Genomic DNA, 137,410 nt, shown 5'->3' with positions numbered 1-137,410 from the left:
CATCCAGTCACCTAATTTATTGTCTTCCCTTCCGTCTATTTGACATGGAAGCTGTTTTTCATACTGTCTGGTCTTTGTGTGAAGGGCCTCACTGTCGGTGTGATTTCAAAGCAGTGGGCAGATGCTGGGACTGCCATATTCACAATCTTTAAGGCAAAATTCAGATGCAAGAGAGTCACATGATGTTAGTGTCCCAACACTATTTTCAAAATATAAGTAACAAACCTTTTAAAGACTCAGTGTTCTATCCACTGGACCCTGACTCTGTGTTCTATCCACTCATTTGTTTATTGTTTCCAAGGAATTTGTAAGAGCAACAGTTGCCACTTCAACTGTCTATATATATATGTAATTCAATGCTGGTGTGAGGTGAGGCTGCGATTTCATAAATCATCTTAACTCACCAACTTAACTATCTATGAAAATATCAGTAAAATTTTTAGCTTTCACTATGTACTTAAAATAGACAAATGTTCTTTGGTTACATGTGACTTTATGATATGTCAGTTTTGATTTAATTTTTTTTCTTTCATTTCTGCATTTAGTTAGACATGCCAAGTTTAAATGTATTGCTGTGCTTGTCCATTATAATGCAGTAATTCATATCCATTGTAATACTTAGCTATTTTCATTATTTTATACTGTATGAGCACCTCAGTGAGCTCATTTGCATGTGTTCTATAGTTGCTGCATACCTGTTCAGTCATACACGTTATTTTAGACATGCTGTGTTTTGCTGGGCCCGGGGGGGGTCAAAAGGGATGAATACACAGTTTGTGTGTAGATGAGGCAGAGATGGGGGGGCAGGTGATTGTTGTCTGTGATTGGCTGAGCTTTGGAGGACGGGCAAGTCTCCAACACACTGTCATCCTAGCTTGCGTGTGTTAGGGTCGGTGCCCGCCCATCCCTGTCCTGTGTGTTTGCCCCCATTTGGCCAGCAGGCATCGCTGCCCATCCTGTTCCTTCTGTCTTGTAGCCCTAGTCCCTAATGTGTTTCCCTGTGCCCTGGGCTATCATGTAGCTTGATGGGTTAAGTGAGCGGCTTGGAAACTAACATCCCTCCATTTGTGGGTTCAAGGCTGGTCTTTTAACCTTTAACCTTTTGCTTATTTTTTGGTTTTATGTTTATCCTTAGCTTTTGGCTTTTCCTTGAATCTGTTATGGTTTCTGTCCCTGTTTTGGTTTACTCTGCTTATACCTTGTTTTATTTTGCGCTGCTTGTACTTATGTTCCTAGTTTTTTCCTAGTATTAGGCTCTGTGTTTAGTAAAGTTTCCATAGTTAACTGTAATGTATTCCCCCTGTTTCTTGCTGATTGGTTAATTGAGTTATGGTTTTCACCTGAGCGAAGCCCCAGCCTTAGCAGAATAGTATGCTTCTGAGTGATGTATTTAAGTGCCCGCTTTTGTTCTGTTCCTTGTTGGTTCATTGTGGCCTTTTACCTGTGTGACTGTTTACCTGTGTAGCATTGTTGTCGTCTTCGTCATCGTCGTTGTTGTTGTTGTGTTTTTGATTGTTTTCCCCTGTATAGTTTATTCCGCTTTGCTTCCTGCCTTTATTCCTGTTTTCTCAGTTTTGTTTTGACCGCTCGCCGCCCCTCGTTTTGTTTCCCCCTTTCTGTTTGTTTCTGTTAAATAAACCACTTTTCGTGGAGCCGCTTTGTGACCCATCCTTCCTTCCCTATGCCCCACTGTGATTCTAACTGGGGGTATCTGCTTAGAACCTTCCAATCATTCTCCTGTGAAGCACAACCTCCGGTCTCTGTGAATCCTGACCAAGAGCTATCATGACTTACCTTTATCTGTGACGTCTTCAGAACCTGCTGTCTAGACCCCTTATCTTCACAAATGGGCCAAGCTGTTGCTTCCACAATGATCCCACCCATTGCTGCCAGTTATTAAATATCACTGCTACTTTTTTCAGTCATAATTTAAATTCTTTTAATTCGCTCATTCTACTCACTATTATTTATTTTTATATTATTTACGGCATAACTCAGGGCAGCGTGTGGCTCAGGTGTTTTGGCCTCTGTGTCTGCGATCAGAAGGTTGCTAGTTCAGCCCCAGTCTTAGCAGAATAGTCACATGTCCCCGGACCCTTGAGCAATGGCCTTAACCCCCAGCTCCCTAGGCAACACAAGGTGGCTGCCCCCTCAGTGTGACCCCCAAACTTAGTCACGCCTGTATGGAGTGCAATTAATCCCCACAGGGATTAATAAAGTATCACTGTTCTATTATTAATTTCACGTATATATATTCAGACCCACTGCGCTTTTTGATAATTATCTCATGATGCAGTGAAGCAGGTGGCAGTGCTTCACCTACGTGTAACGGGCGTGTAACCCGGGCCGCCTTCCCAGGTAGCGGGCGGTGACTCCATGTTGAGGCTTGCGTGTGTCTGACATGGGAGCCGCGAGGAGTGAGGCGGGAACGTTTTATTGCTGCAATTGTTTATTATCTTACGGATAATTAGCAGATCCTGCTCGTAACGCTACACTCAGCGCACCCGTGTGGGGTGGGGGGGTGCATCCTCATTCACCTTGTGTGAGTCTGGCATGGAGGTCAGTAATGAGTGAGCCAACAGCTGCAAATAAACCCCAGACCCAAACTGACCAGGAGCAGGAGGTGGGGGAGGGTCACCACAAAAGCAGGGCAGCAGCGTGACGCATGCAATCTAATCTCCATGGAAACAGCTGCCACATGCACAGAGCCCCCTCACCCCAACCTATCCCTCACCCTCTCTCTTTTCTTGTCTTTCTACTTAAACTAACAGTCCATGCTGGTCTCCCTCTCTTTTTTTCACTATGTCCCTTCTTCTCCTCCCCCCTCTCCTCCTTCTCCTCCCCCTCTGCCCTCCTCTCCCTGTCTGCAGGCCAGTGACATCACAAACAGCCGGTATAAAATCCTCCAGTAGGATCAGAGGATCATTGTGCTGCCTGCTCGCGCTCTCAGCCTCACTCTTACTCTCCCTTCTCTCTTTCTCTCTCTCTCACTCTCTCTCATTCCACTGCTCTCCCTCTGCGCCCTGCAGGCATCATGGAGGCTTTCGTCGGCACATGGAACCTGAAGGAGAGCAAGAATTTTGACGACTATATGAAGGCACTGGGTGAGTGTCCCGCACTGCGGGAGTGATGAGTGGAGACGGAGGCTGGCGCTGAGTGAATGGGATGCGTCACATGGAGGATGAGGGCCGTAGTGCGTGTGCACGTGCGTGTCTGTGCTCAAGAGCGAATATGGGCTCCTGCATGCACCTGCACCAAGGCCTGAGAAAAAGATAAACTGTTTCATGTGGCCATGTGTATAAAGGGAGTTGGCTGCGCGTGCATGTGCGTGCGCGTGAATTCGCTTTGCACACGTGTATGTCTGCGTGAGAAACGATGTGGAACTAAGCAGTCGGGTGGGTTTTGGTGGGGGGGGGGGGTCGACTCCGCAGCCGGAGGGGAGGGCCGGGCAGGGATCGGGGGGGTGTCTGCTGGGGTGTGGAGGGAGGCAGGTGGGCCCCACAGTTGTATGGGCTGGGGCATCCCAGAAGCAGATGTCCCTCCGTCTACCCCTCCCTGCATTAGCATGAGAGGCGAGTCCCCTGGTGCAGTGGAGGGCGATTCCCACCAGCAGATATCCTCAGTCAGGGCTGATGAGCAAAGCCGCATGGAAGGGCTGCTTTCTGTTGCGTGGTGAATGCGAGCGCAATCATGGTGGGCCCTACAGGTAAATCCGCCCTTTTCCCATATCGGCCACTCTGCTGGGAACAGCGCTGTTGATTTAAGCCTTTTTGTAATGACAAAGAGACTAAGAGATTACGGCGGTCCCTGGAGGCGCTGCGGCGCGGCCGCGACTCGCCTCCCGCAGTCTCACACGCCCTGCGCTCCCCGCCCACGCACACACAAACGCCGCCATCCCGCTGACGAGCCGCCCGGCCCCAGCCTTGGGCCCTCAGTGAATATCTTCGGCGATAAGAGGAACTTCCCGCGGCAGAGCTAATAGAAATGCCGTTATTTTATCATGACGTTCCCTTCAGCTTCGCAGTTTCACTTATGTGTGGAGGTCTGGAAGCATGAGGCAGTGGAATGTGAGTGTGTATTAGAGGGGTGTGTCTATTAACATCCTAGTGTCCTCTTTGACCTCTGCAGGCCCCTCCCACCAGCCCTCGACTCCACCCCTCTCTGGTGTGACTCTCTGGGATACTCCCCATCCCCCCGCCCTTCCCCTGCTGTTCTGATACCCAGAGTAGCTGACACACCCCATTCTGGGCCACAATGACCCATGCATGCGCTGCAATACAATGGCTGACACAGCGCAAGCGGCTGGTTGAAGGCCGCCATAGCATCCGTGCCAGCAGCCACACGCTGACGCCGTGACCACAGCCGCTGACGGGTCATGCTGTGCTCTACCTTGTTTACCAAACGATAATAAATCGATGGCAGAATGCAGGCCCGCTCACCTGCTGCCGCACCTGGGCCTGGCAGTCGACTCGCTGGTGGGTCACGTGACCTTGCCTCAGCCAGGGGGCATGAGAATGTGTCCACTAGTCGGGCGGTGAAGAGAACTGGAGGCGCATGGCAAAGAAAGAGGACGTAATAAGAAGCAGGGAAGTACAATTCACTGTAAAGCTGCTCCAGGAAGGGAAAGGGTGGGGCGAATGAGGGGGGGCAGTTATAATGAATGGACCTTTATTTAGCATTAATACAAATACGGTAAAAGATACATTATGATTACTTGACTGCTAGTAGGTCAACCTAGTAATTGCTTAGCTCTCGGAATGGTCTGGGTTTAGGTGTTACTACAATGTTGGCCTTTTCATAGGAAGTGTCACTGGCGACCCCTGCAGGTGAGGGACAAAGTCTCAGTTTACTACCTGCGCAAACCAGCGGGCTAATGCTAATGCTAATGCTCTGTGACAGGTGTGGGCTTCGCCACGCGGCAGGTGGGCAGCATGACCAAACCCACCACCATCATTTCCATGGACGGCGACACCGTCACCCTGAGGACCCAGAGCACCTTCAAGAACACCGAGATCAGCTTCAAACTGGGCGAGGAGTTTGATGAGACCACCGCAGATGACAGGAAAGTGAAGGTGCCTCACTGCCGCCATGCACGGATCCAGCGGCCTATGGGGTCGCAACACACAAACATGTGCTTCCACACACAGTGAAGGTTCGGTCGCTCCCATAATCACAGTACCTATGATGACAGTAACTTAGACAGGCACACGTGCACATTGAAAGTGCTGATATGCAATACCCAGGATTCTCTATTAATGCATAAACCCACATTAACTCTCTATACCTACACACTGATTTCCCTGTAGATCAGGCATATACCTACACAGTGACTTCCCTGTAGATCAGGCATATACCTACACACTGACTTTCCTGTAGATCAGGCATATACCTACACACTGACTTTCCTGTAGATCAGGCATATACCTACACACTGACTTTCCTGTAGATCAGGCATATACCTAAACACTGACTTCCCTGTAGATCAGGCGTATACCTACACAGTGACTTTCCTGTAGATCAGGTTTATGTCTGAACTCTTCCTCCATGTGTCCCCCAGTCTGTGGTGACGCTGGATGGAGATAAGATGGTGCACATTCAGAAGTGGGATGGGAAGGAGACGACCCTGGTGAGGGAGGTCAGCGATAACAGCCTGACTCTGGTCAGTACCCGTCTGTGTGTGTGTGTGTGTGTGGGAGGGGGGCTATGTGCTCTTTGCTTGTCAGCTGACCATCCGCTGTGCTCCGCAGACGCTGACGCTGGGTGACGTGGTGTCCACTCGCTCGTACGTAAAGGGCGAATAGAGGACCGACTTCCTGTCTCTACCCCCACTCGCCCCTGCTCCCAGCCCTTCACTGCAGGATCCAGCGTGGTGCTATGCTATGGGTATCCTATTCCCTCCCCCCCCCCCCCCATCTTTGTACTGCCTCCTCTGTCTTAGACAATAAAAAAATCCAAGTTTTGTTTTTTCACTGGGCTGCACAATCCATGTCGTCATTTTCAACTCAAGGGAAAGCAAACAAAAAAACATGTCCTAAACCCTCCTGTGCTGGATGTGAGCGTAGAGCAGCATCTGTGTGTGACCCACGCTGTCACACAAACACGCCAGGTCTATTTCAGCCCAGGAATGTGCCACAGGTCATCAGTGTCAGGGAGTGTGATGTAATTTCAAGCAAACAGGGACAGAAATAAACACATTAGGAGGATGGAAAGCAGGACAATACTGCAGCGTATCTGACCTCTCAGGCAGCAGGACAGCTGCAGGACAGCAGGGGGCATAGTGGGCGAGGAGCTCAAATTTTGAGCAAAATCACTTGGGTTCAAGTTTCAGCAGAAACCATGCCTGTATCTCATAAGCAAATATTTGTCAGACACTGCCTAGATGCGCATTTTTTTTTTTAATTACTCCCAAATACACTGCTAAAAGTGTCTGCTAAGCAAGTAAATATTACAAGACAGTGTAACTTGAGCTAAGCACCTGTGTTTGTGGTGTAATCAGAGCACTGGTGCATCATGTCCTGCGGTATCCACTGAACCCGGTGGGTGTGTGTCAGTGTGTGTGTGTCATTGGGCCAGGTCTGCCGACAGCTGTAATGTGAGCATGTTCCAGAGTCATGTGACGGGGAAAAAGTGGGTGAAAGGCTTGGTGGGTGGGGCTTGTGTTGGTCTGGTGACACGCTTCCTGTCACCCACTGCCCTGGAGAACAGCAGGTATGAAAGAATCAACTCATCTCTTTGTCAGATGGCGTTTTATTTACACAACACAGAATTCTCCTGCTCTGTGTTAAGTGAGAAGAAAACAGCGATTTAAACACATTAAAAATACAAAAATAAAAAGAGAATACAGTGATATGCAGCTCAGGAAAAGGACCCAGAGGTCCGGTTACACTGGAGTGGTTCTGCTGGTCCAGAGCCGTCTGAGAACATGGGGGCCACTGCACTCCCCCGGGCTGCCGCAGGCCGTCTGCTTCGCCAGGGACGCCTTTCTCACTCCTGCTTGCTGTGAGATCTGTGTTTTCCTTTCTTGTGCTTCTTTTTCTTCTTCTTCTTCTTTTTCTCCTTCTTGTCCTTCTTTCTGCCCTCTCCGCTGCCTGTCTCGCTGGCGGAGCGCCCCCGCTTGGCCGGCCTGCGGCAGTCCTCGCTGTCGCTGGAGTCCGTGGAGGTCTCTCTCTTCTCCTTCCTCTTCTTCACCTTCTTCTCCTGGTGTGAGGGAAAGGAGCATCCATGTGAGAATCAGGGTCACATGTGGTAAACAGATCAGGCCAGAGATTTACAGGCAAGACAGAATAGCATATGGCACGAGTCTCAGATCTACAGACAGCCATTCTGCTCTCTGGTCAAGGGAGGAATGCTTTAAATATTTATGCTTTTAAAACATCGCCATCCATCCTCAGAGCGAGAAAAGCATTACTACTTCTGCTAACCCCAGCTGAGGCTGCTCCGGCCCGCCGTTTCAGGCCATTGCATCAGACCTGTACTAAAAGCAGTCAGTTGTCAAGATCACCTTGTGACTGTTTCTGCAACGGCTCAGCGGCTGCCACCACCGCAGGCGGCCGCATTCCCCACAAACGGCCACAAAGGCAAATCATCACACAAGGAACCCAGAAATTCCTGCTGCATTTTTAAAGATTCTTCCAAAAATACACATAGAGCAACATAAAAAAAAACAAGTCTGAAATCTCCATCCTTCCTTGCAAAGTCTGCCTGTCTGCTTTAGTCACAGCTTGTTTCACTTCCCTTGGAGAGACTGAATCCATTTCTAGATGCCTGTCCTGCGCGAGAAGCCTGAAGTGCTTATTCCTGCAGCCGATTATTCACTGTGACTCTCAGGACCTGAACTTTACTAAGATCCTCTGTAACATCAGGGTTAATGCAAAGAGTCAGCAGAGTGACCACGACTGTTAACCTGCCGTCTATTTTTATAAAGCTGTTGACTGAATCATGAAAAAGGCTTTTTAACATACAGTACTGACTTGGGCATAGAAAATGTTTAATAAATGCTATTCATCTTCACAGTAAGTGCATATTACTCAGAAAAAAAAACAATTTACCACAAAAAAGAACAGTACCAAAATAAAAAAGTAACAAGTTTGTTTCTCCAAAAACAGATGTATCTTGATAACACTCCAGATGCCAAACCTCTCCTCTGGGGCACTCCTGCCATTCCATGTATTCGTTAAATTTCACCAGCAGGTCTGTTAACTAACTTAAATAATTAAATACCTTGATGAGATATTGATTAGCCAAGCATGGTACTCTAGAGGTTGAATCAACAAATACATTGGTATATTAAACGGATTCTGCAAATCCTGTGGTCACTTCCGGGGAGATTTTGAAACTGCTAAGCTAACAGACTTCGACTGGCATAAAATCAGTTTTACACCAACATAAAGACAATTTACATATAATTTTCTCTGGCAGGTAAGAGTTCTGCACAGAATTGTACATTAACAATGAATTCTACGATTGTACTGAAGAATAAAACCAATGGCTTGACTTAATTGGATATTTTTAAGCAAATGGTGATATTCATAACATTTCGCCATAGACAGTAAGTCTTGCAGCAATTTGAAGGAAGAGCCGGTAACTTATTAGATAACCTACTGCAATAGTAAAACATAACTAGTTAGTAGACTGACTCAAGAAAAACTAATATTTGTGTAGAGAGTTTCTCCCCTAAAAGACTGAGAATGCCATTTGTTTGCAAACACAGTCACATTGAATTGTCCTATAAAATAACTGGATGTAAATGCCATGGTCTTGTCTCATTTCAGCTTAATGTTCCATCAGTCAAGCATCCCGACAGGCATGTATTCCTAGGAAACCCAGGTCCCTGCCCCTTCTCAGGCAGGCCAGACCACGATTGGATGTATTAGATGTCAGTCAGGTACCTTTTTACTCTGGGGGTGTGTCTGGGCAGACTGACTGGGCTCCTCCTCTTCCTCAGGCACCAGGCTATACTGCAGGCCAGGCTTGGAGTAGCAGTCCTTAGTAAAGTGTCCTGGAAAGCTGGCAGGCATTACTCACTGCACAAGCAGATGTCTCCTTAGTCCCATTCAACCACACACATGCTTGTCTGCCAATCACAGCCTTAGGCTCGCTCTCGTACACACATAGGCTATTCTCCCTGACTTACCCTTACAACCACACTTCTTGCATGTGGTGTTGAGGACAGCCTCCAGCGTTATCCTCTGACTGGAGTGGTCTCTGAACTGCCGTCGTTTTCTCTCATCCTGCCTGTGTAAGAGACGCTGCGATGTTTTCCGGCAAACTTATCTTAACCCAACCACCACCCCCCACTCCATCCACAAACACATCAGAAGACATTAAGAATCACATACTCTAACACCACATTGTTGGGGTCCAGGTCCTTTCCAGTGCCTTGATTTACAACTTTCATGGAAAATGAAAGTTTCACTTTTCCCTCCTGTATCTGAAACACACGATGTAACCTTATCTATAGCAGTACTTTGCATTTGTATATGGATTACACTTAATGGACCAATAATTTGGATGAATTTATTTCACAGATTTATTGACTAAACATTGAGTACTTTTGAGTAAACTTATTATATATTCTAACTTAATGTTTTGCAATTAAAATGGTTTAGATGTATAAAAATGCTGCATAATTAAAGAAATAAAACAAAGAGTCACCTCACGCCCAATGACCTTCACCCAGACTCTCTCTCCTACATCCAAAATCTCGGAGGGGTTCTCCACACGGGAGGACGACATTTCACTCTTATGGACCAGCCCTGACACAGGAGTGAGCATTACAGCATGACATCACAAAGAGGAGAGTCTACTCTTCATTTCAGGCAGTCTCTTACAGCTGGATTATTAATTCTTTTTGTCCCAATGGACCATATTTCAAAAGAAATTCTAACTGAACGCCTGGGTCTCATTGGTGAGCAGCCCTTACTGGTCGTAATGGGCAAAAGTGCCAAATGTTACCTTGTTTTCTGCAGCCGGGAATTTTCACAAAAGCTCCATAGGCTGTGACAGATGCCACCTGAACGAAAAACGTTCCAAGGTAAACATCGGGATGTTTATTTCATTTATAATTTTCACGCAACAAATGCTTCTTACCCATGGGACTATGCAAAGACGAATGGGTAAATAAGCCTGTAGCTGAAATCCTGAGTCAATAAACTGAACCATATTAAAACTTTAAATCAAGACAGATAATATTCCTTTAAATAAAAATGTAAATAAAACATTTCAAATGATGTATATCAAAACATAATTAGATTTAATTATCATTCGTTCACCCTGACTTCTCTTCTTTGGCATTACAGTTTGGGTTACGTATTAGAAAGTCCTGTTCTACAGTACTGCACGTAAGACTGAACTCCCGTACCTCTCCGCGCAGTATGGTGTGCAGTTCAGGCAGCTCGTCGAGGTCCACCCGTTCTCTGCCGCGAAACCCATCCATCGATCTGCAGAGTTGAATAATATTATATGGTCATCTTTGCACATTTGTCCAATGCACATTATTCGAGAACGACTGGGGATCGTTTAACAACATAAGGAATAAAGCAGCCACTAAACGGTAACTACCTTTTAAGTGATTAAGGCTTGCGGCTTGAGTTACTAGTTCAGATACGGATAGGTGATGTCACTTCACTGGCGTTCAATACACTGCCTGACGATTGACTATATTATTAACTTTGCATTCGCAAACTCACTATCTAGCTACCTAGCCAGCAATGGAAAATCTATGACTAGCAAAACAGTCAGCAATGTCGTATGCATGCTGCCTTGGTGCTATATATTTGTTTCGTGAAAAACTAACCCACTCGTGAACCTGTACTATTTCAAAGAACAGAAATCTTCAGTCAAACTCCATCCACCGCAATCTTTAGACGCTCCTTGACTTGATTATGTACTTCCGGGGCAAATACGTTCACGACGCCCTGCACCAGCCAATGAAATTTGACTTCGGAGGAGTGCACCAATCATATTTGATCTTATTACGTGCGAATTGGGATGCCGGAAACTGATGTTCCCATTTGCTCGTGCAGTTTAAACCAGTGGAGAGTACATCACGTTTCATTTAGTTTCATCTAAAGGGACCGCAAAAATCAGCGTAATTAATAGACATAGAGGTTAGGTTTTCGAGAATTATGATTGAGCCGAAAAAGAGGGGTGCGGCGGAGATGGCTGTGGTACCTGCGGGCATCAAAAAACCAAGGACGGAACTTGTGGCGGCGGCGCAGTCGCAGCAGCTAGCGACGATGGTAGGAATTGGTAGCGCCTTTCACATTGTCGCGGGGGTATTTGTTAAGTTTAAAAGCTTAACTTGCCTCTCCTTTTGAACTAGTTAAATTTGTGGAAAGTGTTTTGCAGTCATGCGCTTCAAAAAATAGAAGGCGCTAAGATGTGTAATCACTTCACGTCACACTAAATAAAGTTTGCGGCAGAATGCTTAGGCGAACCAAAACAATGAATGAATCAACGATTGATTTAAATGATTTCGTTTTTAACATTCAGTGAAAAGTATAATTATTAACGACTCAACAATGGAATTTTGTTATGTGTGGTGAGAAAAATAAGTCTTTAAACATTAATAAATGAGTATTTTTTATTTCAAAGCCTAATCTAACCTGTCAAATTTGGGTATTAGTCATAATTGACAGATTCAAAGTGATTATAATAGATTGACAACGTAGTTAAGTGCCAGGTTAAGTTGCTGGAAATATATGGGTGAATATTTGGCAAAATGTAGTTGTTACAATATTTTATAATCATAGTCTAGCTATTATGTGTCATAGATTACAGAAACTGGATTTATTGAAGTTTTAAAAATAAATGTTTAGATTTAGATTGTCCAGTTGTTGAAATTATCAAAAATGTGTGTGTTTTGATTTTTTTCCCCTCCTCCTTCTGTCTGTGTTTTGGTAAGTGAACTTACCCTAACCCATCAGTACATTGAGTGTTTTGCACTGGTTATGAAGAAAATGATGGTAATGCACTTAACACACTAGCTAGACTCAAGTAGGACAGAAAATGTTAATTTTTGCTGCACTGTGTAAATATGTCACCCGTATGAGTCTCGTCCTTCTGTTATCCTTCTTGTGGCTATTTTAAACCTTGACCTAAATGCAGGTCAGTTCCAGTCAAGCTTCTCGCCCATTCTCTCTCCCACTCTCCTTCCCTCCTTGTTCTGCGTGAGTCTGTCACATATGTCATCCTCTCATTGTAGTGTCGGCTGCTGACACTCTCCCTCCTCCCCCAGGGTCCCCCTCGGAGCTCCAGTCTCCAGGCTCCCATCATGCTCTTGTCAGGCCATGAAGGAGAAGTGTACTGCTGCAAGTTCCACCCCAACGGATCAGCGCTGGCGTCCGCTGGTTATGACAGACTCATCTGTGAGTCGCCTTGTCTTAATGCCTCTGGATCCGATATTTACATGTAATCACAGTATCAGAGCTGAGGCATCAGTGCAGTAGGTCTCCCTTGAATTTAAACAAAAATTCATTGTGTGATACAGACAGAAGGCTTGATAATTTTTCTGTAAATATTGACTGTTCACATTGATGAATGTAAGTATATGGGCTCTTTACAGCTGCAGATATGTGGCTGCTTGCATGGCTGTAGTGTCACAGCTGCTGTGATGACTAGGTCTTGGTTGGCTGCCGGCTGCTTTAATGGTTCTCGTTGATGTCTTTGTCCTCAGTGTTGTGGAGCGTCTATGGTGACTGTGACAACTACGCCACCCTGAAGGGCCACAGCGGGGCCGTCATGGAGCTTCACTATAACACAGACGGCAGGTATGCTATGGCTGGTGGGTGGGGTTAAAGGTCATTAATGTTCATAAGCAAAGACGGGGGCATGACTGTGACCCATTTAGGGCTCCAGTCTACTGCCCCCTTCAGGCTAAAACTTAGAAATATGTGCTAGATGACAGAGTTCAGAGCACAGACATTAATCCTTGTCTTAGTTTTTAGTCTCCCAGTTTGGTGCCTGTGTCCTTCATACTCCCCATCCATTCATAATTAGTAACATTTTAAAGATTCTCAGATATGTCCTTCCCCTTGGCTATCTCATTAAAATAGTTCTTGCTCCTGATTGGAAGCTGTGTGAGTGCTTACTTGCACAGCTGACCTCAGCTTGACAGGGTACTTTGATCCGTCTGGATTTCTGATTGGATGTCTTCTGATTGGATGTCTTCTGATTGGATGTCTTCTGATTGGATGTCTTCTGATTGGATGTCTTCTGATTGGATGTCTTCTGATTGGATGTCTTCTGCAGCCTGCTCTTCTCTGCCTCCACTGATAAGACAGTGGGGGTGTGGGACAGTGAGACGGGAGAGCGAATCAAGCGCCTGAAGGGTCATACTTCCTTTGTGAACTCGTGCTATCCTGCCCGCCGTGGCCCACAGGTGGTCTGCACAGGTAGTGACGATGGGACTGTGAAGGTGAGGTCAGCGCTGGGTTTGGGGGGCTGGGAATAAAAACATTACCCCACTGCTTTTCATTTTACATGACCTGCTTTCTGATTTGAAATATGAGATCTTAGCAGAAGATTGCTGACTAGTCAACTGCTTGGAAGAAAAAATTTAAAATCTGACACATGCATTAAAAAAAACATGCATGACGATTCGAGTCAGTGATTACAGCAGTATATTTTTTTAATGACTCACAGCAGTTCTTGCGAAATGTCAAAATAATTTCACTTGTCACTTCTCTGTTTTACAGTGATAGGCTATGTAATTGTATCCATTTAATATTCAGCTAAATATTCAAGAAACTACATCTCACACTTTGCAGCACTCTTTGATTAGCTGACTGTAAGAGGGCTCTTAGGATATATAGGGCCCTGTTCTGGGCGGCAGAGTGATCGCTGTGCTGTGTGTGTTCAGCTGTGGGACATCAGGAAGAAGGCGTCTGTCCACACTTTCCAAAACACCTATCAGGTGCTGGCCGTCACCTTCAATGACACCAGCGATCAGATCATCTCCGGCGGCATCGATAATGACATTAAGGTAGGCGGCCGTTGCCTGTTCCTGTGAAAGCCGAGAACGGCTTGGCAGCCGTTTTGAATCTTGCTTGAATCTGCGTTCATCAGGTGTGGGACCTGCGACAGAATAAGCTGATCTACACCATGCAAGGACACGGAGACTCGCTGACGGGCCTGAGCCTCAGCTCCGAGGGCTCCTACCTTCTCTCCAACTCCATGGACAACACAGGTGAGCTTCCCGCTCGCAGCTCAGCCGTGCGGCTTCTCCAAACAGACCGCTGCCTTCTCCAGCGGTGACGGCCCCACCCATTCGTGTCACCCCCTTGCAGTGCGAGTCTGGGACGTTCGCCCCTTCGCCCCCAAAGAGAGATGCGTGAAGATCTTCCAGGGAAACGTCCACAATTTTGAAAAGGTACCCTGTCCTGAGAACAGGCTGAGTGAGCACAGGTCATGGAGCAGATCGCTCGCATAGCGGGACCAACACAGCCAAGCCTGCTTGTTCAGCCACAGACTGTCTATCCACAAACACCTTCATATGAAGTGTGGCATGCTGGGCATTTCCATGATTTAAAAATGAGCAGAAGCCATTTACTGCCAATCCAATGCACAAGTTAGTCCTGCCCCAGATGTTGGTTTGTGAAAACCTCTGCTTGTGAGGTCCGCGTAAACCATATAATCGTGGCCTGTTTCCCTGACAGAACCTTCTGAGGTGCTCCTGGTCAGCGGACGGAAGCAAGATAGCATCAGGCTCTGCTGACAGGTGAGGGAGGCAGCTGCGATGCATGGCACCCCCGTCAGGACATGACCCCCCCCGGCGCGATGCAGAGCAAGTGCTCCTGCTTCACCAGCGTGGCTCTGACAGTGGGGGGGGGGTTGTCGTTTCAGGTTTGTGTACGTGTGGGATACCACCTCCAGGAGGATCCTGTACAAGCTGCCTGGTCATGCTGGCTCTGTCAATGAGGTCGCCTTCCACCCCACGGAACCCATCGGTGAGACCCGTCATTTTTAGTGACGCACGTTAAATGGCTGCATGAGTTCATACATGCAGCAGCAGCGCGTGGCTGCACACTGTGGGCTGCTGATTAGCTCCTCTGAGGATCTGCTGTCACATGGTCACTGTCTCCAGCCGTTCAAATGCCCATGCAGGTGATTCTTAGCAGCATGCAGCCTAACGCTAACCACCTCCCATCTCGCTCCCCCTGCAGTGCTCTCCGGGTCAAGTGACAAGCGGCTCTACATGGGGGAGATCCAGTAGGGCCTCTTGTGGGGCCACGGTCTCGCTACACACTGCTGAGCCCCCCTCCGCCCCCGGATCGTCTCCATGGCCACTTGGGGTCACATAGAAGAAACTGATGAGGTGTTCAGGAGTTCAGCGCTGCCATTCTGGACGTCCTGCTGGACTTGGACACATACACACACACACATACACACACACAGGTTAATTAGCATTTTACTGATCTGGTCACACCTCAGTGACATTGGCAGTAGTTTGAGTGTGGCCGGAAGCCTTGAGACCAGAAGCCAAGGTGCTCCTGTACATTTCGGGATCTTTTTTATATTTACTGAATGCTGTTAAGTTTGATGTACTTTGTAGATTTCCACGGAGCTGCTGGTTTTTAATTGCTCCAAATAAATCCACTGGATTCAGTGTGTCTATCTATGCGTGTCCTATTTCCCTGCTGTAATAATCACCATTCTGTGCCGCTTCTCCGCGTGTAGCCATTATGAAAATGAACAGGCTATTCCTTTCCTTGGTCGTCAATAAAATGAACTCTTAGAGAACCGCGGCAGTTCTGTCCGGGGTTTTTAATTACAATAACAAAGAATAATCTTTATTTTAAGTGGCTCCTACGCCTGTGAGATGGCGTGCCTGCAGCAGCCATTTAACCCCGCGCTGATGCTTCCATCGCTGCCTCGTGAAGCCGCCGTGTCGCACCGCCGATCTCCGAGCCCCATCCTTGGCGGTGGCCAGCCTCGCTCAGCTCCCTTTGTGTCTCCGAGTGCAGCGCCTCTCGCCCCGCCGCTAGAAGCCCGCACAGGCTGCAGAATTCATTATATCACAAATGAGGGCTTCACCCCCCCCCGATTCCTTCCTGCGCCCCCTCTTTCCCCCCCTCCCGCTGTACTGGCGCTGAGCTTCACAAAGCCCCTGAAACAGCGTGGGCTTGCCGTACATTTCTGTTAAATAAATAGCCATCGCCTTCGCCCTGTTTACATAGATGATCCTCCTTCCTACGCGCCTCGCTTCGGAACCGGGAATCGCCGCGAACCGTGAGTTACAATGGATCGCTTTGTGTCAATTGTTCCAAGCTCGCATCTTGCATCTATCGGGTTAATTTTTTTCCTCTCTCGCTGCGAAGCCCTACCCCTTTTACTCGGTGTGATATAATGTCATATGATGCTCATATCTTTCTCCTTTCTTTACCTAAACATTTCCCCACTTGTGGTTTGCTTTCTGGTCCCTTTCTGTGCGCCGTGTGACCGAAGGTGTGGCATCGCAAGGAGTTCGAGTCACTGCCGGCGACCCGTCGCTGGCAGAACCGGGGACGCCGACGTTGGAGCGGGAGCACATCCACCGCAACACTTAAATCGGTTCTGCCAGTACACGCTCGGAAACCGGCATGACGGTGCAATGACTAAACAGCTCAGGCGAAAAATTCATGGTGGTATAATCAGTGTCGGCTTGTACTGAGTCGCAGAGGGTGTAATGAGGGGGGCAGCAGCGGGCACGGCGGAGTGCTGATCGGCGGCGGGCTCAGCCGAAGCGGACCAGTGATCATCGCTGTCCACTCTCCTCCACGGGACCTGACAGCAAGATTTCATTTCATCCCGTAGCTTCCACGGCCATAAGCCGTGTCTTGGCCGAGGAAAAATGGGGAAGTGTACCGGGAGGTGCACGCTGGTGGTCATCTGTTCTTTCCAACTGGTAAGTGTGTTGCAGGTTTTTTTTGCCTGGCTTCTTTAGGCTGCTTAACGTGTCCATTAACTCTACATTAGGACGAATCCATTTATGAACGGGGTGTGTAATTCCATATTTGTGGCTGTAAATGTTTGTGAAAGCAGGGAGGCGTCTCCTTTAATTGCCATATAAGTGCTTTTAATACGAGCATTTGACGGGCCAAAAAGTGTTTTAACTGATTGTTTTTTTTATCACATTGTGGACTTGTTTGGAAAACCAGAAAACACCAATTAATGTTATTGATCAACAGCACGCGGGACCCTATTGGTGCTTATTTTCATGTTTAAATGTATTTTCAAACGTATTATAATCGTAGTGTTTATGCTCATTAATTGCATTGATTTTCAGCTCTAATGCTCTGCTTCTTTCAGTCCTGTATACGTCGCTGCTTTGTCACGCTGGCCTGAAAGTGTTACTCCTCTCGGCCCCCAAAGTTGCCCGGTTGCGCCCCGCCGTTGGCGGGGATTGCAGGCCACGCTGCACACTCGCTCGCGACATCTGCTTCCCTCTTCCTCGCAGCCCCCTGCCCTCCCCTGCTCACGCCATGTGTTCGCTGGCTTGCAGTCTGGCCCGGCTGCCCAGAGGCATCCACACAGGCGCTCCACAGCCATGATCCGTCTTTGTCCGATCATCTGCTCATATGTGTAACATATTGGTGGAAACACATGGCTTCGTGTCTATGGCGGAGATGAGAGTTCCTGGCCCCAGGCAAACTTTGGCAGATTTTGTTGCTGCCTCTTCGGTCTGATGTATCTTACATCTCAGGGTGAATTCCGCTGTCTGTAGTGACTATACGATATGGTGGCTGACAGTATGTGTATAATACAGTGTAAGCGCGTGCAGGACAGGCGTGCGTATGCATGTGACTGTACTACAACAGATGAATATTGTCTGTAGATGTTGTGCGTTTTTTAATTATGTGTGTGTACAATATCATTAGTGTCTGAGCATATGTTGTTTCCAAGAATTAATGAGTTTGTAGGTGTGTGTGTGTGGGTGTGAAATTAGTAATAATTGGCGGTAGGTATTGGTGTGTGTGTGTGTGTGTGTAATCTGAGAGGTGAGTGGAGCGTAAAGGTGCCTGTGTGTAACTTGGGCAGCGAGTGACTGAGATGCTGAGTGCGTCTGACAGCGTGTGCTCTGTATTCTGAGGGCTGACTGACAGGATGTTTATGCAACATTAGTGTTGTATTTGGTGACTGTGTGTGTGTGCGTGTGTGTGAGCAGAGGGTGTACGCACCGGCCCAGGGCGCCCCCCTCTCCCTACCATCACGGCTTGGGGCTGGGGCTCCAGGCAGTTTCCATGGAAACAACTGCAGCAGACTGCTGTGGGAATGCTGGAGTATGTGTGTCTGTGATAACTGTGTTTGTGTGTCTGTGTAGTCCTGTGTGTGTGTGGGTTGGGGGGGGGGGGCACGGGAGCATGCCTGCAGGGAAAAATGCCTGGTGCTCCTGATGGAAGAAAGTGGGTGTGTGTGCGTGCAATGATGGCGGGATGGGGAACCTAATAAGAGAACAGGCCACACTCTCTGCTCCTGCTTTATTCTCAGCACCTTTCCCCAGCTTTACCCCTCATTCCTCTTCCCCCCGGCGTTACCCATCGCTCTTCTTCCTCTTTTCCTCAGCGTTACCCATCACTCCTCTTCCTCTTCCCCCCAGTGTTACCAATTGCTCCTCTTCCTCTTTTCTAGTTCAGTTCACTGGCCACTAGGCAGACAGCTATGGTTTTTGCATACTGATGACATGGTGACTATTTCACCTTTTTCCTAGGCTTCCATTTACACATTCGATGGCTTAGTGGGTTGCACTGTGGTGGGAGACCTACAGGGTTATGGGTTTGATTCTTAGCGCAAACCGTCTCTGGGTGGAATTTGGAGCTTTTTGTGGGTTTCTTTCAATATTTCCAACAACATAAGCATATATTCCATGGTGTGAAGGTCCACAGTGATGGTACAGGATGTTCAGAATGTCCTCTGACTTGGTCTCTAGACCCACTGCAACTTTGCATTGAATTATGGAAAATTGGTGGATGTATTGGAATTTGCAGTGTCGGTTTTTTGAACCATAAGAATTTGTTTTCCATTTGTGGATTTGGCTGTTTTTCCTGTACTTGTTTACTTCTATCCTGGTAGCAGTTTCTGCTGAAAATCTGTGGTTTTTGCTCAGTTGTGTAGTCATGCCTTCTGGCTCGGTTATGTGAATTGTGGGGGGGGGGGGCTGTCTCATGTGTGCCACAGGTCGCTGCTTTGGAGAGGCAGGTGTTTGACTTTTTGGGGTACCAGTGGGCACCCATCCTGGCCAATTTCCTGCACATCATGGCTGTCATCTTGGGCATCTTTGGCACCGTGCAGTTTCGCTCTCGCTACCTCATTCTGGTGCGTATTCTTGGTATATATGTCCTTTCTGTCCTTGGTAACCCCGCAACCAACATTTGGTGAATTCCCAATGTGAAAGATGGAGGAGTGTGTGTGTGTGTGTGTGTGTGTGTGTGTGTGTGTGTGTATGAGGTAGATCGATATGGGTTTTCCAGTGACAAAGGCCGATTTAAAATAAATAAATAAATAAATAAAAATTGTTGGGGGGAGATGTTGGCTGATATCAGGCCGTTTAAAAAATTTTTAAGTAGAAAAATAACAAATGAGTAATACAACTGCTTAACTTCAAATGAAATATATTTTTAACATTAATAACATACAAACCATTAATAACATAATAAACACAAACACTGCAGCTGTAACATTAATTACACTTTAACGAAGGGCATGAAGCATTTTAAAAGTAATAGGGAAAAAAAAACGATGGTTTTGCCTTTGTGATATTCATCAAGTGAAACTGAAATATGCGGCACGAATTTAGAACTCCTACCTCTGGCAGTCACGCAGGTTCACTGCTGTAGCTGCTGATTAACCACGCTACAACACTGACGCAGTGAGTGCTCTGCGTGGCTGCGCGTCAGTCACGCAGCCGCACGCAGCCGCGCGGCCATGTGCAGCCATCACCGTTTCAGCCGTGTAGTCTGATTAATCGCTTGCTGCCGATGTTTTTTTTTTCTGCCCGATTGATCGTTCGACCTCTAATATATAATGACTGGGGAAAAGAGAGAATTATGTATATAATATGTAAAGAGTTGGCGTGACATGGTGTTTCTTTGTGTGCGTATCCCACAGTATGCAGTGTGGCTGGTCCTCTGGGTCGGCTGGAACTCTTTCATCATTTGCTTCTACCTGGAGGTAGGACACTTGTCCCAGGTGAGTTTTTCACCTTGCTTTTTAACTTCAAAACAGTCTTAAAGCGATGCTTGCCTGTGCCATGACAACACTGTGCCACTGTAGCACAGACAGGGTCTGGCCAGTTTTAATCCTGTAATGTGATAACATTGACACTGTAATATATCCACCTCTTTGGTCTGTGCTGCTGTGATATTACCCATTTGTGGCCTCCCAAATGTTCTGTCCAGGACAGGGACTTCCTCATGACATTTAACACATCCCTGCACCGGTCCTGGTGGATGGAAAATGGGCCAGGCTGCTTGGTCACCCTGGTGCCCAACTCTCCCCTAGCCCCAGATGACCACCATGTCATCACCGTCTCCGGCTGCCTGCTAGACTACCAGTACATCGAGGTGGTCAGCTCCGCCCTGCAGGTCTTCTTGGCAGTGAGTAGAACCAGCCTAGTGAAGCTCCTCCCCCTAAGTCACGTGAGAAGGTTGTGATGCCGTTTTCTCGTTTTCCCGTAGCTCTTCGGATTTGTCTATGCCTGTTACGTCAGCAAGGTGTTCCTGGAAGATGAGGACAGCTGTGAGTGCTTCTTTCTGAGGGGAAAAGGGGGTGATGTCATTTGGAATTGAGTGATGGGACCTGGTTGCTGATGATGATGTCATACTGCAGTTTGCCGGCAGTTTTCGGTCATCCTTGGTGACATTCCTCTTTCCTTCCTGCTGCAGTTGACTTCATTGGCGGTTTTGACTCGTATGGCTACCAGCCACCACAGAAGGCGTCGCATCTCCAACTGCAGCCCCTGTACACGTCAGTACCCCCCCACGTCTCCGTTTACCAGCGTCCCAAACGGTTCTCTGTAGCAGTATTGTATAAGGAAAACAGAATCCCTGCAAGTCAGTACAAGCTAATCGAAGCTAATCAAAACGTTAGCTTCGATAACCACTAATCAGCTGAAACTCCAAAGTTTAATTCAATAACACTAATATGAAAAACCACTAAGAAATTTAGCAGAAGCTAACTCTAACTGCTAACCCTAATTCTTATTATATGAATGGGTGTGGCTTTTGGCTCTGAAACCCTTAAAAACATACCTAGAGAGCTAAAATTTTAACCCATTCAACACTGAAGTCCCATCTATCGTACTAGAGTGATTACTGGGGGTATTTAGGACTTACCCAGTTGGGTATTGTAGGACTCTGCAGAATCTCTGAAATAAATCTGCATTGAAGATTTCTTTCTAGGATATTCCGTTTGCAGGATATAAGCGTTTTTGTCAGAGAAGCCCTATTTCGCAACTGGCCCGTGCTGACATTTTGCCCTCAGTGAAGCCGTTTGAGGATTACAAACATGGCGGTGTTTAACCGGAACTAGGGTGGAGGGTCTCAGCTATTTTTTGGTCTATAGCTCTGTCAGAAATCTGACAAGTTATCCAGCTAAGCAAGAAATCCAGCTTCCTGATACAGGCCCCTGTTCTCTGCTTAATTCAGGGTACCCCAGTTTAAATGGACTTTATCTTTGTTCATTTACGTTTAGCCCAGATCTCCTTAAAGCTGACAAGTCATCGACCCAATCACTTCTTGTGTTTACATGTAGTCGGCCAACAGCATGCCAGACAGACTGTTGCAGACATGCTCACAACAGACAGGAACAAATATGTATGATTTTAGGGTTTACAAATGCTTTTGACCATTAAATTTTATTCACTTAACCTGCCAAAATGTTAGCGGCTTTTCAGTTAGCAGAACTAAATTTAGCGGGAGCTAGTTGGTCCGCTAATGGTCTCCAATGTTAGCGGGAACACTGATCCGCTAACAAAAACGTTAGCTTCGCTAATTAGCAATTAGTGCATTAGTGGAACCCTGCCCACCACTGAGTCAGTATTACTATAATTAAAATCTGGAGGAGCCATACAGATGAAGCAGTAAACAAGCTCCTGGTTCCTGTGGTCCTTCAACGTCCCACGGGACCTTCTAACTGTGTAAATCGGCCGAAATCAAACCAGGCCAGGCTCCAGGATGTGGCCTAAAAGTCATGGCGTGATGAATTGCCTGATAAAGGCCAAACACCTCTTCTTATTTTAGATGTGGTTAGTTCAAGACAGGTCAGAAGAAGTCAGCGTGGACCATCTTCCGAATACTTCATTGCAAAAAGCGACACTTCCTCACCTGACATGCTTCAGTCACGCCAGTGTCATGCAGCCTTGTGCTACTTCTTTCTGCCCTTTAATACTTTCCTCAGATTTGCTAGCTGTTGGAGAGCAACGCTAATGAGGGACACAGCAGTCTTATAGATCAGGAAGTGCCAGGGGGGGTCATCGGGGGCGGGGGGGGGGGGGGGGGCGAGCTCCCTCTCCACCTCCACTCTAATCGCTTTACTGCTATATTTGGATATAGTAACTAACATCACTTTGTAGTTTAATTTGAAATAGTGCTAATTAAAATGTTAATTAAAATATTATCAAAAGCCTGCATCACCTGATTCAGTATTGTGTATCCCTGATATAGAACTTTGTTTTAAATTGCTTTTCTTTCTGCTGAATGTGCTTATAAAATATGTTTAAAGGTGTCAGTTTGGTGAGAAATGTCATGTTCAAGCTCCTTATCTAAAGACAGATTCTCTATCTCTCCGCTCCCCCCCCCCCCCTTCCCAGCGCAGGGTAGGCGAGGTCAGCAGCCCAAAGGGAGGAAAGAGGAGGATCACTGATGATCAAGAGGCTTCTGTCTGAGGCGGAGCACAGCATGGTCTTCGGAAAGTTGTCTTTTGTAGAGATGTCTTCATTTCTGTATAGCCTCTGATTCAAACTGCGGGGTGCGGAGAAAAAAAAAAACTGTCTCAAAGAGCCCCCTGCTGGCAGGTGCGACTAACTGCAGTATTGACTTACTGACTGGACAGTGCATATGGCCGGTGACCAAACCAAGAACCAAAATGGGCCCAGTCACCCTTCTTTAACTGTGAAGATGTGTGCACTTTTGGTATTTTTTCCTCACTTTGTGGTCGAGGTTGAGTGTGGGGCCGAGGGGCAGTTGGCAGGGGCGTGGTGCACCGTGGGCCGGGCTTGCCGTAGCGTAGCCCCTCCCCCTCTGAAAGTGCAGCAGCTTTCCTGTCCCCTGTGCGGTTTTAAAAAAATCTGAAATGTGGGGATGGAGTTTGAAATGATTCGGTTCGTTCCACACTAAGGATCGGGAACCTCACTGCATAGATTTGCCCCTAATTGTCCCGTGAGCATATCCAGTGGCATCCAGAAGATGCTGACTGTGATGGTTACAGTGGCTGAACAGGAGAGCTCAGTCTGACCACCTCAGACGCAACTGTGTGGCCTGCAAATATCAGCGATGGCCAGAGGGGGGGGCCGAGAAGCTGGCTGAGAGGCGTCCCCAGTGCCTCCCCGCCAGTCCAAGGGCCCTGCCTCTATTCCAGATGGCGGCGGTTGCCCTGCGTGGGCCACCCACCCGCGCCAGGATGGTCCTGCGGAGTGTCTGTGCAGGTGGGCCTGTGACATGGTGGGCAACTGGCCATTACCCCACCAATCAGGCGCTGACATTCAACTTGCACCCATCATCCCGCCTGCACATGCTCAGTGACCTCTCCGTCCACTTTATATAAACTAGATTGGTGAATAGTGTTTCTAAGGAAAATTATGTAGGTTTTGTGTGCATGTAAATATTAACCTGCCCTATTTGCCCCACCCCCACTAATCTCCAAAAATGTCTTGCCCCCTTTCTGTTGTCAGAATGCCTCTTGGCCTCATTCCACACCTCTCTCTCTCTTCCCAGCAGCTCCCTTTCTCACTATATTTCCATCTGTCCTGTTAACACAGAATTCCTTCACTTTGTGGCTCTGATATTTTCTCACTTTTCCCCCTCCCAGAGGCTGGCGGGGAGGTGCACTGGGGGCCTCTGTCACACGCAGACTCCCTTCTGTCTCTCACATTAACCTGCAGTGCATCTCCCTCGTTCATGTGTCACAGCTGCTGGTTTGTGTGTGCGAGTGTGTGTGAGTGTGTGTGTGCATACTCATTTTTAACAAGGTGTCAAAGGACACAACCCTTATATACTACTTATGGCGGGGGTGGGGGGGTTCGGTTTTTGGGAAATAAACAGATTTGTTTTTAGATGCCGTCTGCTTGTGTCATCGTGTGGTGGTTCATTGTTGTCCATTTGCACAGTTGTTCTCCTGGGCTCCTTGTTTAACTTTTAAGTGACACTGATTCCTGATTGTGACCTTAAACATTTTGTGACACAACAGGCAATGCTCTCTGTATATACTTTTGCACACACACGCACATACATAAGGAATGAAAATCAGCGTCGCCAAGCAGGTGTCCCAGGATGTAATGTTCAGTAGGACCCTCCTGACGACCCCGAGACCTCAATGACTAAAGAGCGGCTTTTGCATCTCCCATTCGAGCCACTGCTACAATCTGTCAGTGCACCTTCCAAACGCTTCTAGGGCACTTGGAGAAGGATGTAGATATAAATGAAAAGGAGGTCTCACAGAACCTAACTAGGATTTCGGGGTTAAAACTAAAATGAGGAAAGCTACAGGGACAAATTAATTTCTGAAATTGTTTTGCTACCAGACTAAACTTAACTGCAGTGGCTTGTTTGTGAAACAGTGATATAACAAAATAGAATTCTGCTCCATTCCGTAGCAAAAATAGCTCGACACAAATCGCTAGCATCAAACCACGAGTATAAATGATTTTATGGTGAGGGGGATTAGCGAATAACGACACATACCACTACATTAATATTTGCTTCTCCTGACATGCATGTTGAGTGAACTTGTAAAACTACTTAGCCTTCATGCTTGCTGTCTCTTCAACAATGAATCCAAGCATAATTTGCCTGACCAGACCAATCAGCGTTATGGAGTATTACAACAATACGAATCAGCGTAAGCTACGATGAACTATGGCAAAAAAGTGTGTTGCATGGCAAAACACGGAACAGCAACGAAGTGGCCTTACATGTACCTTCGGTAAGGTAAAAGCTTTGAATGAGCGCTCGGCGCGTACAACAAAGGGCTGGCGCGACACTCCCCTCTTGGCGCAGTGAGGCGCACATTCGGCCCTGCCTTCCCATCATGCAGCGCGCCCGCCTGCCCCCACCGAGTCGCCATGTTGTCGGAGTGAAAGCTAGGGAGTCGGAGAGTTCTGGGGCTGAAATCCGTTACCATCCACCCACTCCGCCTGTAAGTAAACGGGTCGACTGGAGCCGGGCGTCCGCTAAAAACCTCATTTCGTAAAACGCCGCGTGCATTTGATAGATTCTCCGGGTTTACGGGCATTTTTAAGATCATTTCCAACCTGTGTTGCTCCCCCCCCCGATTTCTCCCGTCTCTTCCTTCTCTTGTATCTGTCTTCCTGTCCTGAATGCTTGGGCCTCTATTGTTGTCGTTACCTACATGCAGACCGGTAGGACCCCCAGAGCCAGGGAACAGGTTGAGTTTGCACAGATATTCGTAATGTCTTTTTCCGAAACGCGGTGTCTCGCGACGGTAGTGTTGTGTGCACCGGTTTGATCTGTTCCTCTTTGGCTGAGCGAAGGCCATGTATTGTCGCCGGAGACGGGCATTTTGCCTGTGTTTGCTGCTGTTAGCCAGCAGCAGCAGCCCTAGTCGGCATATCTCTGGATCTCGCAGCTGAGCTCGCCCTCCGATCGGAGCGGCTTGGCCGCCTCTTGCCGCCGTCGTCTCCATTTGCCGATGTTTTGTTCATGTTGACAAGCAACTTCGGTTTGTTTACTAACGTTACCGATTCGGTGGGAGCGTCAGATGCACCGGGGCGGCGTGCAGCCCTTCGCCGCGAGGTGTTAATTAGTATTTTGATAATGATTAACCTCGTGCTGGCTAGTAATTCACGTTTCCGGGACGGTGCCTGTGCCGATCAGCATGGAAGTGGCGGACGAGTGACTGTCGAGTTCCGGGTGTTTCTGGGTTATGTGCAAATGGAATAACAAAGAGCAGGCTTTTGCGCGCCATACTTTCTCTTTATATATATTTATATCGGGATAGTTGTTGGTGCAGGGGGGGTTCTCGATAATGTCGATGACCGAGTTGTCAGTAGGGACCGACATGTTCCCTGTTTCTGAAATGTATATCTATTTAAGGTAACAATGTGATTCACTTTCTGTAGGATAATGGGTCCCCAGTCGAGGTAAACCTGTATGCATGAATGTCCAGTAGCCTGGAGATTTTATATAATGTACCTTTTTTCGAAAGGTGACTTCCTGCACTATTGTAATTGTGCTGCACACAGAGAATGGTTCACAATAACATTTTCCAAACTAGCTTCCTGTATATTCAAGCTCCGGTCTCTAGGTGGCACCTCAGTAGGTCTTCGATCTTGCTGTGCTTGGCTCCTCACTAGATTGCACTCCTAGGTATTCCCCAAACCCAGCTGCCAGCCTCCGCTGTGCCAGCCTCCCCAGCCCAAAGTGTCCTCCCCCTAACCTGCAGATTGCCACCAATGATGTGGATCCACCTAACGCTGCGAATTAAACAAGTTCAAAGGCATTCGTCCTGTGTGACTATGACCAGGGGCTGTGGGTGGGACTGATGGAACAATTTGAAACTGAATCTTCACAAGCAGGAAAAGGGGAAACTCCAGCATTGCTGTGCAGTGTGGAAAAAAGGAATGAAAAAGTTATTTAAAAAAAAAAATGAATATCGCATTAAAATTATGACTGCCTGACTGATCTTTGTTATTCTTATAGAGTGATTTTAATGCATTATTTTTTAATCTGCAGTTGTGCAGAGGATGGAGTGTCTGTATATATCACTGGCTGTTTCCACATTTTCCCAGTTTTGATACACTAGCTTATTACAGACCTCACTTGGGAGAAATTATTCAGTGAACTATACCAGGTAGCAATCTTTCACATAGCATTGAGCCACAGTGCGCAGTCCCTGTGGCCTGAGGGGGCGCGAGTAAAAATGATGTTCGTTTGTTCAAGGCCTCGACACAGTGACCCCCACGGTCACAGTAAATTTAGTTTCAGACACTACTGTTTAAAAAGAGCTTACTTAAGTAATAAGTTCATCCAGAGTTTGACATCAGGCATCCTTGATGTTGAACATCGAGTCGGTGTCCAGAGTGAAAAGCAGAGGCATTTTTTCTGCATCCTTAATATAGTATGAGAATGTAAGTGTCCTCTGGAACTGGGTCAAAACCCCTTTTTGCTTTTTTTTTTATTTTTTTTTTTTATAAATGTCTTTTGATAGAACAGAGGTTTGTGTCAGGCTGTAAATTGCTGCCATCTGGATGAAACATTTCTCTGAATTGCTTTTGGCTCTTGCATTTGTCAGTGCCATCAGGCCCAGTTCTGAAGAGTGACGTGCGTGAATGTCACGTTTCACATGAACCTCGTACCGAATATGCCGTTATATTTCAGAAGAAAACAGAACGTGCCACATGATACCCATTCCTCAGTCTGAGAGATTCGGTCGTCCTGCTGTGAGAGTGTCTGTGTGGTCCTCGCTGTCCTGGTCGGACTATATATATATAATATATACACACACACACACACACACACACACACACACACACACATACACATACACGCTCGGCTTGCTACGAAGCTGTTCCCCTACCTGTCACTGCAGTATCTCTCACCAAACTTGCCAGGTCACTTCCATTCGCACTTTTCTTTTTCTCCCAAACAGATTCCTAAAACTTGCTGTCTTGTTAATTACTATTTTCCCCCCTATCTCTGTTGGCACATTGAAATTTGTGAAACTTATGTTATGACCCAGAACTTCCCGGACAATGAGGAAGAGGGAAACGAAACAGGCAGGCTGAATAAATGCTGATTAAATAAAGATCTTGTGCAGAACGTGAGCGTGATGACACGACTAGTAAGGGTCAGAATTTTAAAGCGATACTTAGTTTGGCGCGTGGTCGGAAGGGTGTGGGTCGCTGCGTTCAGCTGCTGGTCTGTGTGGCCGTCGCCAGCTCGCTCTGGGATTTCTGCGTGTCTGCTGCCCAGTTGAATCCTGGCCTGTGATCCTTTATTTTCTTTCCCGCTTTGACAGTTATGTAATTTTCAAGAAAAGAAAGGGGATTATAGGAACAAACTTTAAGTGTGCATGTAATATCTTTTGCTCTGTTTTGCAAACAGTTTACCAAAGTCCGCTCTGTTTCTCAGGAATTCTTAATCCAGTATATAGTAGCTTTTAGCCCAAATGAACCGCAGTCACAGTAATTTGTTTGAGGGGCACGGATTGACCCAGAAGGATTTGTAGTATTATTTTTTTTTATTGACATCAGTGCAGAAGGTGTTGCTAGAAACAGATGTGTTTCACACGCCTGTGTTTTATCATTGTTCAGGCTGTTTGATCTGCAGCCTGTTTGTTCAGCTCTATAGAAATTCATTGAGGGCTCTCATCTGCAAGGCACATTAATTCCTGTATCTGTAACGTCCCCCGTCCCCCCCCCCCATTCAGGAGGGTAATAGTGAAGCACTTGGATTTGTGCTGTAGGTATGTATTGAAAGCCACTCGCAGAGCCAGTCAGTGACAGGCATCGAATGTTCCTCGGGGGCGCTCCATGTCACCGGCAGTTGACGTTCTCCTGAAAGCTTGCTGTGACTTCCTCTTTGTGGCAACAAAGTGTCACTCTCACATGTATATTAATTTAGATGGTATGTTCCGTTTAGATTTGGAATACTTGGTATATTCCGTTTGCCCCATTCTGTCTTTTCGTGTTTGTTTCTGGATGAAGTTGTTGCTTTTTCCGGCAGATACTCAGCTTCACTTTATTCCCTTATCTCCCTGCTCTGTCCCGTGACGCCCTGCTATTTGACTGCTTTTCTGTGATGTTATTCAGGCGCTTTAACAGCATTTGTAGGTGATGATGACTTTCGGGTCTGCCGGCACTTTGGTGTCCGCGGGCGAGCCGCCATTCTGTATGCTGTTTGACGCTGGCAACCCCTGCGCTCGCCTTCACCTGGCAAACTGCCTCATCTCGCCTGTTGGCTTTGCTCCTCTGCTGTAAATTTCAAGACATGAGTTACAGATTGAAGCCGGCAGTGTTTTTTTTACGAAGTTAAGGCCTGCAGAGCCATTGGATCTCCGCTGTCCCGGCTTTAGAAGGTCTGCACTCCTCGATCGCTTGCTCAGACTTGTGCCGTATGGGTGACGTGTGTTTGTCTGGTCCGCACTAACCAGTCCCTAGAGGGCGCCCTTGAGCTTTGGGATATAAATTAATTGAAACACTCTTATTATTTGGTGGGAAATTATTCTTTGTCAGATAATACTGCAAGCCACGCTAGGCCTGTTTCGACTTGGTGCGGTGGTGGCCTGAGTCTGAGTGGCTGTGATGCAGGTGGGTCAGGCTTTGCACGGAAGCTGGCTCAGACGCAGCTTTCGCTGAGAGATCAAGGCCGTGCGCCTGGCACAGTCTCCCCCTGAGCACAGGCACACCGGCGCCCTTTCTAGGCCCTTCTGCCATCGCTTGCATGTTTTGGCTCTCGGTGCCTCGCGCATCCTGTGCTTTTCAATAGCAAACGGCAGTTTGCAGAGAGCAGTAAATGGTGTCTATCAGCATCCACTGGCCGGTGGCTAATTTACCTGGGTGTTGCCGGTGTTTATGATCTTTGTGTGCTGTTTTATCCTTTTGTGTTGTGCCCTCTCTTCAGTGTTCACGGTCGCTGGTGAAACTGCAAAATCGCTGCCATGCTTCCTGAAGGGGGCTGTCCGTGGCAAAGTTTTCAGTTATGGTGGGGCAACAAACATTCCTGCCCTTAAACTGAAGCTGGGGGTGCACAGACACTGCCCTACTGTCACAGGGACGGTCTTTAAAGAGTCGATAAACAATGACCCTAAGTTAAGCCAAAGAATCCATTAAGCATTATGTTTCTGCCTTATGTTGGCCTTCCCAGCAACGACCAGCTTAATAGGGAATCTGGATGTATTACACATACTGGAGTTCAAACTGGTAATAGCTTCATGTCCCGCAGTAATTATCAGTACACTCGGGGTAGTGTTTTAAAATGCTGATATGCAGCCCAGTTAAATGTTAGTAGACAAAACTGTTGCTTTATAGTATGAGTTTTGGAACTGAGTGGATGGTAGTTTAAAGATTTGGATCATAAACCTCTGTTATTCTGTTGGGACAGCAGGAGTTCAGACTACAAAAGAATGACCAGGGAACGGATATGAAGGGACCGTCTTACACTGCAGATAGTCTGTGCTTTTTTTTTAAATGATGCAATGATCCAAGTGTGGACAACTCGCTGCCCATCTGCTTACCGGTAACTAATCAAACAATTGTAAATGGGACCAGTGTTGCCTGCTGTTTGAGACATTTCCCAGTTACAGCCTGCTAACTTGATTGCTGACAGAACTTAGAGCAGCTGAAATGCTTGATCACATTTCACTGAGGTGGAAAATGTGCGACGTCTGTGCGAGTGCGCCGTGAAACTGCAAGGCGGGTAGTGTATTCGGTGCTGATTGTGAGCCGTTGTGTCGCCGTCATGCAGTTGTTGTCCTGGGCTCTGACCCGTCTCCCGTCCTGCTGTCAGGCAGCGGTGACTGATGTGTGTCCTGCGGCGATGTCGCCTCTCGCGTTGACATGCTGCGGTTTGTTGGGAAAGCTGATAATTGCTCCTCTGGCTGTCAGAAGAGGCGTCATTCGGTCAGTGAGGCGTCCTGGGCCTTTGCTGCCTGACGGGGAGCCAATCATTTAGTGTCATTAAAGGCAGCTAAAATAAATGTAAAGGGTAACCCTTGTGCAAATATTAGTTGATATTAATTGTAATTTTATTTTTAAGATACAAAAACAATACCCCATCATGTATTCATTTTGCTAGTCGGTTGTTTAATGTAGCCTGAAATTTTCTCCTTTGTACTTGGAATGAAGAGTGACAATAAAACAAAACCCTTTGTAATTAATGTGATTTTAGGGAATTTATTGTTTTTAACCACATTTGATGTGTATTAAAGGTGAGTTTTAGAGATGCACTGATTGCAATTTTCTTGGCCATCCAGATTTCCAATTTTTTTGCAAGTGTGACTGTTTTTTGCCGATTCTGATTTTTTCTTCTGTAATTGACAGCATGTACAAACAGATCAGCTTTTCTTCAATGCAAAATTATTTTCAAGATTAAAGAAATTTGTTAAAATTTACAGTGTCCCCCAGACTGCACTAAGTTACAGGATCTTCTCTCAAGTCTCATAATAAAGTGCCCTGTGACTGGAAAGAGGTACAAATAACATTTAACTGAAAATGAGCTGCTGTACATCCAGCTTTATCTGACATGTTTGACGTTACCAAACAAGAGCAGCTGCAACAGATTAAAATAACAAAACAAATGTCAGTTACTTGCATCATTTCACAGTATGTTTAAATTCACCAGAGACCTTTTGTCTTACTCGACTCCCAGCACATAGGTTATTTGGAGGTTTGTAACCTTTTTTTTTTATTATTATTCCTTTTCAACATTACCTATTATATGTTTAATAATCAGTTTAAAGTTCACCTCTGAAGTTTCACCATGTTTTCACAGTGGTTCCCTCACGGTTTACTTTGGCTTTACATGTATTACAAATGACAGTCTTTGTGTCGCCTTCCCTCGCAGTGACGAGCTTCCTCACTAACGACGTGTTAGCGTGTGGCTGTAAACGTGCTCGCGGCCGTGAGGCAGCTTGTTGCAGGCGCGAAACGGCCTGGTCTGGTATCAGAAATACATGAGATTGAACGGCCGGTCTCCAGTCTGGCCTGCGCACGCTGAAAATCGTCCAATTCCAGTCCCTGGCCGGCCGGTCGATCTGTGCATCTCCAAGTGAGTTTTTACCTTTTTGGTTTGGCAGTAACAAACAGATCATTTTAATGACACCAAATGAGGACACTAGAATGAAAAGCCCATTCGGAATTGTGGCCAGATATTATTATTATGTTGCTATTATTATTATTATTATTATTATTATTATTATTATTAATAATAACAACAATAATAATAATATATCTTCTCACTCACCAGGTCCGTTAATGAGATTTATCAGGAAATATTGTATCCATTAAAATCAATAGTGAGTAAGTGCTCTTGTGGACTGGGAAAAAAAAAAAAGCTTTACTAACAATGCGTCTGTTGATCTTTCCTCCAGTGAATGTTCTAGAACAGCCTTGCTTGGAGGCACGGCCGTGCGGTGCCTCCTATTCACACGTGCTGAGGAGCACAGGGTCCCCGAGGAATTGCATTCGCTGACGGTCCGGCACTTTGGTCACGGTTAAGATTCCGCACCCTAGGACGCGTGACGTCCGTTTGCTCCTGAAGCGTGTGCAGTTTGCCGCATGGGGCATCCACTTTTTCTTGTGTTAGGTTCGCCCTCCCAACGTTCCACTTCATCTTGAAATCTGTGTGCTTGGAGTGCAGCTCCTCTCTCTGACTTTCTCATTGTCCTTTACTGTCATGGTGGTATTTAGCAGCCGCCGTCTCTGATATTGCAGCTTTTTGGTATAAAAGCTGACGTCAGTGCCTCAAAATACCCGTGTGCCTCCGCGCCGCAGTCAGACTCGTATCTGTGTGATGAATAGCCCTGTGTTAATGGAACCCCCCCCGCTGCCGCCCCCCCCCCCCACCCCCAAAGGCACACCTGTGTCTTAGGTGTGTTTTTGCAGCAGAACTTCACGTAAGCTTCAATGAATGTTTGCACCTGTAAAAATGTTCAAACACACATCATGGAGTTTTACACACACACACACACGCACACACACATATACATATATAAAAAAAGTGCAATCCAGAGACGTTCCCTCGAGGGTGTGTGAGTGATGTGGGTATGAGCAGAATGTCACTTCTGTTATGTATAATTCCGCTCCTGCCGATGATCCATCCATTTCTGTTCTTGCATCTTCACATATGTTCCTCCCTGGTGCTCTGACTTTTTGATGCACGGATACCTTGAAGTGCTGTCACGGCAAAATGGGAATTTGGTGAGAAATGGAATGGTAGATAAGAGAGGACAAACTGCATGTGGGAAGCATTTTTAATTCAAAACTGAAAATCGCCAAAAAAAAAAAAAAACAGAATTGTGGAAAAGTCTAAAGAGGAGCCGTGCCGGAAATCCAACCTCAATCAAAAACAGATCAGGTCCTGGCTTCCCGAAACCTTCATAACGCTGCGTCATTCATAAGTTCTACCTTAAGTTGTCTCTTAACGCCCCAATGTGTTTCCCGAAACGTTCTTAGTTAAGTGTGAGATATTCGTCTTTAAGGTTGGTCTGAGCCTCTCTTAGCTATCTCTTATCATGGACATGCAGACATATTGGTGCACGCTGGTGGGCTTTCCTGACAGGTCCCAGTTACCCGTCTCGGGTGCCTTCGGGCTTTTTGGTGACATATTAAGAGATGAATTTAATTTATTTTCAATTGTGTTGCTCCCTTTGAGTGTGAATTGTAATATAAGCAGGACAATTTGGATTGAATACACAGCATACGACGCGAGAAATTGCACTGTGCAAATCACTGGATGATGACACCAGGTTGGGTGATGTTCCTGACACCAGGTTGGGTGATGTTCCTGACACCAGGTTGGGTGATGTTCCTGACACCAGGTCGGGTGATGTTCCTGACACCAGGTCGGGTGATGTTCCTGACACCAGGTCGGGTGATGTTCCTGACACCAGGTTGGGTGATGTTCCTGACAGCAGGGTGACATGAGGAGAGGTTCCTGCTCAGGTTTGCTCCCCTGCTTGGACTGGCTCGGCAGAGCAGTCTGCAGTATTTCTCGGATTTTGTGGAGACCAGAAGCCTGATAAGTTAAAGGTCATTTTGTTTTCATTGGAAATCCAATTTCCTGTCTTCTAAGTGTTGTGGATATTGGCAAAGTACAGAGTCGGATCCAGGGAACAGCACCGACGTAGCGCTTCGTGATTTACAAGGAGTGCAGTCTGTTTGGGACCAGCAGGGGATCCTCGGTGTGTTGATGTGTTCCTCCCATGTCCCCGTGTCCCGCAGGTGCTGGTGGAATGAGCGTAGCGTGCGTGTTGAAGAGAAAAGCAGTACTCTGGCAGGACTCCTTCAGCCCCCACCTCAGACAGCCCCCCCTTGAGACCGCATCTCCCAGCATGCCTGTGGTGCTCACAACTGGACCAGGAACCCCTGCAGCGGGCCAGCCCCCTCAGGCTCCACCCCCTAGCCAAGCCCTCCCCCCTGGCCAGGCCACTCCTGGGGGGCGTTCCCAGGATGATGCCATGGTTGATTACTTCTTCCAGCGGCAGCATGGAGAGCAGCCGGTCGTGGGCTACAATAACGGCAAGCATCGCTGGCCCACCGGAGACAGTATCCACGGTGACACCCAGGTAAGGCACGGTGTCTGCGTGCCCGTCGATCCCGGGTGCTTGCTTGCCTCCCCCCCCCCGCCTGGCCACCAGAGTGACAGGCATCCGTTTGCTCGGTCCCCAGGTGCGATCTATGGATGAGCTGAACCACGACTTTCAGGCCCTGGCACTGGAAGGTCGGGCCATGGGAGAGGTGAGTTCCCTGGGCTGGGAGATGTGTGGGTGTGCTGCTGCGGGTCGGGCCCTGGGGGAGGAGTGGGGATGAGCCGTGAGCCTAACTTCTGCTGTTGCTCCTCTGTGTAGCAGTTCCTGCCAGGAAAGAAGTTCTGGCCAGAGGACCCAAGTAAGGACGGACCAAAGGGGATTTTCCTTGACCAGTGGCGAGACAGCGCCTGGGGAACCTCTGGTAAGGGCTGCCCCCCCCACCTCCGCCCAGTGTCATGCGGGTGCCCTGCTCGCTCTAATTCCCCCCCCCCCCCCCCCACTTGCCTACCCCCCTCAGACCACTCGGTATCGCAGCCCATCATGGTGCAGCGGAGGCCTGGCCAGAGTTTCCACGGCGGTGGCGGTGAGGTGGGCTCCGTGCTGTCGCCGCGCTCCGAGAGCGGGGGCCTCGGCGTCAGCATGGTAGAATACGTGCTCAGTTCCTCCCCCGCGGACAAGATGGAGCCCTGCTTGAGCAAGAGAGCCTTTGTGAGTCTGTCTGTTCGTCCCTCGGGGCGCCTCTCGCTTTCGCGGGGTGCGGGTGCGCGTGTGCATGTGCGCCGAGTCACAGCTCCCTCCCTCCCCGCAGGGACCCCGTGACCCTGAGGTGGATGATGGTGACAAGCGCGAGAAGAAGAGCAAGGCGGCCTTCGACCCGGACAAGCTGAAGGAGCTGAAGGAGGTGGAGGGAGACGGACTGGAGAGCGCCGGCAGCCTGCCCATGCAGAATGGCATCGACGTCGACGTCAAGGAGCCTTTCAGGTGCCCCGCGAAGCCGCCGCCTCATACTCCCGCTGCTCCGCGACCCTCAGAATGGGGACGGGGGTAATTCCTCGCTTATCCTCTCCTTTCCCCTCCAGCCGCACCCCGGGGAACTGCCCCCCTCCAGGAGCAGAGGTGGACCTGCTGGGTGCAGGCCAAGGCCCCGTGGAGGGTCTCTCCCAGCTGGCAGGCAGCAATGGGCCCAAGCCCGTGGAGGACTTCACCGGTGTGGAGTCTCAGGGGGTCCCCATGGACCCCATGGAGTCCGTGGGCATGGAGCCACTGCAGTTTGAGTACCCTAGTAGTCAGATGCCCATCGACTCCTCCGGCGCCGCCGTGGGCCTGTTTGAGTACAATTCCCAACAGCAGGTAGGTTGACTTAGACTGTACTACAACTCCCAGCACCACCTGTGGCTGCAGCTCTAACCCTGAGAGAGGTATCTATCAGATTAAGCCAGGAAAAGCCTGGCTTTGTGCTTCCAGGTCGTCTTTGCGACGTCTATGTATTTATTTATTTTAAATTGTTCGGTCTTTACGATACGGTGTTCACATTTATTCCACGGATCATTTCAAACTTCCAGTTTAGCACGAAGCTGCTATCCTCTCGTTGGAAGTGTAACGTCATGATTTAAGCTTGCGTTTCGTAGTCTCTGTTGAGAGTTAAAGCTAAAATGAAGCCCCCCCCCCCCCGGCCTGCCTGCCCACCTCAGCTGTTCCAGAGACCAAACGCGCTGGCCGTGCAGCAGCAGCAGTATGCCCTGGCCGCCGCCCAGCAGCCTCACATCGGTACGTGTACCCCCGCCCCATGTGTGCCCCCCTGTCTCAGAGACCTGTGACCCCAAAACCCTCCACCCTCCCCAGGTCTTGCGCCAGCTGCCTTCGTGCCGAATCCTTACATCATCAGTGCTGCCCCGCCTGGCACTGACCCCTACACCGCCGGCCTGGCGGCAGCTGCCACCCTGGGTAAGTATGGAGGCGAGTCTGCCTGTCTCTCTCTGTGCCTGTCTCTCTCTGTGCCTGTCTCTCTCTGTGCCTGTCTCTCTCTGTGCCTGTCTCTCTCTGTGCCTGTCTCTCTCTGTGCCTGCCTCTCTCTGTGCCTGCCTCTCTCTGTGCCTGCCTCTCTCTGTGCCTGCCTCTCTCTGTGCCTGTCTCTCTCTGTGCCTGTCTCTCTCTGTGCCTGTCTCTCTCTGTGCCTGCCTGTCTCTCTCTCTCTGTGCCTGCCTGTCTCCCTTTTTCCACCTGTATCTCTGTATCCATCTGTGTCACCCTGTCTTTGTCTCTCTGTCTCCCGTTGTCTGTGTCGCTTTCGGTCTGTCTGTCTGTCTATCTGCCTGCAGCACTGTCTTCCTCCGACACAGAGCCATGTGTCAGTCTGACGGTGGTGTTGGGGTGATGCTGCTGGAGCGAGTGGGTTTGCTGGAGCTGTGCTGTTCTGTGCAGTGCAGTGCACGCTGGTGACGCGCCTGTGTCCGCTCCCTCCCCAGGTCCAGCCGTGATGCCCCACCAGTACTACGGCGTGACTCCTTGGGGCGTTTACCCCGCCAACCTCTTCCAGCAGCAGGCGGCGGCAGCGGCTGCGGCCTCCAGCTCGGCCAATCAGCAGGCAGCCAGCCAGTCCCAGCAGAACCAGCAGCAGGTGCGGCCCCTTCCGGGCCCAGTCTCGTGGTGCGTCGCCGCTGGTTGTGGGTTCCTGGTGTGACTTGGGTCCCGTGTCCCCTACCAGGTGATGCGTGCAGGGGGGAACCAGCGCCCCCTCACCCCCAACCAGAGCCAGCAGGGCCAGCAGACGGACCAGCTTGTCGCCGCTGCTGCCGTGAACTCCGCCCTGGCCTTCGGACAGGGCCTGGCTGCAGGTGTGCCTGGTGGGTGACCTTTGACCTTGCCTATTCTAGCCTCTGTATGCATTATTGGGTGTTTTTCTGCAATGTTGTGAGATGCCATCTGTCTCCTAGGTTACCCAGTCCTGGCCCCTGCTGCCTACTATGACCAAACTGGTGCACTGGTGGTAAGCACTGGGACCCGGAGCGGCCCAGTTCGCCTCATGGCTCCTGCCTCCGTCATCATCAGCCCCACGGCCGCCCAAGCAGGTACCTCCCCCCACTGGCCTGCTCAACTTCTGTTCACGATGGCACCCTGCCATCCCCCCCCCCCCCCCCCCCCCCCCCCACTGCGTCCCGCCCAGCATGGGGCTCTGAGTGCGGGGTGGAATGCCTGCTGTCAGGAAGTCCCATCCATTACGTTACTGGGTCATGGGTGGGGAGGTGGGGCTGTTCTCTCAGTACCTGTAATGACACCAGTGCCTCCCCAGCCCCCAGTGTAGCAGTAGCTTTGCCCCCCCGCCCCCGGCAGCCCATAATTATTTGTTATTCTGCTGTGATGATCTTAATACTCTGTGATTAATCTCACCCCCCCCTTCTCCAAGTGGCGGCAGCAGCAGCCTCTGCCAACGGTGCCAGCGGGGGCCTCCCTGGTGCAGCCGGGGGCCCCTTCCGGGCCCTGAGCTCCCAGCAGGCAGCGGCCCAGCAGCCTGGCAGTGCCCTTCCCTCCAGCTCGTTCTACGGCTCCGGCTCCCTGAACTCGGGCTCCCAGGGCAGCTCGCTCTTCTCCCAGGGCTCCGCAGGCCCCCCTGGGGGCACCTCGCTGGGCTTCGGCACCAACGGCGGCCCTGGGGGCCCCGGTGCTGGCGGCGGGGGGTCCTCCTCGCTGGGCGCCACGCTCGGTGCCACGCTGGGCGGATTCGGCACTGCAGGTGCGTTCCCCACCCCCCCGCAGGCGGCCGGCCAGCGCAGAGGTAGACCACCGCGTCCTGCCCGGCATGGGGCTCCGTATGCGTGTGTGTTTGGGGTCTCTTGCATGTTTTGTGTGAAGTCGCATGGGCATGGAGGCAGTTTTGGGGTCTGGAGCATGTGTTGTCATGGAGATATGGTGACTAGGGATAAAGTGACACTTGGGTGTTCATGTAACGCTGCAGTCCTTCAGTGTGCCTTCTCGCTCTCTGCTGCCCCCCAGTGGCCAGTTCCAGCGCAGGCGGTGGCTCACGGCGTGACTCGCTGACCAGCAGCACGGACCTGTACAAGCGCCCCCCCAGCAGCCTGGCCCCCATCGGCCATGGCTTCTATAACGGCCTGGGCTTCTCCTCCTCGCCCGGACCCGTGGGCATGCCTCTGCCCAACCAGGGCCCCGCCCACTCACTGACACCTCCCCCTTCGCTGTCCACCCATGGCTCCTCCTCCAGCCTCAACCTCGGTGAGTCGCCCGGTGACTAAGTTCACCGATACGTCAGATGGTAGCCTGACTTCCTCCAATATCCGTCCCTTGTGTGTTTCCGGGTATTTCCCCACCTCATGCTTGGCCCCTCCCCCTGCCAGGAGGCCTGACCAATGGCAGCGGGCGGTACATCTCGGCGGCGCCGGGGGCGGAGGCCAAGTACCGGAACACCAGCAGCGGTTCCAGCCTCTTCAGCCCCAGCAGCCAGCTCTTCCCGTCGTCACGGCTACGCTACGGCATGTCCGACGTGATGCCGTCCGGCCGCAGCCGGCTGCTGGAGGACTTCCGCAACAACCGCTACCCCAACCTGCAGCTGCGGGAGATCGCCGGCCACATCATGGAGTTCTCCCAGGACCAGCACGGCTCCAGGTGCCCCTATAAGACCACTTGGGGGCACTTTCCTCGCACACGTGTGTGTATCCACACACTCACTCAAGCTCCATCTCCCCAGGTTCATCCAGCTGAAGCTGGAGCGCGCCACGCCGGCGGAGAGGCAGCTGGTCTTCAGCGAGATCCTGCAAGCCGCTTACCAGCTCATGGTCGACGTCTTCGGCAACTACGTCATCCAGAAGTTCTTTGAGGTCCGTCCCAAACAGAACGTGTTGCACTTCGGTGCTTCTTAGCGTCGCAAAACTGATGTGTGTGTGTGTGTGTGTGTGTGTGTGTGTGTGTGTGTGTGTGGAGGGGGAGGTGGGGATGTGACCCCCTGTCTGACGCGCTGTGTCTGCGGCCGGCAGTTTGGCAGCCTGGACCAGAAGCTGGCGCTGGCCGAGCGCATCCGAGGCCACGTTCTGTCGCTCGCGCTGCAGATGTATGGCTGCCGGGTCATCCAGAAGGCGCTGGAGTTCATCCCGTCTGAGCAGCAGGTCATCGTAAGTGTGCAGCCCGCCTGCAGGGGGCAGCAGGGCCGTCCCACGGTGCGGGGGATCTCCAAGGAGTGTGGCAGGGAGTGACACCTGGGGCGGGGTATGCATATTCGCAGAGTGAGATGGTGCGCGAGCTGGACGGACATGTGCTGAAGTGCGTCAAGGACCAGAATGGGAACCATGTTGTGCAGAAGTGCATCGAATGCGTGCAGCCGCATGCCTTGCAGTTCATCATTGACGCCTTCAAGGGCCAGGTGAGCAGGCTTTTGCAACGGTGCAGGTCTGCAGTAGATGTGTGCAGATCTGGGGACACTGCCTGACGCGGGACTCTGCCCCCCTTCCCCCCCCAGGTGTTTGCCCTCTCCACCCACCCATACGGCTGCCGGGTGATTCAGCGCATCTTGGAGCACTGTCTTCCCGAGCAGACGCTGTCCATCTTGGAGGAGCTGCATGCGCACACAGAGCAGCTGGTGCAGGTAAAGCCACCGGCAGTTTTACCGGCCTGCTCCAGTACCTCCTCATGCATGTACCAGTTTCATTCTTCCTCCCTGGCACCCCCGCAGGACCAGTACGGCAACTACGTCATCCAGCACGTGCTGGAACATGGACGCACCGAGGACAAGAGCAAGATCGTGGCCGAGATCCGTGGCAACGTGCTGGCACTCAGTCAGCACAAGTTTGCCAGGTATGACCGCCAGGGGGGGGGCAAATGGGGACCCTGGCAAATTCAGGAGACCTTGCCCTTTTTAGGGGCCCCAAATTGTACCGATGTGGGCCACGCTATACCTGCTAAAATGTCTCCTTTTGCCCAGCCTATTGCATTTTGTCAGGAGGCCCAGATTTTCTACTTACACTCTTGATGACCTAATGACATCACATTGCTGCTAGGGTGGGGGCGGGTCCTCGTGTGTTTAGAGAAATGTGCAGATGAGACGGGTGATATGGGTTAATTAGTCTGGAAGTTTTCGTCTGAGCTTGACTGTGTCCTCCGCCTCCTCCCAGTAATGTGGTGGAGAAGTGTGTGACCCACGCTTCGCGGACGGAGCGCGCCCTGCTGGTGGACGAGGTGTGCAGCGTGAGCGATGGCCCCCACAGTGCCTTATACACCATGATGAAGGACCAGTACGCCAACTACGTGGTGCAGAAGATGATCGACGTGGCCGAGCCCACACAGCGCAAGATCGTCATGCACAAGGTAGCCTTTTGTGTGCATGCGTTTGTTCGTTCTTGCGTTCGTTCGGTTTGTTTGTTTGTTTGTTTGTAACGATGCCGCCTGCTCTCCTGTGTGCAGATCCGGCCCCACATCGGCACTTTGAGGAAGTACACCTATGGCAAGCACATCCTGGCCAAGCTGGAGAAGTACTACATGAAGAACGGAGTGGACCTGGGCTCCATCTGCGGCCCCCCCAACGGCATCATGTAATGCCCCCAGTCTTTACTGGGGCCGCCTGCTGGTCACCTCTTCCTGTCCGCTTAGGCGGCTTCCTGTCAGCTCGCTCCTTTTACGAAACGCCTCGTAACTCTAGTCGATCATCTGTACTGCTTTTTTTAATAAAAAAAATGTGTGATGTTCATCTTCTGGGTGTATAGAATAGATGTACATAGATATAAGGCCTAACGGCGGCATGCTCAGTTTCCTTGGTGTTGCGTTTCCGCGCTTAGGGGGTAACTTCTTGGATTTTTGGACATCTTGATTTTTTTTTCCTTTTTTTTTTTTCTACTGCCGTGACACAAGAATATTTTAAGTTTAAAAAGACCTAATTTTCATCTGAATTATCGTCCATAATCACGAGAACAGCTAAAATGCTAAGCTTTTGGCCCTCTTTTCCTTTTTTGGTAACATAAAGCAGACATTTTTGATTATTTAGCATGGGAGAACTTTCTGGTCTTGCTTATATAATTATATAGTGTATACTTGGTGTAGACTTTTGCATATATATAAATATATATATAAAACTTTGTAGTTTTCTGGTTTTTGATGTTCAATCTGTATCTATAATGTATCCTAGTAGTGAACACATATACTTCTGATTGTATAATTGTACATTTGTAAACCACCTGTAATGTAAATGTGGAAAATTGGAATTGCTTACACAACCCTTTTCGTATGAAGAAAAAGACAAAAAAAAAAATAGAAACCTCTGCATTTCAGTGTATATTCACCCTTTTTTTGGTTGTGGCATAGTTGTTGTATATTGTAAATTGTAATATCAAGTTTTGTTTTGAAAAACCCTTTCTATACAGCGTTATCACTTGTACAAAGAACAGAAATGCTCCATGGTTTTAACGTGTCACTACTTTATTTTGAACTAAATGCCCACAATTTACCCACGTTAGAAGAACGTTAAGTAGTGACCATTTTCTTTCTTTTTTTTTAAGATTTTTAAAGTGATGGTTTTTCCATTTCTTGGGGTTTAAAGAGGTTGTGTGATGCAGACAAGATAGCTTTGGTTCCACTGTAACCCACCTTAGGGGCTCAACCCATGTTTTGTACAAAGACCAGTATCTGCATTCTCGTGTCTCCTGTAAGTGATTGTAACATACTGTCTTTTTCCCCTTGATGAAATACAGACTATGCGGTGTACATTTCCGAAAGCCTTGTGTATATTTCCAATGAACTTTTTGCCAGCACACTTGTAACCATATGTGTATAGTAAACAAAATCCTGTGTTTGCTTATTTGCCTGGGCAACTATTTTTTGTAACTCTTGTTGTAGATTGTCTCTAAACGATGTGTGATCTTTATTTTGAAAGAAACAATCTCTTAAAATTTGATATTTGTCTGTGTGCTTGAGTGCTTGTGAGGCTTTCGGCCAATTTGTGTGTTCAGTGTTGCTGACGTTAGGAAATAGATTGTAGTTTAGCTGCATATTTGTAAACATTTGACTGATCCATCCAAATTCTGATGCTTTTGATCTGCGGTGTAGCTCCGCTGGCTTAATGGGGTTTGCATTCTCTCTGTAAACTTGCACTGAGATTCTGACTTGTGCCGCAGTTCAGCTGCTGTCTGTCCATCTCGCCCATCACTATCTTTTTTTTTTCGCGATGTTTATTGCAGTATTAGTGTGTTTTGGTCCATACGTCTTGCAGACTTGGGAATGCAGTGGAAAAAGCAAAAAGGCAAACAAATTTTCAGTTTGTTCCAAACTTAACCATAAGGGGCGTGCCTTTGGTAGAAACAGCAGGACGCTTAATAACTAGGCTAAACTGTACCTTTAACCTCCATTTTAATCACATCCTCATTGATCTCTTCTGGTAATCTGGAAGACACGCAATGTGTTATTGACTAATGGAAAACTTAAAAACTCGTTAGAACAGAGGGGCAGCTTTCGGTAGTGGGAGATGTTCTAGATAGAGGAAATCAAAATGCAGCAAATGGTATGGTGCTTTGTGCCCGGGTGCGAACTCTGAAGGTTAGGGTTTAAATCCCACAATAAAAGGCTGAGGTGTTTTGCATCCTTCCTGCCAATAAGGGCGGCCGTGTGGGACAACTGTTATATTGCCAGTCACAGATATTCTGGGCATAAACAACAGTTGTATAGTTACTGATAACTTTATTCCAAGGTCCCTGTTTTGGAAAGAGTGGATTGACTGATTTCTAAGCTGTGCATGTGGAGTGTATAAGAACACTTGAACAGTGATTGAAACATTGAAGCAGTGCTTTACAGTCTCTATTCCAAGAATTCCCTCTCTTTAGCTTTGGTCAGCAATGCACCTTTGACTCTCTGATAAGTAGGTGGGTGCTTGTACTCTGTGATTAATTAGTTTAGCTTTTGGTCTAAATTTTAAAAACATGTCACAAACCTGTACAATATATTACAGTGGAATCCTACCTGTCGTCATGGAAACGAGTTCTAAGCACGCTGCCTGTCACTGCCTACTTGAGTATTTATGAAAGTAACAGCAGCAGTTATTGCTTGATTGCTTTGCTGATGTAACTGCTACTCGGGACCCTAAGTACTTTTAGTACTCATAAATACTGATATACATATTTGATTCTGACATAAATTTGGTCCTGCTTCCATTTATATGTGAGCAATGGGTCTTGAACTTAACCAGTGAACTGCGTGTGACCAGGGGTGTAGCTAGAAATACTGCCAAATCTTACACATAATTTTATGCACGCCCCCCCTTGGGACAATGTTGTGTATGTGCTCTGCACATTATGATAAAGAAGCCATTAGAGCCATTCAATTAGTATAGGCGAAGGACAGTGAAGTGAGCCCAGATTAATGATTCATCCAACACGTCTTGGTTCAAAGCTGCTTTTATTAATTGTAATTAATTTGATGTCTCTGGCCGCACATGGAGGCATTTGTTTTAGTTTTAGTTTCCAGCTGGAACCGGCCGAATGGGAATGACACAGATATCACAGGCACAGCTGTAAAAGGAATGTTGTATTAATTAAAATAAATACTTCTTCAACATACTCGATATCTTACGATGTCTGCAGGGGGCACCTTGTATCGATTGGTGTCTGTCTGGACGTTATTTGTAGTTCAAAAGCAGGTGTTACATTGATTTAATTATCGAAATGCGCTTCGGCACTCCGTTTACTGAATAGCAGCAAGTGTAAACATATTGTGACCGCAGTCTTAAAATCTGCAGCAGTTTAATTCACTGGCTACAAATTAGAGGTACCCGCCCCCCGCGCTTCAGCCAGTATACTCCATGAAGGTAGGATTCCTATCCGCCCGCATTCCCTGACCTTTACAGAGAAGCAGCATTCGGCTACTCGCCCCGCTTCTCTTTGCGCTGCGGCTCAGACTGTAGTATTCAGTCCTTGAGGCGCCGCTCGTAAAACCACCGACCGCGATGACTGAATAGCGGCCGAATTGGCGCCGATCTTTGCCGATGTCCTTCGAACGTCGTCGGAACAAACTGCGTGACTCACTCCCCCACTTCACATATGTGCGGTTATTATAAACGCCGCTTTGTGCGTCATGACACCACTGGCTCATGTGTTACGCACGTTCAATAGGGACATATCATGGTAGAATAATTTGCATATATTTGCTTATCTTAATTTAATTGATTTAAAAAATAAATATTTTTTTTCCTGGGCATAAAATATATTGTATAAAATAAGTTAACTACCCTATGCCCACAAATAGGCTGCTATGGTGAAAAAAACAGACTGTTGTCTCTCAATTGCCCAAAATATGTGTGTGTGTGTGTGTGTGTGTGTGTGTGTGTGTGTGTGTGTGTGTGTGTGTGTGTGTGTGTGTGTGTGTGTGTGTGTGTGCGTGTGTGTGTGTATACCCTTGCCTTTTCCCTGTACTGACATTGGCCTCAGCCCTGTACAAGATAAGAGTTTATGGAAGATAAATGGAGAGTAATCTAAGAATAATTTGCAGGATTTGTGTAATTTATATTTATCGAAAAGACTAATGATGATAATCATTCAAATGACATTTTTCGTAAGGTTACAATGGGGATTCACAGCATATTACTTATTGATAATCTCGCTGTTTTCTATCGCTATCATTTCCAAAAGGCACGAAAGTACACTTATATTTATAAAAGCCAATAAAATATGTTTTAGGTCTTGCATGTAATATGTTGCGAGCTAAATTAGTACCTGCGAACACGAGGTGTTCGTGGAAAATGTTAATTACGTTAACAGCTTTTATGGGAAAGACTGGTGGATCCCGTGCTTCTAAATTTAAATTGTGTAATGTTGTATACGGATGGCGATAATAGGAGCGTTGCTGTGTTTGCGCCGGGCCTCGAACCCCAAGGGCAAGCGACGGAGACGGTGTAGTCGGGTGAGGTCTGCAAAGGAGAGCGATCCCAAAAAAGTACCAATTTGTACCTTTGAGGGTACAATTACTTATTCCCGGGGCTGTACCCTCAAGGGTCTGCCAATTGTACACTACCTGCAGGTAAAAATACATTCTAAGGTATAGAAATGGACCAGCAGGATGCTGAATTGGCCCACGAACCCCAAATGGTACCAATTTGTACCATTTGGGGTGCCTTAATGTTGTTTGTAACTTGGGGGACAAAACTGTACCCAGGCTGTACCCTGTTTTCTGACCGTGTATTCACAAAAAGCCAGCCCAACCACAGTTAAGCTTGCAGTCTATGGCCAGTCATTCATGTGACTGAACATCCTAATGAACCTATGTGGTGTAAGAAACTGGCCTTAAAATATATGGATGGAAAACATCGATGCAAATAGCAGGCTTCTGTAGCTTATCAAGGAGAGCATTACCTGGGTTCAAATCCCAAGGAGACATATGCAGAATTGTAACCCTTCCCTCTACTGTAAACGTCAGATAAATGACTGGAACTTGACACTAATTCAGCAATCATCTAAATCAAGATGCACAGGAGGAAACTGGATGGCGAAGAGATGTTAAAATGGCCCAAACGTAGCATGGATGATTCACAACACAGGCCTACATATGGTCAAGAGCAATACTGATCAGAAGAGAATCAATTAAGAGCTGTAGATTTAAATTCTTGGAAGGGAACTACAGTTGTACATTTGTGTGAGGAGCTAAACCCATATTTATGTGGGACTTAATCATTATTTCTGGAAAAACAGTTAGTTGAAATATCCCATCAGGCAGTAAATGACACAACGGCCCTGGCTATGGACCTGCTATTAAAATATGTTCCCAATTTAAGTTCTAGGAGGAACCAGACCCGTTTGACGTATCTGTCAAGTAGATACTTAAATCACATTAAATGCAATACATTGGTGTATAAAGGCATTCAACCACAGACAATAAGTGCCATTATAGGTGATTGCTTTGTGCTTCCCTGGCCATTCACACCATTAAGAGGTAAAAAAAAACAAGTAGTGCATGGTAATGAAGTTTTCTTTTTTTATTATTTAAAGAGGTATACTTAAATTTAAAGCATGACACTTTAAAAATTAAGCTGGACAAATGTATTCATTAAGGGGATAACGTGTGTCTCAGTGGGCTAAGCCTGTGTGCTTGTAATCACCAAGTCGCCGGTTCAAACCCAGCCTCAGTACGTCTGCGGGTCCTTCACCCTGGGCGCTGCCATGGGTGGCTGCCCCTCGCGGACATCCGGCTTACAAAGAACAAGTTGAGGGAGGCGTAAATAAAACAATCAAGTGATGATTATTATTATTAAAATAAGATAATATTCTTGATGTGGGCCTACTGCATACGTATAGATGATGAGTTGTTTGGAACTTGCGTACAATTTAACAAAGCAGGTCTTTAAATAATGACCTATATTATTAATTTGATATGATTCAGATCCTGTCAAGCCCATGGGCCATCGGTATCTAGCGGGGGTGATTTTCTTGGACAGCGCTTTTCCGCTTCCGGCCATGAGGCGATGGGCGTCTGGCAACATCAAAGTCAGCAGAAGCTGCTGTTTGACGACCTCAATAATATCTTCCCTAGCAATTCCTCAAAATATCCGTACGATCGGTCTGACATATTTTAGCGTCGTCTAATGAAACACCCCACGGACTTGCGTTTCCCTCGCTCATCCTCCACCGAGCACGGAAGGTGGGGACTGACCAGCGCCTGGATGCGAGTCTGAGCTGCAGGGGGCATCCTCGTCCGCCAGCGGAAACACTCCGGCTCATCGTCTATCCCCAGCCGTACTATTGAGCCGCTTGAGGCATTTCCTGCACAAGGCTTGTAGTCGCGTTTAGGCGGATAGAGAGGAGGAGGAGGAGGAGGAGGAGGAGGAGGAGGGGGTGATCGCGGAGAGGGAGGAAGGGGTGAGCAGAAAGGGAGGGCGCGAGAGAGAGTGAGCTGAAAGGAGGGAGCGGATGAGGTGTAGGGTCTCCCAAGCCCGTAGTAAATCTATCTAGTTCAGAACACACAGAGAAGTCCGAAGAAAATAATACGAGCAAGAAGAGGACGCGGATTCCTTTATTCAGCTGCTTTTCGGAGTACAGAGGCCAAGGCGAGGCAGCTGTAGAGGGATTAAAATCCGAGATCGCTTATCAAAACGGATGCATGTTACAGCGAAACGCTCGGACTGAAGTTGGAGATTGAATAAGAGGAGGGGAAAGCGCGTTACATCGCACGGGAGCGCGGATCGAGGCGAAGGCGCAACCCCCGCACTGCTGCTCGAGCTCGGAGCACCATGAAGCTGCCCTGCTGGATGGCGCTGGCGTCGCTCCTCCTGGCGCTGGGAGACCTCGCGTTGGTAAGCGGGAGCCGCTCCGCCGCTTATTGTGTCCTGTTGTCGCTGTCTGGATAAAGGCGACGCGGCGGAGAGATCTGTACGATCGCGGATTTTAAGGGATGAATATGACACGGTGCAGCCTGGCCGGTGTGTGTGCGTTAGGGACACCGATCGTGAGGAGGTTACAGGAGCTGCCGCTGGGGGGGTCGGCTAGTACTGAACCGACCCATATTTCATTGCTTGCCTAACTCTTCCAAGAAGGCTCCCCCCCCCTAACATCTTCGGCGATTATATTTTACCCTAAAAGCACCGATTTGCATCGTCGTATTTTTTTATCGCTCACTCCACGTTCTCTGTCTATTGGCATGGTTCCGGCCTCAGCTTTATTCACCTCGGGCTGCGGTCGGGTAGCACACGAGTTACCCCCCATCTTTCTGCATCAGCCTGTACGCTCCGCTAACCACACTGCCCTCTTTTCATATACGGTAAAAATAAAACACACAGGATCTTTGTCGGGGTCTGGGCTCCGCTGTAAATTGCCAGTATTTGTCGCCGCTTTGGGAAACCCGCAGAGGGGAGTCGAAATGTTGTGATAATGCTTGTAAGAAACGCAATTAGCGCGTCGACTCCAATTAAGGCCTAATTACAAGGCTTTGTGCGCTTCCGGGGGTCAGGGTTTCCCTCTTGCTGTTCAGGCTTTAATTGAAGCCCCGGCCCATCCATCATTATTTGATTATTGTTGTATGGGCGCACATGCACGTTTGTCAGCTGCGAGGCGGCCGTGCGTCTCTCCGATCCCCCCCCCAAAGCCTCGGCCGGGGTCAGGGCCGGAGCCAAGGTGTCACTTTGCTGTGTGTCGCTATGTTTCTGGGGGTTGGGAGACGGCTGGCGAGCCGAGAAGGTGGGAAGGGAGGGACGGTGGGAGAGAGGGGGAAGGGGAGGGTGGGTGCGGGGAGGGAGAAAGAGGTGATGTCATTGCAAATCGCAGCAGGTAAAACTGTGTAGAAACGAGCTTCCCTACAACCTGAGCGATCAAGTGAATAAGGGGGGAGTGATCGAAACGTTTAGGTAAAAAAAATGGCAGATACGAGACAGACATTTCATAGCCGTCCTCTGACAGGGTGGTACGGTATCCAACCTGATTATGTTCATGACTGCTTGCTTTACGGCATAAAATATATTAATGTGTTTTTCTTGCCTTATATTGTATTGGGGGGTATGTATTTGTGACCGGCTCGCTGGGATGGCTGTCACGTTACGGCAGCCTCCCGTCAGTAACTATCGCGGGCAGACCGGTGACGTGCACGGCCGCCTGCGTCTCTGTGCTGACTGTGCTTTACCTGTGCGCCCTTTGCATGCTGCTCCGTGATTTTTGTCATTCAACTTAATGTCGGTAGCTGTTTAATGCTGGTTTGCAAGACGTGCACATTTTCCTGGATGTTTGTGTATATATAAAGTATGGTTGAATTATTTTTGGAAACGTTACACACACACACACACACACACACACACACATACACAGTGGTCCATATGTAATGACCTCAATATAAATCCTTCTAAAGGAAGCCAGACGGGGGAGCAGGTTGCTTGCTCCTCCTCCCTGTTCCCATTGCAGTTCCAGTTTCCACTGTTTGAAGTTCTAGCTAATCCAGTAGCAGGACCACAGTTTCCAGTTCAGCTCTTTGTTGTCACTGGTTCCCAGTCTAGCTGCTGTCTTCTCTCATTTGGATATGCGCATACCAGCACGCTCTGGGGTGTGAGGCGGTCGTCGATCGATGGGGCTGAGGTGGAGCGCATCGCTCTGTCCTCCGGGGGCAGCGTCACGTTGGGGGCGATGGCTCTCAGCCGGGGCTCAGCGGTGTAGTCTCACTTGAGGAATGAAGCACAAGGCTGCATCTTCAGCCATTTTCCATCAAGGTGGGGTTTCTGGTGGGAACACCTCCCCCCCCCCCCCCCCCCCCCAGCTTTTTCCTTACTGCTGCGGTTGCGTGTGTGGTTGCGTGTGTGGTTGCGTCTGTGGGCAGGCCCCTCCCAGCCTGTCCTCCTAATGCCTCTGGGGGGCAGTGAGGGATGTTTCAGCCACACCACACTGTACTGGGGGTGGGGTGGTGTGGGGTGGGGGGGCAACTTCCTGGAGAGATGAAAAGAACATTTTCACAAGTGGGAGAGACACAGACACTGTGTATGTAAGAAGCAGGGAGCGTGAAGCCGGCAGGGCGTGCGTGCGTGTGTGTGCGTGGGCGTGCGAGAGCCTGTGTGCATATAAATATATGTGCAGGAGGCTCAGTGCCGACATCACGCTAGAGTGTGCGACCACCATTGGCAGGAACTTACCATGAATCACTGTTTTGTGCTGTGAATCTGGGCATGAAGGGTGCTATAGAGGGAGAATGAGAAGGGGGGGGGGGGAAGGGGGGAGAGTGAGGAATGTGTGGTGCGGAGACGTGTGAAGCGATGTCCCTCGCTGTCTCGGAAAGCACCTCCATGTGCTGGCGCTGCCGTCAGCACCGGCGTGTTCCACGCTCACGCCCGTAACGCTCACGCCCGTAACGCTCACGCCCGTAACGCTCACGCCCGTAACGCTCACGAGTGCACACCTTGTGGCCACCCCAGTGTCCACCCCCAGGAGCCACTGGGGAAGTGCGGGCATTAACCGGGCGGAGATGGGGTTCGCGATCATTGCTCGGGGGAGGGGGGGATGGTGTGGGGGACAGTGCAGTGGCCAGGTGTGTGGAAGCACATCAGCCGGACCTGTGCTGCCAGGTGCTTGACTTGCTTTTCCATTTTTGGGGAAACGTAGAGGGGTGATTTGTCAGGTGACCGCGAACTGTCGACGTAGATGACATTTGCCGGGGTTTGGGGGCGGCGGAGTAGCAGAGAGAGAAGAGTGCAGGAGCCGAGAGGGATAAAAGTGACAGGGCCACCCGAGCGGAGTCCCAGGAGACGGCCCCGCTACCTGCTCCGCGCGGCTGTCGCCATGGAAACCTGCAGGGGCTGCTGCTATGACAGTCTCTATCAGGTTTCCTCCCCCTGCTCTGTACTGCTGTCACCACAGCAGTGGAAACTGGTTAATTAAGATGCTGCTGGGGGGGGGGGGGCTGCCCCTCAGGATTTGGATGTGTACTCAGGTACCTGTTAGTGGGCTGGGCGATGACCTGGGAGCCAGGGGGGTCGGGGGAGAGAGAGAGGGAGACTGGGTGAGTGAGAGAGAGAGGGAGAGTGAGCTCCTCTTGCCTTTGCGGCCTTATCACGATACTCCTCCTTGCATGCCGACCCCTGGGAAGCCTGACCCCACAGAGTGCCGGGCGTGATGCGTTAATGCACCTTGCCGGCTTCCTCCACACATCGATCTGCCTGCCCGCCGAGGCGCCAGGCTGCCGCAGAGGAGCAGCAGCCCTGGGTAACAGCTCGACTGGAAGAAAGCTCTCCGGTCATGACCTGCCTTGGGTTTCCACTGGTGCTCAAATAATGTTTCCACCATCCGCCTGAGTGTGTGTGCTGAGCAGGAGCAGGTCAGTTGGTTGGAAGGGGGGGGGGCGAGAGGGGGAATGAGGGAGACCTCTTTTCCACCGGCACGGAGCCGGTGCCGGTGCTGGGCTGGTTCTCGCTTGGTGCCTTTTGAGAAACTGCTTGCATTTCCACCAGTTTTTCAAAAGAGAACGGAATGGAAAAGTTACACAGGCGGAAGCGAGAGTAAAGTGAAGCTTCTTGGGGGAACAGATTTTCTGGGAGGGTGGCTGGGGGGGTCGGTCCTCGCGGGCCCTGGGCTCTGCTGCCCCTCCTCTCGCCTCCCTTCTTTGCAGTTTGATTTATCTGCCATTGGCCATTTTCCCTGGCTTTGCAGCTCGGAGGCCAGTCGAGAGACAGCTGTGTGACCTGTGCCGGGCCGCCTATCCGCCGGGCCGCTGGGCTCTGATTACAGTGGCGGTTGTTGTTATGCTGGCACTGCCTGCCACATGTATAGTCATGCGCAGTAATATGCATTCAGGCCCTGCGGCTGCCTGCAGGGCGGCACCTCCTGTAACCTTAAAAAACCGGCCGAGTGGCCATCCTCAGATGGCAGAATATTGTCACCTTGGCCTTTAGGGGGTGGTGTGGAGGAGTTCCTTGTTGGGGTCTAAGCACACGTTGGGCAGTTACTCTTTGGTCCACAGTGGAGGCTGGCTCCGGCTTCGCAGGTGGGTATGCAGGCTGCCTGTCTGTGTAAGGCGGGGCAGAGCCGGTGCAGGACTTGGGGGAGCTGCATCTCTGGGGGGGGGGGGGCGGGTGGCGTTCCAGCGTGGCACACCGTCAGCGGGATGTCAAGGCTAAATCCAGGCGCTTAATTAGAGGGCAGCTATGGGTGGGGCATCAAAACCAGTGTAGCTTTTGGCATCCTCTGCTGGGGCTGCTGTGTGAGGACTGTGCCAGGGCCCAACTTCAGCACGTGCACGTATCTGTGTGTCTGTGTGTCTGTGTGTCTTTGCCTGTCAGTCGCTCTCTGTCTGTCTCCGTGTCTCTCTGCCTGTCTGTGTCGCTCTCTGTGTCTGTCTCCGTGTCTCTCTGCCTGTCAGTCGCTCTCTGTCTGTCTCCGTGTCTCTCTGCCTGTCTGTGTCGCTCTCTGTGTCTGTCTCCGTGTCTCTCTGTCTGTCTGTGTCGCTCTCTGTCTCAGTGTCTCTCTGCCTGTCTGTGTCGCTCTCTGTCTGTCTCCGTGTCTCTCTGCCTGTCTGTGTCGCTCTCTGTCTCAGTGTCTCTCTGCCTGTCTGTGTCGCTCTCTGTCTGTCTCCGTGTCTCTCTGCCTGTCTGTGTCGCTCTCTGTGTCTGTCTCCGTGTCTCTCTGTCTGTCTGTGTCGCTCTCTGTCTCCGTGTCTCTCTGCCTGTCTGTGTCGCTCTCTGTGTCTCTCTCCATGTCTCTCTGCCTGTCTGTGTCGCTCTCTGTCTCTGTCTCCGTGTCTCTCTGCCTGTCTGTGTGACTTGAGGACACTATTTGGCCCCCGCGTCCCCCAGCTTTCCCTGCTTGCTGTCAGCTTCTCTCTTCTCATTTCTCTCCTTGTTTTCCTTTGCCTCCTGTTCCTGGGTTCCTGTCCTGATCTCAGACACCCCCCCATCCCTCCCACTATTATCTGCCCCCCCAGCTCCTGCTTGTTTATAGTCACATGACCGCTGCCACTTTCCTAGCCACCCACCCTAACCCTGCCTGATGCCTGCCCACGCTGACCCACTGCAGATAATTAGGTTAACGAGGAGGTGTCAGTCTGTGTGCTGATGCGAGGAGGAACGTGATCCCCCCCGCCACCTGCCAGCCCCGCCCCCAACAAAACGACAGCGCAAAGGCAGCTTCCTGCTGGCTGGGTGCCAAAGGGCAAGGCGACATGCTGAAGGGAGGGATGAGGCTCAAATGGAGGGCAGCACAGGGGTGTACTTAGAGGGCGGACTGCTGGAGGAGGGAGGGGCGGGGCTGCTCGGGGGGAGGGTCTGAGAGTATATGTCTGTGTCTTTGTGCTGGGGGGGTTGTTTTTGCTCTTCAGGGGACAGGAGAGTAGAAGACCCCATAAATGCGGCAGAGTTATTAATGAAGTCGCCCTTTCTGGAGTGATGGCAAGCTGGGAGATGAAGGGGGCTTCTTTGTGGCAGCGTGGTGCTGGCTGGGGGGGCCGAAATTATTTAGCAGGTCCCCCCACTGAGGTGTGATCTGCGGGGAGACCGTGGGTCAGGATGCTAAAAAAAGAAAACAGCACCCTCCTGTTCCTCTTGCTCCTCCTGTTCATGCTCCTCATGCTTTTCTTGCTTCTCCTACTCCTCATGTTTCTCTTGCTTCTGCTCCTCCTGTTCCTCCTGCTCCTCACGCTCCTCCTGTTCCTTCTGCTCCTCCTGTCTCAGGAGAATGTCAGCCTGTCGCTAGGTGTTCACATCTTCACTTTTGTGCCACATGGGGTGTATTGGACCTTAAATCGGCTTCCCAGTGAGAAGACGGTCTTCGATGGATGTCAAGAGGTGCCACGCGTTTGTCCCGCGTTGCCCGTGTGGGGATGTGCAGCTGCCACTGGTGCCCAGGACACCCTCGAGCGGCACTGCATGGGGAGGGAGCGACGGCACCAATCAGCTGGAACGGGCTGGGCCTTAGTTACTGCAAAACGCTGTTATCGTCGTGGTTACGGAAGTCACAACCAGAATGCTGTGGGCTTGATCGTTGTTGAATTTGGACGGCGGTCCGATCGCTTAAGGAGCAGCACCCCCACCCAGCCTCCCTCACAGCCCACATGATTGGCTGCTGCTGACGGTCATGCCCCATTCAGCTTTGTGGGGTAATTTGAGCTTTTCGTTACACTGTGTGATTCTTGCGCTTTAATTCGCTAGGTGGGAGCTTCCTTTTCCCTTTTTTTTTGTAATGAAAGATCAGGGTGTTTATAGCCCCCACCATTGTAACACAATGTGTTACTCCCCCCCCCCCCCCCAACTGAGACAGAGACCAATGACCCACAGTTGACCCCCCCCCCCCACCCTCTGACTCCTGTAGGGCACGTCTCCTTTTCTACCGTTGGAGTCTCAGGAAATCTAAGCTGTGGGCGTTTTTGGAAAATTACACCATTATGTTTGGTAACAAAGGTAAGAAAAAGCAAGTAATGCGTGTGCAGCAGATGCAGGTGAGGCCCGAGGAAACACGGGGAGACACGGGGCTGTCTAGGGGGGGCGAGTGTGTATATATTCAGTGTATTTATAGGTGTCTGTGGCTTTGGGGGCAGTTGCTGTGTTTGTGTGTGTTTGAGTGGCTGTTTATTCCTTTTATCCTAAGGAAGGAAATAGGGTGTGTGGGAGGGGGGGGGGGTCAAGGTTCGCATGACTGGAAAAGTTCTGAAAGAATGTACCCCCACCCCCCACCCCCCCCAAGTCATCACATCCTCTTCCCTGAAGATGGCGGTCAGTCTGAAAGGTGCTGAGATTTGCACCAGGTCCCTGTCCTGCAGGTCCGCCTGGCCTAATGGTGCGTTCGATTACCTCTCCGAAGTCGTGAATTCCGAGGCGTGTGACGTCACGTTCGACCCGTTCCAGCTACTCATCTCGCAACAAACATGGCTGCCTCCATGAACACGCTGCTGTGTGTTGTTGCTTTATATTTCAGCAGATTTGGAGTGAGATTCTTTTTTTCCGAGAGACAAACAAGAAACACCTTCAAACCACATTAAAAGCTTTATAGTATTTTAGTAGATCCTCTTTTTTTCGAGAGGCAAACAAACACAATACACTAACAAGTCTGGTAAAAATCTGATATTGCATGCTGGGATACTGATGGTCATGATATGGTATTCTCTAAATCAGCCACGTGCGATTACATTTATAACTATTAATACATTTAACAAAATAAAATGTAAATATTTATAGAAAAGAATTGTTGTTGTCTGTGTAAGCCGCCATGTTGAAATGACGTCACAGGGGAATCTCGGGCAACAAAATTCTGTCCAATGTCGTCGGAAAGGAGGCGTGTTCCCAACGGGAAGTGACTATTTTATCTGAGTTCTGACGCAGAGAGAGATAATCAAATGCAGAATAAGGCTGGACAATTAATCGAATTTTAATTTGTTATGTTTTTGGCTTCCAACAATTATCTAACAAAATAATCCAGATAAAATGATTATTGTATTTTTTATTGCTATTCTGTAGTTTCTTCTTGTGTAGAAACCTAGCATACCCTGTGCCATACCCCACGTCATACCCTGTGCCATACCCCACGTCATACCCTGTGCCATACCCCACGTCATACCCTGTGCCATACCCCACGTCATACCCTGTGCCATACCCCACGTCATACCCTGTGCCATACCCCACGTCATACCCTGTGCCATACCCCACGTCATACCCTGTGCCATAGCTATATATCAGATATATCATAGCTATTCAACTCACGGTCCTCAAGGACCGAGCCCTGCTGATTTTCCAGCCTTCCTTCACCTGTGAGCCAGGTGTGAAGCCTCTGACCAATCAGAGTCATTAATTATTAAACTAACTATCTGGGAGAACTGAAAACAAGGCCTGGATTTGGAATCGAGGGCCTGAATTAAATAGCCCTGCTGTATACCCTGCGCCTTAGCCGCATACCCTGCGCCTTAGCCGCATACTCTGCGCCGTTGCCGCATACCCTGCGCCTTAGCCGCATACCCTATGCCTGTGCACAGACTGTGCGTATGTCGTACCCTGCACCTGTGCCCTTACCCAGTTACCCAGCTAATACCTAGGTCCTGCTGGGCTCAGGGACGTCATTAGAGCCCTCCGCTGTCCTTTAATGAAATGTGACCGATCACTACCCCGTGTGTCTCCCTAATCAGCCGGGTCCTGGCTACACCCCTCTGCGCGTTCTCATCCTGCCCCCCACCCTCGGTGGGGGTTTATGGGCTGTGTGAGCCCCCCTCCCCTGCCGCTGATTGCATTAAGCCGACAGGAGCCGCCTCTCACTGCTTCTAATCAGCCGCGCGCCTCAGACCTTTGTGAGGATGGAAGATTGAATTTCACTGACCTGATTAGATTTCCCTCCCTCCTGAAAATAGCTGCTCCTCAGGAGCGTTTCTGGCCGAGTCTGTTTATTCCCAGCCTGATCGCTGCGCTCCCCCGCTCCCCTCACGGCCGCCATCTCCTCCTGTGCTCCCCCTGTTCTTGCCCAGCCTCCTCTGATTCCTCTCTGTTTCCCTGCGTTCCTCCATAACACCGTTAGAGTAGCTTTCCCCAATCCGGTCCTTGGGGACTCTGTCAGCCCAGGTCTCACTCCCTCCCAGCTCCCGGTAGGAGCAAAAACATGGACTGTCTGTGGTTCTCCGAGGAGCGGATTGGAGAGCACTGCATTAGAGGCATTAATCTTTTAGTCCTAACCTCTGTGTGTGTGTGTGTGTGTATGCGATGTGCAAGCAGCTCTTCTTGGTTGTGATGTGTTTGTCAGTGTGATTTGGTGTAAATATGTGGTAGATGGTTCTGGGCCAGGAAACAGGTGGCTTATGGGACACCGGCTCAGTTCGGCTCACAGAAATGAAGCAGATTAGCAGTACCGACATCACATGAGAGCAACGGTAACGGGCATCTCATCAGGGGGACAGGCTGCTGGTTATTAGTGACCCTGTCGTCACACAGGAGCCTACAGGGCCATGCTGGGGATTCGAACCCACAACCTTCTGGTGATGCTCTGGCTGCCTTTAGGTCAGTCACCGAACCCTATCAGCCACAAGGTCCCGGTGCTGCAGAGTAATGGGGGAGATCATGGTGGATTTTCATGGTGTCTGAGCCTCCGATAGACCAGAACTGAACTAGGACCCCAGACCACGGTGCAGACTGTCAGGTAGCAGCTTGGGTAAAATAAGAGCTGTTTGCAGGGACTCCCCTGTTAATGTGATTACTCATGACGGCATTCGGCGTACACCCTCTCGGCCGTCAGATAGCAGAAACGTTTTGATGCCGGCTAAGTTAGGCACGGCGTAATTAGCCCGTTTCCGCAAACAAAGGATGTGGGATCCCCAATGTAAAATACTGTCCAGCATGTATAATCAGAGCCGCAGAATACTAACGCTGTAGCCCTTGGAGTCCCTCCCAGCGACGTTTCAAGGCCCCGCCGGACACAGAGATAACCAGCCGCACGTTTGATGGCACCTGCTGCAGTATTATTTACACCGTTAACTGAAAATTGCTCCTCCACAGATGAAATCCATAATGAACAGCATGCACCGGGTCCTCCCCAGCACCCTCTTTAGCTAATTATGGGATGCGGCGTCTGCACAGCCCCTCCGGCCCCCTGGGGTGCAGCCGTTGGGGGGGGGGAACTAACTGCCGCTGGCTCGTCACGCTCGCTGTGGTCACGCTGTGCCGGAGAGTAACCCCTGCCGGTCCTCGCTCGTCACTCTACTCGAGCCGGTACGTTATTCCCTGCCAGAGGAGTGGAGCTGCGAGCTGAACCTGTCACACGGCACACGCCTCCCGATGGGCCCACCAGTAAGGAAGCTGCTTGTTTTCATGGGGGCGGAGTTAATTTCTGTCCAATCAGAGAGCCTCGTTACCTGTCAGATCCCGCGGTGTTTGTTTCTCTGCCGTGGTGTTTTGCAGCCAGTGGAGGATGCCGTCGAGTAAAGATTGGGGTTGGGGTTGGGGGGGGGGGGCATAGCACTTTGCTAACAAAGAGTGGCAAGCTGATGAAGTGCTTCTGTGCCCCCCTGCCCCCCCCCCCCAGTGGCCCCCGACCCCGGCGCTGCCCGCAGTGAGGGGGAACGTGCGCGGACACAAAGGCGGCCGGAGGCTTGGGCTCTGTGCAGGACCGAGCCGCCACATTCCTGTGGGCCTCCGCAAAGTTCCTTAGGAACATGAGAAAAGTACAGGCGGGGGGGGCGGGGGGGGGGGAAGAAAGGGCCCTTTGAGACGCACTGGCCGCAGCCCGGCCTGGCCCCGCCCCCCACACGCAACAACACACACACGCACGGATGTTTACGCGTGACTCCAGTCCCTTCATCTAGTCAGTAATATTTCAGAATTTGTTCTTATGAATAAATTCTGTTTGTCTGTCTGTCTGTGTGCTGTGTGGTCATGTATATAAATGTCCCCACAATGTGATAAAAACCTGTTTGGTCCCCACAAGAGGAAACTCAGTTATTTAAATATCTGTGGCTGCAATCAAAAACCTAACAATGAGTATAATCGTGTGTGTGTGTGTGTGTGTGTGTGTGTGTGAGAGACTCTTTCCCCCTCAGATAAGCTGACACACACTGACCATGTGCAGTAATGCTTCTGCCAGGTGTCTGCTCAGTCTCTCGTGGCCCCTTCATACTGTGAGGGAGATTCTTCACCTCTTCTCAAACTCAGACGCTCTCATATACATGCCTGTCAGAGGGAGCCTCTGCATTCCTGCATCAAACCGCACCCAGAGCCCGTTCGAGGCCTGCAGACTCTCTGCGCAGGCAGCACGCAGACGGGGGAGTGGAGCAGCCGCTTCTGAAGGAGAAATGGATTGGGATAAATAATTCAAATTCGTCTCCGCGGATCCAGCTGAGCATGACCTGCCTGTCAGTCATGTTCCTCCCTCCCTCTCTCTGCTCTACATGTCACCTCCTGGCCAATAGGAGAACCACAAAGCCCTTCTCAAGCCCCGCCTTCAAAAGTAGAGGGGAAGAGGCGGATTGCAATAGGGCTGCTGGCCAATGACAGGCCTTCCCAGCAGAGCGGCCTGTGAGGTGGCCGGGTGGGGGGTGAAGGCGGGGCAGGCGGGCGGAGTGAGCGGATACAGCGTCGGCTCTAGTGAGTCATGCATAATGCAGAGGGTCCCACAGTCAGCGGAGTGAAGGACGGCTGCAGTGCCTCTGTAACAGGGCGACTCCTGTAAGAGAATCAGCCTGGCCACTCGGGGTGGGCGGGGCCAGGGTTTCTAGGGCAGCCGTGAGTGGGCGGGGCCTGATGGCTGCACGCACCAGCAGCTTGGCGGCGGCGGCGGGATCGCGGTGTGCATCTTCCTTTCTGCCCATATGCCCGCGTGACGTCAAAGCCATGCGTGGCTAATCCGGCGGGATTGTGGCATCTGTGGCTCGAGTGCTGGGGATTGTGGGATACCGCGATTAGCACGGCCTGCCACAGGAACAGCTGTCTGCAGCCGCTCCCCCAGGATGCCACACCCCCCTGTCCCGGAAAGGCGCCGCCGCGTGTGAGCCTTAGCCCTGATCACACATGCTTGCTTCTGCATATGTGCAGAATTCAACAGTAAATCATTTTGTTTCTGTGTATATAGTGAAACTTAGGTGTAGGTTTTATAATCATTTATGCATGAAATTAATTGGTGGTGATGTATATTAAATAACGGCCTAGTCTCCATTAAGGTTGTGGTATCATTTCTGCGTGTCAGGTGGATCGATTGACGCTGTTGCAGGCCTGGCGCGAGGCCGGGGTCAGGAGTGGGGCGGGGGGGTCGGGGGGGCCGGGCCTCAGGAGGTGCTGGGATCCACATTGAGTGGCGCTGCCCACTAGTGCACCGAGGGCCACAGCTGTCGCTTAGCAACGGGCAGACAGATGGGGGGGGGGGGGGGGGTAAGAGGGGAAGAGCCAATGAGAGAGAGAGCCTGGCGGTACCCTGAGATTCCCCCCGACTACGTGTGTTTGTTTTGCATCACTGATAAAATTTACATGACACATTTCACGCAAACCTGGAGAGGATGACCTGTCAGGATGGAGGGATGATAAGGAGGGGGGTGAATGTCATGGAGGGCGAGGAGATAGGCGGAGCGAGAGAGACGTGGAGCGGAGTGACCGACTGATCCTCCTCCACTGTGAGGTCTGTGTTATCTGCAGACACAGTACTGCACCTCCATTTGCTGGGAGCGCCCCCCCCCCCAACGAATCTGGCTCCTTGGGCCATTAGGGTCACTGTGCTGTTCCAGCTGCCAAATCCGCAGTTACACGTCCCCGGTTGGTCGCATGCTCTCCTCCCCCCCCCCCTCCGTCGCCGTATCAGACACACACGCCCCTGCCGCTCATGCTCCACCTGCCATAGTGGGTTCATCTTCCCCGTAAGAGGACCGTCTGTGCCGCTGAGGCGGGGGCAGGGGGGCTAGCTGGCAGCCGCGTGTAATAACATCATACGGCACATTACCCCTGCAAGCGGCCCGGCGAGCTCGCTGTGAGCGGCCCGAGAAGCCACACCCCCACGCTTGGCCAATAGGTGAGCGCCCCACCGTGTCACCCTGCTGGATGCCAGCCTCAGTCATGCACCGTTTTTATCACACGTTTCGAGGATAAACCCAGATCCATGCAGATCCAAGGAGTGCTGTTGCATGTAGCAAAATCAGTGCATGCATGCGTGTGTGTGTGTGTGGTTACGCGTGTGTATGCGTGCACACGTGTAAGTATTATTATTATTAAAAGTGAATAAACCCCTCGCTGACCTGCAATGCATTTGCTCCTGACGCGCTGAAACCACTCACTGACCTGTGATGCATATTCCTGGTGCGCTGAAACCACTAAACCACTCACTGGCCTGTGATGCATGTTTCTGACTCGCTGAAATCACTCACAGACCAGGCAGGGGGGGATGCAGACTGAAGGGGCAGCCAGATGGACGGGGTAGGGGCACTGATGGGGCCCGCAGGAGACTGACCTGCGGATGAGAGTGGCTGGGGGGGGGCGTTATTTGATTTTAGGAGTCGAGCACAAGGTGCAGTGTCACAGAGAAGAGAGGGACACTGCTGCTGGCTTTCCTGAAGGGGGCGCTGCTGGTGTCGGCACATGGGCCGCGTGTTTGAGCCGTGACCACACGGGGATCCTCCTGCCCCCCCCTCATTAAGCCACACGGGGCAGCAGCGCGGTGCCTGCAAAGCCGGCGTGGTGCCATGGCAACGGTCTTCGCTGTCAGCCCAGCGCGAGGTGGGGTCCTGGCTCGGCACGTCAGGGAACCCTGACGGGGAAAGCCTCTGGGATGATGCAGGGGGCGTGTCCAGGATGCCACCGTGTGCAGGGGGGCGTGTCCAGGATGCCACCGTGTGCAGGGGGGCGTGTGCGTGACCATGGGGGGGGGGTGTCTGGAATGTCACCACATCTGTGATCCTCGTAATCTGTCCCCCAGTTTGGCTTGCATTCACCGTTATTCCAGCACCCGCCCGCTGCCGTTTGCAGTGGTACAGCCTGGATGCTGTATGATTGTTTTCTCCTTACAGCTGAAGCCCTGAGGGCTGGGGGGGCTATTGGGGGTGCGGGGGCCACGATCCTGTGGGATCCTCCTGACTTCCATGCTGGAGCCTGTTAGGCATGTAGCTGCTAGATGGGGGTGATGTAGTGTAAATGGGACACGTTCTTCTTGTGTATATAGCAGGGCCTGCCCGACCCCTAGCGGCCTATAGGAGGGCCTGCCCGTCCCCTAGCGGCCTATAGGAGGGCCTGCCCGTCCCCTAGCGGCCTATAGGAGGGCCTGCCCGACCCCTAGCGGCCTATAGGAGGGCCTGCCCGTCCCCTAGCGGCCTATAGGAGGGCCTGCCCGACCCCTAGCGGCCTATAGCAGGGCCTGCCCGACCCCTAGCGGCCTATAGCAGGGCCTGCCCGACCCCTAGCGGCCTATAGGAGGGACTGCCCGACCCCTAGCGGCCTATAGGAGGGACTGCCCGACCCCTAGCGGCCTATAGGAGGGACTGCCTGACCCCTAGCGGCCTATAGGAGGGCCTGCCCGTCCCCTAGCGGCCTATAGGAGGGCCTGCCCGTCCCCTAGCGGCCTATAGGAGGGCCTGCCCGTCCCCTAGCGGCCTATAGGAGGGCCTGCCCGTCCCCTAGCGGCCTATAGGAGGGCCTGCCCGACCCCTAGCGGCCTATAGCAGGGCCTGCCCGACCCCTAGCGGCCTAAAGGAGGGACTGCCCGACCCCTAGCGGCCTATAGGAGGGACTGCCCGACCCCTAGCGGCCTATAGGAGGGACTGCCCGTCCCCTAGCGGCCTATAGGAGGGCCTGCCCGTCCCCTAGCGACCTATAGCAGGGCCTGCCCGACCCCTAGCGGCCTATAGCAGGGCCTGCCCGACCCCTAGCGGCCTATAGCAGGGCCTGCCCGACCCCTAGCGGCCTATAGCAGGGCCTGCCCGACCCCTAGCGGCCTATAGGAGGGCCTGCCCGACCCCTAGCGGCCTATAGGAGGGCCTGCCCGACCCCTAGCGGCCTATAGGAGGGCCTGCCCGACCCCTAGCGGCCTATAGGAGGGCCTGCCCGACCCCTAGCGGCCTATAGGAGGGCCTGCCCGACCCCTAGCGGCCTATAGGAGGGCCTGCCCGTCCCCTAGCGGCCTATAGGAGGGCCTGCCCGACCCCTAGCGGCCTATAGCAGGGCCTGCCCGACCCCTAGCGGCCTATAGGAGGGCCTGCCCGTCCCCTAGCGGCCTATAGGAGGGCCTGCCCGTCCCCTAGCGGCCTATAGGAGGGCCTGCCCGTCCCCTAGCGGCCTATAGGAGGGCCTGCCCGACCCCTAGCGGCCTATAGGAGGGCCTGCCCGACCCCTAGCGGCCTATAGGAGGGCCTGCCCGTCCCCTAGCGGCCTATAGCAGACCAGTAACCTGGTGTCGGTGGCTGGCAGTGACTGGCTGGCGATTATGGCCTTTGTCAGGCCAGTAGGCTTTTATGTTACGTACAAAGCAACACGACAGAAAGATTTATTATGTGGCTCCCAGTTCAGTGGACACAGTCAAAAAAAAAAAAAAACATAGCTATTATTGTTCAACTCCTTGTAGACGTCTAACAGAATGTGTGAAGTTTGTGTTAAATTTATTTATTTACTTTAGACCAAGTTTATGAACCACTACTTCAGACTCTTTCAGACAGATATGTTTCAAAGTCATAATTAAATCTGGGCAGAGCAAATGTCCCCAAAATGTGATAAAAAGTTGCTGTTTTGACCTTGCAGAGACACTTCTTCCTGTCCCCACAAGAGGAAATTCAATTTTATAAAAATCTGTAACTGCATTCAAAAAAGTAAAAATGCCAAAAGTCTTGTATTTTGTTTGGTTACCTATGGTTAAGGTTAGGGCTGGGTAGGTTAGGGCTGGGTGGGGGTTAAGGTCATCATGTAGGGTTAGGGTGTTTATCATAGAAATGAATAGGGAATCCCCATAAAGGTATGAACACTAACATTGTGGGGGGGGGGTGGGGTGTTGGATGACCTGATGTTATATATTATATAGTTTCTCCCAATATTTTTCAACTGAAATATCAGGACACACTGGAGGGACTATGTCTCTCGGCTGGTCTGGGAACGCCTCGGGATTCCCCCGGAGGAGCTGGATGAAGTGGCTGGGGAGAGGGAGGTAGATGTGGATGGATGGATGGATGGATGGATATCAGATATATTTTTTAGACGTCACCCATCCCTCAGAAACATACCGATATTTAGGTACATTTCATAAATTATCAGATTATTGGGTTCATAACTAGGATTTTGTCACCAGGTATTGGTCTTGTGTTTCACCATATAATCAAAACAGAAATGGTTGTTATCCCTTTTCAGTGTGGATTTTACATACTTCACCATGTGCAGCGTGTTATAAAGAGCTTGTTTAATAAATAGGGGGGGTAGCAGCTCTTATTTCCGTTAGAGATCAATGGGATGGAATCAGATACAAGGACAAAGTGTAACGTTGTTGCTGATACACTGTTACACTTTTGGGCAACAGTGTATATAAATAAAGCTCCAGTACTTTTAGCTTGAGTGCATCCTGTAGGTCATTTGGTCAGATCCTGTGGTTGACAGTGGTGTCACCGTTGTGCCCGAGCGTGAGGCCCCTAACCCCAAACACCCCAGGGACTGGCGGCCCTGCTCTTTCCACACTCTCCTTTTGAATAGCGCATGTTAAATGAATAAAATCCTGTCCTCTTCCTTATTATGTCTGAAATCTCTATCGGTATAAACCTTTGAATAATATATGAGTTTTTACATGGGTTCTGGGTTTTGAAGGGTGGACTTTGGTCCTTATGCTTAGCGTGGAAAACGTTAAGTGGTGATTATTTTTTTTTCCCATCACTCTGTAGGGTCAAAGTCTGTCACCCGTCATGGAGGGCCGGCGACCCGCTGACCTCGAGGGTTCTGGGAATGACGAGTTCTTCGACGATGAAGACCTGTTCTCTGGCTCCGGATCCGGCTGTGAGTTTCCGTACCTGTAAGCGGGTTCCCGTTACCTGCTTCTGTGTGTCACTGTGCGCTTGTGTGTGTGCCGTAAGGTGGATTCCTGCCTGCTTTTGTGTCTATATGTGCGTGACTCACGCATCCTTATTATATTGGTATTCAGTTTGTTACTGTTTCAGTCTCCCTTACACACACAGCTGTCCACAGCCAGCCTCAGCTGTGACCCTGTGATCCTGTTTGCTGTAATCTGATTTCAAAAAAGCACAGATCAGACTCTCTGATGCTGAGGAACCTGCTATGTGCTTGTTGCAGCTGTTTGTTTCTGTGTCTGTTACTTTTTTGCTGTTCTGTTTTATTGCATATTGTTAGCAGTCCTTGGGTTTGACAAGCGTTGGGTGTGGCTTTGGGGTAGAGTGAGATGACATAGAGTTGGAGGTGCACACGGAGCGTGTTCCCTGCAGCGCACTAACATCCCGTCCCGGCTTCCCCTGCCTGGACCGTCGTGTTTCCTGGGATTCGTCATTCAGGAGCCGCCCGCGGTTTCACTGATCTCTGATTCCCCATGGCTGCTCCGCAGGTTTCATGCTCCACGATTCTCTCAGCCAGAGAGCAAAACTCACAATCATCCGCCTCGTGTCAAAGAGCCGTAATTTTCCCGTCAGCTGCCGCTTCCTCAGTCATCATTGTGAAGGGCCGGTTTTGATGGCTTTATCTGCATGACAGAGCTCAGTCACGGCATCGGAGGCTGGGGGACGGGGGGGGGCTGGGGGGTGCAGAGCGGATACCCAGAGAAACATGCTGATGGCATGAACGGCGTCCATCAGACCCAAAGGGATCCGTCCACTGCTCCTGGTTTCCCTCCGCCCAGTAGTCTCGAGTCTGTAAGGTGACTAGTGGCAGGTTACCAGTAATGGGATGGCATCGCCGTGGTAACGCTGCAGTGAGCTTTGGACTGTAGATATGTATGTGTGTGACTTTGAGAGCTGTAAACAGAGTGAATGTCTGCTCAAGTGAATTTCAATGACAGACTCTTTCTGTAAGGCCCCACTGGTCCCTTTGGATCCCGGCCCCCCCGGCCCAGCAGGGCGCCCGTGTTTGTATTCGAGCGCCAGGCGCCCCTCTGCTCGCTGGGCCCGGAAGGGGTGGGAGGTGAAAGGCTATTTATGCGTTTTGTTTTTCAGCTACGCCGGATCTAATGGCTCGATGTGTTTGTTTACCCCCCCCCCCCCCCCCTGTCGCCCCCCCCCCCCCCACCCTCTGTTCCTCTTCAGTCCCAGACGTGGAAGTGAAACCCACAGGAGTCAAAGTGCCCTTCACCACAGAGGAGCCCCCCCCCCTGCCCACCACGCAAGCCACCTCCCCCGCCCCCTCAGCCCCGCCTGCCGCCGAGCCCAGTGGCGGCCCCGGAGACAGCGCCACCCAGTGGGAGAGGGAGAGCTATGTGGAGCAGGAGAGGGAAAAGGAGAGGGAGATGGAGAGGGAGAGACAGATGGAGAGAGAGAGACAGCGGGAGATGGAAAGAGAGAGACAGAGAGAATTGGAGAGAGAGAGACAGAGAGAATTGGAGAGAGAGAGACAGCGGCAAATAGAGAGAGACAGACAGCGGCAGCTGGAGAGGGAAAGAGAGAGGGAGCAAGAAATGGAGAGAGAGAAGAAAAAGCTGGCAAGACTGCCCCTGACCACGGATTCTCCCAGAATTCATGCTGCTGTTCCCATGGCGACGACCAGTTTTGCGACAACGCCGGTGCAAACCACAGCACTTTCTGCCATGGAGGAGTTCACCTCCAGCGGGAAGGATGATGACGATATGTTCATCCCCGTGGATCCCACAGAGACAGAAGCTCCCACGCAGGCCGCCTCGGAAGCTGCCACCTCCGCTACGACCGCCGCCACCACCCCCGCCCACACTGAGGCCCAAACCACGCCCCCCATCACCACGCCCCCCAGCACCACGCCCCCCAGCACCACGGCTCAGCGGCCACACCGGCCTCAGACCGTGCCCACGACGCGCAGAACGCAGCCTCCACCCACCTCCACGGCCCAGGTACCTCTCTGCACATGCACACACACACAGACACACACAGAGACACGCACAGTTACTGACAGGGATACAGACACACAGTCACGCAGGGACACAAACACAGTCACACAGAGACACACCATTACAGAAAGATACAGATTCAGTCACACAGACAGTCACAGTCACACAGAAACACAGAGACATAGACACAGAGATAGACACACAGGAACACACAGTCACACAGAGACACACCATTACAGACACGGAGATGCAGACTCACAGTCACACAGAAACACAGAGACATACAGACACAGAGACGCAAACACACACACACAGTCATGCGGAGATACAAAGACACAGACATAGTTATGCAGAGACACACACACAGTCACATAGAGACACACAGACACGGAGACGCACACAGTCACAGCAAATACTGCCAGGACTGGAGAATGTAAGCCCTGAGCATGAGGGGTAAGGGCCTGAGCAGAGAGCGGAAGCGGCGACAAGGTGCACAGAACCACTGAAATAACCTCCCCCCCCTTCTCCCTCCTCACAGCCCCAGACTCCTGACCAGGGGCTCAGCAATGAGGTGGCCGGAGCCGGGCCCAGCGGCGATTCCGAGATCGTGGAAGGCGATGGTCACCAGAGCAACGAGGTGGGCCCAGGCAGCAGAGGCGTGGCCGACGGGGGGGCAGAAGCAGACCTGACAGGAAACACTGTGGACACAGGAAGCTCCGCGGCACAGCTGCCCCAGAAGAACATTCTGGAGAGGAAGGAGGTCCTCATAGGTGAGCCATTTGTATGCACTCACACACTGTTACACACAGAGCAGAGTGTTTAAAAGCGCCTGCTAAACCCTGAAAGGCCACGCTCATATATTCAAATATGCACATTTATGTCAACACACTGGCAAACCTATGAATAAGTAATGGACAGAAGAGATAAAAAAAAAACCCGACAGGAAGATGCCTAGCCTCTCCATCTAGAGGTGGCTTCCTCTCCAAGCACCATAAACACTTCTGGCACATGTAGCGTAGCTATAGCCCCTAAGTTGCAGTGTCGTCGCTCTAGTTCCTAGAGCACTTGAAATCGGTGTAGGATACCTAGCATATTACCAGTCCCATGAGCCGCAGGAATGTAGCGCCTGTACTTTCAGGCCTCTTAGCTCCAGATGCTACTTATAAACAGCATCTGTGACTTAATAGCACAGATAAATTTTTACCATTGTAGCGCTCCAACACGTACACCACTTACAGCGCCGTTAGCATTGTAGCGCTCCAACACGTACTCCTCTTACAGCGGCGTTAGCATTGTAGCGCTCCAACACGTACACCACTTACAGCGCCGTTAGCATTGTAGCGCTCCAACACGTACTCCACTTACAGCGCCGTTAGCATTGTAGCGCTCCAACACGTACACCACTTACAGCGCCGTTAGCATTGTAGCGCTCCAACACGTACTCCACTTACAGCGCCGTTAGCATTGTAGCGCTCCAACACGTACTCCACTTACAGCGCCGTTAGCATTGTAGCGCTCCAACACGTACTCCACTTACAGCGCCGTTAGCATTGTAGCGCTCCAACACGTACTTCACTTACAGCGCCGTCAGCATTTCTAGTTTGTGGTTCACCCATTACTGCTCTTGGTGATGTTAGCCATAGTCAGGCTCCGCCCAGGTTCATTCCTTGGTACGTCCGGGCTCAGGTCATACTGATGCTGCTCTCTCTCATCTCTCTCCAGCTATTCTTATTGGAGGGTTGCTGGCAATGGTTTTTGCAGACTTCCTGATGATAGGTAACAGGCACAGTGAGCTGTAGTACAGGGTGTCCACTGGGCTGCGCTAGTGTAGCCATAGCAGCAGGGTTTAGCTAGAGAGCTAGTATTGACCTCGCTTAGTGTGTGAGAAGCATCATCTTTGTGTAACGTGTCTGTGTGTGTCATGTGTGTGTGAACGCCTGTGTCCTTTGCTTGTGGTGGCACTAAGGTGTTTCCTTCTCTCTCCCGGGCAGCGGTGATCGTGGGCGGCGTGGTGGGGGCCCTGTTTGCCGCCTTCCTGGTCATGCTGTTGGTCTATCGCATGAAGAAGAAAGACGAGGGCAGCTACACACTGGAGGAGCCCAAACAGGCCACGGTCACCTACCAGAAGCCCGACAAGCAGGAGGAGTTCTATGCATAAGACTGGCCCCGCCCCCTTGCCCCGCCCACCCCGATCCCTCCCCTCCTCACCAATTTCCGCTTCCCTCCGTTTCCTCCCCATGCCCCGCCCCCGTGTCTCGTCTCTCTGAGAGTGCCTACAGGACCTCTCCATGAACGCTGGACTTCACTGTCGCCTGAAAGAAAAGTAGAAACGGGAAATAAAAATGTAAAAGCGCAAGGTGAAGAAGAAAGTCACTGCGATCAAACACACAGGAAACGCAGAGTACCGCTTTGTTTGTAAAGTAAAGTGATTCTTAGTATTAGTATGATAACGATCGGTAATGACGATTTTTGTAGAAGCTGTAATGCCTGGGCAGTTTGGTTGGTATGTGCTGGTCTCTGGCAGCACAGGGAGCGGCAGAGAGAGGTGGAGAGGGAGGAGAGCACAGATCACAAGCAGCAGCGTCATGTGCACCGGTCACGCATGATGAGACACACACACACACACACGCTCCAAGGCGTGCCTTTCATTGGAAGGTGCCACGTGGGCCGCTGTAGTGATCTGCTCGACGTGTGTGTGTGTGTGTGCGTGTCTACATACTAGCAAGACTGCTGTTAGTGTGTGAGGTTACACGTGTCTGCATGTGTGTCACGAGGGCACGTGTTCCGTGCACAAACCAGCTGAGGGCGGCGACGGGCATCCACACATACTGCCCACTGGAGGCGCAAAGCCACCAGCTCCAAGACCACTAATTACACACACACACGTCCGCACACGCGCTCTCTCGCTCACTGCTTCCCCGCACCAGGCTGCATAAACCTCCCTTATGCACCGGTCTGCGTTGCCTGGCCAAAGACCTAACAGTAACAAGACCCGTGACACTGCAGGCATGATTCATTTGTAGCCTTAACCCTGCGTCACAGAACCAGAACGTTCCTCCCGAGCAAGCGAACAATGCAGCGGCATCAGGGGCGCAACTTTCACCGGTTACGCTGCCGTTCCAGTTACCCAGGGACACGCTGCAAATCAATGTCCCTCGCTGATCTTTCCTAATCAAAGTGGATTTTACACCTGTGCAGTCATTCTAATTCATGGGCATAAACAGAGACCAGAGGCTGGATCTCTAACATAGCAATAGATATGACAGCAGAGTCCGGGGGTCTTGCTACAATAGTAGCCACGAAGTCTTTGGCTCAGCGATGCCCCCATTACGCCTGTCCCCAGGGAAAGGAGGCCACGCCCCCGGTGATTAACAGGATGGGGGGCGCTGCGTCTTCGATCGATTCCGGAAGGTTCTAATTAGCTGGGATTCCTGTTCAGGGCTGAGCCGGAAAGTCTCCCGTCTGCTCTCGGAGCTTTCCCAGCTACCCAGCCCTGCTGAGATGTGTGATCAATAGTAATAATGACTGGTGAAATACCAAGATCACATGAAGGAAACGTTTAAAAAGTATAATATAACCGGAAGCGTTTATATAGCTGTGCAGGAAAGTTTTATGATGTAAATATCTTCCATTTTATTTTCTTTTTTTATGTACTCATCTTTTGTCCCTGTATGTCCCTGGGGGGCATAGGGCAGTTTTCACCCGTCTGAGTATGTGCCCTGCCCCACCCGCATGTAACAGAAATACACACTGTACGACATATCTATCACCACCATTATTAGCATCATCTTCCTCCTTATCATCATCTTTGTGAGATGGGTATCAGCATATCTACATCTGTGTGTGTGTGTGTGTGTGTGTGTGTGTGTGTGTGTGTCTTTTGTTCTGTCATCTAAGCACAAGTGTTTGTTGGTCCAAAAGCGGCTTGTGGTTCTGTTTTAACACCCGAACCGGCGTCGCCTGCCACACTGCACCTGGCCCTCCTTGCCAACACTGCCCCCTACCTGCAGCACGTCGCTCAAGCCGCCAGGGCTCGCGTGTTTGGGGAACCTTTGGGTAACATTTGAGCAACGTTTGACCTGGGGGGGGGCTGGCTGGGTGTAACATTTTCTTTCTACTATGAAGACTGTAACACTATCTACAACAGTACACCAGTACTTCTAGCTTATGAATATTATACTTAGCACTGTAGGCAAATGTTAGTGTGAGTTTCAAACTGCCCGTATGAATGTGAGGATGAAGGCTGTCATGTGACCCTAACCCACCCCCAGACCACCTGATGTCAGGGTGTGCCAGTTAATCCAGGTGTACGTATCTCCCCCAGGTGTGTATGTGTGTGTATAGGTGCATGCTAGCGTGAAGCGCACATGCTAGTGTGCCATTTGGTTACCCATATGGACAAGGGGAGTTTACTACTGAGCTGGCCTCCCGCTACAAGCCCGGCCTTGTGACATCATCAGCAAGCGCCACCCAGTCCCTGTATACCCTACCTGCCATCTCGGTTGTACCCACACTGCACTCCTCTGCAGACTCACACTCACCCATCCACACCTGGCCAATGCCTCACTTGTGCAGAGATGACTCCACTGTGGAAAGGAGCCCCCCCCCCCCCCCCCCCGACCGTCAATAATCCCCTGTAGAGTGCGTCACGCGTGTCTCTGCCCTGTACAGAATTTTACCAAAATTAACACTTTAGAAACAAAATATTCGGTTTATATAAATCTGCAGAGGTATGACAGAACTTTTTTTTCGTAGCAAACAATGAACTCTTGGTGTTTGCTATTTTTTCTAAGGTACTGTTGAAATCTGTAGGCGTTTGTACCCATTTGAAACTGATTTTAGCCAAATAGACAAGGTAGTCTCAGAGTGCCAAGAGTAGGCAGGCGTCCGCTGAGACTAAATCAGAAATATTCTTTCTGTAGCCCATTGTGTTTTTATACATTTGCATTTTTAACATCTGAATCTGTTCTAATGCTGCGTCTGTCTGTCTGTGAGGATGGTTCTTATCTGCAGAATGTGAGTCTGTCACTAATCTGCCACTCTGTTCTAAATAAAAGGCCTGATTGGCTAAACCCTGCCTTCTGTGTTCTGATTGGTTAGAGGTCTGACTTGTTTGAAAGCTTCGGGGGGGGGGCTTGCATTTTGTTTACCCTCACAGATGTACATGTCCACAGTCTTCCATTGATCTTTGTCTTATTTAAACTGAATTACCTTTCAGAAGAGCAATTCTTTCTCTATTTTATTTCTGTAATGTTCAGTAAATAACTCAGTATTGTCCTCTGTCGTGATCTCTCCCTGCCACCAGCGCCCTCTGCTGGTAGGGTGCCATCATTTCTAAATTCATGAATGGTAATCTGTGACGTGGGGGTGTGCTTATCCACAACCTACGGGAATCTGCTGGGGCTTAATTAGCGGCTGCTGCATTTCACAGCGAACAGCCTGAATTGGTCTTCAGACAGAGGGAGCCCTGTTCTGGAAGCAGAATGCCTTTGATAGTAAAGGCAGACATAAAAAAACTTCCATCACACGATTGTAACTATGTGGAGCGGTAAAGCGAGTCGGGTGGGATTTCCCATCTGGAATCGGAGTGTCTATAGCGTCAAAGTCTGAGAGACGTGAGATTCCGACGTCACGTTCTGCCGGGGATCCCAGCTGGAGCCTCTGAGTGGGAGGGGCGGCCCCCGCAGTCCAGGCGCCTCCCCCGTCACGTGTTCTGCCGTCCCCGTCACCGTGGTGCAGCCTCGTCATGGCTCTGGCTCAGGCTCCCCCCGTACGTGGGAGCTGTGAACGAGCCGCACTAACCATGGAAAGCTCAATCTGGCTGGAGCGCCGCGTCCCCGGTCCGTTCCAAAGCGCGACGTGAGCCCAGCGAGTCCCGCGCGGGCAGGCCTGCGTCAGCGCCCCAAGCTGCTGAAACCACTTGGCACAGACACCTCCTAGCAAAGGAGAGTGTTTGGCTTTAATGCAGATCTCTGCCACATGCCTTCACTCGGAGAACAGTCCGTTCAGCTGTCCTACTGGGAATAATGGTGGAAGGCTTCGGGTTACTGTGCAGGTCTGCAGGAGCAGGAGTAGAGAGCTGCTGACACAGGGGCACATAATCAGGCTTCCTGATCAGGACACAACAGAGCAGAAAGGAGTGTGAGCCTCCTCACGGTGGGCTCCTAAAGGAGAATGACTGTTAGGGGTGGAGGCTGCCATAGTGGGGAGATTATGGCAACCAAGCAGCAGAGGCACAGAAGGGGAGGCTGGGGGGAAGGAGCAGAGCACGGAAACTCCCTGCAGGGGGAGAAGGAGCCCAGGCCTGATGACAATGAGAGCCTGCTCCCGCAGGGGGAGAAGGAGCCCAGGCCTGATGACAATGAGACCCTGCTCCTGCAGGGGGAGAAGGAGCCCAGGCCTGATGACAATGAGACCCTGCTCCTGCATGGGGAGAAGGAGCCCAGGCCTGTTGACAATGAGAGCCTACTCCTGCAGGGGGAGAAGGAGCCCAGGCCTGATGACAATGAGAGCATGCTCCTGCAGGGGGAGAAGGAGTCCAGGCCTGATGACAATGAGAGCATGCTCCTGCAGGGGGAGAAGGAGCCCAGGCCTGATGACAATGAGAGCCTGCTCCCGCAGGGGGAGAAGGAGCTCAGGCCTGATGACAATGAGAGCCTCCTCCCGCAGGGGGAGAAGGAGTCCAGGCCTGTTGACAATGAGAGCCTGCTCCTGCAGGGGGAGAAGGAGCTCAGGCCTGATGACAATGAGAGCCTCCTCCCGCAGGGGGAGAAGGAGTCCAGGCCTGTTGACAATGAGAGCCTGCTCCTGCAGGGGGAGAAGGAGCTCAGGTCTGATGACAATGAGAGCCTACTCCCGCAGGGGGAGAAGGAGTCCAGGCCTGTTGACAATGAGAGCCTGCTCCTGCAGGGGGAGAAGGAGCTCAGGTCTGATGACAATGAGAGCCTACTCCCGCAGGGGGAGAAGGAGTCCAGGCCTGTTGACAATGAGAGCCTGCTCCTGCAGGGGGAGAAGGAGCCCAGGCCTGATGACAATGAGAGCCTGCTCCTGCAGGGGGAGAAGGAGATCAGGCCTGAACACAATGAGAGCATGCTTCTGCAGGGGGAGAAGGAGCCCAGGCCTGATGACAATGAGAGCCTGCTCTTGTTGGTGCATCTGTAACCAGGACAGCAAGTCCTTGTGGTGTAGAGAGCCACGGAATCCAGGGTAGTGTCAACATACCACCAATGGAGGACAGACCACATCCAACAGGAGTAACAGCAGATAGAAGAGGAAGCTGTCCGACAGGGATGTCTGGGCACTAACCCAGACTGTATCCAAAAAACATAAAACCACAGCTGCCCAACTCACTGCAGAATTACATGTACACTCTTGGGCTGTGGATAATATGAAAGATGTATTATTCTCTGATGAATCCGCCTTCACTGTCTTTCCCACATCTGGGAGAGTTACAGTGTGGAGAAGCCCCAAAGTGGCTTACAACCCAGGCTGTTGTGTACCCAGAATGCAGCATGGGGTGAATCAGTGATGGTTTGAGCTGTGATATCATGGCACTCCCTAGACCCACTACTTCGAGATGGATGCATCACTGCCAAGGACTACCAAACCATTCTGGAGGACCATGTTCACCCAGCAGTTCAAACATTGTACTGAAGGTGGTGCTGTGCATATGGATAATGCACCAATACACACAGTAAGACTGGTGACAGAGTGGTTTGATGAACATGAAAGTGAAGCTGAACATCTCCCATGGTCTGCAGTCACCAAATCTGAATATTGAGCCACTTTGGGGTATTTGAGGAGCGAGTCAGGAAACCTTTTGTTCCACCAGCATCTGCAAGGGGAACAGCTCAGAATCCCTCTGGCCACTGTGCAGGACTTGTATGTCATCCCCAAAACCAATTGATGCGGTATTGGTCACACAGACACACACAGCCCCTAAATCATTTCAATCTCACATCAGCTGTTTCAATCAAATGTAATATTGCTACTTTTTGTTTTTTGGGAGCTGTGATTGCATATTGTATGTTCTATGTTGTCATCTGAACCAACACAAAATGTACAAAAAGGACTCTGATTCCACCACTCCCAAAACAGCATCCACAGAGTGCAGGATCCCTCCTCGCCGTGCCGAACTGCGGAAGCTGACGCGGCTCGAAATGGATCCCCCTTCAACATAGGGACATCTCCTCAAATCCTCCCCATAGCAATTCACAGACATTGTTATTAATGTTCCAGGTGGAAATAGAATTTATTTATTTAACAAAAACACCACTAAAGTGAAATAGCCCGTTGCTAGCACTAATGTAACACAGTAGCCTGTCCCATTCAGGCTGTTAACTAATTAAACTAAGAAAGAGAATCTTCATATCCTTAGCTTCCCCGCTCCGTAAACAGAACGGCCGCCCCCACACCTGGCACTCTTGCGCTCTAAGTGGAAGAGTGACGTCACTGCCTCACAGGCATATTGTATCATTTTGAATTTATGAACTGGGGTTATAGTGGGGCTCCTCGCGCGTCTCCAGCTCCCGGTGAATCTGTCCCCGCCTGTAACTCCCGCTTGCCTCATTTCTCCCACCATGCACCCCCTTCTGTCCCCCAGTGCCACCGGCGAAGTGGGCCAGTTCTGCTCGGCTGCGCCGCAGAGCAGCGAGCCAGTACATTTCGGGCGTCATAGAGGGAGATGAGAGGAGAGGAGAGGAGAGGAGAGGGGGGGGGGACTTCATATGACACGCAAAAGCAAAACGATTCATTTTAAATACTATGGCTATTTTGGGGGCTTGGTTGCTCATCGTGCACCATTTCCTATCCAGAATGTAATGTCTGCATTCAGGATACCCAACTCTTTAAGCTGCATCTGTATCAATTAACTTTAAACTGGTTTTTAGAACACGGAACTGTTTTGCTAACAACTGTAAAATACACAGACGCAGTAAAGTTTCTGTATCTAGCTCAAAACTATAAATCTACTGTTAAGTAACGCAGACCTCTTCCATTGTTCAAACAAACGTCTGAAACCTCATAAATACACACTGTCCAGAGGTTTCCAGAAATTATATTCACCAGAATAACTAACAGGTGCGGAAATTATTACAAATCAGGTACAACTGACACAAAAGGGGAATAATATTTAATAAATATTAAAGTTATTGTATATTGAGAGCTTGGCTGTTATCTCCTTTTCCATAATACGACTAGGTTTTTAAATATTATTACTTCATTTATATAGCTATATCACGCTACCTGTAGTTTTATTCGGAAGGGAATGCAAAATCATGATCTGATTAATCAGTTTATTACACGATATCCACTTAAATCGTCCAAAGTAGCAGGCACAAACCGCAGTTACTTCGACGGCGTTTGTCAAACGGGTAACACGCGTACTGGAAGGAACCATTAACGGCTTAACGTCCTTTTCAAGTATTTGGTCATTTATACTCTGCGACTGCTCATTGACGAATTAATGGACATTTTGAGGCGGATAATCTCATCATTCTCATCTAAAGTGTCAATCAGCCTTCCCTCTGCCGCCCTCGCCCTGCGGCCCTCCCTGGCCTTCGTCCGAAATGGACTTTCCTCAAATGCGCCTTTTAATTGTTTTTGCTAGTTAGCGGCGGCGCCCCTTAGTAGGTAACTCGGGATGGAGGAAAACGAATCAATGAGTGATTTTGGTAAGTAAATTGGGTTATTTTATATCAGTGCGCCCAACGCAATTGCGTTATTGCTTTCTCTAAAACAATAATTGCATTAGTGTTCACAACTGAATATATTTATCGAAGTATATATAGGGCTGTTTGCAGGAGACCATGTTACTGGCGAGTTTTTTTTTATTATAAGATACTCGTATACGTAAAAACTTTTAAGCGTGCTTTGGATAATCGTGCGTTTAATAATGGGATATTATTTAACGATCGGGTTAATTCAGCAATTATACAAAAACGCCCAAGAGCGTGAGGGGTTTATTTTAAATGCTTTTGTCAGGCGGAATTTGCAGGCAGTTTGACCTATTTGTTAGAAATGCCTGCATGGAGCAAGAGTCGGCGCACCTGCAGCTTTACATTTACGCATTTAATTTGCCGTTGGACAGTATCAAGGCCGGTTAAACCAATACTGTTTTTATGGTTTTAAATAAACCCATTAACTTGTAGGTATTCGTAGTTTTCATACATTTGTATGTATGGGTGTCGTCCGGCCTAATGACCCCCGAAAAAGTTTGCTAGCCTCCCAAATTAATATGTATTTATTGGCTTAAGCCATGAATAGTTTGCCATCAGCCCCCCCCCCCCCAGTACGTGTGTGCGTGTAATATATATATATATATATATATATATATATATATATATATATATATATATATATATATATATATATATATATATATATATATAATATAGGATTCGGCGATTAAGGACAGTGCGATTACACCCCCTCCCTCCAGAGATGAAAGGCTTGACACCTGCTGTAACTAACTGACGACGTGCCTGTCTATCTGGAGTCTTACATCCTAATTTATAGAACCGGGCAACTGGTTTTAGACGTCAATAGTTATATTATGCAACTGAAATAGGTGATTTATGAATCGGTTATCCTGGAATAATGCCCTCATCAGTGTTATGTAGCTATGCGGATCATAGATTTCGTACAGAAAGCAATATGGATGGAATAGTTCTGTCTTCTTGTATTTTCATGTATTACTTATTATGCATTTTATGATAAAAAGCCAGATAAAAACTTTTTCCTCCTGTAAGTAAAATTATAACACTTTCATTTTCAAATTAAATATATTCAAGATGAATAATAAGTCAACAAATAGCAAGTGGCAGGCATTTTGACCTTATTAACAGTTTGCCATAATGTGCTTCAGTACAGTCTCCTTACATCGCCCCTTCCAGAATATTTTAATTGTTGGCTTTTAGAACTTTTAGTCTCTTTTGCTCTGTTTGTGTGTGTGTGTGTGTGTGTGTGTGTGTTTTACAACAGACGGCACCAGTTTGCTGTGCAAGGAAGAGGAGGAGCTGGAGGAAGTGGAAGATGTGGAACACTGTTGTCATGGAAACCCAGAGGAGGAGAGTGGGGAGAACTTGGTGGTAGTCGTGGTGGAGGAGGAGGAACATGAAGAGGAGGAGAGAGAAGCAGAGGATGGCAGGGCTGAGCACAGAGACGAGGAGGCGACAGGAGCGGGAGAGGAGCCGTCACCTGTGCCCCCCGCCACTCACGAGGACCTGGGGGCGCTGATGAGGGGGGAGCCAGAGGCTCCCGTCGGCATGACAACGGTGTGCGAACAGGCAGATGCAGAGTTACTGCTGAGCTGCTCGTCACCCCCAGAGCACACGGGGGGCTTGCTGTGTGCCGGGGGCCTGCCCATCTCCCCCAGGGGGCCTCAGGGGTCCCACCCGTTAAAGCGGTCCTATGAGGATGGGAGCCCCACCCTGCAGGTCCAGGCACCCCTACTTTCAGAGCTGGACCCCGACACTCTCAAAGTACCCAAGGTGGCGAGTCTGGACGAACTGCAGCCCCTGCAGGTGAACTTCACGCAGGTCTACCCCACGCGCCACTACACACGGTACGCTGCCCGCGGCCGCGGTGCCTTCCTGCAGTACCCGGCAGTACCTGTGGTGGGCACTGTGGGGGAGGCTGCTGAGCCAGTCATGCCCCCTGGACCAAAGAAGAAAACGCGCACCCTCTACACCACTGGTAAGCCATACATAGAATCCATATGAAAAGCGCACACTGCCCCACTCACGACAGCCCCAGTCTTAGTTAAATCCCTCTAAACTTAGCAGAGCATTTAAGAGCTGGACTGGCAGCTGGACACATCACTGGACTGGCAGCCTGCTTCTCCCTACTGCTGCCTTACTAGTCTGTCCACCTGCCTGTTTCCTTCTCCTGCACCTGTCTGTCTGGGCTACTCACTTATTTTCTAGTTCTACTTGTAAATTCACTTTTCTTTATTCAGTCTCTACATAAATCTATCCTGCATTTGTCAGTCCTCTTTCCGAGACTCTGTCCCCTCAGGCGGACCCCTCTTTGTGTCCCTCTGTCCCCTCAGGCGGGTCCCTCTGTGTTTCTCTGTGTCTGTGTGTCCCACAAGTGTCTCTGTCTTTCCCGTTTTCTCAGACCAGCTGGAGGAACTGGAGCGCCTCTTCCAGGATGACCACTACCCCGACAGCGACAAACGCAAAGAAATCGCAGCGGTCGTTGGCGTGACGCCCCAGAGGATCATGGTTAGTCTGTCCTGTGCTTCCCGGAATCTGCACAGTTCCCTGTTAATCGTATTCATAATACTCAGAGCTCCTGACACGTCCTGAAGCAGAACGGCTCAGGTGACCATGCAGCATGCAGGCCGCCTGGGGTCCCGAAGCAGAATGGCTCAGGTGACCATGCAGAATGCAGGCCGCCTGGGGTCCTGAAGCAGGGCGGCTCAGGTGACCATGCAGAATGCAGGCCGCCTGGGGTCCCGAAGCAGAATGGCTCAGGTGACCATGCAGAATGCAGGCCGCCTGGGGTCCCGAAGCAGAATGGCTCAGGTGACCATGCAGCATGCAGGCCGCCTGGGGTCCCGAAGCAGAATGGCTCAGGTGACCATGCAGCATGCAGGCCGCCTGGGGTCCCGAAGCAGAATGGCTCAGGTGACCATGCAGAATGCAGGCCGCCTGGGGTCCTGAAGCAGGATGGCTCAGGTGACCATGCAGCATGCAGGCCGCCTGGGGTCCCGAAGCAGAATGGCTCAGGTGACCGTGCAGAATGCAGGCCGCCTGGGGTCCTGAAGCAGGACGGCTCAGGTGACCATGCAGCATGCAGGCCGCCTGGGGTCCCGAAGCAGAATGGCTCAGGTGACCATGCAGAATGCAGGCCGCCTGGGGTCCTGAAGCAGGACGGCTCAGGTGACCATGCAGCATGCAGGCCGCCTGGGGTCCCGAAGCAGAATGGCTCAGGTGACCATGCAGAATGCAGGCCGCCTGGGGTCCTGAAGCAGAACGGCTCAGGTGACCATGCAGCATGCAGGCCGCCTGGGGTCCCGAAGCAGAGCTTCTGCCTCTCTGACCTGAATCTTAATGCTGCCTCTCATTCTGCACCTTCTCCCATTTCTTGGTGTCTCTCCCTCCTGCTTCTTTTCTGTCTCCCACCTCTTGCTTTTCCCCCATCATGCTCATCTCATCCCACATCTCTCTCCGCCTTCCCTGTGCCAGGTGTGGTTTCAAAACCGGCGAGCCAAGTGGCGCAAAGCTGAGAAAACCAGCACCAAACTGGAGCGCCGGCAGCCCGTGGGGGGGCGCGCCAAATCAGCTGCCGCCCCGCTGCATGTCCCTGTCCCCCCCGCCAGGTGTGTGTGCACACGCGTTCCTAGAGAAGGAAAGCAAAAGCGGAGGCCATTACTGGCATGTTTGTTCCTCCACAGTCGGTTGTATCCAGTCATTTTTTCCAGTCTGTCACTTTTCAGGTGGGATGGGAGGGACTCGTATATGATGTCCCCGCCCCTTTTGTGTCGCCAGGCCCAGCATGCACGTGACCCAGGCGATGACACGCTTGGTGCCACAGCCAGTGCAGACGCTGCCCCACTACAGCAGCATCCTGTCGAGCTGCCTGAGTCCGTCAGGTACCAGCCCCCTCCCCCTCTCCCCGACGTCCCGCCAGAGACGCAGCCGCCGCATGGCTCTGCACACCGCTCGCTCGCTAACACCTCAGACCCGCTAAGCACATGGAGAGCTCTATGCTAATCGGAAGGCTGCGGATGGACTTTCCTGCTGTTCCTTCTCTGCCAGTATGGCAGAGGGCGCCAGCAGATGAGAGACTGGGCTGCTGATCGGCATGTAAATGAGTGACATGATTCCCGCAGGCTGGCGGGTGCTGTGTGCGTGCGGACAGGGAGTTCTTTCGTAAGAAAATACAGTACAGATACACGGTTTTAACAGCAGGGCAATACATTAAATGAGGTTAATAATAATAAATAATAGTGGATGAATAATGAAAAGGGTGGAACAGTTTTATGGACAACATGAGCGAAGACTGTGAGGGGATCCTGGCCGTACAGTGCAGCGTGTCTGGTGGAGATAACGGCAGATCAGTCGCAGGGTCCGTCCTCAGCTGAGCATCCAGGAGAGGACTACTGAGCGCCTCTCAGTACTGGGGTCCTGTCCACCCTGGAATCCCCCCCCCCCTCCAGAAAATTAGGAAACAATAACTGAAAGGTGCTGTCTGGAGGCAAAAGGTCGTTACTGTGAAATCGTCGCTCGCGTATTTGCAGCTTAAAATCCCAGCTGCAGATGGACGTAGAATAATCAAGTTATTAAAAAATATAAAACTATGGAAATGAATTACTATGAAGTGGGTAAAGTAACACTCCCAACAATCACGCCTGTGGTGGGTGAGGAAAGGGTGCGTGCTGAGCTTTTCTTGTTTGTTTTAGCTGTAGAGACACTTGTACCTGACATCACAAAGCACTAGCACATGCGCCCCCTGCAGGTGAGATGGCTGAAGCGGGAGATAGACGGTGGTGTACAGTACATGTCACACAAAGAGGCATTGTGTGCAGTTGTGCCCCCTGGTGGGGCATATATGCTATGGCATATTTCGTATATCTGAAGCTGTTCCTAAGCCTCCCCTTCATCTCCCCATCAAAAGTTTATATTTCTCATGTGTTACTTACACCAGACCTGATTTGCGTAACTATGGACTTGAATATCAGTGGTTTGGTTTAGTCATTGTTCAAAGAGGCTTGATCAAAGCCGCTGGTAATTAAATCAAATCTCTTGTTGAACTTTAAGGCCGAGGAAGAGAGATGTGTCTCTCTGATATTATACACTGTAGCGAAAAAAACCACAATGTAAAGAAAGCAAAAATACCAGTGAACATTGCCTATGATTTACACTACGCTTGGTTGTAGGCTCCAAGTTACTAAATGTAATGAAGTTCCCGATTTAAATGTCTTTGCGAACATGTTTAAAGTACAAATCCAGGATGTTTTTCTACTTTGGGGGCACAAATTGAAATTCCCACGTGTACCTTGTCATTACCGTGGGAATGCAGGTGGGCAGACCGTTTGCCGTGATGACGTCAGCCGGCTGGGTGATTGTGACGGCTGCCAGGCAGGTTCACTGACACATAGTGTGCTGCTTGTGGCTGAGTGACACATAAGTGACTGGCAGGTTGATGAATGTGTCCATAACTGTGTGTGTGTGTGTGCGCGTTTCTCATGCTGTGCACCTAGATGTGTGTGCATGTCTCACCCCCTGGTTTGTTTCTGCCTGCAGGTGAGCCACCAGGTGGCGACGCAGGGCCTCAGTCTGTGGTGTCCACTGGTTTGGTGGGGGGCACAGTCGAGTACATGCCCCCACTGATGGTCAGCCCCCCGCCTCTGCGCCGTGCCAGCCTGCCCCTGCTGCCCTCCTACCCCCCGCCCAGCCACCTGGCCCCCCTCCTGCTGGACACTCCAGACAGTGGCTCTGCCCCCCCCCACCCCGATGGAAGCAGCAAGGAAGTACTGGGGTTCATCCAGCAGAATGATGGAGCCGGGTGGGTGGGGGCGTGATCATGGGACAGGGGGCGGGGGGTCGTGAGCCATGGGGGCGAAACCGCAAGCTGTTTTGAAAGCTGGGGGTTTGTGTAGGTGGCATCAGTCCTGCTGGGCCTGAAGAACTCCAGCTTGGCTAACTGGCTACTAATAAAAAAGGTTCCAGATTGAGTGAGCACCAGTTCAGGACCACAGCCAGCAGGGGGAGCTACTCCAGCGTTCAGTACTGGAGATGTAGCTTTGGAACGCAGTCAGCAAAGCTTTTTACCTTCAGACTCTTTGAGGCAAGCTGCTGCTGTACTTCTGTAGAACGCTTCATCTTACCGAGCTTTTGACATTCGGTGTCTTGTCGCCCATCCCTCCGACATGATTTCTTGCAGGACGTCCAGTTCGCTGTTCAGCTATGGGGATGGAATCGGCAGCTCCATGAAGGTGGACGCACAGCATTACCTCCACACCGGCCACCAGGGCGGCGCTCTCTCCTACCAGCTCACCTCCTATCCCCAGCAGCACAGTGGCCTGCTACCCACCTCGAACCTTGCCCAGTACCCCCGCATGTCCTACCTTGTCCCTCCCTCCTCCAGCCTGACACCCACCCCGCCTGAAAGCAACCCATCCTACCTCGCCTTTGCTGGGGGGGGCAGTGGGGCTGTGGTGAGCTACACCTCTGCTGGACACGCTTTCTTCCAGGCCCAGAGCAGCAGTCAGATACTGCTGCCGTCTGGGGTGCACGGTGAGACGGGCAGAATCTGTAATTGTTGCTGATGTTGTATATTGTTGGGAGGGTGTGGCCATACTGTGTGACACCGGGACATTGATGAGCTACACCATGCGAGAGGGGTGTTTGTTCAGTCCTGTGTTCCCCACCAATGGCAGCGTTTCTGTTTCTTTATGCACTAATGGTGGCGTTTCTCTCCTTCCGACCACCAATGGCAGCGTTTCTCTGTCTTCATCCAGCGTACCAGGCGTGCCCCTGGGGTGAGGTTTACAACCAGCCCAACCAGTACCCAGCCACTGTTTTCCACCGGTCCCAGTACACAGGACTGGGTCACGAGTCGAGCCTGTACCAGCCCAACACAGGCCCTGGTCTGCTCCCTGCCCAGCACTACGTCCCACTGCAAAGGTCAGCGGCTGTGCTTGGCCCCGGCCTGCTCCTGCACCCACAGAAAGCCCCCGCCGCCCCCTCGGGGGGGTTCCAGACACCCACATCCTCAGTCCTGCGGCCGCAGTACCAGAACCCGGACAAGATGGAGGAGGCCGACAGCACGGCAGCCAGAGTGGGCCAGGACGCAGATCCTGGTACCGGGAAGGTGGAATATGAACCGACACCAGAGTCCGGTACGACCCAGCTGTCAGACTCTCGGCCCGTGGGGTCTGATACCGGCTTCGACTGCGACTTCTCACCCATCCATTTCTGAGGCGGCGCCATGCAAGGTCTGTCTGTGTCCGTGTCTTTGTGCCTGTGTGTGTGTTCAGGAGGTTATAGCTGTGGGCCCAAATCGTCAAGATTTTCAAAAAGACATTAATGTCTCATGATCCGCTTTTGTATAAAACTGGAAGCGCTCGGTTTCTTTTTGTTTTTGTTTGTCAGGCAGTGAATTGCATTAAAATCTGGAAAATTCACGGGGGGGTGTGTGTGTGCATGAGTGTGGTTATGTATGTGTGTGTTGGGGCGTGTTAACGGGATCACTTTGAACATCCATGTCAGTTCAATGTTTTTATTTGCAGTGTTTCCCCGTCGCTCGGGGGCTTTGGGATCTGGAGCCCCGAGATATGCAGTGGCAGCCTGACTGAGCTCCCCTGCTGCCGCCTGCCCACCATTCAGTGCCCGGCATCCAGTGTCCGGCACTGCACTAGTATTGCTGTTTACTTTTGGTTCTCTTCCATTTTATTTATTTTTATAAGTTTGCTGGTTTGTCTGTTCCCTTGGATGTTGGAGTGGCTTGTTATGGCAGCGGATCCTGACCCATTAAAGCGCTCTTCATGTGAGAGAAGTTGAGGACTCGTCCTCGTCTGTCGCGCTCGGTGGTGTCCCTGTCCGTCTGCCTTGGGCCGGCCTCAGGCACAGTGTCTGCTGGGCCACTAACAGCCAGTGCGACCTGTGTCTCTGCTTAAGACTGAAGTGGGAACACTGTTAATGTGAGGTACAGATTGTAATATGTTAATGAGCAGGCCTGATTATTTGGGGGAGCACCCAGATAGTTTTGCTAAGAGAACAGTAGAGGTCAGAGTTCCGCCCCGGAAGGTTCTGCAAACGTGGACCAGAGCAGCTTCATGTCAGCCACAGCCCAACGTGCCACGATTACAGCCCCTACAGAGGTAATGTTTGCCAGATTACTATGACAGTAAGTAGAGGTGTAGAGCTGTGTATACACTAAAATACTAAACAGAAGTGTGTGTGCGCAGTTAAACGGTGTGACCGTGCAGCCAGCTGAGGAGGGCGAGCCGCAAGAGGAAGAATGTCAGCGAGGCTGAAATGGAGGTCCTGCTGGCGGGGGGGGCAAATACCTGCCGGGCCGCTGTTCGGGAGCCTTACCAGGGCTGTTATTACTGGGGATGTCACCATACCAGAAATGTAGTAGCCGATACCAATACCAGTGAAATTCCACGATATTCCATACCCAATTCAATACTGAAATAAACAAAACAATTAATCCCATGTACTTCGACATACACCCCTTTATTAAAAACATCTGAACATTGCAAAAAAACAAGTGACATGTCTTCAAGAATTTAAAACAAACAATACTGTACTCAAAAAGGGCTACAATTTATTATGGCACTACATTACCCGGCCAATAAGATAAAACAAAATAACTATTAATATAACAAAAAAAAATAACACGAGGACAGCGCGGTGCACACGCACGGAATTACTTTCTAAGTGTAGGATATTAAGTCAGAAATGAGAGGCAGAAGAAAAAAATATCAAAAGACGCGGGAAAATCAAAGGCAACAAAGCGATCGCATCACCAATCGTAAAGAGCTTAAAACAAACGTAATGTAGGTCAATATCTGAAAAAACTTAACAGTAAAAGTATTTTGTTTCTTAATTCATACAAGTAGCACTTTTAGATATCAGGTTTGTGATCTGTTGACATGTTTCTGAACACAGTGCAAGTGGTTCAAGAGTAATAAGCAGGTATGTTTTATATATATATATATATGCAGGTGTTTATGCTGCTCTCGTCAGGTCCAGAGGAACTGCATCACTGGTATCTACGGTTCTGTAGAAAACAGGTTCTTGTAAAATCGGGGCCATCTGCCCACAAAGCCCTAAAGGTGTAGCTCTTGGCTTTAATTAATTAGTCAATTAAGCAGCAGGACGACCATGCTGGCGTTCAGATTTCGCACTATCTGCAGTGCCCCAACAATAGCCACAAGGAAAAGTGAGTACGCCAAGTCTGAACCTGCCTGGGGCGAGGTGGGGTAGGCGCAGGGCTGACTTCCCGCGACGCTGAATAAGATAAGCGGTTACGGAAAATGTATAGACGAGCATGTATGAATTAATGATGTATTAAGTATGAAGTGACATTTAGACTGCCAGCAGAGATGGAGGTGAAGTTAAAAGTGGCAGCATACACCAGCGTGTCAGCTGAAGATTCCCCGGACGGCGGCGCGCTGACCGGATGCAAAGCGTGACCGCAGCGCTCGCACCGCTAAGAAAGTATCTTGCTTTTGCTGCCCCCTGGTGTCCCTACTGGCATCCTGCTCCGTTCTACAGCGCGAAACTACTTTCCCAGCGGCGGCCCTGGACCGCGCCGTGTGGCTGCGAGCAGATCGCAGACTCCGACTTCATCTCCTGCTGACTCTGGTGCCCACAAGTTGTGTTTCATGGCTTTCGCTAGAGGGCGCTTGTCAACCACCTCCTTCAGCCGGACCGGCGAGTTTGAAATGGGGAAGGAAACTTTCAAGCGAGTCTCCTTCCTGTTAATTGAAGGGAGAACGTTGGTTCATTTCGTCTCACAGGCCTCTGTGTTAAACCAAAAACTGCCCTCTTCTTTCCAGAACAAACTGTCCTTCTAGACGAATGTGTACATGCTAATCAGTAGCTATGCATGTAGCGATGTATGCGCGTGCATTTCCCGGTTCGTGCGTGCGCGCACGTCCGAGCGGCTCCGGCTGCTGAATGGATCCTTCACGGAGCCTCCGCCGGGAGACAACAAGCGGCCATTCAGGTGTGCGGCTTGCAGGGCAGCCTCCCAAGAAAAGCCGAGCTCTGCGGACACGCCGCCTCTCTAGGTTCACGCACACAAACGCAGTTTCTAGCTGTTTATTATTCCATCCAATATTTTCTCGTTTTCGTAAATTCATGGGGTTTTTTTAAACGATAAGGCTGTTATTATAAAATGTCAAAAGGCCTATATGTTTTGCATGTTTTTGATATGCTTACTTCCTGTTAAGACACCACTGAACAGCACATCGCTGACCGCAGGAGTGTGGGTGATGCTGTCAACTGAAAATAATGTTTATTTCTGATCTGACAACCTTGGCGCACTGCAAGGGCCCCACCTAGTGCCCCCCGCCCTCCTCATATAACTTCTGTATAATCCCACTGGAACCTCACAGACATGCAATTGTTCTCCTGCTGACCCCAAACTTTTAGCTCATGCATGCGCATGTATACATGCATGCAAGCATAAATGAGCCGAGCTGACAGTGACCTGCGTGGCTGCCGGTCTTCGTGTCGGTGTGTGTCTGCATAGCTGTCCGACTCATTTCTAACTCGCACTGTTTCAGGTGCCGAGGGCCCGTTTGGGTTCTGTCTTGTCTGAGCTCCCAGAAATGATGCCACACTTCCTGTCCTGGTGTGTCTACATGTGCGTGCCAGGAAGTGGTCGCTCATGCAGGAAGCTCATGCAGGAAGTTGCCCTATAGCCTGTGAGCTGCTTTGCTGCCTGTCACTCTGCTCCGCAGGTGAAGACGCCACCATGCCTGAGGCGAGCTCCCTCCACCTGACCCTGTACTCCCGCAGCCTCTGCTGCCATGTCCGCTCCGCCAGCACCAGCATCGTCCTCTACTACCTGGTAACTGTTTTGCGCCGCCGGTCGCTCTTCCTGCGGGGCTTCGACACGCTGCGCGCTGCTCAGACTCCACTGGCATGGCTCCCTCTCAGCCGCCCAGTCTCTGTCGCAGCACTGCCTGTTTCTGTGTTGCTTTTGCTTTTGATTTGTACACTATGTATAAATGAATAGAATTTAAAAGCAGCTTTGACATCAACAACCAGGCCTCTTGTCTCTGAGAGGGAGCGACGGCGGAGCATTTGTATGTCGTATTAAGCCAGAGAGAGAAACGTGAAGCGTTGGTTCCTCTTTTTATATAAATACACACTGTAACCAGAGAACCGGGCAGTAATGAGCTCAAAAGCAATTTCACACTTCTGATAATCTACCGAAACTGGTCTGTTAGCCTGCTTCTTCTTTTCTGTGTTATACATTTATACCAGTGCAGTGGGTATGTGTGCAGTTCTTATGATTTGGTTTAAATGGGCGTTGTTAGAATTCGAAGGATTGTCGGGCTCTTATTCTAAGCAACGGCTTTATTATGAAGTCCTAGCTAGACCCCGTACCTGCTTCGACATGTGCGTTCAGTGAAGCCATTCTGTGAAGCGCTGTTTCACTGAGTTGTTGGTTTTGTACTCATAGCCTTCCTGCTAGCTTTAATGAGTCTGCTCATTCTCCTCCAATACACCCCCCTCCCCCGCTGGCGTTTCCGGCCAGAGAAATGTCCTGGACTGGGTGTTGTTTTGCGTATCACATGATTCTCTGTAAAGGCTGGACATTGGACTGCATGCGGATCACAGAAAAGTGGCTGCTTCCGAGATGCTGGATGCACCACGTTGCTCCAGCAGACGACCCAAAATCATTTATAGCCTCGATTTGGCGTCTTAACAGGCTGATGTAGCTGTTTACTGTGTTTACTGGATCTCCTTTGACTACGGTGAAGTAAAGCGAAACAAAATGATTACACAACAGGAAATCGGCCATTTTGGCACTGAAGGCTGGGTTTGCACGCACTTTTAATTCCTGCTGTGCACCCTCGAGCAGCTGTGCCCCCCATCCCCCCCTGATATGTGCGTCATGCGATTATTTAGCAAGAAATGTGTTTGTGGGAGACCGGTAAAGATGAGTGATAGTGAGATGGTGGAAGATGGAGCGGTGTGATTGAGCTTCACACTGTGGGAGGCTCAGTGCCAGGTTATCTGCAATCGGTTCCCCCCCCCCACCCCCTCGCCAAAAGAAACCCTTTTAACATTGGTCCAAAAGGTCTGGAAATTGAGAAGACATGGGAAAGTCCAGTTGCCCAGAGTCCAGATGGTATGTTCTGGTTGAGTGGCTCGTCATCCTGTCTCTATGGCAGCTACAGTTGACGCTGGTAGGAATAGCTGAGTAAGAAGCAGATTTGTGAGGCTCCTTCGGACACATTCACGCTGGGGGAGTCGCCTGCATGTGCTGCTTCAGCTCCGCGTCTCACTCTCTCTGATCACTCTCTCCTCAGTTTAGCACCACTCTGTTTACCAGCAGCACACCTGCGTGACTCTCACTCCTCTCTGTACAAGTCTCTGTTTTATCACTCTCTCTCCCTTTATCTCCGTTTGTTTTTCTATCTCTCTGTTTAGTATTTTTACTCAATATCTCAGTCCAGCTCCACGCAGATCTGCCAAAATGAATTTCTTCCTTATTCTATTGACTGTAATACCTCCATTTGTGTGGGGTGCGCATGCTCATGTATCTCTGTGTGGCCTGCAGGGCTCCTCGCTGCTGGTTCTGGCCCTCATGGTGACCAGCCTCATCACAGGGAGGAACTTCTGTGGTCTCGTCGCCTCTGAGCAGCTCTCTCGGGGACAGCAGATCTGTAAGCCTCCTGTCCTGGTTCACACTCTCCTGCAGTGTTTACTGCAGAGATATGACATTCTCACATACTTTGTACCTTTACTGCAACTATGTGTTAAAAAAAAATCTCTATCACTTTTACTCTGTTGAAATACATGGCATAAAATGTTTCTAAGGAAACTTCAGTGAGATTTGAAAATCATGTGGAAGTTCCAGATGGCATATGGCAGCTCTCTTCTCTGCTCTCTCTTCAGTTGACGTCACCTCCAACATGCTCCTGCTGGTCATGATGACCTTCTCCAGCATCTTTGCCTTGGTTGGCCTGTGCAAAGTGGGTGTCTCCTGTTTGGTGACCGGACGATTGTTTTAAACAGACTTCTGGGTCTCTCTCCCCCCACACCTCCCAAATTCCTCCCCAATACTCTGAGCACGTGTCCTATCACCCTGTACCACTATCCCTATCACTCTCTAGCACCCTCAATTACTCCTTATCACTCCTTAACACCCACTATCACCCCCACCACTCCCTATCACTCCCTGTCACCCCATCATCCCTATCACTCCATGTCTCATTACCCCACCTCAGGAGCTCATAGAGAAAGCCGGGCCGACATGTATATTATTTCCCGATTGATTTTCCTGGGCCTCCCTCTCAGTCAGACAGACTGTGCTCACAACACGCCTGGAAAAAAGCTGCCTTTCTGACGAGACCCTGCATGTATGAGACGCCTTTGGCTCCACCGTCCCACCACATCAATATTTGTTCAGTATTTCGAGATGTGCAAAAAGAGAACTTGTTTCAGTATTTATGACTGTGGTGGAACATAAAAAACCTTGCAGTCCTTCCAGGCAGTCAGGTTCCCCCCCCCCCAACGTCTGTCGTACACAGATGTACTTTTAAATTCTGCATAAGGAAAGTCAAATAAAGGCAGCCTGTGATCTCTGTCCTGGCTGCCAGCAGCGTGTTTGTGTGCGCGAGAGCGGATGTGTGTGTCGGTGATTAAGAAAATGTAGACTGGGAGGCCGCTGTGTCCCCCCCCCCGCCCCCCTATCTCTCCTGAGTACGGCCACCAGCCCCGGTGGGGGCAGCTTGTATTCAGAATAGAGTGCCAGTGAGCCGGTTTCAGCCGGTAGAGGTGGAGCCCAAAGGTTGGCCTGTCTTGCTTCAGTAACATCCTGCCTGCTCCAAAACATCCCTGCGTCTTTCCACACTGACGCTGCTCCCTGCCTGTCTCCTCTTTTCAGGGGAGTCCCCATCACATGGTCCCCCTGATCGTCCTCCTCTTCCTGGACTTGGGTCTCACTGTGATGTCCACGTTCAGTAGCTCCTGGGGGCTTCCAGGGACCCCCAGCTATGAAGAAAGTGAGAAGGTACAGCTTAGCCACCACCTGACTTCTGTCTTGCTCCAGTTCTTTCCCGCTGTTGTGTTGCTCCTCCGCTGGCCTCTGTCTCCCTGGGTGCCCTTGCTCAGCCACTCTGACCCCCATTCTTCTCTCACCTGCCCCCCCGCCCCACGCAGACCTACCTGACCACCCAGAGGGAGCTGGACCCCAGGATCGTGGCTCATTTCAGCCTGGCCTTCGGCGTCCTGTTTGTTCTCTACCTGCTGATGAAGGTACACAGACTATGAGTCTCAAAGCACGTAGTGGCAGGACGTCGCGTAAACATGTCTGTGTTTAAACCCCCCCCCAAAGCCCCTGCAGTCTGCATTCAACAGCGCAGCCCCTGACTTTGGGTGGGGACGGGGATTCGGAAGCTGCTGCCCAGCAGAAACACCACATAAATGCCCCCCCCTCCATGGGTTGCGCGCATCTACAGATCCACAGACACACAGAGGATCCTTCAGCTCTCAGTACCAGCACCTCCTGCTCAGCTCACACACACATATAGGTCTGAGACTCGGACACAAGTGTGATCACCAGTCACTCGCACACACTGTTTTGCACACACTGCACATTGCTCAAATTCCACAAAAAGTGCCCCCCTCCCCCGACACGCGTCCATAAAGACCAAAAGACACTCTGCACTCACTCTCGCTGCCGTGATACTCTTGTGCCCTTGTCTGTTGCCTAAACACACCGTCAGTGGTTCTGAAGGCGCCTTCATACTAGACGGCCAAACCCAGCTATGTTGACTTTATTGAGCTGCTTATGCATGAAAGTCTCATGTCTGAGGAATCGCACCCGGATCCCCGTTTTACGAGCGGCTTGTTCATGTGAGGCACGGGGGTGTTGGGGTGGGATAGTGAGGGTCCTGTTCGCGGGGTTACGCAGCCCAGCTGGACGGAGGGGAGATGGGGCTTCACCGGGGGGGGTCCCTGGTGCAGGTGTTCCATTGCCATGCCGACCGCCTCCCCGTTCCTCTGCAGGTCTTCATGGTGAACACGCTTCTGCGCTGCTACTTCGTCATGAAGGCCGAAGCTCAGGAGAGACCCGTGTGCGAGAAGAGCGTCCTGGTGAGTCCTTGCACACCGGGTCACCGCGCCCCTTCACTTTTTGCCCATGAATGTATTTAGTTTCTATAATTTATTCTAAAATTCTCGCTGAGGAATTTTATTTAAAACTTTGTTTGCCATACTAAGCACAAACGCGGTGGAAAATAAACGTCCCTGCGCATTTATACCTCTATCTCGGAAAATATCCGACACACTTCCTGTGTGTACTCTGGTTTCTCATCACATGCGTGGCAGTGCTAGCGGTGTGTGACTTCACCGGCGCCGCCCTGCTGGCAGAGGCAAGGCAGAGAACACACAGGCCGGTGGTCACGCGATTTCACTTCCCCCCCCAGGTGGACCTGCCCTCTTATGAAGAGGCCCTGAAGTTGCCCTCCAAGGACCCGGCTCTGGCTGTCCTGGGGCCCTAGGGGCCTGCACCCTCCCACGCCAGCCGCTGTACACCTGCACCCGGCCGCAGCCCCCGAGTGACTGCGCCCACCACAGCTGCCACCACTGCTTTCTCTTGCAGCTTTCTCCCTTCGCAGAGCGCAGATGGTGCAGACGCAGATGCTGGCTTTAGTGTTGGCTTTAAAAAAATTTGATTATAGAGGCACCATTTGTTTTTGTTTTTTTAAGTAAGGGGAGAAGCTTTTTGTATGTTGCTTTGTGCTCTATTTTTTAAGCAGAAAGCACACATATATATTGTTGTATCATTTTTGCAAACCTTAAACTGCAGTTTGAATTGAAGCTAAAGGATGCAAAAAAAAGGGAGGGAGAGAGAGAGAAAGAGGGACAGGAAGGACAGATATGGGGAGAGAGAGAGAAAGCGAGCTGCTGAGTGAGTGTACTGCCTGCATTCTGCTGCACTTAAAGGCCTGAATTCCCGTAATAAACATCATGAAAGTGTCGTGTGCTTCTGCGTCATGTTTCTGTTGCCTACAGGTAGAGGAGTATTTGTTGCTTAGCGCCGCGAGGAATTTAATTGGTTTAATTGGCTCTAGCTGCCTTTGTCTGCACACCTTCCCTATCTGCCATGCTGGGGTGTAGCTCGGATGGATACAGTGCCCCCCCCCCACGGGCGGTGACCCTAGGCACCCCTGGTGCCCCGGCCGCATTCCTGTGGCAGTTCCGGGCGTGGGCCAACTCTGCGGGGCCAATCTGAGGGGCCCCGGCCGGCCGCACAGATGCATCTCTGTCAGAGGGATGGGCGAGGGGGCCCGTCTGAATGGGGGGCTTTCAGAAAGCGGCCCGGGGGGGGGGGAGGAGGGATCACGCTCCAGCACCTGAGGAAACACAAATACATTTACAGTCAAACGCTCCTATACAGACAGTGAAACATGCCGATTCACATGCACATTTACGGATTACTGTTATAAACTGACACACTGAAACACGCCGTTTCACACAGATATTTACTGTTACACACAGTTACATGCATTAAAACACACATAGTACACACACTGAGACAGGTACATACATGTACAGTCACACCCTAAAACACATTTGCATGTACAGTCACGCTGAAACACAGCGATGCACATGTGACTGCATGCACAGACACCTGCAGGGGCCATTGTGTGTCTGTGGGTTAGGATGGTGATGGTGGCCCTTCGGTGACGCCTAATCCTGGCTGACCCGGCACCCTGACCCTAACGCTGATCAAAAAGCCTCTAATCAATAAATATAAGTCAACATATCCAGCAGTGATTATTAATATACCCCTGATTGATTGGATGGATGGATGGATGGATATTTTCCACCCTTCCTCACTAAAAGCTATTTTTTGAAAATAATAAATGCACCTCAAAACTATTTATCCAGGAATCGGGCAGAGACTCCAGCAGAGGATCAGTACCTGCACTTCTGGATTCATCTTCCCCTAAAACAAACTAGAGCAGACAAGTGCTGGAAGGCGACAGCAGTATTGCCCGCGAGGGAACGGACCGCGTGAGAGAGGCGTAGGGAGACGGAGCGGGAGAACGGGGACTGCAGACTCATGAGCACGCACACAAACACGCGCACGCACACAAAAAAACACACAGATATTCATAATCAGGTGGTTTGTGGGAGGACATCCAGAGTGACTGAGACGGTGATATACGGCCATGAAGCACCTAGATGTGGGTGTGATGTGGAAGAGGCCTGCCAGCCCTCCGGAGCCTTCTGTGGAGCTTATCTGATCTGTTACTCTCGTTTCCCTAATCTCTGCTTGCACCCCCTCAGCACCGAGACACATCCTTCCTTGGCTGCCAGTGACCCCTCCCTCCTCAAAATAAATGTGTAACAGTTTGAAAAGGGAAGATGCGGGAAAAAAGAGGAATTCATCACTGTTTATTTGAACAACACCCAATTCCAGCCACAATCCCGTCCTTCCAGAAAAGTTGGGAACACAAGGCACCCCCGGCCCCGACACCCCCCTTCCCCACACCTAAAGCCCGTCCCCTGGGCTGCATGAAGGTGTGTTTGTTCTTGCTCCCCTTTTCTGAGATTCTTCCAGGTTCCCGGGCCGGTATTTCCTCTCCTCACATGCGGCTGTGTGTGTGTGTGTGTGTTTTAAGGCATTGCTGTTGATAACCTTGTTCTCACTCCCCACGCCTCTCAGTCCTCCTCCTGTCGTGCTCTGGCTTCTCTCTTGCTCACTTCTCCGTCGTTCCTGCCCGCCTGAGCCATGACGGCCCGTCTGCCCTTATGCGCGTCCCTGCTGCTCCTCTGCCTCCTCAGAGCCCACGCCAGTCTGGAGCTCCGCCACGCTGCTGCCATGGGTAAGACTGCACCTGGGCATGGTGGGGAGGCGCGGCGGGGAGTCCCGGTGAGGAGGCGCGGTGGGGAGGCATGCCGCTGCCCCTCCAGGCGTGCCCCGCTGCCGGCTCCTGTGGATTGGGGGTTCAAGCGCTGAGTAGAAATCCGGGGGGACACAGATATTACGAGGGATACGGGAATTGACCTCCTCACCCTGCTCCGTCAGGGAGAACCTGCTTACTGGTTCATGGTCACCAGTCCCGGGATACACGGAACTTCTGCTGGTTGCAAGGTTGTTTCAGGTCCCAAGTGAGACTTGGTGATCTAAGCGGGATTTGGGTGTCCGGAGCAGCTCCTGTCTGACTCTGTGTTTTTAAATCCATCACTTAGTCAGCAGATATTCTATGACTTTTTCCAGCTTTCCTCTGTACTTTAATGCCGTCTGAGACCTGAAAGAGGCGAATTCTCCCTATAGGAAAATCAGAAGCTGGTATAAGCATGTCAGGGCTGGCAAGGGAAGACAGTTTTGCTGCTGGAAAATGTTCTGCTCATGAATGGATAAGGTCAGCATCTGACGAGGGGCTCGGACGCTGTGTCATCGCTGCTCTGAGCCTCCTGCACGTTCGGCGCAGCTCAGGGCTGAACGATGCTCTTGGGTGAGGTGCTGAAATACCTTTGCAGTTGTGATTAAAGGCTACATTGGCTCTGCTCTGCTCTGCTGAATAATGTCTCTCTAGGAGAGAACAAATGTTGTCGTCTAACTGTGGACTTTAAAAACTGTGGCAGTTTTTTTTCCCCCAGTCTCTTATTATGCAGTTGCATCACTCTCAGCATTGTCATTATTGTACCCAAATGTCAGCATAATTACTGTGCCTTTTCAGCATTTGCAGACCCTGTGTCACTTGTTCTCCTGCCTGACGTGACGCCTGCAGCTCTCTCTCTATCAAACATGGCTCCTCTCTTCCTGCTTGGAGCTGTGCTGCAGTTCCCTGCTGTCATACTCACAGACTGCTGGAGCAGGTTCACTTTTTGTCTGAGAACATTTTTTTAAATTCTGCATGAAATGAAAGAAACAAAGAAACGTCTAGCTGATCCTTCCAGGATCTGGTCAGAGTGCCGGCCGATGAGGTGACTGCCTGCTTTGGTGCGGAATGCGCAAGAATATCACAGGGGACCAAGATAAATGTTAAAGGCCCCCTGGGGCCCTGCAGTGTGCGTGTGTGTGCAGGAGGGGGCAGCATTGGGCTGGAGCACCATGCAGCCTAACAGGGACTGAGTCTAACTCCAACAGAGAGGGACTGCTGGGCAGTGTCAACGTCGTAGGTTTGGTTTCAGCACCGGCAGGGACCAAATCCGCCCCCCTAAACAGGCACAGCAGTCCCACAATATCAATCGGGATGCAGCCGTCCATTCCCAAATCTATGCCCTTGGCCAGTGTTTATCTAGCATATCTCCAGTGGGTCAGGCTGTGATTCCTGAGCGCTCTTGTGTGCCTGTGTAGTTTTACAATCAGCACTCGTTAACGTCTCTTGTGGCCCTTCAGTCTGAGAGCAAGGACTTCAAGGATGCTATGCAGGTTCATGTTGCTGTTTACAAAGATGTCAGATGTCCAAGCAGGTTCTATGACAGACAATCATCTCATGCATTTCTCTGTGTTTCTATCTCTGCACAGCCGCGGGCCTGTGTCAGACGCGGCCCACCGACCTGGTGTTCATCGTGGACAGCTCTCGCAGCGTGCGGCCCTCAGAGTTCGAGCAGGTCAAGGTCTTCCTGACGAAAGTCATCGACGGCCTGACTGTGGGGCCTAATGCCACCCGCGTGGGCGTCGTCAACTACGCCAGCCGCGTGAAGAACGAGGTGTCGCTGAAGACGTACCGCACCAAGGCGGCCCTGGTGAAGGCCGTAAAACGCATCGAGCCGCTGTCTTCGGGCACCATGACGGGCCTGGCCATCCAGTTTGCCCTTAACGTGGCTTTCAGTGAGGGAGAGGGGGCCCGCCTTCACTCGCCAGAGATCAGCAAGGTGGGGCGACAGCTTTTCCTCAGGGGCCACTGGAGGGGTACTGACAGCTGATGCGGGTGATATTTTGAGTTCAGCTTTCCTATGCATTTCCACACACACTACACACAGACACACGCGCACCCTACTGGACAATAGCAGTACTGCACAAGGATGACACCATCCATCAAGCTGCCATACCAACAAACCCAGACATTAAGTCCAGTAACACTATTAATCTACAGTCTCTTGCCCACCCCCCCCCCCCACATCCCCGCTGCCCTGGTGCCGCCCTCACAGGTGGTCATCATCGTGACGGATGGGCGCCCCCAGGACAACGTGCGCGATGTGGCGACCCGGGCACGGGAGGCTGGCATCGAGCTGTTCGCCATCGGCGTGGGTCGCGTGGACATGAACACGCTGAGGCAGATTGCCAGCGAGCCCCTGGAGGAGCACGTGGACTACGTGGAGAGCTACAGCGTCATCGAGAAGCTCACCAAGAAGTTCCAGGAGGCATTCTGTGGTGAGTTGGGGGGGGGGGGGGGGCAGAGGGAGGAAGGGCGGGGTGGATAGAAGTTGATGAAACATACAACATGAGAGCGCCCTCTAGAGGAGAGGAGAGGTACTGGGGGCTGGTGGTGGATTAAGAGACGCGACCTGACAGAAGAAGCTACTTTATCGGGCAGCAAGTTTACTGCAAGTTTAACCACGTTATTCACAGTCAGTGTAGGCATGTTTTTGGTTGAGTGAAATATTAATGTATGTTACATTTTTACAAAATATTGGGTAGGCACATGCTTCTGCCTAAATTCATTGGCACAACGCCATTGGTGGGTGGAATCATGCTAGAAGCCTGATGACTTGTCTGTGTGTGTGTGTGTGTGTGTGTGTGTGTGTGTGTGTGTGTGTGTGTGAGTCTGCCCTCCCCAACACCAACGGCAGAGTCTTCCTCACATAACTCAGCCTCAGTCATAGTGCCCCCCAGGGCTGGCAGAGCTCCCCTCAACTGAGGCACCTGTCATTCTCCGGAGGAGGGGGGCTGGGGGGGCAAGCTGATCAGAGAGAGATTTTCCAGATACAGGTCATCTTTGCTGCAGTGTCATGTTTCCTTCACCCATGGGGTGTATGGGGGCAGTTGAAAGCTGATTGGCCTGCAGTGTGCCCCCTTCCTTGTCACTCACCAATTCAAAACATATCATTGGCTAATGATAAGGTTCGCTGATCTGTATGAATTAATAACCCCTCTTATGCCCCCCCCCCACCTTAAAAAATCCTAGAATGACCTGTGCTTCACCTCCTTCTAAACAAAGAGTTGTGACTAGACCAGACATTACCCTATCTGTGTGTTTCATAGATGGGCACTATTTGAAATACTTATTCTTGAAATATGCTGTTAAATGTCATTGTTGTTATCGTGCAATAAAGCATAAACAGACTCAACTAAAGTTATAAATTCAACTGTAAAAAAATGCATGATCTTATCACATATTCCAGTATGTATTTCAATGTGGCCCATTGCTGTTCATTTTAATGATCCACTGCCAGAATGCAAGTAAAATACAAGAGTCACACTGTCATTAATACATCAAAAGATTTATGGATTTACAAGTCAAAGATTATGGATTTATGAACTAAACAAAGTGGATCCTTAAAATAACCCCTAGTTCTTCTTCATCTCTGTTCTGTGACTGATATAGTTTTATTTTCTCTCCCTTAACTCTGCCCCAATCGTTGCCCTCTGTGTCTGCGTATGCCTGCACACACCTGCGCACGTCTGCATGGGCCTGCGCAGTGTCTGATCTGTGCGCGACAGGGGACCATGACTGTGAACAGGTATGCATCAGTGTACCTGGCTCGTACAAGTGTGCCTGCAACGAGGGATTCACACTTATGGAGGATGGCAGGTCATGCAATGGTGAGTCGGACATGCTGGACAAGTGCAGGCGACTGTGGTCATTTAATCTGAAAGAGAGGGATAGACATGGGGGTAACTCAGAAGTTTAATGCCAGGCTGACTGGCTTTCACCTGCCACACCTATAACCAAACCACTCCATGCCAAGGGCGTCGTTAGGTCCAATCAGTGGGGGCCTGTAGCCCCCTGTACTTTAAGCCTACCCCCACGTATTTAGCTCCGATGCCAGTCTTCCTTCAACAAAAACTAAAGTCAAGCCCCAGGTAAACTTGATTTTTTTCAATAGCTAGACACACCCTATGCTCCATGCTCTGGTATGTAGGAGCATGTGATCTCTCCCAGCCTGTCATATTCTTCTTTCTCAACAGCCTGCAGCAGTGCAGCAACCGACGTGGTCTTTATGATCGACGGCTCAAAAAGCGTGCGTCCCGAGAACTTCGAACTGGTCAAGAAGTTCATCAACCAGATCGTGGACAAGCTGGATGTGTCGGAGAACAAGGCGCATGTGGGCCTGGTGCAGTACTCCAGCGCCGTGCGCCAGGAGTTCCCACTTGGCCTCCACAACAACAAGAAGGACGTGAAGGAGGCTGTGAAGAAGATGGACTATATGGAGCGTGGCACCATGACGGGCCAAGCCCTGCGATTCCTGATGGACAGCAGCTTTACTCCCAACCAAGGCTCCCGGCCAGGTGTCGCCAAGGTGGGAATCGTTTTCACCGACGGGCGCTCGCAGGACTACATCGGAGATGCCGCCAAGAAGGCCAAGGAGCTGGGTGAGTGACAGCGGCCGTCATGCCAACTGGACAACTGCTGCTTCAAGCTAGCAGCTTTATTCTCGAACGTTGTAGTGAAACTGGTTAAAATGGTCCGTGTAAATTGTGACGTGTATAAATCCAGGTCTAAAAATGTACGCCGTGGGTGTTGGGAACGCGGTGGAGGATGAGCTGAGGGAGATCGCATCAGAGCCCATCAAAGATCACTACTTCTACACTGCCGACTTCAAGACCATGAACCAGATTGCCAAGAAGCTGCACGTGAACATCTGTGAAGGTGAGGGAGCAGCAAAGGCCTTCACACACACACACACACACACGCTGCTTCACACACACAAGCGCTGCTTCATACAAACAAGTGCTGCTTCACAAAATTTTTCTTTCTGTCTTGATTCTTTCAGAGGAGAACCCCTGTGAATGTGACTCAATCGTCAGCTTCCAGAAAAAAGTAGAAAATGCCATACAGGCATTAACAAAAAAATATATCCTTTTCTAAAGCTTTATGCACAACTTACAGCAGTACATAGTACCTGTGTGATGAGGAAAGCAAAAGTGGAATAGAAAAGATATTTTCAATAGACAAGTACTTTCAATGGTAATGCATCAGTATCAACCAAAGTATCAAAAATCTAGTAGGAGAAGACAGTAGCAGGAGGAGGAAGGGCTGAGATCTAAAGAGTGAAGTAGGATGACTAGCACAATGAGGATTGCCCATTGTGTTATGTGTGATGGGCAATTGTGATAGGGAGTCTGTGCATTCCAATGTTTCCTTGACGACAGTATCACTGGAGAGTGTAACGAAGAGGATTGCAGCACTGGAGAACAAGATTGTCTGAGCGGTGTTCCTCCATCCAGACTCTCTTCTGACCCCTCCCATTCTCTTCTTATTTGTAAACAACATACCGTAAAATATTAAAGAGAAGCATGAATTTACCCTGATTCTGCACCAGCACCCATCCGCCCATCCCCATCCATCTCTGCCCTCCGTCTGTCTCGCTAAGGAAGTAGCTTGGCCAAGATATTTAGAGGTTATCAGAGATACAGTTCACGAGTATGTTTACAGTGAAAACCAGGATATAATCATGAGGTCATCACCTTCAGCATCACCCATGGTAGCTATGGCAACACCCCTTGTCTATATAACTCCATGCATCTGTGCAAGCTGGTCACCAGGGGTAAAGCACACTGTCCACTGGCGTTTCTTCAGCTGGGTGCTCAGAGCCCACATGTGCATTAAGCAAACCCAAAATGTGAGGTGGGTCTCAAATTTTTCTGCGTCTTCATCTGTACTCCTTTCAGTTTCTACTTTCTCTCCATCGCAAAGCCCTTATTTTATATGAATTATATACGAAACTAATTGAATATAAGATGTGACCTCACAACTATATGTCTTTTTTTTAAAGTTACATAGCACAGGCAAGCAGTGCAGTGCCGCAGTGTAGAGGGAGAGATGCAGTTTCTGCGTGAGACTTTTCGGTCCTGACGCCACACACTGCCAGGCGTATGCTACAGAGTCACAGCCAGTGACTTTTTTTGGGGGGGGGAGATGATGTAATTGACCTGTATTGTGACCCAAAAAGAAAGACAAGACACAGGTAAGGAGAACATTGTAGAAACATGTTTTCATGTTAGCAGATCTCTGCATAAACACCACAACACGTGACAACAAGTAAATAAAAACATGGAGGTACGACCAACCAGAGGATCAGAAATGGTTTGCCTGTGTGGTGGAAGATTGAAATAAAACTAAAACATTAATGCCAGAAATTAAAAATAGAAAGACTGAAAATAAAGACTGATTACTTGTGTAATGTGTGTATTAATTCTAATAGCTTGTCAAAATGAACATTGTGGACTAGAATTGGTATTCTTTCGTAACACCCACGTTTTCATCAATATAACTATTCTCAAGCGGACTTGATAAAAACTAAAAAGGTTTTCTCCCAAAACGTAATGATGTAACGTCTACGCACCTGCGGCAGCGCTTAGGCAATGTATAACGAGAAGTCTAATAAAACAATATTCTAACTGCACACAGACAAATTCGGCCTTTCAACACGATGCGTTTTATAAAATGTATTTTATTCCCAATCATTACCTAATAAAGCACAAACTAACTAAATGATAACACACAGGTGATTTCCTAATACTTGGACATGATTACGTGATGGAGGGGGTTCCCTAGATCGGCTGTCCGCGCATGCGCCACCTTCCCGGAAATGCCTGCACTCTTCTGTGCTCTTCCGTAAAGCGGCGCCGGCTCCCGTCGTGACACTGAGCAGCGAGACGCCGCGCGCAGCTCCGCACACCCACCCACACCGGCAGCGTCATGACGGTCGCTCGGCTTTAGCTCCACGGAGACAATCGCCCTTTTCATTTAGTGTCGATCGAGAGGCAACAGTACGGGTTCAGCGCCGTCTTTGGTCGCTATGTTCGTTATCGCCATATCCCGAACGGCGTCTCTTGGACTTTCTCCTAATTACACTATAGCTTCGCCTGGAAGCCGGCGGGCGCCTGAGCCCAACTCCAGCTCTTAGACCCGAAACATCAGATCAGCCTGAACTAGGACACCGGCGACACAGGAGCGCTGCTGTGATGCTGGACATGATGCCGGCGACGGCGTCGGGCTGTGTGAGCGAAGCGAGCCGCCAGGAACCGGGGGACGTGCACCGGGAGGCGGTGGCCGTGCCGAGCTCCGGCAGACTGGCGAGTCTGTGCAGCAGGGACGAGAAGGAGCGAGCGGCGGCGCTGGAGGCGCTGAGCCGTGGCGTGCTGTCCTCGGCGAGCCCCGGTGCGGACGGCGAGCCGGGGCTCCAGCGGGACACCCTGCTCCACCTCCTTCGGGTGTCCAGGACGTGCCCCTTGCTGGACATCAGGGAGAGAGCGGCGGAGTTGCTGCGGATGGCGCAGGTACCGGCGGGGAGCGCTCCGGTCCGCCTTAAAATCCGGCCATTGGAAGCCCCTCAGCTATTTTAACTAAAAAAACTAGTCGGGTTAATTAACCTCAGAAAGTTAAACACCAACCCCGTCTGTAATTATGTGGGAGTCGCCAAACGAATCGCATTATTAGTGTGTTCGTAGTTAATTAATTTAAACGTGCAGCCGAGGGAGGGACTGGCAGATCTTCGCGGGCGGCGGCATCTAAACGGGCAGCGGGTCTGTAGCCGCGTACCGAAGGTTAGTCACCCGGATATAATGAAGCCCATCCCGGGGGGCGTGATGGCAGCGCCGCTGCCGGCGTTTCGCCCGGAGCTCAATTAAACGGGGCGGAAAATGGAGGATCAGTGAGTCACGGTGACCGGGCTGACCCGTCTGTCCGCCGGCGGATTGCCTGCAGGTTACATCAGAAAGGCAGGCGCCTCCGGCTTGGACATGATGCAACACGGGGCGGCTCTTTCGGGAGGTGGGGAGCGGCCGTGTGGACTCCGTCCCGGCCGGCCCCTACGCCCCTTTTGACGCGGTTATATCGGGGTCCTAAGGCTCAGGTGCGATACGCGACTTAACGCACATTCATGTGCACCTTTCAGCAGCGACCGAAGGAGAATATTCATCATCATTTAGTACAATTAGTATCGGTGTGTGCACCGTTGAAATAAAGTTACTGTGGGATTAACGTTTGCTCTATGTGCAATATGCATGGGACAGTTGGCATGACTGATATTGTGACGGGTGTGAGGTAGATATGTGGTTCTCATAGGCAAATGGCACCATCAAGAAAATCTGAGATTACATACGGTGTTTTGAATGTGGCGGTGAACATCTTCTTATTGGGCATGATTTGCGTTGTTTTATGTTCCAGGCCCGTGGTGTTGAGGTGCCTCAGGCTCTGGTTACAGGACCCAGCGCCTTTATCCCTGCTGAGGAGGTCTGTCTGTCTGTAAATCTGCTCATACCTGTGCATTAACATTAGGTGGCACTGTATGGCTGTGAGTGTGTCTGCACATTATCATTGCCTTTGTGGATGGTGATGTTTTATTGACCTTTAGTTAAATTCCATTACCTGTGTCCTAAAGTCTACACTTCTTTGTAAAATGTTCGCATTTGCTAAAATGTAAAACATGCCTGACCCCCTCCCCCCCAATCCTGGTCAGATCCTGCAGGAACTTGGTGGGCTGCCAGACCTGGTGGAGGCCTTCCTGTCCACGGGGCGCGTTGACCACGTCACCATGGTGATGGCACTGCACCCCTCCTACCTGCGCTGCTTCCTGCGTACCCAGCAGGCTTTGCTGCAGCTGGACGGACCCCTGCCCTGCCACTGGAGGCACTACATCGTCGTCATGGTGAGAGTGCCACTCGCTGGGCACATTTCTGCTGCTTTCTGCCCCTGGGGGTGTTGATCCAGCGTCCTTGCGGGTTTTCTCTCCACAAGTTACTGTGTCGGCTTCTCCCCAGCTGTGGATCGGTCATCTTGGTGTGCCTAAGTTTTTCTGGCGTTGCTCTTCTGCTGTCTGCTGGGGCAGACATAGAAGATATTAGGGAGTGTAACAGAAAGCTGAGGCCACGGAAACCCCCGTCTCCTTTGGCTGACCGCCGCCTGGCCGGCGCGGGTGCTGCTTGCGGTGGCCTCTCTGCTCCGGTCGGCTGCTGGGGAGGGACTTTCCTTCACTGGCAGCTGTGGTTTGGGTTTGCTGTGTATTCTCTCTCTCTCTCTCTCTCTCACACACACACACACAGCGCCTGCTTTGCCTGCCATTTCACAGGAGTGTGACGCAAACACGTGAAAGACTTTAATTTGAATTTAATGAGTAAACAATGTGTATTGCTAACCTAGGCGGCTGTGTAGTTTTGGATGTGAGGGTATCCTTGTAGGAATCCCTGGTTGCCGCGGTAACAGTCCTGTGGTTATGCGATGCAGTATTGATACACATGTAATGGTCATGCACCTCTGTGTAGCTCTCTGTTGTGATGAGGTTCCATCCAGATGATCGAAAGGCATCTGCTATCCCTGAGATTAATCTGTATTATGGAGGGGTGGGTGGGTGGGATCGCAGGACCTCATGCCTGCGAGCCTCGTTTCTCAGTCCTCCGTGTCTCCGCAGGCCTCGGCTCGCCACCGGTGCTCGTACCTGGTGCAGCTGCACAGTGACGCCTTCCTGCAGGCGGGGGGGGACGAGCGCTGGCTGCAGGGGCTGCACTGTGTGCCCACCAAGCTGCGGCACCTCAACCTGCTGAACAAGCTTCTGGCCCACAGGCCCTGGCTGCTGGCCCAGGAGCACATCGCGGTGAGCGGGCAGCCCCAGCGCACCCCACCCCCTCACCGCTCGACTCGCATTATAACCACATCGTTTCTGATATTTTTAAAGTATATTACCTGTTGAGCTCAGCATACCAAGGCTAGTTATGTTTGAAGACGGGTCCCTGATGTTATGATGGATTCACGATGGATCCACCAGCACTGGGCCGAATCAACACTGCCAAGCTGCCCATTTGCACTGCAGTGTTCCTGTTTGCACTGTCCCGCATCGCTGTGTACCTGCATTACTTGCACTGTCATTGTTCTTGTGTCAGGATCTGAAATGAACGTTTTGTCTCACCTGCCGAGGTGACAATCCACCGGCCAAGCCTACTTTTTTTACTGGCCAAAATAATAATTGCCTGTTTGTGTTACATATACATTTGTTTTCATCTTAAAGGTTGACTAACTCCTTGTAAATATCGCCACATCACTGGCAGCGGACTGCCAACAAGTGATAATTATCTGCATCCTGTGAAGACCAGCCCCTTCTCTGCCTCTGATTGGCTTTTTTTTGTTTGGCTAAGGTTATTGTCAGATGGTTGGTTAGATTAGGCTTAGATGAAAAATGCCAGAGGCAATCAGAGGCAGGCTAGTGGTGGGACTTCACAGGGTGTGTGTGTGTTAGCGCGGGCATGAGAAACTGACGGAGAATAGAAGCCAAATGCCCGTAGATCAAATGCAGCAGAGACTCAGGACAAACATTTCCCCGCCAGTGTGGCAGTCAGTCTTCTGGGATTTACTCACCAAACTGAATCTGCCTGCATTTGGTGCCTGGCAGCAGAGCTGGAAAGTTCAGGTCCAGAAAGTACGATTCCAGACCAAGGTTTTTATTTCAGCCAATCAACTTTCTGGACCTGAACTTTCCACCACTGCCTGGTGGGCATTACTTTAGGACCCTGACTAATTGTCTGCTTGTCCTGGCTGTTTGTTGCTCTGTCACAGTTCAGTTTCGTTTCGTGTGTGTGAAATCTGACAGTGACTTCACGTTTCCTGGAATCTGACAAAGCTGAAATCCACCCCCAGGACTTGGTCTGTCCCACCAGTGAGCAGCGCTGGTCACTGGCAGAGCTCATTCACGCAGTGGTCATCCTGGTCCATGCCCACTCGCTGTCCTCGTTCGTCTGGGGCTGTGGCATCAACCCTGAGCTCGACCACGTTGGGGGACACACTTTCCGGCCGCCCTCCCCCTCTGCCCACGTCTCCCGCAGCCCTGCACACGAAGCTGCCACTGAGCACCAGGGGGTGAGTCTGGCGCCCGGGGTTGGGCCTGGCCTTCGTGCCCGTGGTCCGGCGGGAGGCTGAGCTGGGCGTGTCTGTACTCTGGTTCCCAGGGGACCAACGGTGAGCATGAGGTGGAGCTGCTGATGCAGAGAATGCAGCTTCTACAGCGGCAGCAGGAGCAGGAGGAGTTCAGCCCGGAGGAGATGGTGACTCGCTTCGAGAGAGAGCGGAGCGAGAGGCTGCTGGGTCAGCTGAGCGGTGTGTGCCGTGCTGGGGGGGGGGCGACTGTGGGGCTCAGGAGCTTTAGTGTCGTTTGTACAGTGAAAGGCTGGTGTACGCACCTCCCTGTAGACTTCAGCTTTATATAACTATGAGCAGATGGCAAATATGAGCAAGAACAGTAACATGCATATAATGTCATAACATGCAAGTTGGAGCACAGAGTGCTGAGGTTAGAGTGGCAGTGTTACTCCCGGGTGTTGAAGTGCAGGTCCTGTAGCGCCTCCTGGAGGGGGGGAGGGGGAAAGCCCCAACCATCCTGCACAGTGACTTGTCGTTATGCATTGGGTACGATGCAGGGATTATTATTCATTTATTTGCTTAAATTCGTGCGTGCGTGTGTGTGTGGATGGGCCCTGACCTCCCATGTCCCGACCCCCCCCCCCCCCCCCCCCAGATGTGCCGTGCGCCCTCTCGGACAGTGTGTCCCGTTTTGTGGAGGATGCTGAATTTGCCTACCAGGACTTTGCCCCCCGCGGGGAGCAGGCCCCGCCCACACTCCGAGCACAGGTACGCTAGGGGCTTGGTGGGATGAGAGGCTGGCACCCCCGTGTAATGCCCACACCCATGTAATGCCCATCCGCATGTAATGCCCACCCGCGGCGCAAATGTTTACTTTGTGTCGTGTGTGAAACGCTGAAATGTGCAGGTTTTTTCGTGGGAGGATCACGGCTTCTCGCTGATGAACCGGCTGTACCCGGACATGGGCCAGTTGCTGGATGAGAAGTTCCAGGTGGTGTCCAGCCTGACCTATCGCACCATGGCCATGCACTGCGACGTGGACACTTCCATGCTCCGCAAGGCCGTCTGCAACTACATCCAGTGCGTCTTCGGCATCCGGTGGGTCCCTGCTCCGTGACACATCCCATCTGACTGCGGGTTTAACGATGATGTCATACTTTATAATCCATCACTATTAATGTCAATGATTCATTTAACATTAATTCTTTAGCTCGTTACGCTGCACCTATATTGACTGGTTAGGATTCCACCCAACACCCAGCTGAATATTCTATGGACTTTTACTGAATCCTCCCTCTGTGTCACCATATCTGTTCTTAGATCAGCTGCCCTGCTCACGATTATGCAGATTGATCATGGGATTTTTAATTAAAGCCACAAACACACCCAGTGTTTGTGACAGGGGGTCTGTAAGGCGTAAGATCTGAGACGCTTCTAGAAGGTTCTTTCGAGAGCACTGTCAGCCCAGCTGGCTCGTCGCCGACGCTGTCATCCTGTGTCGCTGTGCAGGTACGATGACTATGACTACGGTGACGTCAACCAGCTACTGGAGCTCCAGCTGAAGATCTACATCAAAACGGTGGCCTGTCACCCGGAGGAGACCTCGGCCCGCATGTACGCTGCCTTCTGGAGGTTCTTCCAGCACTCGGAGAAGGTGAGGCGCCTGCTGCACTCTGGCACCGTGTTTGCTCTGTCTCTCCTGTTGCAGCAAGAGCAGTTAAACTCACCAAAAACCACACAGCTGCCTGCCGCAGTAACTGCAGGCACTCATGCGGCGCTGCTCTGAGTCAGAATGGTGTGGCAGCTTTTGCTATAATGAAAACTCTCCCTCTCTCATCACCTCCCCCCCCCCCCCCCCCCCCCCCTCTCTCATCACCTCCCCCCCCCCCCCCTCTCTCTCTCTCTCTCTCTCTCTCTCTCTCTCTCTCTCAACCAGGTGCACATTAACCTTCTTCTCCTGGAGGCACGCCTGCAGGCCGCCCTGCTCTATGCCCTCAGGGCCATCATGCGATACATGATGTGATCAGATGCCCCCCTCCCTGAGCCCCACCCATCCCAGCATCGCATATTATGAATGAGGGGGCAGCACCGCACTGCAGAAGTACACACTACACTGATTGGTGGGGGGGGGGGGGGCGCATACAGCTCTTGCACTACTGGGAATCGTAATACCAGGAGGAAGATTCTGAACTGGAAGTAATCTCTGAAATATACCCTGCTGGAAGGGCCGCCTTACTGTCCCCCCCCCCTGCCAGCTGTCACCACTTTCAGCTGCTGCTGTCAGAGTTACTTCCTCGCGGCCGTGAGCTGAATGGAGAACTATCACTCCGTTTACGCGTCGCTTCTGGCTTCCTGCCCACACTGTTACTGCCTTTGTTTTAAATATCTCTCTCAGTATTTATTTAATGTGTTCAGGGATCTTCGTCTCAGGGTGTCATGTGAACTCTTAAAATGTGAGAATGCCCCTTGACCTCCCGGTTTGGCCGCAGCCAGCAATGAGCCGAACTACTTAAGGCAACCGGCGTTTGTGGATGTTGGAGAGTTATCGAGGGGAAAAAAGTAACCTTGTTTTGCTATTTCTGTGAATCTGGTGATGATTTATTTTGTACAGACATTATTTTATTAAAAAGCAGCAGAATTGACCACTGTGTCCTGTCTTGTGAAATATGAATAACATTGCGAGCGATTTTAGTTGTAGTTTGCCTACATTTCCACAAGAGGGAGGTAACTATCACAATAAGCCGCGCTCGGCAGAGCGGCCGCTGTACCGTACTTCCGAGTATACGGGAAAAAGTGGCTTGTTAAACAAATGCGCTTTCCGAAAAAGGGAAAAACCCGCAGAACAGGGAGGAAATAGCTCTAAGAATGTGTCCAGTCTCACTTCTCTCTTAATCATTCTCGCAGAATCTGGCAGTCTGCGACATCGAGTCCTTCCTGTTCTCTGTCCTGCTCTTTCTGGTTATAGGCGTTAGCTCACCACCGTCTTTAATTCCCTTTGTCCCGATCAAAGTAGCCAAGAATGATTGTTGGGCAGCATCACTGGCGTTGAATCAGATAAAGTATCTTTAACTACTTGCTTTAATTTTTCTTAATAAATGAAGAACCGGGTACACACCAAGACAGCACTGAGACAGGCACTTGCGTTCACGCCGATTTGAATGAGCTGGGTGCCTTTGCTGTGACTGGCGGCCCGGGACTCGGGGCGGGGTCGTGGTCGGGGGCGGAGAGGAGTCGCCGGCAGCGGCGCTGCACAGAGAGCCAGTCAGTATCCGCGCCCAGCAGCATCGCTTCATACCCGCACCTGCCCCGCGGCGGCGTGGACACGCTCCTTGCCGGCGCGTCCCCCCATCGGTGGCCGGAGACGTCTGTCAAAGACATATAATTTCAGAGGTAAGACATTAAAAGGGTTGATTTATATGCACGGGGGACGAAAAGCGGGGGTATATCCGTGCCTTGGTGTTTCATGTTTCAGTTTCTGCGGTTTTTTCAGCATTCATGAGAAAGTGTTACGGGCACTTATGGCTCTCCGCCCTTCGGCGCTGAGAGCGCAGGGAGCCGGATACATTCAACGGCAGTCGCTAAGTTTTGATCTTATTTGTTTAGAGCAGTTTGTAGTTTTTTTCTTAAAGGTTTCCTTTTCTAAAAAGCAAAACTTTCTTTGCAAATGCCTCTCGGTCCGTGTCCCCCCCGCAGGGCGCCGTGACGAGCCGAGGGGAAAGTTTACACGAAATCCGATTAAGGGTCGTGTATGTAAAATAATACACCCACCTTCTCTGTTCACTACTTTTGGCTGATTTAATACTCGCACTGATTTCTGAACACTAGCAACTAAAACAAATGCTTCTGCGCAAAGTTTTTAAACTTCACAGCAACTCTTAAATTTGGCGGGTATCATTAACTTCGATCGTTTATTGGAAGTCCATTAGGACTTTTTCTTAAATGCTTTTTTTTGTGTGAATTTGAAGTAACTTATGATTATAAAGTATTGTCATAATAAAAAAAGACCAAAATAGTGGGCGCAAACGCTGAGCGGACGCGAAGTGACATGACTATTCACTGCATTAAATGCAGTAATTGTACCGTGCCCTAGGATTATATTATCTTGAATGGCGTCAGGAAATTCGAGCATTCAATATTGTATTTTGAAAGGGAGCTCATTATATGCAGAATACACAGTAACTCAGTGTGCAGAACTACAAATGTGATGCAGAAGGATCTGTGGAGCTGAAAGGGCTTGTGTGCGCCGGCGTCCGCCCTTTGCCGGGCAGAGCGGACCTATAACACCCAGTCAGCAGCAGCCACTATCGGCCAGCTGACAGGAAGGTCTTTTTGGGCTGAATTTTGAGGAACACATTGCGCTGAAATATGTAGAAAGCTTCAAACTGAAAGCTGCAGCTTGCAGTCATGATGAGGTGGTTTTACCAGGTCATGGCACTTCCCCCAGTCGTGCCCGGTGGGGCTGGACAGATCTGCTTAAGTTGTGCACCTCCTGTCCAGCTGCAGGGATCTGCTGTCCCTCTGATCTGTGGCTCTAGGGGGTAGGATGCAGGATGCTGCAGCTTAAGGGTGGAATGGAGATGCAGTTGAGGAGCAGAATGGACCCCAGTGCTGGTGGTTGGCAAGGCCATGAGCGCTAACAGTAACACAGGACAGAAGGCATGATGTGACAGTTTAGCCTTGAGTCGCCTCACTTCCTGTTTCCTTGAGAGGTCACTTCCTCACTTGAGCCACCCAGCTGTATCGGAAGCGGTAGGGTGCTGGGTATTGAATTGTGGTGGTAGATGAAGCCTGACCTTTATTTAGTTTTTTTTCTTTGACAAAACTGAAGAATGTATGTAGGGCCGGGAGGGACCTGGAGTCCCCTGATTGAGAAGCTCTCAGATTACAGCCCATGTGCAAGTTCAGTGCCAAAGACAGCTGAGAACCCGGATGGTCAGGCCTGGGGATTCGCTGTTGTACCATTAAGTACCATTTACTGCCAGTGGCTGACATGTGAGCACAGAGTCTCTCTCACTGCTTCATGCTATGTTTGTACCGGCTGTGGTTATCAGCGTACGTTTCCCGGCATCTTGGTTAGGGAGTCCCCAGCCTTGTGCCCTGAACTTGCTGGCACGGACTCTGGGCTCGCCGTGTGCTGGGCGATGGATGGATGAAGAAAAGTGTGAATTCTCAGGCTGATGTAATATTAGCCTCTTTTTGAAATGCACTGCGGTCAAGTTGTACTTCTGTAACGGCATGCAGAGTTTGGGTCTCTGCGAATCGCCTCGGCTGTCGGGCAACTTGCCGGGGGGGGTGGGGGTGGGGGCGGTTTCTGCGGTGGGGGAGGTGGTTTGTCTACTTCCTGTGTGCCATCTTGGAGAAAGTGGGGATCCCTTCAGAAGTGCTTTAAGGATGCTGACAGGAGTTTATGTCAGCTGTGTAAATGGCTCTTGTAGTGTGTGTGTGCTCTCTGAGTAACTACACGTTAAATCTGGGTCTGCCTTTTAAAATTCAGTTTTATTCTGATAGCCTTGTTCTTTCTCTGCGGTACCGAGCGGCTGTGGTGGCCTTGGAAGGTGCTGTCGATTACATTTGACTTCTTGTTGTTATATGTGGCACTTTGAGGACATTATAAAACCCTCCAGTCACTCTGTTCCGGCAGCCAATCCCGGGCCTCTTCGAACCCCTGTGCTCTGCGAGGGGTCCCTGTTACACTTTGTCCCTCATTCTCTCTCCCCCTCTCTGTTTGCCTCGTCTCTCTAAAGGAAATGATGACATCATGTGGAAAAAGGAAGTCGTTCTTCCCGAGACACCTGGCTTCCTGTATTCCCAGCACTTCCTGTATTCCCAGCACAGTTTCCCATTGTTCGCTGCCCTTTCGCTCCTGCCCTGTCTTCACTGCGTGTGTGTGCATGTGCACCGGTTTGCGAGGACAGCACCCTGACAGCTCACTTCCCGGTGTCCTATCACTACTACGCCACTCAGAAACTGTTTCCTGTTTTGGGGGTGGGGGGGGGGGCAGTGGGATTTCCTGCTCTGCTGTGGGCCGTTGGGACGGAGTGAGAGTGAGCGTGAGGCTGGGAGCATGGGGGGGAGCAGGCAGAGAGGGGAATGACCATGAAGCCGCTTCGCAGTCTGTAGGGGGAGTCTTGCCCTGAAGGCGTCTCAGCACACTGATGAGCGTTTTTACCCATAAACACCGGAATGCTGAGCCTGGCGGCCCCTCCGCTTGGGTGGTGGAGGCCAGCCGAATGTCCCCAGGCTCCCCTTATCGGCACAGACACACCCTTTCCTGAGCGTCTGCCCATCCAGCTGTGAACAGCAGCTTCCTGTGGGACGTGTGAGCAACGTGCTGGTGACGACCGCGGCCCCCTGGTGCTGGTGTCTGTGTGTGTGTGTGTATGCACATGTACCTGTCTGTGTCTGTCTGCATCTGCGTGTCCTGTGTGCGTCTGTCTGAGTCTGCACACGTTACCTGCTGAGAGAAATCGCCGCCCCACAGAGCTGTGTTGCAGCAGCACAGCTTGTCAGGTTTCAGCTGTATGGGGACTGTTTGCCGGTGAACCCCGAAACGGACCAGACCTGTGGCCGAGCTGGCAGGCTGCATTGTGACAGGGGGGGGGGGGGGCTGGTCTCTGACACGATGTGAGGAAGTTGCCGTGTGTGTGGCTCTTGCGGGTGGTTGGTTTCCTCACACCAGGCTCCCAGAGATGGCCCAACTGCACCACGGTGGTGTCGCCGACACGCCGAAGCACCCAGCCAACACACACAGGCCCGGAAAGGGGTCTAGGGTTAAATGTCAAGGTCATACTTCGCCATTTCAGCTTTTGCTGATCTAAAATTGGGAGTGAGCAGAGGTCTGCTGATTGGCTGGCGATTTGATCCAGCTACGATGAGAGCTTTGACAGTCACAGCAGATTTCACACATCAGAAGTTCCCCACCAAGGCCAGACACCAGGCTGCTCACCTTGAGGCTGGTTAGTCCGTCGCCACGTTCTTGCTTTGTGTCAATATGTAAGGCAGCATTTTTACATTTATGCTCATTTCTGGAGTGTGTCTCTGCACACCCATGATGTGAATCGGAGGGGGGGTTCAGCTCGCCACATGTTTTTAAACCCATCCCTAATTATAATGTTCTCTATGGTGTTACCATGGTGACCAGCTCCTCCCCCCCTGCCTTGGCTGTGGGGGGGGGGGGAGGGGGGGCGGTGGCTTACCCTTGTGTTGGAGTGGTCTTACGAACGCCATGGCGAGGAAGGGTGGCCACAGAGGGGCGCTGAAGAGCCGACTCACAGACGCCTTTTCTCCGGGCTCAGAGCCGCAGTGAGGAAGAGCACATGGCCGTTTGCTCGGAGGGGGGAGATGCTGCTCCCTGCCATCGCCGTGGTGCGGCCCAGAGGCGAGGCAGCACAGGTGTCGCCTAACTGGGCGACTTGTTAAGGGTCGAGCGTGAAATAGCGATGCGTTCAGGCTGAATTTGCTTGAATGGATGCAGGGGCCACCTGCTGGCACGGCACGTCGGCGTGAAACAGTGTGACTCTTGCACGAGCATGTATGTGGCTGCTGTCAGTGTGATGAAGGTTGTCGCTCGTCCAGTGATCCCTGCAAACAGGAGGCCTTATTAAAATGAATAAGAGAAACAGCAGCTGAAGCTCTCTGACTGTGGTTAGGGAGGATCATACCCTGCAGAGCCTAAGCGCTGACCGGGCCGAGCATCTCTCTGTCCGTCTCTCTCTCTCTCTCTCTCTCTCTCTCTCTCTCACTCACTGTCTGTCTGTCTCTCTCTGTCTGTTTCTCTGTCTCTCTTTCCGTGCATTGGTCAGTCCCTTTGTACACCTTCCCCTTCGTGCGCTAGCTTCTCTAAATGAGCCTCGGACGTCCTCATTGTGCATCAGCCCATTGTTACATGGCAGCAGAGCTGTGTGCAGAGATCTGGCTGCCACACACCTGCAGTGTCAGTGGGGAGGGACTGGAAGGGTCAGCACAGGATAGTCAGATGGGGGAGGGGCTGGAGTGTCCCCCTGTCCAGGCACTATTCTAAAGACACACCCCCCACCCATTTTTCCTCAAAAGTCACCAGTTGCTGCTGTAGGTCTCTGCAGCCTTGCATTGCTTGTTTTTATTCGACAATTTGCATCCTTTTTACTAATTATAGGATTTGGCAAAGACCACCCGAATCAATATTGATTATTTGTTTGTCGAATCGATATGTGTTGTGATTTTTAGTAGCTTTTGATGGTCTACATTTAAAGTAAAGGCAAGGGCTGTAATGGTAGCATTCACTGTGTCCCAGTGCATCACAGTACATTACAATACAGTACTGTATGTTACAATACATTATGGTAAAGTACTGTACATTACAGTACAGTGCATTACAGTATAGTGCATTACAGTACATTACAATACAGAACCTTACTATGTATTACAGTGCAGTATAGTACAGTGCATTACTGTGCATTACAGTACAGTACAGTGCATCACATCACAGTACCACATGTTACAGTACCGTACCGTACATTACACAGTGCATTACAGTATAGTGCCTTACAGTACATTACCGTGAATCACAGTACAGTACCGTATGTTACAGTACAGTATAGTACCGTACATTACAGTACAGTGCATTACATTTCAGTACAGTGGATTACAGTACAGTACAATACAGAACCTTACTGTGCATTACAGTACAGTATAGTACAGTGCATTACTGTACAGTACAGTACCATACATTACAGTACAGTGCATTACAGGGCATCACAGTACAGTACCATATGTTACAGCACAGTACCATACATTACAGTACAGTACAGTGCATTACAGTACAGTACAGTACAATGGATTAAAGTACAGTGCATTACAGTATAGTGCATTACAGTACATTACAATACAGAACCTTACTGTGCATTACAGTACAGTGCATTACAGTACAGTACAGTACAATGGATTAAAGTACAGTGCATTACAGTATAGTGCATTACAGTACATTACAATACAGAACCTTACTGTGCATTACAGTACAGTGCATTACAGTACAGTACAGTACAGTACAATACAGAACCTTACTGTGCATTACAGTACAGTGCATTACAGTACAGTGCATTACAGTATAGTACATTACAGTACATTACAATATAGAACCTTACTGTGCATTACTGTACAGTACAGTACCATACATTACAGTACAGTGCATTACAGGGCATCACAGTACAGTACCATATGTTACAGCACAGTACTGTACATTACAGTACAGTGCATTACAGTACAGTACAGTGCATTACAGTACAGTACAATGCATTACAGTACAGTGCATTACAGTATAGTGCATTACAGTACATTATAATACAGAACCTTACTGTGCATTACAGTACAGTGCATTACAGTACAGTGCAATACAGAACCTTACTGTGCATTACAGTACAGTGCATTACAATACAGTGCATTACAGTATAGTGCATTACAGTACATTACAATATAGAACCTTACTGTGCATTACAGTACAGTACAGTACCATACATTACAGTACAGTGCATTATAGTGCATCACAGTACAGTACCATATGTTACAGTACTGTACCGTACATTACAGTACAGTGCATTACAGTACAGTACAATGGATTACAGTACAGTACATTACAGTATAGTGCATTACAGTACATTACAATACAGAACCTTACTGTGCATTACAGTATAGTACAGTGCATTACAGTACAGTACATTACTGTACAGTACAGCACCATACATTACAATACAGTGCATTACATGTGAAGATTAAAAAAAAGCTGCAGAGTGCAAAGAGTGCTTGATGCCATCTTTTGTGTAAATTCACCATACTAATTGTAGTACACTGAAAACACTCTTTGAATGCTTTATTTCTGTGAGTAGGGTCTATATCTCTTCTTTCTGAAGGTGGAAACACACAAACTCCCCCTGCAAGGGGGTCAGTATGATCCCATGGGGCATAAGCTGACCGTGAAGGTCACTGATCTGAGTTTGATTCACCCCAATGAATTTCAGTTCAATACGCACAATGAAACGAATAAATACATTTATTAACCCCCATCGAAACCTAAATTCCAACATAGGTGTTCAGCACGGAACATATTATGCTACTTTTGGCTGTGAGTTGGTTACAGCTAATGCTGGTCGCCATCTGTTATAATGGGCAGTTTGGGGAATTACACCATGCGCTGGTAAGACCGTGACGGGGTGTCGGCTCTGTCATACCCATTGACTTATATTTACTGGACCTTCTATCAAGTGACTGCAAGTGCAACAATTTGACGGCCATATTGGGGAAGTCGAAGCAATGCCTTCACACTGCAGCCTTTGGCTGCAAAAACAGGCGTGGATCCTGCTCCAGGGACACAACCTTCCACCAGTTAGTGTGTTTACAGATCATTGTGTATTTTTATATTGACAGTCAATGTGATATTGCTTTGCAAACATTCAGAATAGTGTTGGACGATGTACATGTCATAATTTCCCATACAGTATGGATTTTTTTATAGCATGGTTGAGACGACAGCTCTGTGTGTATAATGTAATAAAAATATTTTTCCTTATGTTTCATTCATTTTTCCTCTCAGTAGCCAAACATTTGATAGGAAGTTATATAAATTACCACATGATAAGACAACTTCTTACTTGTGAAACTTCACAAATAGGCACTAAAATGCAAGATCATCAAACCTGATTTCATGCATTAGTACAAATTTTTATCCAAAATATTTTTTCTACAAATGGATCTTCTGTCAAGGGGCACATTCATGTTTTTGGTGCAGTGATTAGCACTGACGCCTTACACGTCTAGGACCAGGGTTCAATTCTCTGCCGTGACTCCATGTGTGTGGAGTTTGCATTCTCCCCGTGTCGTCTGGTTTCCCCCCACAGTCCAAAACATGCTGACGTTTATTGGAGTTGCCCAATTGCCTGTAGGTGTGTGAGTGTGAGTGACTGGTGTGTGAGTGTGAGTGAGTGTGCCCTGGTATTGGTTTCGCGCCCCATCCTGGGTTGTTCCCTGCCTTGTGCCCGTAGCCTCCGGGATAGGCTCCGGACCCCCCACCACCCTGAATAGGTCAAGCAGCTACAGAAAAGGGATGGATGGATATTCTGTCAAATATTTCTAATAATATTTCTATCAAATAGAAATCAAATAATATCTATCAAATGTTTTCCTTCAATATGCAGAAACATTGTAATATTTGCAGTTAAGTTCTCAAAGCTAATCCACACCCCGCAACATGAAAATTACTAAAAACGAAACAGAAAATACAACAAAAACAAGCAAAAATAAAATCTTGTGTGAACATGTGACTTCTACAATGAATTGAAATACTTGATCCAAACACATGAATGTGTGTGTGTGTGTGTGTGTGTGTGTGTGTGTGTGGGGAGGGGGCAGACAGCCAGCCAAAAGTCTTGTATTTGGGTTGGTTACTTATGGTTAAGGTTAGGGATGGGTAGAGGTTAAGGTTGTCGTAATTGGGATTAGGGTTTTCTCCATAGAAATGAATGAACAGTCCCCATTTAGATAGGAAGACCAACTTGTGTGTGTGTGTGTGTGTCTGTAAACCACAAATCAACATGAACCAAATCGTGGTGCATGTTGGCACCAATGACATAGGAATGGGCAGAAGGGCTGTTCTGCAAGATAAATTTATAGAAGTCGCGGATAAGCTCAGAAGCAGAACATCCACGGTGGTATTCTCTGGAATACTTCCCGTGCCACGTGCAAGTCAGGCAAAATTAGCTGAGATAAGGGGATTAAATGCGTGGCTAAAATGGTGGTGTAGGAAAGAGGGGTTCAGGTTTATGGGGCACTGGAAGACCTTCTGGAACAGGTGGGACCTGTTCAAGCCGGACGGGTTGCATCTGAACCATAGGGGAACCAGTGTATTGGGGAGGCGTATGTGCAGAATAGTTGAGGAATGTTTAAACTAGGGACTGGGGGGGCAGGGAGGTCAGTTAAGAATTTATGTGGGGAGAGACGGAAAGCCCAAATAAAAATTAAAAGTAGACACTGTAAAAGGCCTACCATTAGTGGTCTGTATTTGAATGCTAGGAGTATTAGAAACAAAATTAACGACTTAGAGGCTTTAATTTCTTCAGACAATTACGACATTATAGGAATAACTGAAACATGGATGAGTGACAATGATGGTGATGAATATAATATGGATGGTTATACGTTGTTCCGTAGAGACCGGATAGGCAAGAAGGGAGGTGGTGTTGCAGTATACGTAAAAGGAAACTTGCAGGCAAGGGATCTCACTGATAAAAATAAAAATTCAGAAGCTGTATGGATCAAACTTGATGCTAAAGATTCAAATGGCCTAATTGTCGGGGTTTGTTATAGGGCACCTAATGTGGCTGTAGAGGAAAGCAGAATATTATATGATGATATCAGGATTATGAGTAATAAAAATGATGTGGTGGTTATGGGTGATTTTAATTTACCTGGGATACAGTGGGACACAGTCTCTGGCTCTTCTGTAAATGAACTTGAGATGGTGGAATTAGTACAGGATTGTTTTTTTACTCAGTTTGTTAATACTCCTACCAGGGGAGAAGCCCTTCTTGATCTCGTTTTTTGTAATAACCAGGATAGGATTGGAAAATTAGAGGTTTTAGACCCATTGTACGGTAGTGATCATAACATGGTTAAATTCGAGGTTAATTTTAGTGTCCAAAGAGCAAAGTCTAAATTAAAAGTATACAATGTTAGGAAGGCTAACTTTAATGGTATGAGACGGAAATTAGAAACTGTAAACTGGACAGAGTTAAATAGCAAAACAGTAGAAGAGGCATGGGAATTTTTCAAAAGCACATTGTTGCAAGTGCAAGAGGACTTCATACCTGTTTCCAGCAAAACTAAATCTAGGAAACGACAACCAAGGTGGTTTACTAAGGAAATTAAGAATAAAGTCAGGAGGAAAAGGGCTCTGTTCCACAACTGGAAAATAACTAATGATTTCAAAATCAAGCAGGAGTATCTAAGTCTACAGGCAGAGTTAAAAAATGACATTAGGCTATCAAAGAGGGATGTAGAAAGAAAAATTGCATTGGAGGCTAAGCATGACAGTAAAGGTTTCTTCCAATATTTTAACTCCAAGAGAGCACTAAAAGCTGAAATCACTAATTTACAGGATAGTAAGGGCCTTATAATTGATAACGAAATTGATATGGTAAATGAGTTTAATGATTATTTTTCAAGGGTGTTCACAATAGAGAACACAAGTAACTTACCACCAATTAATACGAATACAGCATCGTCTATGACCAATATATGTATAACTGAGGTTGATGTGATACTAAGCCTAGCTAAACTCAAAATAAATAAATCACAGGGGCCTGATGGCATCTTACCTTTAGTCTTGAAAGAGATGAGGGATATTATTAGCCAACCTTTGACTTTAATATTCCAGAAATCGTTATCTGCGGGTGTGGTACCATCAGATTGGAAGCATGCTAATATAACACCCATATTCAAAAAAGGGGATAGAAGTAATCCGGCAAACTATAGGCCAATCAGTTTAACTAGCATTACTGGAAAAATAATGGAAGCTATAATTCAAGTGAAAATGGTAGATTACCTAGATGCAAATAACATTATAAAGGATAGCCAACATGGATTTAGGAGAGGTAGATCCTGCTTAACGAATCTGCTTGAGTTCTTTGAGGAAGCTACAAGTGAAATTGATCACAAAAAGGCCTATGATGTGATTTACTTAGATTTCCAGAAAGCCTTTGATGTTGTCCCCCACAAACGGCTCTTGTTAAAGCTTAAAGCTGCAGGAATTTTAGGAACTGTGGCAGCTTGGATCAAAAACTGGCTAACTGATAGGAAGCAGCGAGTAGTTATTAGAGGCACTATGTCACAGTGGGCCTCCGTTTATAGTGGGGTACCGCAGGGTTCAATTTTAGGACCACTATTGTTCCTAATTTACATTAATGATATTGACACGAATACATACAGTAAACTGGTTAAATTTGCAGACGACACTAAGGTGGGCGGGGTAGCAGATACTAATCTAGCAGCAGAGAGGCTCCAACGGGATCTGGATTTAATTAGCGAATGGGCTGATACTTGGCAGATGAAATTTAACACAGATAAATGTAAGGTAATCCATGCAGGGAGCAGAAATATACAGTACAGATATTTTATGGGTTCCACTGAAATAAAGGTAGCTGATTACGAGAAAGATCTCGGTATGTATGTTGATGCTTCCATGTCCCACTCTCGCCAATGTGGGGAAGCAATAAAAAAGGCGAACAGAATGTTGGGTTATATCTCTAGATGTGTGGAGTTTAAGTCAAGGGAGGTGATGTTACACTTATATAATTCCTTGGTAAGACCCCACCTAGAATACTGTGTGCAGGTTTGGTCACCATACCTCAAGAAGGACATTGCTGCCTTAGAAAAGGTGCAACGAAGAGCTACGAGAATGATTCCTGGTCTTAGAGGAATGTCTTACGAGGAGAGGTTAGCGGAACTGAATCTGTTCAGCCTTGAGCAAAGGAGGCTAAGGGGGGATATGATTCAGGTCTATAAGATTCTAACGGGTCTGGATGCCGTTCAGCCAAATGACTATTTCAATATTAGTCTAAATACTAGAACTCGTGGCCATAAGTGGAAATTAGCGGGAGAACATTTTAAAACAAATTTGAGGAAGCACTTCTTTACACAGCGTGTAGTCAGAGTATGGAATAGTCTTCCTGCTATTGTAGTGGAAGCTAAAACCATGGGTTCCTTTAAATCAGAGCTAGATAAGATTTTAACAACTCTGAGCTATTAGCTAAGTTCTCCCCAAACGAGCTTGATGGGCCGAATGGCCTCCTCTCGTTTGTAAATTTCTTATGTTCTTATGTTCTTATGTAAATATAGACTAATACATATAACTGTAGGCGGTCTCTTATTTGTATGATTTTTGGCAGAAGATTGTGTGTTGCTTACGTTGTTTACATACAAACAATGGATGGAGTGACGTTTCCAAGATGGAGACGTGCTATGCAGCTATATGGCCTAAGGCTGGAGACTCGCCTGTCGTGTAGTAAATGTCCGTCATTCATTGTGCTGAATTCGGATATGTTGATAGAAATATCCAACTTATTTGAGACAGCGCCATTGGAGTTTGAGTACAACTGGAATGAGGCAGAAACAGCCAGTGCAAACTGGCCTCCCTGTGGCATTGAAGGCGTTTGTAACAGGAAATTCAGGCCCAGCTAAAAAATCATCACAGCTAAAGGGGCGTTTATCGCTATAGATACGTGACTATACTCAGTAGCAGAGAACATGTGATTTAATTCATAATGATTGTTATGAGCCTTATTTTTCAAGTTTAATTTATTTTACATATTTATTTTTTACTGTGCACATAAGGGTCCCTTAGGATTTGTTAATCAGACACGTCGGCAGACAGATTGCCTTATGTTTGGTTTACAGCTGTTCCTGAACTGAGTTTGCAGTTTTATTAATAAACAGCTTCCACTGTTGTACTCATATCTATGTGTCCGTTGACTTAGAATGCAAGGTATGCTGGAAAAGTTTTTGGACATGCTTGCTGTATCATGATATGTGAAGTGGTGATGTCCGACTCTGGAACGAATCATTCGTTTTGAATCGGTCTAACTGGTTTTCAAATCTAAAAGAATCAAACTTTTAGAATCCAAAGATGAATAAACACTTAATATAAATAACGTGGTTCAGAAGAACAGAGATCTCCTCTGGTCCTCGCTTTGGTCAGTTACTTTATGGCAAGTGTGTTCTTAATATGTTTAATAATATTAATAATAATAATAACAATAATAATACAAACTCTCACTATTCATACTTGCAGCTGCAGCAGTGTGAGGCAACAGGACAGCCCCTGAGTCACTGTGCTGCAGGACTAGCAGTGCTGATTTTGTCATGGGGGTGGCTCAGTTGGTTAACTGTTACCTCACACCTCTGGGACTGGCGTTCAGGTTCTCTGTGTCTGTGTGTCAGCCTGCTCTCCTCATACAGGTCCAAAGACAGACAGGCTAACTAGTGTCACTAAACTGCTAGTAGCATATGACTATGAGTGGGTGTGTATGTGCCCTGTGAAGGACTGGCATCCTATCCAGGGTGTTCCCTGTACTATGAAGGACTGGCATCCCATCCAGGGTGTCCCCTGTACTGTGAAGGACTGGCATCCCATCCAGGGTGTCCCCTGTACTGTGAAGGACTGGCATCCCATCCAGGGTGTCCCCTGTACTGTGAAGGACTGGCATCCCATCCAGGGTGTCCCCTGCCTTGTGTCCTAAGCTGCCTGGAAATGACTCCATGTCTCTCCTGACCAGCATAAACTGTTGGACGGAATCATTCATGACATTTTATATTTACAATTATTTATTTAGTAGAAACCTTTGTGCAAAATACTACACAAGTGAGGCAGATAACACATTACAAGCATATTGCGGTCAAGGATCCCACAAGGCACCATAACGTCAGCAGAAGTGGGACGGGCTACTGCATCCAAGACCACAAACCCGGAAAATTCAATCCATAGCCGATAAAGTTTTGTCTAATATCGCCGGTGCTGGCAGTGAAACAACTTATGTCAGCTGATTAGCAGAAAAACAGCACATCTTTTTTTAATTCTATGGAAAACAAAAGATCGATGTACTGGTCATATTTAATAATACATTATAAACATATCACAGGTCGAATATATAAAATATTTAAGTGGTGAAGAGATCATGAGGCAGACAGCAAAGATCAATGTTTAGCAGACTGTTTTGTTGCCTTAAAAAGAGAGCGAGAGAGAATAAACTCACGTTCCCAGACTGTGGAGCCTTTAAGGAGACAAAAGTGGATACAGGCAGTAGAGACAAAACGCAACAAGTCATACTCTGAGAATTTCTTTTTGGTTTGGCAGCTTCTAAAAACTTAAAATCCAAAACAGATCACAATAAATCCAAAAAATTGAATGAATATGAACCTTCACTTTACTTTCACTTTCACCTGTGTAACCTTTGTTCTCTTTTGAAACCAATGGAAACGCGGGCCGGTTCTCAAAAGGCACCAAGCGAGAACCAGCCCAGCACCGGCACCGGCTCCTTGTTGGGGGAACCGAGGCACATCTCTCGCCTTAAATAAGTGGCACTTGACCAGTTACTCGACCAGGTTAAAACAAAAATGTGTGTGTATGCTGAGGAAGCCTGTGTCTGAGGCATCGCCTTGGTAATTAAAATATGATTATGACGGATTCTGCTAACGTTTTGAAAGTAGTGTGGATAGGCTGTCGTCCTGCCTCCGTGCACTGTATGCATACACCCCTGGTGGGCAGACGTACTGGTTATATTCCAGTTCCTGGGCTTGATGATGAACAGTAGGGAATGGTAGCAAAGGCTCCAGGAGAACATCTGGAGAACATGGGCATGGTACTGCTCTGTGTAGGAGGAGGAGCAGGAGAGGTCAGGAGAAGAGGGGCAGCCTCACAGAGAAACGAACTGAGTACAATCCAGCTGTACACACCCCACCCACAATGCTGGTGTGTGTGTGTGTGTGTGTGTGTTTCATTGTGTGCATTTCCTCTCCATTGTGCTGTTCTGGTTCGGTGAGATTAGGGGACAGTCAGTAGGGTGGGGGCATGTACACTCCTAACTGGCCGATGTAGCAAATTCTGTCCTGCAGGAGGCGCTGTCCTGCAGTGCTGCACTCCGATGTTTGTGCAGGAAGCGTCCCGAGGGGTAAAGCCCACAGCCCTGGTTGGACCTGGGGGGGCTTTTCAGCTGCACAGATTTGATGGCCTCTCTGTCCTTGGGCCCCGTCGGCCTCCAGGAAAAGGCTTGGGAGGCAGGGGGGGGCATCAGAAGGGCGGACAGGAAAAGGCCCCAGAGCCGACTTCCTGTTGTTCCCCTGATGGAGAAAGATAGAGGGAGGAGGGAACTGACAATAAGAGGAAGGGGGCTGTGTGTGTGTTTGTGTGTGTGTGTGTGTGTGTTTGTGTGTGTGTGTGTGTGTGTGTGTCTGTTTGCATGCGTGTAGGAGAGAGAATTTCTACATGCGATCATTCATGTAGAAATACAGCAGAAAAAAAATACTGTGTGTCAATCTCCCCCCCCTCCTCCGCTGACACGTTGGCCGCCCTCCCCCCGTGTCTGTGGGTGTTTGCCAGTCTGCTATTTGCCTCTGGGCACTGAAAGGGGAAGTCTGCCGGCTTTGTGTGACATGGCGGGGGTGCTCTTCTCTGCAGGGACTGGCCAGCTGTCTGCCGTTATGCAGTCTCTGCCTGCACTCACACCGCACGCTATCGCCATCGCCTGGCCGGGCTGATACGGCATGAGCGTGGCCAAGCCACCATACCATCCCTGTCCCAAGCCTGTGGCCTGACTCAGTCCCTCCATGTCCCCTGTGTCCCTAGGTGCTGCTGCCCAGAGGAATGCTGGAGGACAGATGATCTGACGGTGAGGCTCAGGAACCTGGTGAGTATCCCCCCCCCCCCATTGTGCCTGTAACCCCCCCAGCAGGAGCTTTTCGCCTGTACCGCTTAGGTCGCGGCTCGTCAGAGAGGCTCACTGTCACACTGCTTCAGTCACCTCCGCCCTGCGGCTCGCAGTCTGACATCATTCAGCAAGAACAGCACTTTTACATTCACTTTAATAAACGGGACGTGGTTCTCAGCGGGACGGAAAATGCTCAGCTATCGTGTAGGATCATTTCCTGACCAGTTACTTTGATGTTCAGTTGAAATAATATGCCTAAAACAAGAAAAAACAAGTAATTTCATACAATGTTCAATGATTAAAATGTATTTAACCTTAAAACACATCATATAATTCACATGTATAGGAGAGATTGTGATCCAAACCCAGTTAAATACTCAGTCCTATGTGATTTTTAAGCTCTGCCTGGGGTCACAGCTGAGGAGCCCCAGTCTTCAAACTCCTCATTCACAGCTCCCACAGTAGAGATTGCTCCTGTTCCACTCCTGTCCCTCCGCCTGTCCTGCTCCTGTTCCACTCCGGTCCCCCCGCCTGTCCTGCTCCTGTTCCACTCCTGTCCCTCCGCCTGTCTCGCTCCTGTTCCACTCCTGTCCCTCCGCCTGTCCTGCTCCTGTTCCACTCCTGTCCCTCCGCCTGTCCTGCTCCTGTTCCACTCCTGTCCCTCCACCTGTCCTGCTCCTGTTCCACTCCTGTCCCCCCCCCTGTCCCGCTCCTGACCCCTGCTTGTTCCATTTGTCCCGCTCTTGTCCCCCATCAGTCCTCCAGTCACTCTTTCCAGACGTCATCTTCTCACTGCCGGCCCCCTGCTGTGCCCCCCCCCCCCAGCTGACCTACGCCCAGGCCTCAGCAAATGAGGGTGGATCCTGGCAAATTCTTCATGCTCCACTTAGATATTTTGGTGTGGTTTCCTTCAGGTTTTTTTTTGTTTGTTTCTACTCAGATGTTAAGGGAAAATCCAAATTTGGCCTGTGAGTTGTTTGTATCGGCACATTATGAGCCAAAGCTGGTGGGGGACATCGGTGAGGGTGTTGTCACACTTTGTCGGGGGAGGGGGGGTCGCATGGTAGATGTGTGTGTGTGTGTGGGTGTGTGAGCGCGCACACAGGTCCGGGGCGGTTTCAGTGTTTGCACGCAATAGTGTTAAGCTCGCATCACACGATTGGGTAAACGCGGCATCTCCGGTCAGTCGCTCAGAGGCGTGACGATGTACGTTTAGCCTGGAGCGCTTTCTGAAATCTGCTCATCAGAAGCAGGTCGGTTCAGGGAACATTTCAAATGATGATGGAGCCCAAGAGCACAGAAGGTGTTGGCACCTTCTCTCCCTCTCTCCTCAGTAACATTTCTGGTGGGACATGGAAGGTGTCTGTCCACAGGTCTGCAGGCTTGTGGTCCACAGTGCTGCTGTACAGCTGTGAATAGCTGTTTTCAGTTGCAGGTTTGTTGCTTTCAATTTAGCAGGCATTTTGTATTTGATGTTCATTTCTGTTAATTTCCTGTTGCTGCTGGAGTGTGGGTTCTATGCTAAAATAGTCCAGCTCAGTAGCAGAGCATTTTGAGCACCAACTAACCAGGCAACTAACTAGGCTTTACCAGCAGTCGTGAGAAAGTCAATTCTTCTGGAGGGCTAACATATCCGTGTGTTATGGGGCAAGGGAGTAGGAGCTTTCTTAGAGATTTTACCAGCAAGGGAAGGATCCAAAAGATCGATCTCCCTGTGAGACACTGAGATGCTCTCGCCTCCATAGTGATCACAGCTCAGGGGTGTCACCATTAACCAATTGTCTGTCCTCAGACGAGCCCCCCCCCCCCCCCCCCCCCGGACTTCACCGTGCTCAGGGCACTCCCCTCATTTTCAGACTTGGTTTAGCCTGTATGACGCTGAGCACTGTCTCCCCCTGTCAGTGTCAAGATGGGCTGCTCCCAATGCAAGCAGAAGAAATCCACCAAAGACGAGGACAACCCCGTCACGTCGGCCTGCGATGCTGGTGTTTCGGCACAGGTCTTGCCCCCGCGCTATGGGCCAGACCCCACCCACAACCAAACCGGATTCATCCCGGACTTTAACAGCTACCCCAGCCTGACTAGCCCTGCCCAGCCATTTGGCTCCGCCTCCATAGGCACTGCGCAGACGTGGGGAGGGGGCGTCACATGTAAGACCCCGAGTGTGTGTGTGAATGCATACACGTCCGTGTGCACAACTGTGAGGCCTTGTGATGAGCGTGCACAGGCCTGTTGGCATGTGTCAGCGTGCTGCTGTGTGTGCCCGTGCATGTGCGTTTGTGAGCATGCCTATCTGTGATTATTCAGCGTCGCTGTTAAACACTGTTAATATAGTGCAGGATGTCTGCGTGCGGCCTGTAGATGTGGCTGCATATGTTCAAGCTGAGGTTAAAGTGTCACATGGTGCTATGTGATGAATGGCATGTTACAGCAGAGTGACTTTGAGTGAGCTGGGTGTTATAAGATCAGATAAGATGAGACACACGTTATTAACACGGGGAGGGGGAGTTTGTCCAGTTTATTTTGATGTTGTGGGGACCATTTTTCAGGTCCCCACAAAGATCTGTGAATGCAATCAAAAAACTAAAAATGCCAAAAGTCTCGTATTTTGTTTGGTTACTTATGATTAAGGTCATCATGTTGGGATTAGAGTTTTTCCCATAAAAATGAATGGAGAGTCCCCACAAAGATATAATTACAAACCTGTGTGTGTGTGTGTGTGTTTGTACACACCCAGGTGGAGGGGTGACTCTCTTCATTGCCCTGTATGACTATGCTGCCCGCACTGAGGATGACCTGTCCTTTGTCAAAGGCGAGAAATTCCACATCGTCAATAACACGTAAGGATTCGTGAACACGCGTGTGTGCGCTCTCTTCTGGCAGCCTGGTCTTGGCACTTTGTTTCTGGGGACACTGTCGCCTTGGTAACCCTGGTGCGTGCATGTGCTCAGGGAGGGGGACTGGTGGGAGGCCCGCTCCCTGGACACGGGCAACTCGGGTTACATCCCCAGCAACTACGTGGCTCCTGTGGACTCCATACAGGCTGAAGAGTGAGTATCCCACCCAGGCACCTGCTGCAGAAGGGACACCAAGCAGACGCAGAGATAGTAATTGCGCCAAGAACCATATACCCAGCACCTGAAGGGGGAGCCAGATTCACACTTGTTAAGCAGTAACACTTACACACTAATCAGTATAGCGTAACAAGGCTAGACGATATTCATCCACCCCCAAAGATTGACTGGGATTAGCTGGTCATGTGACCCTTTTGCCCCCCCAGGTGGTACTTTGGGAAAATGGGCCGGAAGGATGCCGAGAGGCACCTGCTGGGACAGGGGAACCCCAGAGGAACCTTCCTGATCCGTGAGAGCGAGACCACTAAAGGTGCATACTGTAAACACAGCACTACTGAGCACTCGCATCATTCCCGTGCACATTAAAAAACAGACCTGCTCTCTAACACCCCTTCCCCACATGCACCATCCCCAGGGGCGTACTCTCTGTCCATCCGTGACTGGGACGACACAAAAGGGGACCATGTCAAGCATTACAAAATCCGCAAGTTAGACAATGGCGGCTATTACATCACCACCCGCACGCAGTTTGACACGGTGCAGCAGCTGGTGCAGCACTATACAGGTAAGACCGGCTGACCACCTCGAATGTCCTCTTACTCGTAGCAAGGTAAGCCTGAGACCAGCCCATCACTGTGGCACAGGCTCCCGTTGGCCAGCCATGTTTGGCCTTCAACCTCACAGAGCTGGGGCTGTCAGTCGATTAATTTTCTTAATCACGATTAATCACAAAAACTGCCTGATTGTGCGATTAATCACATATTCAATCATGTTATTTGTTAATATACATTGCAATTATGTTCACCTACAGGACAAAATGTATTGCTGTTCAAATACATTCATTATCAAACAAATAAGGCAGTAGCTTGCTATTGTTAAAATAACTGCTCAATTAAATAAACAATAAAGAGGACAGCAGGATGTTCCCTTGTAGAAAATCTATAACAGGCTCGACTTTGTCTTAAGTATAAACTTTATATCAAAATTTAACAACACAAATAGTAAATATGTACTATAACTGTCTGTTTAAGGGAAAGAAGAGAAACAGGCTGAGCAAGTTACAGTACAAAGTAATGTGAAACAGCAGGGAGAAAATAAAGGGCAGATTGAGGCTACATTACAGTGATAGCAACGGTCGCTTCTGCATTCCTTCAATGCAGTCAGGCAGCATTATATTCTACAAATTTGCATTTGTGGATAAAGCACACGGCCAGAGTAACTGTTAATGAGATGTCAATCGAATTGAAGGAGTGGCAGAAAAGACAAGAATGTTTCTATATATGTATTTTTTTTACCTACTTATGAATACCTTTATGGGTGAAATTTGAAGACTCCACTCTGAGTTTTAAGCGCTCACTATTCCCAACCATGTAAGAGATACATTTGTAACGTGTCACAAAATGGTGTGATAAAAAGCAAGGGACTTAATTTTGTCATTAACGGATTTGTCGTTTGCCAAATTGGGCTTCCGGTTAGAAATATAAGGAAGTGACTACGGTATCGCATTGTCCTGACCCCAAACAGGACTGTACAGTAGGCTGTGTGAGTGTGCGTCAACACAATTTAAACAAATAACGCATTATCATTATAAAAGTAATCGTAGGCATTAACTATGACAGCCTTAGTCATAACATTATGTTGGGCTCTTACATCATCTCTCTTTGCATATCTTGTGCTTTTTTAGTTTCCCATGTTTAAATGTGTCTTCGGCGTAATGATGCTTTTTTTAAAAGTGCAGACTAGGCAGGGAAAAGCTGAAAATGGCTTTAGGGTTGTGAGGTGACCGAGTGCAGCGGCGTTAAACCCTGTTCTCACCTGCTTACCTGCTATTGTCTCTGTCTTGCCCCGACTCCTCTCTGCCTGCTCTTCGTATGTGTCTGTACTTCCACAGCGGACACCATGGCGTCTTTGGATGTCACCTCGTTGGTTGATTGTATCTGAGGTCATTATTGCATTAGCTGGTGCAGACATTTAGCTTAGCTAACTCAAGCCTGCGCATATGGATGGCTGTTAGATTATAAACATTTCTACCACTAACTACTTTCTATCAGCTACGGCTTTTCCCTTTCACAGTGAACCGTTCTCTTCCCGGCTATAGAAGGTGTCACGTGAGCCCGCCCGTCTGAAGATTAGACAAACGAACTTGCAGCTTTGGGCCCCTCTGCTGGCGATGACCTGCCACTGCATCCTCCCTTGCGGGGAAGCGTTTTATCCCCAGACTGCAGCAGTGTGGACATAATCCTCATTATTTGTTTGCTTAGCAGATGCCATCATTGAAGGAGACCCTCATCCCTGTAGCTGTCAGAGGACCGTTCATCTACTGCTTTCATATATTTTCCAGTTAACAGGATGTACAATGTGCATGCATGGGGGGGAGGGGGGGATTCACCAGGTTTTCTCCGTTAGCCTTAATCGTGTTAGGCTGTAATCTGTAATTACAGGATGTGAAAACGTTTAAGGTCCAAGGAAGCAGTGCATTCCTGCACCCGTCCGTCTGTCTCTCTGTCTTTCTGTCCACCTGTCTGTCTGTTGATGTCTCTGGTTGTCCATCTATCTCTCTCTCTTTCTCTCTCTCTCTCTGCCTATGTAACGTTTTGTACCTCTCTCCTGCTCCTCCTCCGCACCCTGCCTCTTCGCCCTCTGTCCTGCGGCGCCCCCTACCTGTCAGATCGCGCTGCAGGCCTATGCTGCCGCCTGGTGGGCAGCTGCCAGCGTGGCATGCCCAAGCTGGCCGACCTGTCGGTCAAGACCAAGGACGTGTGGGAGATCCCACGCGAATCGCTGCAGCTCATTAAGAAGCTGGGCAACGGGCAATTCGGGGAGGTTTGGATGGGTAGGATCAATGGCCGTGCCTGGGGGGGGGCAGGCGGCGGGGCCGGCGGGGGCAGTAGGCGGAGGGGGAAGCCAGCCTCCGGGCTGTAATCGACCCCTTTAAAAATGAGGGCGAATCCGAATACTGGTGGGTAATAGAAACTGGAGAGAAACAGGAGACACTGCAAAGGGATTCTGGCGGGTGATACTCAAGATGTACTATACTCACTTTAAAGTATACTATACTCACTTTAATGTGTAATATACTCGACCTGAAAGTAAAGATGTGGGAAACATAAGCAAACTAAGGAACAGCATTGTAGATGATCAACACAAATTATTTAATATTTTCAACACTGCCCAGTATATTTTGCATAAAGAAAAATCAGACTATTATTCCATTCCTGAATATGTAGAAGTACTTTTACATATACAGTATATAAAATCTATGTATTATATTGATGCATTATTATGTACCATATATAAAATGGCTTCCTCTGACCTCAGCTATCCGCCAGCCCCCCAGAGCCCCCCCCCCCCAAAACCTGCATGCCTCTCCATTTCACCCTCCACCATCCTCTCCCTTCGGCACTCCCTCATCCCCAGGTACTAACGACGGTCTGTGCTACTACCTGACCAAGCCGTGCCCCACAAACACCCCGCAGACGCTGGGCCTGGGCCGCGATGCCTGGGAGATTTCCAGGGACACCCTACAGCTGAACCGCAAACTGGGCCAGGGCTGCTTTGGGGATGTCTGGATGGGTGAGACACGAACACAGAGACTAAGAGGGGGACAGAGACCGAGACGAAACAGCGTTTGTCCCGCAGTGTCCATCTCTGTTCCACAGCGTTCTGCAGTGTCTGGCTCTGTCTCGCACCGTCCGGCTCTGTCCCACAGCATTCTGCAGAGTCCCGCTGTATACAGCTCTGTCCCGCAGTGTCCGGCTCTGTCCCACAGCATTCTGCAGAGTCCCGCTGTATACAGCTCTGTCCCGCAGTGTCCGGCTCTGTCCCACAGCATTCTGCAGAGTCCCGCTGTATACAGCTCTGTCCCGCAGTGTCCGGCTCTGTCCCACAGCATTCTGCAGAGTCCCGCTGTATACAGCTCTGTCCCGCAGTGTCCGGCTCTGTCCCACAGCATTCTGCAGTGTCTCGCTGTATACAGCTCTGTCCTGCAGTGCCCGGCTCTGTAAAACCTCTGTCCCGCAGCGTCCGGCTCTGTAAAACCTCTGTCCCGCAGCGTCCGGCTCTGTAAAGCCTCTGTCCCGCAGCGTCCGGCTCCATCTCACAGTGTCCTGCACTGTCTGGCTCCATCCTACAGTGTCCGACACTACACACTGTCCAGCTCCATCCTACAGTGTCCCGCACTGTCCGGCTCCATCCTACAGTGTCCGACACTACACATTATCCTGCACTGTCCCACAGTGTCCCACACAGCGCCTTGCTCAGCCCAGCTATGTGTGTCAGTGTCCAGTGCCCAGCCGTCTCTCTCCCCCCTCTCCACCCCCCACCACCATGACCACCACCACACATTGTTGTGTTGTGTTTCCTGTTGTGAGGCTTGGACCCAGGGGGTGGGCAGTCTCCCCCGTGCTCAGCTCAGACTACCAGGGGCGCGGAGCGCCGTCCTCAGGGCGCGGCCCTACTGCCCCCATCGCCGTATTTGGCATAAAGTTTGTGTCTGCAGACAAAATTACACAATGCTAACAAAACGTCTAACAAGTCTTGATATATATAATTCAACAAAGTCTGTGCTTCCATTTACACAGCAAGCAGCAATGATTAGGTAGACATTTACACATGTAAGAATTTGTTTGCATAAATATACCGTGGTTACCCTTTCTTTACACTTTAAAATGCTTAAGTCCAGCGGTCAGTAATCAACGCATATGTCAACATGCCTGTTTAGGGAACACATATACAAATATATATACAAATATATGCAACACAGTAATTTGGTCCAGGCAAATGATCAGATCACTGAGGAAAAAGAGCAGAACACAGCAGCTTAATCTTTATCTTAATGTCACCCACATCACGGCTCATCGACAAAAGGCCCACCTCTAATCTAGAACCTTCTTCAGAGCTGGCCACTTAGTGACTTAGTGCCTGCTGTCTTTGCAAGGGCCTCGAATCTTAATGCAGAGAATCTGACAGGATCTGGTTTCCATGGTGATCGGCACCGCCGCACCAGACAGGTGGCAAACTTCCCGTTACCTAAGATCTGGTGACGAAGGCTGCCTGGCTGTGCTTTTTTTTAAATAGTATTTAAAACACCTTTGTTTTGGGAGGCCCATTAGCGCGCTGGGTGCCGTTACGCAGGCTTTTCTCTTTCGGCCTGAAGAGCGCCCCCCGGTGGCCGCCCCCTTTCAGCAGTCTGAGCTAAGCCGGAATGGGAGCCCGATACTGCCACAAACCCTCTGGGTGCAGGCTGGGCAGCAGCCGAGCTAACCCCGGTGCCCCCCCCCCCCCCCAGGCACATGGAACGGCACCACCAAGGTGGCGGTGAAGACGCTGAAGCCGGGCACCATGTCGCCCGAAGCCTTCCTGGAGGAGGCGCAGATCATGAAGCGGCTTCGGCACGACAAGCTGGTACAGCTGTACGCCGTGGTGTCCGAGGAGCCCATCTACATCATCACCGAGTTCATGACCCAGGGTATGGCGCCCCCTGCAGGCCCTCGTCATCGGTGTCCAGTGAATAAGCCAGAGGGAGAGCTCTGCATGACTCAGAAGGGCGGATGAGAGAGACAGCACGCCCGCATGCACACACACACACACACACCCAGCATGCCCGCGCGCATACACACACACACACACACACACCCAGCATGCCCGCGCGCATACACACACACACACCCAGCACGCCCGCGCGCATACACACCCAGCACGGCCACACACACACACACACACATACACCCAGCACGCCCGCGCGCATACACACACACACACACACACACCCAGCACGCCCGCGCGCATACACACACACACACCCAGCACGCCCGCGCGCATACACACCCAGCACGGCCACACACACACACACACATACGCACGCCCGCGCACACACACACACCCAGCATGCCCGCGCGCATACACACACCCAGCACGCCCGCGCGCGCGCACACACACACACACACCCAGCACGCCCGCGCGCATACACACACACACACACACACACACACACCCAGCATGCCCGCGCGCATACACACACACACACACACACCCACCACGCCCGCGCGCATACACACCCAGCACGGCCACACACACACACACACACACCCACACCCAGCACGCCCGCACGCACACACACCCAGCACGGCCACACACACACACACACACACACACACCCAGCACGCACACACACATACACACCCAGCACACCCACACACACACACTCTCCACCAGCATGCACAATTTATATTCTTATCATGATAGGGATTCTCCATTCATTGCTATAGGAAAAACTCTAATCCCAACGACACCCTTAACCCTACCCAGCCCTAACCTTAACCATAAGTAACCAAACAAAAGACTTTTAACATATTTAGTTACTTAAAGGCATTCACAGATTTTTTACAAAATTGAGGTTCGTATTGAGGGGACCTAAAAAAATGTCCCCACAAAGTAAAAAGTATCAGGTATTTACCACATTGTGGGGACCTTTGGCCTGAGCCGAGCCGGCCGCGTCGGCGCACCGCCAGCTACACCCTAAGCCTGTCTTCGTGCTCTAGGGAGCCTGCTGGACTTCCTGAAGGATGGAGATGGGAGGGATCTCAAGCTGCCCCAGCTGGTGGACATGGCCGCTCAGGTATGCAAACACCAGCTGCTTCTGCACCCCCCGTCTCCTCCCCCGACAGGCAGCCTGGTGCATTATGGGTAAGCACGTGGGTCTGGGTCTTTCAGGAAGACCTAGTAAAATGGAGTCTCATTCGTGTCACCTACCCCCAGGTGCACCGCGCACCGCCACTGCACCCACCCCCCTCCCAGGTGACCCCCCTCCCCCCCCCCCCCAAACACCCGGCCATGGTAATGAGGATGACGCGCCGTCTTTGTGTGCGCTGGTGCAGATCGCCTCGGGGATGGCCTACATCGAGCGGATGAACTACATCCACCGGGACCTAAGGGCCGCGAACATCCTGGTGGGAGACAACCTGGTGTGCAAGATCGCCGACTTCGGGCTGGCGCGCCTCATCGAGGACAACGAGTACACGGCGCGGCAAGGTAAGCCACCGTCCTGGCTGGGTGGGGGGGACATCCGGGGGGGGCGTGATGCGTCCCTGACCGCCGGCACCCCCTGTCTGCAGGAGCAAAATTTCCCATCAAGTGGACGGCGCCTGAGGCAGCGCTGTACGGCAAGTTCACCATCAAGTCCGACGTGTGGTCCTTTGGAATCCTGCTGACTGAGCTCATCACCAAGGGCCGCGTGCCGTACCCAGGTGAGCGCCCGGACGTGACCCGCACACACACACACACACACACACACAGAGCCCGCCTGAACGCTCACGCTCGCCGTCCCCCAGGCATGAACAACCGGGAGGTGCTGGAGCAGGTGGAGCGCGGCTTCCGCATGCCCTGCCCACCCGGGTCCCCGGCCTCGCTGCACGAACTCATGCTGCAGTGCTGGCGTAAGGACCCCGACGAGCGCCACACCTTCGACTACCTGCAGAGCTTCCTGGAGGACTACTTCACTGCCACCGAGCCACAGTACCAGCCGGGCGAGAACCTGTGATCCCCCCCAGCCCCCCCAGCTGATGAAAAGTGCCCCCTCTCAAGCTTTGCCGTTCCTTCCCACCCCCCCCCACGCCCTCCACCTGCATGGCTGTCCGGTCAGACCTCTGCGATGGACACTTAAAGTGAGCAGGACGTTTATAACCCCCATCCTCTGCGGAAATGCTCTGCCTACGGATCTTGTTGCTCGGGGATCTATTGCTTAGGCTTGTCAAGGACAATATCTGCCGAGGCTCAATTACTCTGGCCTGTAGAGGACAGCGTGTTCGGGACAGAGGAGAATGGCCGGCAGTGGGAGGATCGGTGACGTTATCCCGCTTTCGGCTGAAGTTTCTCAAAAATGGCCTTGTGGTGTGGGAAGGATTTAATAACTGCAAAACTATACTCCTATAGCATTTAATGGTTATTTGATATTTTATTACAATATGATTAAGAAGTGATATAATTATTTAATACATTCTCTTGGCTTCCTTATCTTATCCAGTCTTCACTGGAGAGCCTCGCACCCCAGGCAGTCAGGAGGGCCTTGGGTCACATGACCAAGTCACTTTCACACGCTCACCTGACTGGCAGGGGGTGATGCCCTCCTCTTACTGACACACAGAATGTTATGTGTTTCAGATTGAGAGTAATGCCCTTCCTTATCCAGAGGAACGAAGAAGAGTAGTAACAATTAGGGTTAAACGACAAGGTCTGGCGCCCCCTCTTGGGCTGGAGGCCTTCTGTCGTTCGATCCTCTGTGACAAAGGTCACAAATGACAACTAATAACTATACTGTATGTGGTTTAACTCCTGTTGGATTTTTAACGCCTAAGTATGTTTAATATTCCAAAGTTTATATCTGAAATAAGTTTATTTGGTTTTGTTTACAGCCCTTTTCTTTGTGGCATTGAATCCTGTCTTTAAATGAAAGCCGTCTTCCTTAGTGTACATTTTGTAAAAGAGTTTTCACAGAACTTGAAGGGATCAGAATATTATTTGTATGGCATGTTGTCTTGGAAGTAAAGCCTGTAAGCTGTGTGTGTTTTGTGCTCATTGAGCCAGGTGTGCACCTCTCATCCTCACGGAACATGGCATGGCACACAAACACACACACACACACACACACACACACGCACACACAGCTGCCTCGCTCTCATTCTCGGCTCTTCTCTGTGCTCACCCACTGGTCCTGCTTCTGTCTTCTCCTCCATGCTTTGCCCCTGCAGTCTAAGGAGAGCAAAGATAGTCCAGTTGTCCCTCACTACCTTGGTGTAGCTGTTGTTCATTTTCTTGGCTTAACGGAATGATCGAGTTCTTGGACGAAGACTCCACTTTCACATCTTTTGAGGGTGTCTACTTCATGCTGGTGGCTAGCTTTGGGATTCCAGGTAAGCGACCTCTGCTCACACACACACAAACACACAAAGCCACGCATACATAAGTGTTAACACATAACAACTAGTGACGTTCGAAGCTCACGTGTACACGCTGGTTGCTGCAGACTAACGAGGACGGACCGTAGCAGCACTAGGACCTGTTGGCCTTGACCACAAACGCCATTGTGATACCAATTAGCCCTTTCCTATGAACGGAGATGGTTTCTCAGTCTGGCACTGTGGTGTACTTTCCTACTGATGACCGCACACTCGCCGTCGTGTCTCCTGTGTGTGGACTTACATACCAATCGCGATTCAAAGAAATATCTGTCACATTGTCACTCTGTAAACACTGAATGAAAGGAATCCCAGCTGTTTCAACACAAGCGGTCACAGCTAAACGTAAGAGGCACAATATGGGCCAAATGACTGATTCTTGAAATGGACACCAGTTACACCACATAGTGTGAGTCATAAGCCCAAGTTTTAAAAAAAAAAAAACCCTCATTTAGTCAAAGTAATACAGGTTGGTGTGAGACGGGGCCTCGGAGGTATCTGAGGTGATTAGCACAGCGTGTTAATCAGAGCTGCCCTCCCACCAGTGGCTGAAACACATGCCCTGCCCTTTACCACATGACTGGAACAGATGAGTGACGCGGGTTTGAATGAAGCTGGAAGCTGATTGGTCGGTGTTCAGACCTCATTGAATTGCTCTCTCATGGAAGTAAGTGGAACCCTGTTAGACTATGTAGAAGCCTGCAGCCGTACACTGTGTGTAGCTGTACTCCATGTGCAGCTGTACACTTTGTGTAGCTGTACTCCGTGTGCAGCAGTACCCTGTGTGTAGCTGTACTCCGTGTGCAGCCGTACACTGTGCACTGTGCGCAGCTGTACACCATGTGCAGCTGTACTCCATGTGCAGCTGTACACTATGCGCAGCTGTACTCCGTGTGCAGCCGTACTCCGTGTGCAGCCGTACTCCGTGTGCAGCCGTACACTGTGTGCAGCCGTACTCCATGTGCAGCCATACCCTGTGCGCAGCCGTACACTGTGTGTAGCTGTACACTGTGCACTGTGCGCAGCTGTACACCATGTGCAGCTGTACTCCATGTGCAGCTGTACACTATGCGCAGCTGTACTCCGTGTGCAGCCGTACTCCGTGTGCAGCCGTACACTGTGTGCAGCCGTACTCCATGTGCAGCCATACCCTGTGCGCAGCCGTACACTGTGTGTAGCTGTACTCTATGTGCAGCTGTAACCTGTGCGCAGCTGTACTCCATGTGCAGCCGTGTCACTCCTCGTTCTCTCCGCCTATCTTGATTTTCCACTGGAGCACTTTGAGTTTCCTGCTGAAGGCTACAGCAGCATGCCCCCCCCCCCCCCCCCCCCAGGCTTGAGAGACAGCAGTAAAGCACAGCATAGCGAATCTGATGCCCCCCCCCCGCACCGCTCGCTAACCGCGTCCCCATGTCCTTCCGCGCTGCATGAGTCGCCCTTGCAGCACAACTTTCCCCCGCCAGTGACGCACAAGTGCGGGTAAAAGTAGCGCTCAGGGTTGTGGGTTTGGCGCGGTAACCTCTGCTCAGGCAGCCGCCTGACCCCCCCGTACATCACTGTCTGACCTCACAGCCGACCCGCTGCGCACCCGCCTCATTACACAGGGATCTGCGCACACCGCTAACACTCACACTGGGTCCAAATGGTATCTGATTAGCATGCAGCTGCGGGGGGGGGGGGGGGGGGTTTGGGCAGCCAGCTGGACAGGGAGGTCTCTCCCAATACCTGAGTAGGAGTCTGACTCCTCCCATCCATTGCTGCTCGTTTCATTAAAAAATATATATATCATTACTCCTGTTTTCCCAAATGTAGTATCTGTGACATGCAGTGTGTTTTGTAGGCGGCCATGTTAGGAAAGCTGTCATGCAAAGTGTAACCCCGCCCCCTCCCTCTGTGCCCGCCCCCCTCCCCGCCCACAGCCAATCTGCTCTCTGTGGTGGTTCTCTGTGGCCAGCGCTGTGGCATGTCACGCAGCACCGTCACCTACCTGGTGTCGCTG

The 137,410-nt window shown here is 50.2% G+C and overlaps 11 protein-coding genes across 19 annotated transcripts in view; 10 read left to right on the top strand and 1 right to left on the bottom strand.

Annotated features, from left to right (window-relative positions):
* fabp3 (fatty acid binding protein 3, muscle and heart) overlaps window positions 1–5,969 on the top strand; it is a 7,833-nt gene extending 1,864 nt beyond the window's left edge. The window contains exons 2-6 of one of the 2 annotated variants that reach the window (XM_023803798.2): window positions 2,871–2,893; window positions 3,030–3,104; window positions 4,900–5,072; window positions 5,558–5,659; window positions 5,748–5,969. In XM_023803798.2, the coding sequence (XP_023659566.1) occupies window positions 3,035–3,104; window positions 4,900–5,072; window positions 5,558–5,659; window positions 5,748–5,801 (399 nt within the window). In that variant the 5' untranslated portion in view covers window positions 2,871–2,893; window positions 3,030–3,034 and the 3' untranslated portion in view covers window positions 5,802–5,969. The remainder of the gene's footprint in view (window positions 1–2,870; window positions 2,894–3,029; window positions 3,105–4,899; window positions 5,073–5,557; window positions 5,660–5,747) is intronic. The other variant, XM_023803797.2, reaches the window with a different exon arrangement.
* A 762-nt stretch (window positions 5,970–6,731) lies between these two features.
* Window positions 6,732–10,889, bottom strand: zcchc17 (zinc finger, CCHC domain containing 17). 2 transcript variants are annotated; one of them, XM_023803791.1, is made up of 8 exons: window positions 10,561–10,889; window positions 10,361–10,439; window positions 9,955–10,012; window positions 9,655–9,755; window positions 9,339–9,430; window positions 9,134–9,234; window positions 8,889–8,998; window positions 6,732–7,197 (listed from the first exon to the last, which is right to left on the bottom strand). In XM_023803791.1, exons 2-8 carry the CDS (start codon window positions 10,433–10,435, stop codon window positions 6,985–6,987), a joined length of 750 nt encoding a protein of 249 aa, XP_023659559.1. In that variant the 5' UTR covers window positions 10,436–10,439; window positions 10,561–10,889; the 3' UTR covers window positions 6,732–6,984. The 2 variants fall into 2 exon arrangements, with proteins under 2 accessions (XP_023659559.1, XP_023659560.1); XM_023803792.1 differs by having other exon boundaries at window positions 10,796–10,889.
* Window positions 10,890–10,985: 96 nt separating this feature from the next.
* Window positions 10,986–15,617, top strand: snrnp40 (small nuclear ribonucleoprotein 40 (U5)). The gene is made up of 10 exons (XM_023803790.2): window positions 10,986–11,240; window positions 12,239–12,368; window positions 12,677–12,770; window positions 13,252–13,417; window positions 13,862–13,984; window positions 14,068–14,188; window positions 14,289–14,371; window positions 14,658–14,719; window positions 14,845–14,948; window positions 15,165–15,617. Exons 1-10 carry the CDS (start codon window positions 11,127–11,129, stop codon window positions 15,212–15,214), a joined length of 1,047 nt encoding a protein of 348 aa, XP_023659558.1. The 5' UTR covers window positions 10,986–11,126; the 3' UTR covers window positions 15,215–15,617.
* Window positions 15,618–15,970: 353 nt separating this feature from the next.
* On the top strand, window positions 15,971–22,969 carry nkain1 (sodium/potassium transporting ATPase interacting 1). Of its 2 annotated transcripts, XM_023803795.2 has the most exons (8): window positions 15,971–16,230; window positions 16,447–16,885; window positions 19,156–19,293; window positions 20,086–20,166; window positions 20,376–20,573; window positions 20,655–20,715; window positions 20,862–20,943; window positions 22,792–22,969. In XM_023803795.2, exons 2-8 carry the CDS (start codon window positions 16,832–16,834, stop codon window positions 22,859–22,861), a joined length of 684 nt encoding a protein of 227 aa, XP_023659563.1. In that variant the 5' UTR covers window positions 15,971–16,230; window positions 16,447–16,831; the 3' UTR covers window positions 22,862–22,969. The 2 variants fall into 2 exon arrangements, with proteins under 2 accessions (XP_023659563.1, XP_023659564.1); XM_023803796.2 differs by lacking the exon at window positions 15,971–16,230 and having other exon boundaries at window positions 16,265–16,885; window positions 22,787–22,969.
* A 2,257-nt stretch (window positions 22,970–25,226) lies between these two features.
* On the top strand, window positions 25,227–42,289 carry pum1 (pumilio RNA-binding family member 1). 3 transcript variants are annotated; one of them, XM_023803927.2, is made up of 22 exons: window positions 25,227–25,329; window positions 34,094–34,437; window positions 34,541–34,609; window positions 34,723–34,822; window positions 34,919–35,109; window positions 35,210–35,382; window positions 35,481–35,751; window positions 36,093–36,168; window positions 36,244–36,345; window positions 36,867–37,018; window positions 37,106–37,244; window positions 37,335–37,469; window positions 37,805–38,131; window positions 38,392–38,628; window positions 38,751–39,018; window positions 39,101–39,230; window positions 39,387–39,521; window positions 39,632–39,769; window positions 39,866–39,991; window positions 40,079–40,200; window positions 40,518–40,710; window positions 40,807–42,289. In XM_023803927.2, the coding sequence occupies exons 2-22, from the start codon at window positions 34,105–34,107 to the stop codon at window positions 40,936–40,938; spliced, it is 3,549 nt and encodes a 1,182-aa protein (XP_023659695.2). In that variant the 5' UTR covers window positions 25,227–25,329; window positions 34,094–34,104; the 3' UTR covers window positions 40,939–42,289. The 3 variants fall into 3 exon arrangements, with proteins under 3 accessions (XP_023659695.2, XP_023659690.2, XP_023659694.2); XM_023803922.2 differs by having other exon boundaries at window positions 34,720–34,822; window positions 39,866–40,200; XM_023803926.2 differs by lacking the exon at window positions 25,227–25,329 and having other exon boundaries at window positions 34,720–34,822.
* A 4,532-nt stretch (window positions 42,290–46,821) lies between these two features.
* Window positions 46,822–71,332, top strand: sdc3 (syndecan 3). The gene is made up of 5 exons (XM_072705644.1): window positions 46,822–47,665; window positions 64,126–64,237; window positions 65,491–66,263; window positions 66,799–67,030; window positions 68,252–71,332. The coding sequence occupies exons 1-5, from the start codon at window positions 47,603–47,605 to the stop codon at window positions 68,416–68,418; spliced, it is 1,347 nt and encodes a 448-aa protein (XP_072561745.1). The 5' UTR covers window positions 46,822–47,602; the 3' UTR covers window positions 68,419–71,332.
* A 4,290-nt stretch (window positions 71,333–75,622) lies between these two features.
* On the top strand, window positions 75,623–84,078 carry nobox (NOBOX oogenesis homeobox). Its single transcript, XM_023803976.2, has 9 exons — window positions 75,623–75,931; window positions 77,241–77,954; window positions 78,378–78,484; window positions 79,451–79,584; window positions 79,754–79,857; window positions 81,512–81,773; window positions 82,152–82,504; window positions 82,729–83,205; window positions 83,500–84,078. Exons 1-8 carry the CDS (start codon window positions 75,901–75,903, stop codon window positions 83,187–83,189), a joined length of 2,166 nt encoding a protein of 721 aa, XP_023659744.1. The 5' UTR covers window positions 75,623–75,900; the 3' UTR covers window positions 83,190–83,205; window positions 83,500–84,078.
* Window positions 84,079–86,610: 2,532 nt separating this feature from the next.
* Window positions 86,611–91,946, top strand: laptm5 (lysosomal protein transmembrane 5). Its single transcript, XM_023803732.2, has 7 exons — window positions 86,611–86,798; window positions 88,521–88,626; window positions 88,859–88,935; window positions 89,850–89,975; window positions 90,125–90,220; window positions 90,974–91,060; window positions 91,393–91,946. Exons 1-7 carry the CDS (start codon window positions 86,616–86,618, stop codon window positions 91,465–91,467), a joined length of 750 nt encoding a protein of 249 aa, XP_023659500.2. The 5' UTR covers window positions 86,611–86,615; the 3' UTR covers window positions 91,468–91,946.
* Window positions 91,947–93,578: 1,632 nt separating this feature from the next.
* On the top strand, window positions 93,579–99,395 carry matn1 (matrilin 1). Its single transcript, XM_072705998.1, has 8 exons — window positions 93,579–93,801; window positions 95,451–95,800; window positions 96,077–96,299; window positions 97,569–97,691; window positions 98,058–98,462; window positions 98,587–98,739; window positions 98,864–98,944; window positions 99,249–99,395. Exons 1-8 carry the CDS (start codon window positions 93,708–93,710, stop codon window positions 99,296–99,298), a joined length of 1,479 nt encoding a protein of 492 aa, XP_072562099.1. The 5' UTR covers window positions 93,579–93,707; the 3' UTR covers window positions 99,299–99,395.
* Window positions 99,396–100,656: 1,261 nt separating this feature from the next.
* On the top strand, window positions 100,657–107,582 carry sesn2 (sestrin 2). The gene is made up of 10 exons (XM_072705996.1): window positions 100,657–101,372; window positions 102,262–102,327; window positions 102,554–102,742; window positions 103,502–103,684; window positions 104,722–104,940; window positions 105,030–105,177; window positions 105,596–105,708; window positions 105,848–106,038; window positions 106,450–106,594; window positions 106,877–107,582. The coding sequence occupies exons 1-10, from the start codon at window positions 101,058–101,060 to the stop codon at window positions 106,961–106,963; spliced, it is 1,656 nt and encodes a 551-aa protein (XP_072562097.1). The 5' UTR covers window positions 100,657–101,057; the 3' UTR covers window positions 106,964–107,582.
* Window positions 107,583–107,820: 238 nt separating this feature from the next.
* Window positions 107,821–135,016, top strand: yrk (Yes-related kinase). Of its 4 annotated transcripts, XM_072705997.1 has the most exons (14): window positions 107,821–108,330; window positions 123,305–123,365; window positions 124,721–124,821; window positions 125,289–125,536; window positions 126,124–126,226; window positions 126,338–126,436; window positions 126,667–126,770; window positions 126,876–127,025; window positions 129,129–129,293; window positions 131,748–131,927; window positions 133,000–133,076; window positions 133,336–133,489; window positions 133,573–133,704; window positions 133,789–135,016. In XM_072705997.1, exons 4-14 carry the CDS (start codon window positions 125,296–125,298, stop codon window positions 133,995–133,997), a joined length of 1,614 nt encoding a protein of 537 aa, XP_072562098.1. In that variant the 5' UTR covers window positions 107,821–108,330; window positions 123,305–123,365; window positions 124,721–124,821; window positions 125,289–125,295; the 3' UTR covers window positions 133,998–135,016. The 4 variants fall into 4 exon arrangements, with proteins under 4 accessions (XP_072562098.1, XP_023659654.1, XP_023659653.1 ...); XM_023803886.2 differs by lacking the exons at window positions 124,721–124,821; window positions 129,129–129,293 and adding an exon at window positions 129,878–130,033; XM_023803885.2 differs by lacking the exon at window positions 124,721–124,821 and having other exon boundaries at window positions 107,822–108,330.
* Window positions 135,017–137,410: the final 2,394 nt, after the last annotated feature.

The sequence above is a fragment of the Paramormyrops kingsleyae genome, chromosome 23, assembly GCF_048594095.1.
Source record: "Paramormyrops kingsleyae isolate MSU_618 chromosome 23, PKINGS_0.4, whole genome shotgun sequence".
Lineage (NCBI taxonomy): Eukaryota > Metazoa > Chordata > Actinopteri > Osteoglossiformes > Mormyridae > Paramormyrops > Paramormyrops kingsleyae.
Note: the sequence above shows the minus strand (reverse complement) of the source record. Positions and strands in the feature narration are given on the sequence as shown.

Excerpts from the sequence above, each read along its gene's own strand:
- zcchc17 (XM_023803791.1), bottom strand. The coding sequence starts at position 10,435 with ATGGATGGGTTTCGCGGCAGAGAACGGGTGGACCTCGACGAGCTGCCT. Across the intron at positions 10,013-10,360 it reads ACACCATACTGCGCGGAGAG|GTGGCATCTGTCACAGCCTA; the intron begins GTACGGGAGTTC and ends TTTTTCGTTCAG. Across the intron at positions 8,999-9,133 it reads CAAGAAGTGTGGTTGTAAGG|GACACTTTACTAAGGACTGC; the intron begins GTAAGTCAGGGA and ends CCAGCTTTCCAG.
- snrnp40 (XM_023803790.2), top strand. The coding sequence starts at position 11,127 with ATGATTGAGCCGAAAAAGAGGGGTGCGGCGGAGATGGCTGTGGTACCT. Across the intron at positions 13,985-14,067 it reads GCATCGATAATGACATTAAG|GTGTGGGACCTGCGACAGAA; the intron begins GTAGGCGGCCGT and ends TGCGTTCATCAG. Across the intron at positions 14,949-15,164 it reads CCACCCCACGGAACCCATCG|TGCTCTCCGGGTCAAGTGAC; the intron begins GTGAGACCCGTC and ends CTCCCCCTGCAG.
- nkain1 (XM_023803795.2), top strand. The coding sequence starts at position 16,832 with ATGGGGAAGTGTACCGGGAGGTGCACGCTGGTGGTCATCTGTTCTTTC. Across the intron at positions 19,294-20,085 it reads GCTCTCGCTACCTCATTCTG|TATGCAGTGTGGCTGGTCCT; the intron begins GTGCGTATTCTT and ends CGTATCCCACAG. Across the intron at positions 20,167-20,375 it reads AGGTAGGACACTTGTCCCAG|GACAGGGACTTCCTCATGAC; the intron begins GTGAGTTTTTCA and ends TGTTCTGTCCAG.
- pum1 (XM_023803922.2), top strand. The coding sequence starts at position 34,105 with ATGAGCGTAGCGTGCGTGTTGAAGAGAAAAGCAGTACTCTGGCAGGAC. Across the intron at positions 35,752-36,092 it reads AGTACAATTCCCAACAGCAG|CTGTTCCAGAGACCAAACGC; the intron begins GTAGGTTGACTT and ends TGCCCACCTCAG. Across the intron at positions 39,231-39,386 it reads TCATCCAGAAGTTCTTTGAG|TTTGGCAGCCTGGACCAGAA; the intron begins GTCCGTCCCAAA and ends TGCGGCCGGCAG.
- sdc3 (XM_072705644.1), top strand. The coding sequence starts at position 47,603 with ATGAAGCTGCCCTGCTGGATGGCGCTGGCGTCGCTCCTCCTGGCGCTG. Across the intron at positions 47,666-64,125 it reads CGCTGGGAGACCTCGCGTTG|GGTCAAAGTCTGTCACCCGT; the intron begins GTAAGCGGGAGC and ends ATCACTCTGTAG. Across the intron at positions 64,238-65,490 it reads CTCTGGCTCCGGATCCGGCT|TCCCAGACGTGGAAGTGAAA; the intron begins GTGAGTTTCCGT and ends GTTCCTCTTCAG.
- nobox (XM_023803976.2), top strand. The coding sequence starts at position 75,901 with ATGGAGGAAAACGAATCAATGAGTGATTTTG. Across the intron at positions 81,774-82,151 it reads CAGCAGAATGATGGAGCCGG|GACGTCCAGTTCGCTGTTCA; the intron begins GTGGGTGGGGGC and ends GATTTCTTGCAG. Across the intron at positions 82,505-82,728 it reads GCTGCCGTCTGGGGTGCACG|CGTACCAGGCGTGCCCCTGG; the intron begins GTGAGACGGGCA and ends GTCTTCATCCAG.
- laptm5 (XM_023803732.2), top strand. The coding sequence starts at position 86,616 with ATGCAGGAAGCTCATGCAGGAAGTTGCCCTATAGCCTGTGAGCTGCTT. Across the intron at positions 86,799-88,520 it reads GCATCGTCCTCTACTACCTG|GGCTCCTCGCTGCTGGTTCT; the intron begins GTAACTGTTTTG and ends TGTGGCCTGCAG. Across the intron at positions 90,221-90,973 it reads TTCTCTACCTGCTGATGAAG|GTCTTCATGGTGAACACGCT; the intron begins GTACACAGACTA and ends GTTCCTCTGCAG.
- matn1 (XM_072705998.1), top strand. The coding sequence starts at position 93,708 with ATGACGGCCCGTCTGCCCTTATGCGCGTCCCTGCTGCTCCTCTGCCTC. Across the intron at positions 93,802-95,450 it reads CCGCCACGCTGCTGCCATGG|CCGCGGGCCTGTGTCAGACG; the intron begins GTAAGACTGCAC and ends ATCTCTGCACAG. Across the intron at positions 96,300-97,568 it reads GTTCCAGGAGGCATTCTGTG|TGTCTGATCTGTGCGCGACA; the intron begins GTGAGTTGGGGG and ends GGGCCTGCGCAG.
- sesn2 (XM_072705996.1), top strand. The coding sequence starts at position 101,058 with ATGCTGGACATGATGCCGGCGACGGCGTCGGGCTGTGTGAGCGAAGCG. Across the intron at positions 101,373-102,261 it reads AGTTGCTGCGGATGGCGCAG|GCCCGTGGTGTTGAGGTGCC; the intron begins GTACCGGCGGGG and ends TTTATGTTCCAG. Across the intron at positions 105,178-105,595 it reads GCTGCTGGGTCAGCTGAGCG|ATGTGCCGTGCGCCCTCTCG; the intron begins GTGTGTGCCGTG and ends CCCCCCCCCCAG.
- yrk (XM_072705997.1), top strand. The coding sequence starts at position 125,296 with ATGGGCTGCTCCCAATGCAAGCAGAAGAAATCCACCAAAGACGAGGAC. Across the intron at positions 131,928-132,999 it reads CACCGAGTTCATGACCCAGG|GGAGCCTGCTGGACTTCCTG; the intron begins GTATGGCGCCCC and ends TTCGTGCTCTAG. Across the intron at positions 133,705-133,788 it reads GGGCCGCGTGCCGTACCCAG|GCATGAACAACCGGGAGGTG; the intron begins GTGAGCGCCCGG and ends GCCGTCCCCCAG.